Source organism: Chiloscyllium plagiosum, unplaced genomic scaffold (genome assembly GCF_037043375.1).
Source record: "Chiloscyllium plagiosum isolate Xiang-an unplaced genomic scaffold, Cpla_swu_hap1 HiC_scaffold_17, whole genome shotgun sequence".
In the NCBI taxonomy this organism is placed as follows: domain Eukaryota; kingdom Metazoa; phylum Chordata; class Chondrichthyes; order Orectolobiformes; family Hemiscylliidae; genus Chiloscyllium; species Chiloscyllium plagiosum.
Genome location: NW_028270155.1, coordinates 12,419,205 through 12,563,383, shown reverse-complemented (window position 1 = coordinate 12,563,383; position 144,179 = coordinate 12,419,205).

Here is a 144,179-nt window from a genome sequence, read left to right as displayed (position 1 = left end):
TCGAGAACACTAGCATCCTAGCAGCGCCAATACCAAATATCTCCATTGCATGGAGTCCCCAGAAAGGAAGCAAATACCAGCCCAGAGGAGGGAAAACAGCAATACTTGGAAACACATACACTGGTTATACTGGAGCACCATTTTGAAGTATACAAGACAGGTTCGACCAATTTGTGTTGATTGCACATTTTATTGGCAGCTCCTTCTGGGAGACTTTAACATAAATCTAGGCATTTATATTAAGGAGTGATTGGAGACACCAGTGAGGTAAGGGAAGGGGAAGGACATGCAGGAGGATATTCGAGCTGACAGATAACATTTTTGGAAGGCAACGGGCCTTGATGTGCACAGGCAACCTCCCAAAAGAAGTGAACCCCAGTCTCTTCCTATTTTTACCCAAAAACCAAAATCTCTTCCCTTCCATCTTCTCCGGGGTTGTATAGTACAGCAGCAGAAGCAGAATGGAGTCTGTAAATGGACATTAACTGATCCATAAGTGGCTTAATTAGCCCAAGATAAAGCTGAATGACATGAAATTTCTTTGGCAGATAGGATTAAGGAAGGCCCCAAGGCATTTTATAAGTATATTAAGATCAAGAAGATTAGCAGGGAGAGAGTGGGGCCTATTAGAGACGAAAGGGGCAGTCTGAATGAAGTCAGAGGATATGGGTTGGGTCAAATCATAATATTTCTTAGCTGTATTCACAAAGGAGAAAGACACTGAGAGATTTCATTTGAGATTTGAGGTTCTAGAACACAGTAAGATTAATAAGATTAATATTGGATGTTTTAGCAGGTATTAAGATAAATAAATCCCTCGGCCCTGATGAGATGCATTTCAGGTTGCTGCATGAGACAAGGGAGACTGGGGTATTGATGGAGATATTTAATACTTCACTAGTCACAGATGAAGTGCCAGATGACTGATAATATGATCCTTTGTTCAAGAAGGGCAGCGGGAATAGATCAGGTAATTACAGATCAGTTTATATGATGTCAGTGGTAGGGAAATTATTGGCAAAACTTCAGAAGGACAAGATTAATCAAGATTTGGAAAGGTAAGGATTGATCAGGGATAGTCAGCACAGATTTGTTGGAAAGAGATCCTATATGACTAATTTAATTGAGCATTTTTGGATAAGTGACAAAAAATATGACAAGGGTAGTAGATGTGGTTTATGTGGACTTCAGTAAGGCCTTTGACAAGGCCCCACATGGAAAGGGGGATCCAAAAGATAACAACCCATGGGATCCAATACAAGTTAGTACACTGGATCCAAACTTGGCTTACAAATGGGAGGAAAGGGGTGATGGTGGGCAGATGTTTTTGTGACTGGAAGTCTGTGAACAGCAGTATACCACAAGGATTGGTGCTCAGATCCTTGCTGTTTGTTATTTACATTAACAAAGTGGACATGAATGTAGAAGGTGTACTTAGCATGTTGCTAGGTGGCATGAAAATTGGTGATGCCGTCGATAGTGAGGAGGACTTTCTTGGGTTACAGTCTGGTATTGATCATCTGGAACATTGAGTAGAGAAATGACAGATGGAATTTAATCCTGGTAAATGTGAGGTGATACATTTTGGGAGGCCTAACAAGGACAGGATTGACATAATCAGTACAGACAAAGGTAAGTTGGTGTACAACTCCATAAACCCCTGAAGACGTCAGCACAGGTAGACAAGGTGGTGATGAAGGCATATGGGATGCTTTCCTTCAATAGCTGGGCCTCAGTACATAAGAGCAAGGAAGTCTTGTTGCAACTTAATAGAATAATAGTTAAACTGGAAAATTATGCACAGTCCTGGTCACCACACTATCGGAAGGGCGTGATTGCACTGGAGAGGGTGCAAAGGAGATTCACCAGGATGTTACCTGGGATGGAAAATCTCAATTACAAGGAGCGAATGGATGGGCTGGGTTTGTTTTCCCAAGACCAGAGGAGACTAAAGGGGGTTTCTAATTGAGATATACATAATTCTGAGAGGATAGATCTTGAGAATTCTTTCCCCCATGGCAGATGTGTCTAAGACCGAAAGATGTAAGTTTAAGGTGAGGAATAAATGGTTTAGAGGGGATAGGAGTGTGACCGTTTTGTCCTACTTGCCCCTCCGAACAGAGACAAAGACTCAGGAGGCAGGTAGGATTCTGGCAAGTGGCAGACTTTATTCCTATTCATGCAACAACAGGTTAACATGGAGACTGGGCCAAAGACCTTTCCCAAATCTGCCCTCGGCATGAGAACTCAGTCATTCTCTTAATCTATGGCTGAGGTTGGAAGAGTGATCAATAATACAGTCTGATTTTTACAGTGAAATACAGCATTTTTATATATTTTGTGGTATAATACTCGCATGCAAAGTGATCACTGTGTTCTTCCCCTTATTCAATACACCAATCCTGTGAAGCACATAATGATGGGCATGCCTATGGACAGCCTCAGGTTCCCATGATCTCATTATGTTTTAACAAATACTGTAATCGCCAGACCTTGGGATCTTTCTATGTACCTTTTAAATTTACATTCCAGAATTACTGGTTGTACTCCTTCTGGCCTGTCCTAGACTTGCTTATCTCTGAGGATTGCTTGAATTCTGTTATCCATTGCATTCATGTGCTAGCTCTATCAAATTCCATTGTTCATCTTATATTTTCCATTGTCCCAATTGCATAAGACAGTTGGTTTTAATTAACTGCTATAAGATTTGTAGTATTAATTTCCCATTATGAAGTTAGTTGTACTTTTTAGCTAATATGTTGAGAACAATCCATTTCATTCAGGACTTGCCAGGCATCTTTTTAGAGATAAGGAAAGCATTTCCTGAGACTAATTAACTGTCATATCTAGGTTTAAATGTTTTTCCGTTAATGTTTCTATTATACTTTGGTTATATGTATACCTATAATTATGTTGAAATCTATCTCTATGATTACCTGAAGAATCTTTAACTAGAATCTAATTCTTAATATTGTGCATAACTTCAAAGAAACAACTGATTAATACAAAATAACTTTAGCTGTCATTTTCATAGCTTCATAATGAGATAGACTGACTGGTTCATGGACTAAGATTTACACCCCTTGTTCTAACTAGCATTGTTCACCTCATGGAACAACATCCTTTCATTAATGAGGCTGGAATCAATCACCGTCATATTTTAATGAACTCGTGTCTATCCTAAGATATCGTCTTATCAAACTGTCTCGGATGGTCGCTTGTATAGGGCCTCCCATTCATCTTGGAGTAGCCCTGTTCAAAGGTAGAATTATGTTTAATTCTGCTTAATCCCTTGTCAGCCATTTTGTGTCTTAATGCTGGAGCAGGCTGTTTAATCCTGTTTAACCCTTATTGGCCATTTTGTGTCTTTCAAACATGGGCCGCCCTTACTGACGGGATCTGAGGAATTTCCTTTCACACGGAGGGTGCTGCCTGAGAGGGTGGTGGAGGCAAGTACTCTCACAACATTTAAAAAAACATTTAGATGTTTATTTAGAATGGCAGAGCGTAGTAGGTCATGGAGCAAGTAGGTGGAATTAGTGTAGTTTGGTGTTTGCTGGTCAGTACAGATGTGGTGGGCTAGAAGAGTTTCTAAACTGCATGCATCGATGACTCAATGATTTCATCTCCATTCAAGGCAAAATACAAGACTGTTTAGGATTGGGCAGCAGGGAGTTGGGTTGACCACCTGATTGATTTTACGTGCCCGCCCCACCTTTACAAACACAGGTGCTGAAGGGAGTGGGGTCACCCCGTTGTTTGTTCAAGAGTTGTTGGGGTGAGTGGAAAATTGAGGCAAGATAAAATTGCTGCCTGAATGAGTCAGTGCAGAAAATGAGGATCCTTACTTGATAGGTGAGTACTGAAGGGGCTGGAGTGTGCATCACTCTGCAAAATGATTGTTTTAAACTTAAAATTGATGCATTTCCTTTGCATTTTGCTGCAATGCCCCTTATGGGCTGTCTACAGAAGTACTAAAAATCACACATCACCAGGTTATAGTCCAACAAATTTATTTGGAAGCACTAGCTTTCGGAGCTCCACTCCTTCTTCAGGTGGTTGCGGAGTAGGACCATAAGATATGGAATTTATAGCAAAAGCTTACAGTGTCATGCTAGTAAAATGATACTTGTATGACACTGTAATTTTTTGCTATAAATTCTGTGGCTTATTGTCCTACTCTGCAACCACCTGATGAAGGAGCAGTATTCCAAAAGTTAGTACTTCCAAATAAACCTGTTGGACTATAATGTTTAGCTTTGTCTACTGCAGTCCAACACCAGTCCTCCACATTACAGAAATGCTGTTTCACTTAATCATTTCAAAATTGTGGAACATGACATCGTTCTAAACAGAATAAGGATGAAATATACAAAGGGTCTTGCACTTAATGAATATAATTATACCGAATTTTTTTTTATAATGATGTCAAAATTGCATTTAACTTAATTTGTTCCTTATCACAAACAAAATGACAGAAAACTGACAGCACGATCCGAGACAATCCAATAAGCCCAAAGTATCAATTCTATTGCTTATGCTCCACAGCCTCCTCTCACCCATTATTGATTACCAACATAAATCTGAGGGGACTCTAGATAACATCATGAGGGACAAGGAAGAGAAAGTTCTAATTTAAAACAGTACCCTCAATTCCTCCCTATGACAGAAAGTTTCACATTGTCATCACTCTCTGAGTAGAAAGAAGTTTTCCACAAATTCCTTGTTTGATTATGTGGTTAGTGACAATATTCTTTTGTTTGTTGCTAATTTTGAACCCTCACCCTTTATAAATGGGCAAGAATGTTTTTAATACATCCACCCTATTTAAATTCCTTCATAAAACCTAAAGAATTCAGAATACATCAAGATATTCAAGACTGTGCATCCTCAAGACATTACGGACTATCAACAGCAGCAGTAGAATTGTACCCACCATAATCAGTAGCCTCACAGACTGCCATATCCCCAATTCTGGCCTTACCATCAACCATGTTTCTGGAAAGAAGCAGACCTAGAAATACCTTTATAAGAAGACATCGACCTGGTGAAGCTACAACACTAGGCAATTTTTATGCCAAATGGTGAAACAGTGTGCAATAGATTTTGGGGTCTCATGTCAAACAGCTCAGATGGAAGCTCTGAAGTCCTGCCACATTCATTTGTGAATGGTGGCAGACAACTAAATAACAAGCTGAAGCAGTGGTGTTCCAAATATATCCCCATCCTCAACATTGGAGAGGCACAGCACATGTGAGCAAAAGACAAGGCTGAAGAATCTGTACTCACCTTCAGTCAGAAGTGCTAAGTAAATGATCCATCATTGCCTTCTCTGGAGGTCCCAACATCATAGATGTCAATATTCAACCAATCCAATTCACTGCATGTGATATCAGAGACATGTCGGATAGTCCTAATGACTTATGCTGCAGATCTAGCTGTAACCCTGACCAAGCTGTTTTAACATAGTTGGTATCAACTTGGCAAATATGAAATTTTGCCCAGTTTTGTCCTGTCCACATAAAGAATTCTATGACATTACCATTAACAAGGAACAATTCAGGAGTGTGATGGAATATTCTCCACTTGCCTGGATGAGTGAAACTCCAACAATATTCAAGAAGCTTGACCCCATCAGGACAAAGCAGCAGTTCAAAATCAACCGCATTGCCTTTGTTCTGGAGTCACGTGTAAACCAGAGCAGGTAATGAACCAAATGTGGTTTAATGAATATCAGTGGTAGTTTCATGGTTATCAGGATGTGAGTTCCTTTAATCTCAGATTTTTTTATTTGATTGAATTCACTTTTCACTATCTGTCATTGTGAAAGTTGAGCCAATAGCCCCAGAAACTTGGATTTACAAACCTGGTGACATTACCACTGCACCATTAGTTCGACCTTGATTGAGGTGCTGGTCATGTCCCAGTATAGGCATAGACATCCAGGATCAATTCCCAGAGCAATGTCTACACGGTTTGATTAAACATGAAGGAACATTTCTTGCTGATTCTTGTGGTGCAGTGTCCAGGTTCAAGCCTCACTTGGCCAAGAGATGTGTCATGACATTTCCTAAAAAGTGTACAATTTTGTTTCATGTAAGGAAATGGCTCGGACTGGGAAAGAGTTGTGAAAGTTGTGATGGAGTCAATAAGGCTCCTGCCCAGGAAAATCTCTCTGTCCTTGCTTTCAACTTCAACTACAAGCTTGGATCCAGCAAAGAATGAGAACTTTGAAACTGTGATGTGGCTTGGGGCTTGTGAAGCTCAGCAAGGACAGGGGTAATGAGTGAGCAGGGCCTGGCATTGTTAGCATATGGATTGCTGAGATTTGGATTGGCTCAAATTTACGTAAAACACTGGATGGGAGATTGGACAGAAGTGCATTCCTATAGCCCAAGCTGACCAGTTTAGAGGAGAGTGAGATGATACTGGGACTGGAAGATTTGAGTTATAAGGAGAGGCTGCATAGGCTGGGACTTTTTTCTCTGAAACATAGAAGGCTGAGGTGTGACCTCATAGAGGTTTACCAAATCATGAGGGGCATAGATAAGGTGAATAACCAAGGTCTTTTTTCCCAGGGTCAGTGAATCCAAAGCTAGAGAGCACAGATTTAAGATGAGAGGGGAAAGATTTAAAAGGGACTTGAGAGGCAACTGTTTCAAACAGAGGTTCATTCGTATTTAGAATGAGCTCCCAGAAGAAGTGGTGGAGATTCGTACAATTACAATATTTAAAAGACTTTTCAGATGGCTACATGATTGGGAAAGGTTTAGAGGGGTATAGAGTGTGGCGCTAGAAAAGCACAGCAGACCAGGCAACATCTGAAGAGCAGGAGAGTCGATGTTTCAGGCATAAGCTCTTCATCAGGATGCTGCCTGACCTGCTGTGTTTTTCCAGCAATATGCCTTTTGACTCTCATCTCCAGAATCTACAGTCCTCACTTTCCCTTAGAGGGATATAGACCAAGCACAGGCAAATGGGACTAGTTCAGTTCCGGAAACCTGGTCAGCATGGATGTGGTGGGCTGAGCTGAGCTGAGCTGAGCTCTATGACTCATTGAGAATTTCAGCAGCAGTTGAGCTGAGGCAAGGATGGATTCAGGACACTGGCCAGTTAAATCATAGTCTCAGTGATTCATGCAAACAGCAGCAACAGGTACTCTCTATTCTTTTCCCTTTCTTGAAGATGTTCAGAATTCAAATCAGCAACATTAAAATATGCATCTCACGTGGACTGCAATCTTTATTTAAATGGCATGTGTGTGTGTGCACTGACAGAAAGCAAGGATTAAGTGTATGAAAAATCAATTTTAAAAATGACAACTTGAAGTGACTATTTAGGATGCCAAGTTCCACAGCTGACTTGCTGTGCATATAAATAATCAATCACCGTGCTTAAAATGCCAGTCTGTACAGTTGATAAGAAGTATACTCACAGAACATGATCCTGTCGATGCAGAAATAAAATAAAATCCATGCCGACGATGGGGAAATTTAACATTTTTATACTTTTCTCATGTCTAATATGAGCACCAAGCAACAATGTGACATAATGCAAAGCTCATAAGCTCAATGCCTACTGAACTAATGTAACAAGACAGATTCTCACTTCATCCAGCTCTGCAGCCTCTGTGAATGAGGCAGACAAATTAATGCCAATTGGTTGACAGATGTATGCTTTTGGCTTGTATTCATAAATCTACACTCAGGCACTGGGAGGAGATAAGGAGAAGATAAATAAAGCGAGAGCTTGCATTTATGTAGCACCTTTCGCAACACACCAGCTGCCTTACAGTGCTTTCCAGCCAATGATCTACCTTTTTCATTGTGCAGTCACTGTTGTGATTAAGCAAATGAGGCAGTCAATTTTCACACAGCAAGAACCCACAAGAGACACCATGATTAGATTCCCTACAGTGTGGAAACAGACCTCCAAAGAGTAACCCACCCAGACCCATTTCCCCCTGACTAATGCACCTAACACTATGGGCAATTTAGCATGGCCAATTCACCTGACCTGCACATTTTTGGATTGTGGGAGGAAACCCGGAGCACCCGGAGTAAACCCGTGCAGACACAGGGAGAATGTGCAAACTCCACACAGTCGCCCAAGGCTAGAATCGAATCTGATGCTGTGAGGCAGCAGTGCTAACCACTGAGCCACCGTGCCACCCATAAATGATCAGATCATCTGTTTGTTTTAAGGTGTTGACAAGAGGAGTAATTTTTTTAATTTCTTGTGGGACATAGACGTTGCTGGCTGGGCCTGCATTTATTGTCCAATCCTAATTATCCTGGAAAGGTGCTGGTAAGCTGCCTTTTTGAATCACTGCAGTCCGTGTGCTGTAGGCAGATCCACAATGCCTGAGTGAGGGAATTCCAGGATTTTGACCCAGCAACAGTGGAGGAATGGCAATATATTTCCAGGCTTGAGGGAAACTTGCAGATGATGATGTTGCAATGTATCTGCTGCTTTGTCCTTCCAGATGGAAATAGTCATGGATTTGAAAGATGCTGTCTTTGATGAATTTCTGCAGTGCATCTTGTAGATGGTAAAGACTGCTGCCATTGAATGTTATGGCGGAGGGAGTGGATGCTTGTGGATATGACACCAATCAAGCAGTTGCTTTACCCTGGATGGTGTCTAGCTTCTTGAGTATTGTTGGAACTGCAATCATCCAGGCAAGTTGTGAATATTCCATCCAACCACTGACTTGAGCCTTGAAATTGATGGAAAAGCTTTGTCAAGTCAGGAGCTGAATTACTTGCTATAGTATTCCTAATCTCCGGCACTCTCTTATATTTAGATGGTGAGTCCAATTGAATTGGTTGACCACATGAAAGACTGTCCATGTCCTCTCCTTCTTAACCTCTCCCCTCACCTGAGGTATGGTGAACCTTAGGTAAGCCACCATCACTCATCTCTCTCTCTCTCTCTCTCTCTTTTTCATGACAGCACAGTTCTTTGGTCTGGTAAAACTATGACAACTTTATCTTTCACTTTTACATATTGGCCAGTGCACCAGGGGTTATTCCCATACACTTCTTTGAATAATGTCTTAGAAACTTTTATCTCTATTCCTGATGAAGGGCTTTTGCCTGAAACGTCAATTGTCCTGCACCTCGGATGCTGCCTGACGAGCTGTGCTTTTCCAGCACCACTCTAATCTAGACTCTGGTTTCTAGCATCTGCAGTCTTTGTTTTTACCATAGAAACTTTAATGTCTGTCTGACTGGATAGATGGAACTTTGGATCAACATCTCATCTGAACGTCACCAGGCAACTGCATACACGTAGAGGGACGACCTACAGGGAAAGATTGAAGACAATGATTGTCAGAGATGCTTCAATGATTTGGACAGATTGAATGAGTGAGAAAATGCATGCAGTTGAAGTATAATCTGGATAAATGTAAGATTATTTGCTTTAGTAGCAAAAACAGGAATACAGATTATAATTTTAATGGTGTTAGACTGGAAAAGGAGATCTGTGTGTCCTCGTACACCAATTGTTATAAGTAAGCATGCACGTGCAGGAGGAAGTAGAGAAAGCAAATGACATGTTGGCGGTCAAACCATAAGGATTCAAATACAGGATGAGGCACACCTTGCTGCAATACTACAGGGGGCATCCACGGAACAGGAGAATCGACGTTTCGGGCATGAGCCCTTCTTCAGGAAGGGCTCCAACCGTCATGTTGCTATGGTCTGGCAATGGAGGAGTCCAAAGACCTGCATGTCCTTGGTGGAGTGGGAGGGGGAGTTGAAGTGTTGAGCCACGGGGTGGATGGGTTGGTTGGTCCGGGTGTCCCAGAGGTGTTCGCTGAAACGTTCCGCAAGTAGGCGGCCTGTCTCCCCAATATTGAGGAGGCCACATCGGGTGCAGCGGATGCAGTAAATGATGTGTGTGGAGGTGCAGGTGAATTTGTGGCGGATATGGAAGAATCCCTTGGGGCCTTGGAGGGAAGTAAGGGGGGAGGTGTGGGCGCAAGTTTTGCATTTCTTGCGGTTGCAGGGGAAGGTGCCGGGAGTGGAGGTTGGGTTGGTGGGGGGTGTGGACCTGACGACGGAGTCACGGAGGGAGTGGTCTTTTCGGAACGCTGATAGGGGAGGGGAGGGAAATATATCCCTGGTGGTGGGGTCCGTTTGGAGGGGCGGCAATGATGACGGATGATACGATGTATATGGAGGTTGGTGGGGTGGTAGGTGAGGACCAATGGGGTTCTGTCCTGGTGACGATTGGAGGGGCGGGTCTCAAGGGCGGAGGAGTGGGAAGTGGAGAAGATGCGGTGGAGGGCATCGCCGATCACGTCTGGGGGGAAATTGCGGTCTTTGAAGAAGGAGCGCCTCATCTTCTGCCTAGGAACCCTCCAACCAGAAGGGATGAACTCAGATTTCTCCAGTTTCCTCATTTCCCCTCCCCCCACCTTGTCTCAGTCAAATCCCTCGAACTCAGCACCACCTTCCTAACCTGCAATCTTCTTCCTGACCTCTCCGCCCCCACCTACACTCTGGCCTATCACCCTCACCTTGACCTCCTTCCACCTATCGCATTTCCAACGCCCCTCCCCCAAGTCCCTCCTCCCTACCTTTTATCTTAGCCTGCTGGACACACTTTCCTCATTCCTGAAGAAGGGCTCATGCCTGAAACGTCGATTCTCCTGTTCCTTGGATGCTGCCTGACCTGCTGCGCTTTTCCATTAACACATTTTTAGCTCTGATCTCCAGCATCTGCAGTCCTCACTTTCTCCTGCAATACTACAGGGCCTTCGTGAGATCACAGCTGGAGTGTTGTGTGAAGCTTTAGTTTCCTGAGCGAAGGAAGGATATTCTGACTATGGAGAGAGATGGTTTACCAGACTGATTCCAGGGACGGCAGGACTGGTGCATGAAGAGACACTGGATCGGTCAGGATGATCTTTACTGAGTTTAGAAGGATGAGAGGGAATCTCATGAAATTGCATTAGGAGAAGACAGGATATCTGCAAAAAAGCCATTCTCAATAACCAGAGAGTCCAGATTCAGGGTCACAGTCTAAGGATATGATGCTAACTATTTAGGACTGAGATTAGAGCAATTTCTTAATACAGAAAGTGGTGAGCCGATGGAACTCTCTGCCACAGAAAGCAGATGCAGCCAAAACATTGTAAGTTTTCAAGAAGAAATTAGATAATAGTTTTTAGAGCTTAAGGAATCAATGTGTGAACAAAGTACTGTGTTGAATGATCAACCATGATCGCATTGAATGGCAGAGGAGGCTCAAATAGCTGAAGTTTGCTCTTATCTTCTATGTTTCTGTGTTTATATATCTTCAATTATCTTTTGTTTAACTTGGAAGGTTTAATTCAAGGATCATATTTCCACAGCAAATGAAATCAATAAAATGGTAAGAGTGGAGGAGTAGATGAGATAGGTAAGTGAGTAGTGATTAGGTGATAATGAGATTTTGCTTCAGACAATCATAGAATATAGCAGAAATTGAAGTTAGACGTTCAACTCTTTGGAAAGTCTAGAAAAGAAATGAGATTGTGTAGATGATAGCATGCTGTGACTTTAACACTGTGATGGTGCAACGAGAAAAATGCCAAGCAGGATTTATGGGGCTTAGGAACAGCAAGATTGAAACATCTAATGAAGCAATGATTGTGTAAATAAGGTAGGAGCCGAAGAAATGTTATGATAAAGCGAAAATTCAAAATAGGTTCAATTGTGCAGATAATCACAAGACGATAACAAGTGAATTATTGTCCACAATTAGGGGCCTTCAGTAGAGCTCATATATTTGCTATGCCGTGTTAACTCAATATCACTAAAATAATTCACTTCTCCCAGAAGACTTTTCCATTCCTGGTTGATGCTGTGTAACTATAAAACTGAGAAAAAAATACTTTTAATAAGAAGTCCTATGTCACTAAGGAGCCAAATCTCCAATCAATAATCTGCTTTGAAAACTCTGTTTATATTTTGAATATGGGGCGAATTCCACCACAGCAGCTGAGACATTTGAAATATTCTGAAGTAATCAGTATTATTTTAAATATAACACACTAAATTATTATAAATATGGTAAATTTGACTAATCCCCTAATGTTATCAGATTATTTGAAAAACCTCAAGATCATAACCCTGGTTTATAACTTCATTGAAAAATGTTCATTTTCCCCAAGGGCCGTATTCTTTCTGCATATAAAGTTTTGTTAACATCTGCCCATTTGCTATTGAGGTATATTAATGAGGCATGTGAGATCAAACAAACAAATAGAGAAAAAATGTTATCACCTCTCACCTTCAGTGGCATGTATAAACATGGCTCAGTGTTTTCAGCAAGCCTAAAATTATGAAAACTGATTCCATTTTAAGAGAAATAAAGTTGCATTGTTTTAACCTGTAAGAATAGTGCAGTTCACCCTGGGCATTTGAATCAGAACTGAAACAGCTTGTTGAGAAGCTTGAAGAAGTGAACTTTTCTGGCTGTGATTACTGTTCGATGTCCTGGAGAGGTGTTGTGTTGGACATGTTAAAGAGTTTAACTAAGCAGTAACAGACTAACTTCTTTGCAACTTAGACTATGAAACTTCCCAAGATGAACAGGATGGCTTTGAATTGTGATGAAAAGGAAAGTTGGCCTGTCTGCTTTTGATGTCTGAGTATTCTATAGGAAAAAATATCTGCAAAAAGGAATACAAAGCCATAATTGTGCAGCCTGTGTGATTATGGTACAACTTCCAGAACTAAAGTAATAAATATAGGTCGAGGAATCCATTAACTAGAGTGTAAAAAGATGATGGTTAGCCTGCTCTTCAAAGGATTTGGGAAGAGTTCAGTCAGGAGATCCTTTTTGAGGTAAATAGTTTTGGAGTAAATAATTTTGTTTACTTGAATGATGTATTTTTTCAAGGTTCAGGAATAGATGCACCATGAATAAAAGATAAAAGAAAGAATTAGGTTTATGTCTTGACTTTCACAATCTTAAGACATCCCAGAGAACTTTGCAGTCAGTGAAGGAAATTTAAATGTATTAAGCGTCAGATTGTAATGAAGTCTTATCAACAACCTGGAACTTTGAAGTAGGCAAAACGATGGTGTATAAAGGGCACATGGTGCACAACAGGCAGAGAGCTAGAAAAGTAATACATTAAAAAATGACCACTTGTGGTTGAGACAATCAACTGTAGTAAATAGCAATGAAGTCTCTTCCCTAAATTTTTGCAATCAGGTGTCTGATACTTACTAAGTGTGAGTTGTTTTAAGTCAGAAAAATGACTAACCATTGAAAAGTGGCAATTGCCTAACAGGTTCCCTCAGTTCTGTATTTTGCATTTTATTCAGAAAAGTTCCATAATTTTTAATCCTCCCTCACTTGATCGTGACAACTTGCATCAGGACCTTTGGGAGGTCTCAGAAAGGTTGTGTTCCTGTTACATTGTGTTCCAGCGAAAATAAGATTTCTGAGCAAAACCAGTGCAGCTGCCCCATGTGCCATCTCCTTTATGATATGGAGCAGGTGGAGGATCCATGCCTCCTCTCTCTGGGATACGAAGGATACAGAATTTATTGGGGTAAATCCTGGAGGGGCTGGGAGGGATTGAACTACTTTTAGTTCATTGATGGGCTGTGGGCATCACAGGCTGGGCCAGCAGTTCTTGCCCAGAAGACAGTTAAGAATCAATCACATTACTTCAAGTCTGGAGTGACATATAGGCCAGATAAGGATGGCAGATTTCCTTCCCTAAAAGGCATGAGTGAACCAGATGTTATTTTTTTAAAGCAACAGTGAATAGTCATTACATGCAAACTGTGAGCTCAGTTACTTAATTTGAGATTTGATATCAAATTAAAATTTTGCCATCTGCCATGGTGGGATTTGAACCGACATCTACTTTACCTTGGGGCTCTAACATTACCATGAAAATGAGCACCTTCCATTGCTTCATGTTGTGACTGAGTATCCCACTAGCCACCGAAACCATCCTCAGCCTGTCCCTATAAAGCGTGACTATCAACAGGCGCTGGCCCAGGTACACAGAGGGAATGCTAGGATTACTTGCCCGAAATTGGAACACAAGCTGATTTCCATTACTCTGGTGGAGGATTCCCACATTAAGGTAACAATTCTAATGCCTTCCATTTGAAATCAGCAAACATGGGCGGCACGGTGGCACAGTGGTTAGCACTACTGCCTCACAGTGCCAGAGACCCAGGTTCAATTCCCGCCCCAGGCGACTCTCTGTGTGGAGTTTACACATTCTTCCCCGTGTCTGTGTGGGTTTCTTCCGGGTACTCCGGTTTCCTCCCACAATCCAAAAATGTGCAGGTTAGGTGAATTGGCCAGGCTAAATTGCCCGTAGTGTTAGGTGAAGGGGTAAATGTAGGGGAGTGGGTCTGGGTGGGTTGTGCTTCGGCAGGTCGGTGTGGACTTGTTGGGCCGAAGGGCTTGTTTCCACACTGTAAGTAATCTAATCTAATATAATTGAGGATCAAATCAAGCACCGGTCTGTATCAAGGATAAGTCCTAATTTGTTTGTGACTTCTCAATAAACATCTAAGAAAAGAACAGCACTGAAAGCCAACGGCTATAGTTTTTAAGATTCTCATGTGTGTTAAATATTGACAAACTCCTGGGGCTGTCCTTATTCTAACAGCAAAGATGCATTGCAGTTGCCCAAAGGAAAGAGATGGGTAGACATTGCAGAAATGTGGTTTCATTCGGAGCCAATTAAGAATCAAGGAAATCAGTGGATATACACAATTATGGGGTAGGGTTTGAATTTGTGCAATCGCTTAAAATTGTTAAAAACCATTTAAAGACAGGACAGGCCATAAAACAATCTGCCAGTTTGATGGAAGCCATTTAATATCATTATGCAAACTCAAAATTACCTTCCCCTCCCCACCCACAGAACTGATAATAAGCAGACACAATCTGATGAGCTCAATTTAACAATCTGTGAGCTATGGAGATAAGTGCAGCCATGGGTAATCAAATACAGAGCACAGAAATGGTGCCGTCTGTTTATCTGCTAATAGCTCATCGTTTTCAGACTGTTCTGCAATGCTCTGTTCATTCCTGCTTTGTATCAAAGTTGTCTGTGGGTATGGAAGGGATTACTGACATACGAATTCTCCACCTATTACTGAATTTCCATTATCTGGGACCACTGCCTCCTGAGCACAGATGCTACACTGAGGCCTGTACATTTATCACTTGCGTTGTGGAAGAAAACTTGTGTCTTTCTGTAAGTTTTCAATTCAATTTTTCCCAACGAAGAAAATAACTAAACATGGTATCAGAATACAAATGACAATATAGATTAAACAGCTTGGTTGTTTCTCCATCTTAAACTTTTAACATTTCTTAACATCATATTAAGAGTAAATGAAGGAATATAACAAGGTGTGAGGAAAGACTGTTTTCAAAGCCATCCTGCTCATATCTTGACAAACAAACCTTCTCAATGTAAGTTCTGAACAATTAATTTCCATGAACTATGGAGACTGTTATTAACCATCCAATTGAAATCCTGTGAACAACAGATAAACACAGCACCACTAAGTTTATGATTGTTGATGTTGATTGGACTGGGAATAATGGTGATTGCTTCCCTCCAGACTAGAACATGGCATAAAACTGTAGTTACAGTTGGGACATGGAGAAGAGATGGATTGTAACAAAAGCAGCAATTGCCAGGAAAGATCTTCAGGTTTGGCAGCATCTGTGTAGAAAAATTGGAGAGAACAGTTCCTCAATTCTGAGGAAGGGTCATTGACCCGAAACATGAACTCAAATTTCTCTCCACAGATGCTGCCAGACCTGATTATCTTTTTCTAGCAATTTCTGTTTTTGTTTCTGATTTACAGCATCTGCAGTATTTTTGGTTTTTAAGAGATTGATTGAGCTCGCTTGACTATACAATATGATGACACATCCTGTTTGACATCATTGTTTATCATTATGGATGTGATCTTTAGGGTTGCAATTGTGATGCTGTCGTAATTTCACTGCTTCTGGATTAGATGGCCTGGGTTTAAGTCCCACCTGTTTCGGAGGTATACAATAGCATATCTTGACAGTTTGATTTTTTTTTTAGGAATAGTGACATTTAACCTTTAATAAATGGAAAGCATTCAAAGTTTGTATCCAAACATCCATCCTTTTGTGAGAAACGAAGCTTACTCACTTCAATAATTTCAGTCCGAGACAAGATCTGAAGCAATTAGAATGTTTATTATGCGCTTGCAAGCGTGGTGCCTAAAATAGACACGCAGGGTTTAGCAAGTACATATCTTATATAGGATTCACTACTCCAAACCCAGTGCCCATTACTATTGTTTATCTCTTGCCTTATCTGGTCTTGTGCATAACAAAGTACAAGTTTTACTTGGCCATTTCACCACCTCCTGTTGTGGTCCATTGTTATGCATATCCTCCTTCACTGCCCTTACTTGTGACATTTCCTCCCATTCCTCAACCATATTGAACCTTTTGACGTTTTAATTGTTTTTTTTTGTTTTTGCAGAAGTGGGAACCAGATGTTTATAACTACTGTTTGTACAAGCATATCTGGCTTAACCTACATCCTCACAACACCTTATCTATTTGTCTGTAACATCTACCATTGTTTGCAGGCATGTTTCATTCTTGTATGCACATTTTAGCTAATACAAAAACAATTATATATTTCCTTCACCTAGTTTTCATTCTTGTTGACTCAGCTCTTGGTTGAAACAATTATACACTGGTGTGAGTTCATTTAACTTGCATAAGTAATTATGATTGCAGAAGTAACACTACTTTACCTATGTCCCACAATTTCCCCCTTTTTCTTTAATTACCATTTGTATCTTCTGCATTTTTCTTTTAAGCATCACCCCCAAAATTCGCAAGCATCATTCCAGAGATTTCATCCATCTTGGTCTCACTCATCCCCTCATTATTTAATTGATAAAGTTCCTCTGCCTGATTCCCTTTTAGGAGCATCTGTTTCATTAAGGCTGTCTCAATCAGTCTTTGTGTGAGCCCTTGTATACAGGGTATGATACAACAGCCAATGGCTACTAATACCCTGGCTACTACTATCAGAGAAGTAAGATTGGAAACCACCACCCCCTTCCATTTTCCAAACCATGATTCAAGCCATCCCGTGAGAGATGTGTCTACTCCTGAATTCTCAGCCAGTTCCTCTGCTAAGGTAGTCAATCCCCTTATGGCCCGAATAATTGAACCATCAGGCACAGTGTTATTAGGAATAAAGGTACAACAGCTTCCTCCTAACATCACACACACACACCCTTTTACCACTAAAATCATATCAAGGGCCATTCTGTTTTCCCATGCCATCCTACTTGTCGCATCAAGCTGTTCTGATATTCCTTTAACCGCATCTCTTGTATAATTTATAAATCGTTGTTGATTATAGAAAATGTAATTTACATTTTTATTAACTGTTACCCACCAAAAGAGAGCTGACTCAAAGCCTGCTGCAATCTGGTTACGAGCCTTGAACTCATCAGGTACCCTCCTAGGGACTCCTACAGAATCGAGATAAATCCTGTCATCGAAAGAAGTGATCTCTTACCCTTCCCTTTTTCCCTACTATCTTTTTCTTCTCAAATGCCAGGGTAAATGGAATTGCCAATTGTACAATTGCACATATCTCTCTCCAATCCGGTGGGAGGGTGGGTGTCAGTATTTTGCCTCCACAGTACCACCACAGATCCGCTCGGGGAACCTTTAGTGCTGAGTAGTTCCCTCCCTTGTCCTTTTTGGTGACATTCTTAATCTCTGTACATAATTTCAGCTCCCCCAAATCTCTAGACCGATTTTTACCCCATCTACGCACACACGAAGTGTGATTTCTGACTGCGGCTGAAAATGTAGGGGGGGCTTTTGAATCTTTCTTCTCCAAGGGAGGGAACATCAGAGATAGGGAGGTACAATTCCTATCATTCCATGCAGTCTCATCCTGGTACAGGGCTATCATACATTTCATGCCCTTCCTGTCTCACTTCCACCCAAGCGAAAAGGGGACCACCTGGGCCACTGGCCTACCTGAGGCACATGCATAGCAATTGCTCTTATTCAGACATTTTACAGTATACTTTACCCATTCACCCCAGGCATTTGCATCCCCGTATCCAGCTTCTATTTCGATGGTCTGTTTTAAGTCCTTTACCTCTATAATTTTTACTACTTTAGGGTCATTGGGAGGGGTGAAAGGTTGTACCTTATTATCCAGTAATTCTGCCCGGTTTTCCCTGTCCTACGCTAATTCGAAAACAACAGCCCGAGAAATCATTCCCGTTTGCTTTTACTTCTATCACAAATGTTTCATTTAATTGTACCTGATAGATCCACCCCGCCCCCCCACCCCCCCCGCCACCCACCGAATCACTTCGTGCCATATGGTTTTCTTTATCGTTAGGTATATTGGGTCACACTTTTTATCTGGACAATCGAGAGCTGGTCAGAAAGGGTGCCGGTGTACTGTGATGAGACCATTATACCAAGTACCATCCCTGAGGCATTTACTGTCTCTGATTATCTACATCCCCACAATTTACTAAGCTGCATGCATCAGCGTCTATTACCTGTGGATTATCAGACTCAGGAACCGTTAATAATACATATGAAAATGATATTTGACAAAATCCCAATACTAAGAGGGCTAGTATCATAACTCTAAGCACCCCCAGTATTCTAAAAATCATGCTGAAGCACAAAAAGACTTAATATACAATCTTACAGAAATAATCCTGCACTCGCGTCGCCACTGTATAATCAGTTACTCAAAGTCTCTTTAGTCTGAGTTTCAGCGGTTCTTGCATTGATTCGGCTGTCCAGACTTCTTCCTCAACTGGAGATTCCACTGGCCCTTTGATCCGAGTGTAATGAGTCCGGCCTTTCTCCGCCATCCTTATTGCCGTTTTGGTAGTCAAAAGAGCCTGATATGGCCCTTCCCAGTCCGGCTGCAATTTAGTCTCTGTCCATGATTTTACTAAGACCCAATCTCCTGGCCGGATGGGATGAGCGGTGAATTCAAGGGGCGGAGTCTGTGCCAATAAACCCTGTTTCCTGAGGAAAGACAAAGAGGAGGACAAGCCCAGTATATAGTTCTTTAAGAACAAGTCTTTAGTTTCGGGAATTGGCAATTCCCCATTCGTTCCCAGATAAGGTAATCCAAATAAGATTTCATATGGGGATAGTCCCAAATCTTTCCTTGGGGCATTTCGTACTCGCAAAAGAGCTATATGTAAACATTTGGTCCAAGGGAGTCTGGTTTCTATTATCAATTTAGAGAGCTGTCGTTTGAGTGTTTGGTTCATTCTCTCAACCCTTCCTGATGATGGCGGGTGCCATGGAGTATGGAACTCCCAGGAAATTTCCAACTCTTTCATTACCCCCTGTAACACTTTAGAGGTAAAATGAGTTCCTTAGTTAGAATCCATACGGTTCACTAGCCCATATCGGTGAATTATGTGCTCTAATATTGTTTTTGACACCCCACTCGCAGTGGCAGTAGCTAGGAGGTATGCCTCAACCCAACCAGATAGATGATCTACTATGACCAACATAGATTTTAGTCTTCCTACTCTGGGTAATTCAGTATAATCTACTTGTATACTCTGGAAGGGTCTCAATCCTAGGTCTCTTCCTCCCGGGGTCTGTTTTCTCAAGACTTTTTTTTTACCTTTCTGCATATTATACATCCCTCACATATTTGTTTAGCAATTGTATATATTCCTTTCCATCCATATTCCCTAAGAACTAAATCACACATTGCTTGTACTCCCCAATGGCTGCCTTGATGTAGGACAGCTATAATTTCTCGCATCATCATTTTGTTTAACATTTCCCTTCCATCAGGTAACATCCAATGCCTGTCTGCTGTTTTTGCAGCCCCTAAATCTTTCAATTCTTTTTCCTCTTTCGGTAAATATAAGAGCTTCCTGAGGACCTGGGACAGTAAGTATCAGGGAATGAATCATCACGTCTTGTGGGTTCAGGGCTGCTTCCTTAGCCACTTCATCGGCTAATCTATTCCCCCTAACTTCTGGTTCATTTCCTTTCTGATGACCATTTACATGCACTACCGCTATTTCTCGGGGGAGTAATAGGGACTCCAAGACCCGTTTAATCAACTCCTCATGTGCTAATTCCTTCCTCCGGCTATTGATCAGTCCTCTTTCCTGCCATATCCTTCCGAAAGTGTGCACAACACCAAATGCATATTTAGAGTCAGTGTATACTGTTCCCTCTTTATTTTCTAACGCCCTAAGGACTCTTTCCACTGCAGAGTTCGCAGGTCTGAGCTGACCACCCATTTGGCAAACTTCCTGCCTCTACCACACTATCTTCCATCCTGTCTACGACTGCATACCAATTATGTCTTTTTCTTTCAGTCACCCGGAATGATCAGTCTATAAAAAGTCGGGCTCCTGCATGAAGCGGAACATCTCTCAGGTCCATGCAGACCTCAGTTTGGTATTCTATAATGTCAAGGCAGTCGTGCTCTGGATTCTGAGGAGATTCTCCTTCCCCTTTCCAAAGAAAGGCAGCTGGATTTAAACAATTGTCCGTGACCAACACTAGATCATCCTTTTCTATTAATATTGCCTCATATTTCAGAATCCGCGGGTCTGTCAACCATCGCCCAGCTTTTTGGTTTAGGATCGTTCTCAATTGGTGTGGGGTGCTTATTGTTAGAGCTCCCCCAAATGTAAGCTTTCTGCTTTCCTCCACCAACAGTGCAGTGGCAGCCACAGCCTGCACACACTCAGGCCACCCCCGGGATACTGGATCCAATAGCTTCGAAAGATATGCTACTGGCTGTTTCATCCCTCCCCACCTCTGGGTTAATACTCCCAAAGCCGCTCCCTTATCCACGGTAGCAAAGAGGTGGAAAGGTTTATCTAGGGAAGGTAAGGCTAACATGGGGGCATGGATCAAATCTCTTTTGAGTTCCTCAACTAGTTATTTTTCCTCATCATCCCAACTTAGACACTTTGGTTTCTCCTCTAATGGTTTGAGATATAATTTCTTAGTCTTTTGAGCATAAGAATCAATCCACAATTTGCAATATCCCGTTAGACCCAAAAATTTACGTAACTCCCATTTAGTCCTGGGCAGCGGCATCCCCACTATATCCCTCTATCCGTTCCAGGCTTATCTTTCACTTTCCCTCACTAAGTAAATGTCCTAAGTATTTCACTTCTCACTCTGCATATTGTAGTTTGTTTTTAGATACTCGCAGTCCCTGCTGACCCAGGAAATTCAATAATTTGTTAGTGACTTCTCTTCCTCTTCTTTTTCCTGTTACTAAGAGGTCGTCTCCATATTGCAACAGGGTAGTTCCCTTGGGGCTGCTAAATTTCTCCAAGATTTTTTCTAACATCTGTCCAAATAAATTCGGGGATTCCGTAAATCCCTGGGGGAGCATGGTCCACCGGTATTGCTGTTTCCGTCCTGTCTTGGGATCTTCCCATTCAAAGGCAAACAAATTCCTACTTTCCTCTGTCAAGGGACAAGCCCAAAAGGCATCCTTTAAATCTATCACACTAAACCATTTGTGGTCATGAGGGATCTTACTTAATAACGTATAGGGATTTGGCACCACTGAGTGCCTGATCTGTACTATTCGATTCAATGTTCTCAAATCCTGCACCAATCGATAAGTTCCATCGGATTTCCGCACTGGTAGAATTGGGGTATTATAAGGAGACATACATGGCTCCAACAGTCCATCTCTAATCAGTCCCTCAATTACTGGCTGCAGTCTTTGTTTACCTTCTATGAAAATGGGATATTGTCGCTCACAGACAACGTCCCCTTTCCTTTTTAAACTTATTTCTAGGGGAAGGATCTGTAGTTTTCCAAGATTCCCTTCTCTAGCCCATACAATAGGGTCTGTCTCTTTCTCCACATCCTCTGTCAACATTGCCATTTGTACAACTATTTCTTTTTCCTGAATTCCAATCTCCAGTCCTAAGAGGATAATTAAATCTCTCCCTCGTAAGTTGCTTCCTATGTCAGGGATATACAACAGTTCCCCTGTGACCCTATCCTTAGGACCTTTTATCATCATAGGTTTATCATCATGGGCCACTGGCCTACCGGAGGCACATGCATAGCAATTGCTCTTATTCAGACATTTTACAGTATACTTTACCCATTCACCCCAGGCATTTGCATCCCCGTATCCAGCTTCTATTTCGATGGTCTGTTTTAAGTCCTTTAACTCTATAATTTTTACTACTTTAGGGTCATTGGGAGGGGTGAAAGGTTATTATCCAGTAATTCTGCCCGGTTTTCCCTGTCCTACGCTAATTCGAAAACAACAGCCCGAGAAATCATTCCCGTTTGCTTTTACTTCTATCCCAAATGTTTCATTTAATTGTACCTGATAGATCCACCCCGCCCCCCCACCCCCCCAGCCACCCACCGAATCACTTCGTGCCATATGGTTTTCTTTATCGTTAGGTATATTGGGTCACACTTTTTATCTGGACAATCGAGAGCTGGTCAGAAGGGGTCCCGGTGTACTGTGATGAGACCATTATACCAAGTACCATCCCTGAGGCATTTACTGTCTCTGATTATCTACATCCCCACAATTTACTAAGCTGCATGCATCAGCGTCTATTACCTGTGGATTATCAGACTCAGGAACCGTTAATAATACATATGAAAATGATATTTGACAAAATCCCAATACTAAGAGGGCTAGTATCATAACTCTAAGCACCCCCAGTATTCTAAAAATCATGCTGAAGCACAAAAAGACTTAATATACAATCTTACAGAAATAATCCTGCGCTCGCGTCGCCACTGTATAATCAGTTACTCAAAGTCTCTTTAGTCTGAGTTTCAGCGGTTCTTGCATTGATTCGGCTGTCCAGACTTCTTCCTCAACAGGAGGGTCCACTGGCCCTTTGATCCGAGTGTAGTGAGTCCGGCCTTTCTCCGCCATCCTTATTGCCGTTTTGGTAGTCAAAAGAGCCTGATATGGCCCTTCCCAGTCCGGCTGCAATTTAGTCTCTGTCCATGATTTTACTAAGACCCAATCTCCTGGCCGGATGGGATGAGCGGTGAATTCAAGGGGCGGAGTCTGTGCCAATAAACCCTGTTTCCTGAGGAAAGACAAAGAGGAGGACAAGCCCAGTATATAGTTCTTTAAGAACAAGTCTTTAGTTTCGGGAATTGGCAATTCCCCATTCGTTCCCAGATAAGGTAATCCAAATAAGATTTCATATGGGGATAGTCCCAAATCTTTCCTTGGGGCATTTCGTACTCGCAAAAGAGCTATATGTAAACATTTGGTCCAAGGGAGTCTGGTTTCTATTATCAATTTAGAGAGCTGTCGTTTGAGTGTTTGGTTCATTCTCTCAACCCTTCCTGATGATGGCGGGTGCCATGGAGTATGGAACTCCCAGGAAATTTCCAACTCTTTCATTTCCCCCTGTAACATTTTAGAGGTAAAATGAGTTCCTTGGTTAGAATCCATACTGTTCACTAGCCCATATCGGTGAATTATGTGCTCTAATATTGTTTTAGACACCCCACTTGCAGTGGCAGTAGCTAGGGGGTATGCCTCAACCCAACCAGATAGATGATCTACTATGACCAACATAGATTTTAGTCTTCCTACTCTGGGTAATTCAGTATAATCTACTTGTATACTCTGGAAGGGTCTCAATCCTAGGTCTCTTCCTCCCGGGGTCTGTTTTCTCAAGACTTTTTTTTTACCTTTCTGCATATTATACATCCCTCACATATTTGTTTAGCAATTGTATATATTCCTTTCCATCCATATTCCCTAAGAACTAAATCACACATTGCTTGTACTCCCCAATGGCTGCCTTGATGTAGGACAGCTATAATTTCTCGCATCATCATTTTGTTTAACATTTCCCTTCCATCAGGTAACATCCAATGCCTGTCTGCTGTTTTTGCAGCTCCTAAATCTTTCAATTCTTTTTCCTCTTTCGGTAAATATAGGAGCTTCCTGAGGACCTGGGACAGTAAGTATCAGGGAATGAATCATCACATCTTGTGGGTTCAGGGCTGCTTCCTTAGCCACTTCATCGGCTAATCTATTCCCCCTAACTTCTGGTTCATTTCCTTTCTGATGACCATTTACATGCACTACCGCTATTTCTCGGGGGAGTAATAGGGACTCCAAGACCCGTTTAATCAACTCCTCATGTGCTAATTCCTTCCTCCGGCTATTGATCAGTCCTCTTTCCTGCCATATCCTTCTGAAAGTGTGCACAACACCAAATGCATATTTAGAGTCAGTGTATACTGTTCCCTCTTTATTTTCTAACGCCCTAAGGACTCTTTCCACTGCAGAGTTCGCAGGTCTGAGCTGAACACCCATTTGGCAAACTTCCTGCCTCTACCACACTACCTTCCATCCTGTCTACGACTGCATACCAATTATGTCTTTTTCTTTCAGTCACCCGGAATGATCAGTCTATAAAAAGTCGGGCTCCTGCATGAAGCGGAACATCTCTCAGGTCCATGCAGACCTCAGTTTGGTATTCTATAATGTCAAGGCAGTCGTGCTCTGGATTCTGAGGAGATTCTCCTTCCCCTTTCCAAAGAAAGGCAGCTGGATTTAAACAATTGTCCGTGACCAACACTAGATCATCCTTTTCTATTAATATTGCCTCATATTTCAGAATCCGCGGGTCTGTCAACCATCGCCCAGCTTTTTGGTTTAGGATCGTTCTCAATTGGTGTGGGGTGCTTATTGTTAGAGCTCCCCCAAATGTAAGCTTTCTGCTTTCCTCCACCAACAGTGCAGTGGCAGCCACAGCCTGCACACACTCAGGCCACCCCCGGGATACTGGATCCAATAGCTTCGAAAGATATGCTACTGGCTGTTTCATCCCTCCCCACCTCTGGGTTAATACTCCCAAAGCCGCTCCCTTATCCACGGTAGCAAAGAGGTGGAAAGGTTTATCTAGGGAAGGTAAGGCTAACATGGGGGCATGGATCAAATCTCTTTTGAGTTCCTCAACTAGTTATTTTTCCTCATCATCCCAACTTAGACACTTTGGTTTCTCCTCTAATGGTTTGAGATATAATTTCTTAGTCTTTTGAGCATAAGAATCAATCCACAATTTGCAATATCCCGTTAGACCCAAAAATTTACGTAACTCCCATTTAGTCCTGGGCAGCGGCATCCCCACTATATCCCTCTATCCGTTCCAGGCTTATCTTTCACTTTCCCTCACTAAGTAAATGTCCTAAGTATTTCACTTCTCACCCTGCATATTGTAGTTTGTTTTTAGATACTCGCAGTCCCTGCTGACCCAGGAAATTCAATAATTTGTTAGTGACTTCTCTTCCTCTTCTTTTTCCTGTTACTAAGAGGTCGTCTCCATATTGCAACAGGGTAGTTCCCTTGGGGCTGCTAAATTTCTCCAAGATTTTTTCTAACATCTGTCCAAATAAATTCGGGGATTCCGTAAATCCCTGGGGGAGCATGGTCCACCGGTATTGCTGTTTCCGTCCTGTCTTGGGATCTTCCCATTCAAAGGCAAACAAATTCCTATTTTCCTCTGTCAAGGGACAAGCCCAAAAGGCATCCTTTAAATCTATCACACTAAACCATTTGTGGTCATGAGGGATCTTACTTAATAACGTATAGGGATTTGGCACCACTGAGTGCCTGATCTGTACTATTCGATTCAATGTTCTCAAATCCTGCACCAATCGATAAGTTCCATCGGATTTCCGCACTGGTAGAATTGGGGTATTATAAGGAGACATACATGGCTCCAACAGTCCATCTCTAATCAGTCCCTCAATTACTGGCTGCAGTCTTTGTTTACCTTCTATGAAAATGGGATATTGTCGCTCACAGACAACGTCCCCTTTCCTTTTTAAACTTATTTCTAGGGGAAGGATCTGTAGTTTTCCAAGATTCCCTTCTCTAGCCCATACAATAGGGTCTGTCTCTTTCTCCACATCCTCTGTCAACATTGCCATTTGTACAACTATTTCTTTTTCCTGAATTCCAATCTCCAGTCCTAAGAGGATAATTAAATCTCTCCCTCGTAAGTTGCTTCCTATGTCAGGGATATACAACAGTTCCCCTGTGACCCTATCCTTAGGACCTTTTATCATCATAGGTTTAAATACTGGAACAGTAAATCCCTCCCCTTTGACCCCAGAAACAGTAAGTGACTGTGTTGACATTCCTACTTTCTTTGGTTTAAAATTCAGTGATGACCGTGCTGCCCCCGTATATACTAGGAAGACAACCTCTTCCCTACAGGGTCCCAACTTCAAGTTTATCAAGGGTTCCTGGTGGGTCCCCGGGAGCAGGAACCCCTGACACCCCTATTCTTCATCAAAATTCATAAGCGGAACTGCCCTTTCTTCCCTTTGTAGATCAGGACACTCCCGCTTAAAATGCCCGATCTTTCTGCAATAATAGCATCCTGCCTGTGGAGACTTCCATCTCTGCCCCTGTCGCCCGAACCCTCTATCAAATGCTCCCCCTTGTCCTCTCCCTCTTCCTCTTCCTCTCTGTCCTACATGCTACCACCCGCCGCTCCTGTTGCTCACTATTGGTTCCATTCTTTTCTTAACTACCTCATCAACCGTAACTACCATCATTTTTGCCTTCTGTTTTTGTCTCTCATCCTCTCTCTTTACAAACGCTTTCTGTGCCTCTCTTAACAATTCATCTAATGGCTTTTCGCTCCACCCTTCTATCTTCTGTATCTTTCTCTGTATGTCTGGCCATGCCTTTGTCACAAAATGTACTTTCAAAAGACCCTGTGCCACTGGGTCCTCAGGGTTCATTCCAGAGTATTTCCGCATTGAGTCTCTTAATCTTTGCAAAAAAGCTGAGGGAGTCTCATCTTTCTCCTGTCTAACTTCAAAGACTTTATTCAAATTCTGCAACTTTGGAACTGCCTCTCTTATTCCTTTTAGAATCAGGTCTTTCAATTCCCTCATTTCTTCTGCATGCTCCGGGTTTTGATTTTCCCATTGGGGATCTCTGAGGGGAAACTTCTTCTCTCCCTGTCCAGCATCCCCATCCCCAATGGGATGTTCCCTGTCCCATATTTTAATGGCTGCTCCTCGTATAAGTCCCCTTTCTTCCCCAGTAAATAGTATATTCAAAATACACATTAACTCAGTCCATGTATACAGACTGGGCCCCAAAAATTGATCAATTTGTTTGGACAACCCTACTGGATCCTCAACCAGGACCTTCATCTCCTTTTTAAGTGTTCTAACCTCCCCACTGGTGAGGGGGGCACTCACAAACCCAATCTCTTTGTCCCCTATTGGTACCTCCCGAAGGGGATGAGTCTTTAAATTCTTCCCCTTTTTTTGTTTTTGATTTTCCCCCTTAGGCTTTGGTTTAGATACTCCGGAGGCCTCCTCTACATCTACTTTATCTCCCCTTTCTTTTGTTGAGGATTGAGGGTCGGGAACAACAACATCCCCGTCCACCGCCCCTTCGTCCTCCTCTTGTGAGTCATCCGTTCCCTGTCCCTGTCTGTCTGTCTCTCCTCCTCTCCCATTTTCACCTAATCTGATCTTATGGTACGGGCGGAGGGGCAAGCAGCCAAGAGGATCCCAGGGACTGGGTGGGGCAGAGGGGGAATCCTTTGTCTTTACTACCATCATTCCCAAACTGCCCTTCCAACAGGACGCATAGTCCGCCTCCTCTTGACTAAAAGGTTGTTTTTTATTCACATACAAATCTAAATACTGACAGGCCCAATCCTCGTCCAAACCATACTTTGGCCAGAAGACAGCCGGACGAGGGATTGGTTCTTTGGTCCATACTACACAACAATATTTAATCATTTTCTTTTTATCTTTTTCTCTTGTACAAGTGTTACTTGTCCATTTCCGCAACATCCTCCCCAACAGGCTTTCAGGAGGAATGTTACCAGGGACATTTTCTTCCTTTATTCCGTGACAGTTACTCTGCCTACCCCCCATTTCTCGGGGCCCTTGCCAGTTCCTCAGCGATTAAATACCCCATTTTCCTGGCCACCAAGGCAATACTTAAAAGTCAGTTTTCTTACCTTGGTCTGTGCACAGGGTTGCCTGGCCCCTTTTTGCCATATTTTCTATCGATCTCCTTTCACTGTCTGATTCAGATGTCGCTCTTGTGGGATTCGTACCAGTCGCCCAAGGGAGTGGACCAAGAGTCAACGAGACTGCTCCTCAATTGGGAATGGGACGCGTCTTCCTAGTGTCCAGGGCCAGCCACTCCCCCCAGCGATGGAAGAATATCCCAGACGGCCCCCAGTTGTGAGAAACGAAGCTCACTTCAATAATTTCAGTCCGAGACAAGATCTGAAGCAATTAGAATGTTTATTATGCGCTTGCAAGCGTGGTGCCTAAAATAGACACGCAGGGTTTAGCAAGTACATATCTTATATAGGATTCACTACTCCAAACCCAGTGCCCATTACTATTGTTCATCTCTGGCCTTATCCAGCCTTGTGTATAACAAAGTACAAGTATTACTTGGCCATTTCACCACATCCTGCTGTGGTCCATTGTTAGGTATATCCTTCTTCACTGCCATCTGTTTCCCTTACTTGTGACATTTCCTCCCATTCCTCAACCATATTGAACCTTTTGACTTTTAATTGGGGTTTGTATTTTTTGTTTTTGCAGAAGTGGGAACCAGATGCTTATAACTACTGTTTGTACAAGCATATCTGGCTTAACCTACATCCTCACAACACCTTATCTATTTGTCTGTAACATCTACCATTGTTTGCAGGCACATTTCATTTTTGTGTGCACATTTTAGCTAATACAAAAACAATTATATATTTCCTTCACATAGTTTTCATTCTTGTTGACTCAGCTCTTGGTTGAAACAATTATACACTGGCGTGAGTTCATTTACTTTGCATAAGTAATTATGATCACAGAAGTAACACTATTTTACCTATATCCCACACTTTGTATCAAGGAAGAGGACCACCTTGTCACTTTCTATATGTTAGCCAATTCAACCTATGTGATAGAGAATCATGTTCTTATTGAGACTAATATTTTAAAGATTATTAAGAACAAACTATGTATGCTAGTACGATCTCTCAGACTTACTTATAGTGTGGATTCTATGTTTAATTTAATTACTAATACATTACATAGATAGTCAACTGAGGGACTTTCTTACTGTCAACTGAACCGACCAACTGACTAACTCACTACTTGTTAACAGGACAGAGAAAAGGAACATAGAAACATAGAACATTACAGCACAGTACAGGACCTTTGACCATCGATGTTGCATGAACCTGTGGAACCAATCTGACGCCCGTCTAACCTACTCTAGTCCATTTTCATACATATGTTTATCCAATGACCATTTGAATGCCCTTAACTTTGCCCTTAATGTCTACTACAGTTGCAGGCAGGGCGTTCCACGCTCTTCTGAGTAAAGAAAACACATCTGACATCTATCCTATACCTCTCACCCCTCAATTTAAAGCTATCTCCCCTTGTGCTAGCCATCACCATTTGAGGAAAAAGGCTCTCATTGTCCACCCTATCAAACCCTCTGATTATCTTACATGTCTCAATTAAGTCAGCTCTCAACCTTCTTCTCTCTAATGAAAACAGCCTCAAGTCCCTCAGCCTTTCCTCATAAGACCTTCCCTCCATACCAGGCAACATCCTAGTAAATCTCCTCTGAACCCTTTCCATGTCTCCTCGACATTTTATCCCCATGCCAATTCACATAGCATCCACCATGGGCAGACCTCAAGACCCATGCTAAGATTAAGATTCATTCTTAATCCATAAGAATTCAAGCCTGCTCCACAATTATGATCATGACCTTGCCAGACCTCACATCCTCTTTTCTGACCTTTAAGATCATAAGACATAGGAGCAGTCTAAGGAGCAGTCATAGGAGCAGTCTACTCTTTGACTTCATCTCACTACCCCATCCATTAAAGTCCTTTCTTATTACTTTGTGTCCCACATAAGAGAGTATAAGGAAGTTTGGATCGAAGAGTGAGGCTTCAGCTCAGGAGTCTTTGACAAGGAGGTTGAGTGAAGTGATTACGCCACAGCTGAAGAGGGTGAAGACATGACTGTCCAGCTGGTTCAGTGTACTACGTGCTTGATGTGGGAGGTCAACGACTCTTGTGTGTCTGGCTCGTATATGTTTGGAAAGTGTGTGCACATTCAGCTGTTGACCGAGCATATTGCAGCGCTGATGAAAGAACTCGAGGACCTTAGGCTCATCCGAGAGAATGAGACCTTTCTGGACAAGACCTTCAGCGAGGTTATTACACCCAATCATGCCAGAAGAGAGCAGAAGAGAGCAGACGATGAGGAAGGCAGAGAGGAGACAGGTGCAAGAGACCCCGGGAGAAGTACCTGTCAGGAACAAGTTGAATCATTTGGAAACAGTGGAGACAGATGACACTGCCAGTTCGCAAGGCGGCCAGGTCTGTCAATCAAAAGTTGGCGCAGAGGCAGAGCGGAAGAGTCGGACATCGCACAGAGCCGTGGTAATAGGGGACTTCATCGTGAGAGGAACTGACCGGGGTTTTTGTGGCAGCAGATGGGATTTAAGGATGGTGTGTTGCCTTTCTGGTGCCAGGGTGAAAGACATCGCGGACAGGGTGCAGGAAATCCTCAAGGACGAGGATGAAGAGCCAGAGGTGGTGGTACATGTCGGCACAAATGATGTCGGGAAGAAGAGGAGGAACATACTACAGCGGGACTTCGGAGAACTAGGAAGAAGGCTGAAAAGCAGGACGTCCAGGGTGGTCATCTCTGGTTTGCTTCCAGTTCCTCGAGCTGGTGTGGCCAGAAACAGGGAGATAATGGACTTGAACGTGTGGTTGGGGAACTGGTGCAGGAAGCAAGGATTTAAGTTCTTGGATCACTGGGGTATATTTTGTGGTAAGCATAAATTCTACAAGAGAGACGGTTTGCACCTTAATAGGTTAGGGACCAGCATTCTGGCAGGCAGGTTTTCTACTGCATTACAGCTACGTTTAAGCTAAGTAGCGGGGGTGAGGGGACAAACTGGATATTTAAAAAGGAAATTGAAGGGAAAGTTAGAACAAGAGAAGTCAAGAAAGACAACTATATCAATGAGGCAGAAAACTCAGAAAGGGATCATGCTGTAAGGTTGAGTGAAATAGGGGTTGATGGGAAGGGTGAGAGCAGTAACAAATTAAAAATACTATACATGAATGCATGAAACATTAGACATAAGATGGATGAGCTTGAGGCTCTTTTGGAAATTGGCAGATAGGATATTGTGGGGATAACTGAGACGTCGCTTCAAGTGGACAGGGCCTGGGAAATGAATATTCAAGGCTACACGTGCTATCGTAAGGACAGACTGACGGGCAGAGGGTGTGGGGTGGCCTTGTTGGTAAGGGAGGATATTCAGTCCCTTGCGCAGGGGGACCTAGAGTCAGGAGATGTAGAGTCAGTGTGAATAGAGCTGCGAAATACTAAGGGTAAAAAGACCCTCTTGGGCGTCATCTACAGGCCCCCAAACAGTAGTCTGGATGTCGGATGTAAGTTGAATCAGGAGCTGAAATTGGCCTGTCGCAAAGATGTCACTACAATTGTTATGGGGGATTTTAACATGCAGGTAGACTGGGAGAATCAGGATGGTATTGGACCTCAAAAAAGAGACTTTGTGGAGTGCCTCAGAGATAGATTCTTAGAGCAGCTGGTGCTGGAGCCGACCAGGGAGAAGGCAATTCTGGATCTGGTATTGTGTAACGAACCAAAATTGGTCAGAGACCTCGAAGTGAAGGAGCGATTGGGAAGTAGTGACCATAATACATTAAGCTTCAATCTGCAATTTGAGAGGGAGAGGGTACAGTTGGAAGTCACAATACTTCTGTTGAATAAAGGGAACTATGGAGCTATGAGGGAGGAGCTGGCCAAAGTTGAATGGTGCAATACCTTAGCAGGGATGACCGTGGAGGAACAATGGTGGATATTTCTGTGTATAATGCAGAAGTTGCAGGATCAGTTCATTCCTAAAAGGAAGAAAGATCCCAGGAGGAGGCATGGGCGGTCGTGGCTGACGAGGGAAGTTAAGAAACAAAAAAAGTTAAAAGAGAAAAAGTATAACATAGCAAAGATAAGTGGGAAAACTGAGGACTGGGAAGCTTTTAAAGAGCAACAGAGGATTACTAAGAAGGAAATATGCAGAGGAAAAATGAGGTACGAAGGTAAACTGGCCAATAATATAAAGAAGGATAGGAAAAGCTTTTTTAGGTATGTGCAAGGCAAAAAAATGGTTAGGACTAAAATTGGGCCCTTGAAAACAGAAACAGGGGAACATATTACGGGGAACAAAGAAATGGCAGAAGAATTAAATGAGTACTTCAGATCTGTGTTCACTGGGGAAGACACAAGCAATCTCCCTGAGGCAACAGTGGCTGAAGGACCTGAACTTAAAGGAATTTATATTTGCCAGGATTTGGTGTTGGAGAGATTGTTAGGTCTGAAGGTTGATAAGTCTCCGGGGCCTGATGGTCTACATCCCAGGGTACTGAAGGAGGTGGCTCGGGAAATCGTGGATGCGTTGGTGATTATTTTCCAGAGTTCGATAGATTCGGGGTCAGTTCCTGAGGATTGGAGGGTGACTAATGTTATACCACTTTTTAAGAAAGGTGGGAGAGAGAAAGCAGGAAATTATAGACCAGTTTGTCTGACCTCAGTGGTGGGAAAGATGCTGGAGTCTATTATAAAGGATGAAATTACGGCACATCTGGATAGTAGTAACAGGATAGGACAGAGTCAGCATGGATTTATGAAGGGGAAATCATGCTTGACTAATCTTCTTGAATTTTTTGAGGATGTAACTCTGAAGATGGACGAGGAAAATCCAGTAGATGTAGTGTACCTGGACTTTCAGAAAGCTTTTGATAATGTCCCACATAGGAGGTTAGTGAGCAAAATTAGGGCACATGGTTTTGGGGGCAAAGTACTAGATTGGATTGAAAATTGGTTGGCTGATAGGAAACAAAGGGTAGTGATAAACGGCTCCATTTTGGAATGGCAGGCAGTAACCAGTGGGGTACCGCAGGGATCCGTGCTGGGACCGCAGCTTTTTACAATATATGTTAATGATATAGAAGATGGTATCAGCAATAACATTAGCAAATTTGCTGATGATACAAAGCTGGGTGGCAGGGTGAAATGTGATGAGGATGTTAGGAGATTACAGGGTGACCTGGACAAGTTAGGTGAGTGGGCAGATGCATGGCAGATGCAGTTTAATGTGGATAAATGTATGGTTATCCACTTTGGTGGCAAGAACAGGAAGGCAAATTACTACCTAAATGGAATCAATTTAGGTAAAGGAGCAGTACAGAGAGATCTGGGTGTTCTTGTACACCAGTCAATGAAGGCAAGCATGCAGATACAGCAGGTAGTGAAGAAGGCTAATAGCATGCTGGCCTTCATAACAAGAGAATTGAGTATAGAAGCAAAAATATGCTTCTGCAGCTGTACAGGGCCCTGGTGAGACCACACCTGGAGTACTGTGTGCAGTTCTGGTCTCCAAATTTGAGGAAAGACATTCTGGCTATTGAGGGAGTGCAGCGTAGGTTCACGAGGTCAATTCCTGGAATGGCGGGATTACCTTACACAGAAAGACTGAAGTGACTGGGCTTGTATACCCTTGAGTTTAGAAGACTGATAGGGGATCTGATTGAGACATATAAGATTATGAAAGGATTGGACACTCTGGCAGCAGGAAACATGTTTCCGCTGATGGGTGAGTGCCGAACCAGAGGACACGGCTTAAAAATACGGGGTAGACCATTTAGGACAGAGATGAGGAGAAACTTCTTCACCCAGAGAGTGGTGGCTGTGTGGAATGCTCTGCCCCAGAGGGCAGTGGAGGCCCAATCTCTGGATTCATTTAAGAAAGAGAGTTGGATAGAACTCTCAAAGATAGTGGAATCAAGGGTTATGGAGATAAGGCAGGAACAGGATACTGATTAGGAATGATCAGCCATGATCATATTGAATGGCGGTGCAGGCTCGAAGGGCAGAATGGCCTACTCCTGCACCTATTGTCTATTGTCAGAAATTAGGGCATTCAGCTCATTGAGTCTGCTCCACCATTCAATCATGGCTGATAAGTTTCTCAACCACATTCTCCAGCTTTCTCCCCATAACCCTTGATCCCCTTGACAGTCAAGAACCTACCTATCTCAGTCTTAAACATACTCAATGATCTGGCCTTCACAGTGTTCTGTGGCAATGAATTCCATAGATTCACCACCTTCAGGCTGGATAAGTTTCTCCGCCTCTCTTTTGTAAAAGGTCTTCCCTTTACTCTTTCCTTATATTTCTTGAGTCCCTGACTGATCAATAATCTATCTATCTCATCCTTAAATATACAGAAAGACTTGGCCCCTGCAAGTCTCTGTGGCAACACTCACAACCCTTTGTGAGAAAGATTTCTACTCATCTCAGTCTTAAATTAGTGCCCCTTTATGCTGAGCACCATTAAGTGTAATGCCTTTGAGAGAGACTCCTTCCATTCTGTCTACGACTAATGCTCGTCCATTCAGCTCCCTGAAGTCCCAATAACTTCAGACTCTTAATACCCTCAGAAGTAAGAGTTGTACAAGATGACTAAAAATGAACAAAATGGAGGGTATACAAGAATAATACCAACATCCCCAGGTCACCACCAATCCCTGTGTCAAAAAGACATTCAGCCTCCACACCAGCATTTCCCTTTCGTACTCCCTGGCCCCACCCTCTCCAGGCCTTGCACCTCTTGCTCAAAACCTTAAACCTGTGTTCCCCAAGTCTTGCACCATTAGCTACTCGGAACTAATTAGTTTTATTTACCTGTCTTACTGTAAACCTTTAAGTTTGCAATGCTGGTGCAAGTTGAATGTGCAAATTCTGAACTATCCATTACTCCTATTCCACAACAGGTGATTTCAAACTCCTGCCAACTTGACCATCTGAATTATTTTTAAGGGAGGTATTCTGTGGTTAGTCAACACACATGTGATGGGCCAATGAATTTACCTTCAAAGCTTCATCTGGCTGTTTGGACAATGATTAATGTTATGAAGACAACTCTGAAAGCTCATGAACCTTCCCTCATACTTTCCCATATTGTCATCACAGTCAACAGGCAGGCTGGGAGTGTCTGCAGATACTTGATATTAATGTTCTCCTGAAGCACATATCCATCAAAGGGAAATACATTCACTTGAATTGTTCTGAGGATGGGAACTGAGTGGAAAATTAGACAAAGTGATTCATCAATACTGAGGGTGTGTTTGGATGTAGTCATTTGGATGTACTGAATAGGTCTAAATTGAAAGTGTTGGATGCTTTTGTTAGTGATTGATGTGAATGCAGTTGAGTTGTGTCATCAGCATGCATAAAATCTTTACATTCACGGTGCACCTCAGGGAGGTCATTGATGTAAACCAACAAAAATATAATTAAGGCCTGAATATCGAGGCCCTGGGGACTTACAGAATAAAGTGAACACTGCCTGACCTGATGACAACTTTGTGTTTACAGTCGCTGTAGAAACAAAAGCAGTCACACCTTAGAAAGAGGGATGATGTGAATGTAATACAACCCTTGTTATAAATTGGAGAAAAGTCTGCACTGGGCAGTCATAAACTGAGCCCAGGTCTGTCTCTTTTATCATGAGCAATCATCATCATCATCGGCGGTCCCTTGCAGATGGAGATGACTCTCTTCCACTCTCAGGGTGAGTCTGTAGGTGGCTAGATAGACGGATGCAGCTACTGCAGGCTCTGTTACACCTGGGGGAAAAGCTGGCCACAGGAAGGGGTGGTTCGGGTGTTGGTGTGATAGCGCGCTCCTTTCTGCTGTTTCTGCGGGCTTCCACTTTTCCCTGACAGCAAGTCTCGAGATTCTCAACGCCTTCCCGGATGTTCCTCCTCCACTTCAGATGGTCTTGGGCCAGTGATTCCCAGGTGTCAGGGGAATGCTGCACTGGCATTACGTCACACTACCAAAATGAAATAAAGTTAAATCAAGTCAAAGAGAAAGAAAACAACAAAGTAAACCAAAGGAAAATAAAAATGCTGGAAATAGTAAACAAGAGCAGAAACTGCTGGAGAAACTCAGCAGGTCTGGCAGCATTTGTGGAGAGAGAAACAGAGTTAATGTTTCAAGTTCAGGAACCCCTCTTCAGCTAAAATAAAGTTGATGCAAGTGAAGTGATGTTAAAATGCTCGTAATGTTTTCACTGACTCGAAAGTAAGAAGCAGATTTTAGAATAATGGGATGGCAGGTCAGTTAGGCCAAGTGGTGCTTTGGTATGTGTGAGCCTTGGACGTTACATATGTCCCAAGCAATCACATCTGCAGAAGCAGTCACCAACTGCACAGGTTTGAGCTCCAGGTTTCAAAGCTTGAGCAGCAGTTAGAGTCACTGCTGTGCAGCTGTGAGGTAGAGGCCTACATGGGGATAGTATGTATAGGGAAGTGGTCACACTGCATCATGAGAAGTGTACAGGCAGAAAAAGAAGAGGTGACTACTGAACAGTTTAGGACAAACAGGCTGGTATTGCAGGAGTATCCTGAGTCTATCTTGCTTACTAATTGGTATTCTATTTTGGAAATTAGGGAGGGAATTGTTTTTCTCAGGGAAATGCAGTGAGATCAAGTCTGTGTAATCTCAGCTGTACAAGGGGAATGGAAGAGGATTGGGAAGGCAACACTGATAGGGGATTCCATTGTCAGGAGATCAGATGGACACATCTGTGTCTTTAAACATAACTCAAGGAGAGTTCATTGTCTCCCTGGTACCAAGAATCATAGAGTCATAGAGATGTACAGCATGGAAACAGACCTTTCCGTCTAACTCGTCCATGCTGATCCCAACCCAATCAAGTCCCACCTGCCAGAACCTTGGCCATATCCCTCCAAACCCTTCCTATTCACATACCCATCCAAATTTGCAATTGGACTAGCCTCCACCATTTCCTCTAACAGCTCATTCCATACACGTACCACCCTCTGCATGAAAAAGTTGCCCTTTATGTCTCTTTTACATCTTTCCCCCCTCACCTTAAACCTATGCCCTCTAGTTCTGGACTCCCCGATCCCAGGGAAAAGACTTTGTCTATTTATCCTATCCATGCCCCTCATGATTTTATAAAACTCTGTAAGGTCACCCCTCAGCCTGACACTCCAGGGAAAAAAGCCCCAGCCTATTCAGCCTCTCCCTATAACTCAAATCCTCCATCCCTGGCAACATCCTTGTAAATCTTTTCTGAATCCTTTCAAGTTTCACAACATCTTTCCGATAGGAAGGAAACCAGAATTGCATGCAATATTCCAAAAGTGGCCTAACCAATATCCTGTATAACCACAACATGACCTCCCGACTCCTGTACTCAGTACTCTGACCAATAAAGGAAAGTATACCAAATGCCTTCTTCACTATCCTATCTACCTGCAACTCCACATTCAAGGAGCTATGAACCTCCACTCCAAGGTCTCTTTGGTCAGCAACACTCCCGAGGACCTTACCATTAAGTGTATAAGTCCTGCTAAGATTTACTTTCCCAAAATGCAGCACCTTGCAGTTATTTGAATTAAACTCCATCTGCCGCTTCTCTGCCCATTGGCCCATCTGGTCAAGATCCCATTGTAATCTGAGGTGACCTTCTTCGCTGTCCATTCAGGTTAAGGATATCATGGGGCAGCTGCAGGAAATCCTCTGGGGATGAGGGAGCAACCAAAAGTCATGCTCTACATTGATACCAATGGTCTTTGTGCAAAGAGGGCTAAGGTCTTGAAAGCAGATTTCAGGGGAGTTCAGAAAGGATTTAAAAAAGCAGGACCTCAAGAGCAGTACTCTCAGGAATGCTCCCAGTGAGCACGAGAACAGGACAACTGATAGAGGGAGAACCAATGCAAGAGGAAGGGCATCAGATTATTGAGGCTTTTGGGTCAGTTCTGCGACACCTGGGACCTGTACTAGCTATACAACCTCAACGAGACTAAGGTATCCTCATCGGGAGACTTGCTGGTAATATTGAGGTTGGTTAAAACCAGCTTTTCAGGGAATTGGAAGCTGAGAGCAACTCAAACTGAAAGGAAGGAAATGCTGTGGCAAGAAGCGGAAACTTCCAGGGATTCTAAATGGCAGGAGAAACAGGACCAAACAAAGAATATGCTTTGATTGTAGAATGATATGAGAAGAAAAGGATGCTCTGGCTGAATGCACAGAGCAAGATAGTCAATCTAAAGTCACAAATAGGTAGTTAGACATGATTTAACTAACATTACAGAAACATGGGAGGCTGCATGGTGAGTAATATGTTAATATTCAAGGATAGGTAAAGTCACTATCGTCCTTTAGAACATAGGGCTGCCCTCTCATTAGAAAGAGACAATTGGTGGTGGTTTAACCAAAAGGTCACCAGACTTCAAGAGAAGGGGAGAGATTGAAAGTGAGAGTCTGTTTGCTAACTTCAGCCATTGCAGGAATTGTGACATGGAAGTGCCGGTGTTGGATGCGATAAGAAAGTTAGAAGTCACACGACACCAGCCCTTTCATCAGGTGCTGTGCTCCGAAAGCTTGTAATTTCAAATAAACCTGTTGGACTATAACCTGGTGTCATGTGACTTGTGACATTGCAGGAACTGAACTGACACTGTTGGCATCACTCTGCATTGCAAACCAACAACTGTGTTAACTAGCTCCCTTCAAGGGTAGTTGATGCTTTGAAGGGCATATAAGATGGGACAGGAGGCAGTGTTGTACTGATAAATAATACTGGAACCAATGCATTCAGGATAATCACAGATTGGAAGAACAATCTTTGGAATTGGTTTGGACGAAGCTAAAAGAAAAAGCAAAGAGTAGCAGATATTGTTTGGAGGAATGACTAGTAATAGTTGTATGGTGCAGAGTTTTACTCAGGAGATTAGAGAAACATGGAAACACAGTAACAATCTGCATCTCGACTGGGTAAACCAGTTGAGAATGAAAGCAATAGAGAACGAGTTTCTAGAGTGTGTTATGGATGTTCTTCTAGAGCCAACGCGAGGACAGGCTATTTCAGATTTAATATATTGAAATGTAAAAAGGCTAATTAATAATCCTACTGTTTAGGGATGAGTAACCAGAATATAATTGAATTTTTCATCATGTTTAAAACTGAGGTCGTTCAACCTGCAGCAAGGCGATTAAATCTGAATAAGGGAAATAGTGCCCTGAAAGCATGTGGCACAAATTGGCTGAGGTAGATTGGGATAATACATTATAAAGCATGACCGTACACAGGCAGTGGATAGTCTTTAATGAACCATTATATGGCTTACAGCAACTATACATTTTTTCAAGGTGCAAAAACTCAAAAAGGTCAGTCAACCGTTGCTGACAAAAGAAGTTCAGAATTTTATAAGATTAAAAGAAGTGGCTTATAAAATTGCCAGGTATAGGGGTAAATCTGAGGATTGCGAGGTTTTAGAATATAACAAAGGAGGACTGAGAAACTGATTAGGATAGGGAGAATAGAATATGATTGCAACCTGGAAAAGAATCATAAAGATAGTTTTAAAAGCCTTGATACGCGTGTTGCAAGGAAATATTTGGCTCAGATGAATGTAAGTCGATCGCAGGCAGAATCAAGAGAATTTATAGAAAGGAATCCAAAAATGACAGAGAAGTTAAATGATTATTTTGTATCTGTTTTCATTCAGGAAGGCACAAGAAATCTCACAAAAAAAAACAGATTTTAGTTACTATGGAGAATGAGGAGTTGAAGGATATTATAATTAGTAAGAAGATTGTACTGGAGAAATTAACGGGACTGGACATTAGTATATCCCATGACTTGATGGTCTGAATCCCAAATTGTTGAAGGAATTAGTTATAGAGATAGTTTTTGAAAGAAAATTCTGGAATGATTCCTATTGTTTTGAATTTAGGAAATGTTATTCCAATATTTATGAAGGGAGTGAGAGAGAAAACAAAAAAAAGACCATTTAGCCTTATGATAATAGCCATGAAAATGCTAGTGTCTATTCTGAAAGATGGGATAAATGGACACTTGGACAATAATGATCTGAATGGGCCCAGTCACCATTAATTTGCAGGTGGAAAACCATTATCAAACAGGTTTGATAAACCTGTTGCAGTCATTTGAAGCTGTTGCTAACAAAACTGATGAAGGGGACCAGTGACCGTAGTATACCTGGATTTTCTTTTCTTTCCATTCTGATGAAAGATCATGCCTTAAACTTTACCTTTGGTTTGTCTCTTTCCACAGAAGTTGCCTGACCTGTAGAACCATAGAACCATAGAAACAATACCTCACAGAAGCCAACCATTTGGTCCATCTTATCCATGCCAATCCAGAGACACCCAAATGCCTTTTCTAATCTTATCTCCCTGCACATGGCTCATAGTCCTGTAGCTTACAGCATTTCAGGCTCAGATCAGGTACCTTTGCTTTCACCACCAACTCAGGCAACAAATTCCAGACACCCACCACCCTCTGTGTAAAACTGTTTTTCCTCACATCCCTTTAATTCTTCTGCTACTTTGCTTGAATCTGTGACCCCTGGTTTTTGAACACTCTGCTAAAGGTAACATGTTTCTCCTGTCTCCTCTATTTCTACCACTCACAACTTTATATACCTCAATCGTATCTCCAAAGAAAACAACCTTAACCTCTCCAATCTTTCGTCATTCCTACAATTCTCCAGCCCTGGCAACTTTCTGGTAAATCTTCTCCACCCTCTCTCCAGAGCAATTACATCCTCCCTGTAATATTGTGACTAGAACTGCACTCAATAATGCAGTTATGGCCTCACCAGTATCTTATCCATACCTTTCAAAACATTCCCATTTATTATGTATTTCCTTTTGTTACTTAACCTCCCTAAATGCAGTCCCTCACATTTATCAGAGTTGAACACCCTCTGCCAATTTGCTACCCATTCCACCAGCCCTCTATATCATTTTGGAGATTACAACTATCCTCCACAGTCTTCACCACATGGCCAATTTTAGTGCACTTGCAAATTTCTCAATAGTAGCTCCCCCTTCTCCCCCCAGTCCCCCAACCTTCAAGTCTGCATTGTTAACGTATAAAACAAACAGAAGAGCCAAGCCTTGGGGAACATGATTTTCCATTTGCGAGGCACCTACTGAGGAATTTTGAACATTGTTTTAAAATCATCCTGTTCAGATGTGTTGTGACATACCTCTGGAGCAAGTGGGTATTGAACCTGGGCCTTCTACAACAGTGGCAGGGACATCACCACTGTAATATAGGAGCTTGTATTAATTATAACACTAGCAGCTGTTCAGAACAATTAATTTAAGCTTTCCTTCAGCTTTCAAGAACATTACCTTAGCTTTGAATAGGTATTTATCAGTGGTTATTTATTGCCTGGTAAAATCTTCTTGACTTTTTCAATATTGTCCATTCACGAGGCTGTAAAAAATTAAATTGGAGTTTAAATTGCTTCCTGCAATATTTCATAATTCTTTTTCTTGAGCAGGATTGGAGCTCAGATTGATTGCCAAACGTGATGATAATTTTTATCAACTCTACACCCATTTCTTCAGGGCTCCTGTGGTAGTGACACTGCCTCAGGGCCAGAACAAGTCCCACCTACCATAGAGGTGTTGTAACAGATCTGATTTTTAAAATCCAATTTGTTTCACACTATTTCCCTCCCTCAAGTGGCAGGAAAAACCCATCCATGATGTTTATTAAGGATGTGTAGGAATGTACAGTTGAGGTTAAAACCAGATCAGCTCTGATCTTAATGAATGGTAGAGCAGGTTTGAAGGACCCAATGGCCTCCCCTTGTTTGTGGTTTTGTTATTAGCACAAGCAAATCCCTTCAAAGTATTTTAAGCAGGTAGCCTGGACCCTAACTTTTTCTTATTTTAAAGGCAAATGTAAAGTTCTGTGTTCCAGATACAATTCGATTGGTCAAACTACTCGGAATTAAGCAAAACAGAACTTATTCCTCCATTATAATTAAAATACAATAAAAGAATGATGGACTTAAAATAACTTAAGTCCATTGGAAAATTTAACTGAACAGTAGATACAGTAACCATTACTAATTAGCTGTTCCAATATAGTAACATCTCACAAACACACACTTTGTCAAAAAGACAAATTCAGAAAACAGATTTTGTGTCGCATGCAATGCAACAGCCAAGAAAGCGAGTCCCTAGCCTTTGGCTATCATTGAGAGAGGGAAAAATAACTTCCATTTCTTCAAGATCCCAACAGCAACTGCTGAAAGCTAACTAAAAATCCTGGTTCTGTGAGAGCTTGATCACACCCATTCAGGCTGCTTCTATTGTTCCAACTTTAAAAAAAAAACCCGAAGGCCTCACAAGTTGTTTTTATTCTCATAGACCGTTCAGCACCTGTTCTCCAATCTCTCTCTCTGTCTCAAAGAAATCAAGACAAAACACCCCACTTAAAGCTACTGCATCATCACAATTTGAATGTTCATATAATCAGTACCCTCTCCTAAACACTTAGAAGAGTGACACCTTATTTACAACAATGTTTGCGAATCTCATTGACCTCAGTGACGAAAGTGCATTCTTTAAACTCCCGCATTTCATTTCTCCCACAACATTGCCCACAGACCAGTCACACTCCTCATTCCTCGGCTTGCTAGGTTCTGTTCCAATTACCTGTTTATTTTGGTCTCTTCCTATTGTTTTCTATTCAAGGACAAAGGATGGGAGTGTCCACTCAAAGACAAAGAATGAAATTGTCCACTCAAAGACAAAGGAGGGAATTTTCCACTCAAGGACAATGAAGAGAGCTGTCCACTCAAGGACAAAGGAGAGTATTGTGTGCTCATGGGCAAAGGAGACAATTGTCCACATAAGGACAAAAAAGAGTATTGTTCACTCAAGATAAAAGGAGGGAAGTGTCCATTCAAATACAAAAGAGAGAAGTGTCCATTCAAGAGTAGAGGAGAGAATTGCCTCCTCAAGCATGTGACAATTTGTGTCTTTAAGATGGATTTAATCTGTCCTATTTCTTTTGAAGAGAGGTGTCATAAACCTGGTGCCAAGGTGGTCTGCTCCATGGAAAGCAGAGTAATAGCTCTTTTGTTAAATTAGATGAAAAGCATGAGTGGATGGAGCCAGGCACACATAGACCTAATATTTTAGTTTTTGCTTTCAGTTGTTGAAATTAGGAATTGAAGCTGCTGCTGGGTATAGCTCTCTCTCTCTCTGCTGCTAGACTCATACAGTCAGTGATCCTTCTCCTGGACTGGGGGAAATAACATGTGTGTCAATCTGTTTTGCTGAATTTGCCTTTGACAGAGGTGTGTTTACGGAATGTTGCTGTATCCCATATTGAGGGAGATAAGGGAGAGACTGTTGGAGCCTTGACAGAGATGTTTGTGTCATTTTTAGCCACAGGTGAGATCCCGTAAGATTGGAGAATAGCTAACATTGTTTCTTTGTTTAAGAAGGGTAACAGGGATATTCCAGGAAATTATAGGTCAGTAAGCCTTACATCAGTGGTAGGGAGATTATAGGGTAAATTTCTTAGGGATAGAATTTATTTACTTTTGGAAAATAATGGATTTATTAAGGATAGCCAGCATAGCTTTGTGCAAGGAAGATCTTGTCTCACAATTTTGATGGAGATGTTTGAGAAATTGATGAAGATGATTGATGAGGGTAGTCAGTAGATGCTGTCTACATGGACTTTAAGAAAGCATTTGTCAAGGTCCTTCATGGTAGACTGCTCCAGAAGATTCAGTCACATGGGATCCTTAGTGAGTTAGTAAACTGGATCCAAAGTTGGCTTCATGCTATTAGGCAGAGGGTAGTTCTGGAGGGATGTTTTTCCGACTGGGGCCTGTGACCAATGGTGTCCTATCAGGATCGGTGCTGGAATCTTTGTTGTTTGTAATATATATACATTATTTGGGAGAAAATGTAGGTCACCTAATTTGCAAGTTTGCAGATAACATGAGAATTGGTGTTGTTGAGAATAGTGAGGATCTATTTGAGGTTTGGCGGTTGTTTAAAGGCAAGCAGTGGAAGTGTGTGGAAGTCTTGGCGAGGTGCTCATCCTCATTATCAATGATAATTAAACAACCGCCAACAGATCATTGTTCGTAGCAAGTTACCCGGCTTTCAGGACAACTCTATACAACCCTGTCATGGTAGGCGCTGCAAGACGTGTCAGAGTGTGGACATAGATACCACCATTACATGTGGGGACACCTCCCACCTTGTCCATGGCAGGTACTCATGTGAATCAGCCAACATTGTCTATCTTATACATTGCAGGCAAAGATGCTCGGAGGCATGGTACATTGGGGAAACCGAGCAAAGGCTACGGCAACAGATGAATGGGCACCACACAACAATCAACAGACAGGAGGGTTCCCTCCCAGTTGGGGAACACTTCAGTGGTCCAGGACATTCAGCCTCGGACCTTCGGGTGACCATCCTCCAAGGCAGACTTTGGGACAGGCAGCAGAGGAAAGTGGCCGAGCAGAGGCTGATAGCTAAGTTCGGCACCCATAGGGAGGGCCTCAACCGGGACCTTGGGTTCATGTCACATTACAGGTGACCACCATTGCACTATACACATACAGGCACTCCTATACACACACACAAACCCACATGCACACATATACATATACGTTTGTGGGGTGAATTTGTACTTGCAGAGTTACATTGTACTTTGCTCAAAAACAGCATGAATTCGTATAAAACTCTGTTATTTCACTTTTTAGATTAGAATCAACCTAAACATCATGGCACAGATGTTTACATGGCACAGGGGCCTAACACCTTCAACATATTGTCTAGCTAACACCAATTGTTACAGTTAACCTGAGAATGCAACTTTTTAAAAAATGTTTTGTGATTTACACATGAAAGAAGTGAAACTATCATGGTATTCTAACATGATAGACTAAACAGACAATCAATGTATTTTTCAATGTACAATTTCAGTTACATCACACTGTAAACTTTTGCTATAAATTCTGTGCCTCACAATGGTGTTCGCCACAATCGCCTGGTGAAGAAGCGGTTCTCCGAAAACTAGCGTGCTTCCAATTAAACCTGTTGGACTATAACCTGGTGTTGTGTGATTTTTAACTTTATACACCCCAGTCCAACACCGGCAGCTCCAAATCATATTTCCTAACAGTTCTCAACTTTCTTTTTTCTTCAGATGCAATTGTTTCATGCATCTAAATTCCATCAGGATATCTGGAAAAGCTAAGTAAAAACTTTCCAAGCTGTGCTTTGTCCCGAAGCAAAAGGAAACAAATCCTGATACTTCTAAACAGAAACAAGCCAACGCTCTTCAACGCTCTGTCTTCTCATAAAATTCTCCCAATGCAATAAAATCCCATTATCACCACAGGGATTCCCTCCTTCATACTGGTTTAAAAAAAGACATGAATCTACAAGTACTGAAAAGTAACTCATTAACCTCCTTTATAGACACAGGCCATATTTATAGTGCACACATTACATCATCCAGGTTTCATTTTTTGACTGTGTATCAAAGGAATTTGTTTGATGGGGGTCACGTGCTAATGAACGCCGTGTAAATATTCTTTGACTGGAAAAGAGCAAGTTGCATCAGTCATTGGGCATCAGCAACAAGTTGCATTTACATAATGCCTTTAACTGAGTAGAACATCCCAAGCCATGTCTCTAGAGCGTTATCAGCGAGGTGCAGCACCAAAGTAAATAAAATGATAAGTCAGGGAGGTAAGTGCTGTGAAGCATCTTAAAGGAGGGAAGAGAGAGAGACAGAGCAAGAGAGAACGACAAAGAGAGGTTTAGTGAGGTAATTCTCGAACTTAGGGCCTTTGCAACTGAAGGTATTGCTGCTATTGGTGGAGTGAAGAATCTGGGAATGTGCAAAAGGCCTGAATTTGAGGAAATCCCAAATGTCTGTGAATTATAGGGCTGGAGGAGTCATCAGTAATCACAATGGAAAAAGCCATATAGTCCAAAATATAAGACTATTTACTGGTCTAATTAGTAGGCACTAATTTCAAAGCAGAAGGGTTGTAAATAAATATTTGATATTTGCTGATCATTATGCTAACTCATTTTAATTTTATGGGATAATAGTTTCAGTAAATTATACCCCATGCATATGGAATGAAAGCTGTTGTACTTTAGAAAAGAAGCTATAATGAGAGTGTTAATTATGAATGCTGAGCCAGGTATACACATGAAGGGTTAAATCACGCCTTCTCCTTATGAAGCTGGAAGCAATCCAAACATCGTAACTCAACCATCTGGCTGAAGTTCAAATTGTATACGAACAAGAATCAAACACTCTTTAGGTTTTTTTACTCTCGAACAAGTGACCTTGATTTTTGCAAACAATCCCTGTGTTTTTTGAAGAGGACTACTTCGAACATCTGGAAATGTTAAAAGTTAAAACAGCTGGAATTTACACTCAGATTAAACTTCATTCCCTGCCTTACGAACCTGGGAGCAAACACGGAGTTAATTACAAATTATTCATTCATGTGTGCTCATTGCTTCACTGATTTATCCTTTTATATTCTCCTTTCCCACAATGAAAGATCTCGGGTGGCATAAAAACAAGGGTGAAAAAATTGCTCAGAGATTGGCATCCCATCACCAATCACTCTTTATTCACAAATGCATAGCTTTTGAAAAAAGCACTGCCTCTTGCTCAGTCAGGTATTCAGGATCCCAATATTCCTGGCCTACATCCTTTTATGTCAGACAGGTCATACCTAATGGGACCACTTTAACAGCCCCAACTCAGGGAACTCATATTCTATGATGACTAGCTGACTGACTTCATTCCAATTGTTGTAGAGGGAGGAATGGTCTATTTATACCCATCTCCTATTGTCAGATATGGGCCAGGCTTCAACATGACTTTCTTCCCCTTGGATGATGTCTGCATTTTTTGCGACTGCAATGACACCTGAATGATCAATTCAGCTTTTAGCCATTCTTTATGGTAGGAAAGTTTCAATCATAGCTTAGCTTTCAATATGACTTTGAATTAGATGAGTTATTGCTTGTACCTCTATGAATTCCTTTACATACACCTCCTTTCAAGACTAAACTGTCAGTTTTTTTTTTCAAAATGTTCTTGATAAATTGAACTTGATATTAACAATCAATCTTGTGATCCTTCTCTACATTATTTTTAAGAACTGAACATTTCTCTTGTGACTTGGTGGTCAGAACTGAATGCTAAGGTAGAATTTGTCCATTAGGGACATTTAAGTGACTCTTAGTTAGGCACATGGAAGATAGTACAATATAGAGTATGTAGGTTAGCCTGATCTTAGAGTAGGATAAAAGGCTGGCGCAACATCGAGGGCCGAAAGGCCTGTACTGTACTGTGTTCTGTGGTCTTTGTCTAGACAATTGTACCTTTAACCTGAGTAAAGGTGCTATGTCCTAGAGATATCAGATCACATTGAACTGGAGCCTGGGTTTGTCAGGTTCCAAGGACCTCTTCACATTCTCTCTGGATTTTTCTTTTAATCAACCTCCCCAGGAATCTTATAACACACCTCTGGAGCAGGTGGGCCTTGAATCCAGGCCTCCTGATTCTACCAAGCTCTGAATGCTTATTTCTTAATCCATATAGAACATGATGGGAAACTCAGCATGTCTGGCAAGATCTGTGGATTGAGGAACAAAGTTAATGTTTCAAGTCTTTGGTTAGGTCACACTTAGAGTATTGCATTCAATTCTTAGAGTGTTGCCATATTACAGGAAGAATGTAGAAGCTTTGGGGAGGGTGCAGAAGAGGTTTACTAGGATGCTGTCTGAATTAGAGGGTATCAACCTCAAAGAGAGGCTGAACAAATTAGAGTTGGTTTCTCTGGAAAGGCAGAGACTGAGGGGAGACTTGATAGAAGTCTATAATATTATGAGATGCATAGATAAGGTTGACAGTCAGAATCGTTTTTTCCAAAGTTGAAATGTCTAAAACCCGGGGACATGCATTTAAGTTGAGAGGGGAGAAGTTCAACTGAGATGTGAGGGGTAAATCTTTTACACAATGCGCTGCCAGGGCTGGTGGTAGAAGTGGTTACAATAGGGTCATTTAAGGGGCTTTTAGATAAGCACATGAGTATGCAAGGATGGAGGGATATAGACCAAAGGCAGGCAGAAGGGATTCATTTAACTTGACATCATGTTTGACACAACATTGTGGGCCAAAGGGCCCATTCCTGTGTTATACAGTCCTATGTTCTGAGGCCACATGACTCATCTTCAGAACTCATCATTCAAAGCATTAACACTCTTTCTCTGTTGCTGTATACTCACAAGAGTGTAGATCTCATTCTATGACACCAGAGGGACATTCAGGCTTCATTTTAACCATATTAAATAACATGAACTGAGTGAATCGACTGAGATTTTCCAAGATATCTTTCAGGGGATATCCAGTCACTCTATAATTCCCTTTTTAAGCTGTTGTGTGCTCACTGAGTTTTCCCTTTATGAAGCTGTTACCCTAATTTTATTTAATTGTTTAGCTTCACTGTTTCCCTTTATGAAGGGTGGAGGCACACCTTCAGTAATGAAAATTAAAACAGTTGACAAACAATCTCAGTGTGTCACAATTTGCTTAACATTTGCAAGTAAGGATCTGAGTCAGCAGATCCATTTAATGCTTTTCTGTAGAACTTATTGATTTGTGTGTAATAGATTCAGTGACATGTGTGTCAAAGCGCCATTGTGCAGGATTGAACAAAAAAACTGCTTTGATGTTCCCAAGTGATCTCCATTTATCCATTACAGCATGAATAGTGTCTCTTTTTTGATGTTTTCACCTTGAGGTGTCTATAGAAATCACACAGACTTGGTACTGTGACTGTCACTAACACACACAGTCTTTAGTCTGTGATGAGTGGTGTATTGACTCGTTTTGCAAAGTTATATAACATAAACTTTCAATTTTTCTGTAACATAAATTGCACCCAGTGACATGTAAATTACACTCTGTCACACTGACAGGAGTTACTTAAAGCAGAGAATTATACAGAATTAAAATCACAGGAAATGGTCCTTCGGCTCAAGTAATTTGTACCACTGTTTCTGTTCTAGTTCCTCGCAGTATTTCAATTCGCCAAATCAATCTGTCACTTTATTCTTTTCTCCCGCATGTGCTATTTCTGAGCGGTGATGTGGACTTGATGGACCAAATGGCCTGCTTCCACACTGTAGGGATTCTATTATTCTATTTAGTTTCAACTAAAATGGATCTGTGCAGTTAATTCAGTTCTCCTGAGTAAGTAACTCACACAAATTCCTACCTATGGTCTGGTAGGTTCTTAATTTACATTTTAACTCCATGCTATTTTTTTTATTCATTCATGGGATGAGGGTGTTGCTGGCTGGTTCAGCATTTATTGTCCATCCCTCATTGCCCAGAGGACAGTTAAGAGTTAACCATATTGCTGTGGATCTGGAGACACATGTAGACGAGAGCAAGTAAGGGTGGCAGTTTCCTTCCCGAAAAGATATTAGTGGACCAGATGGGTTTTTCTCACAATTGACAATGGTTTCATGGCCATCATTAGACTCTTAATTCCAGTTTTTTTTTATTATTGAATATAAATCCACATCTCACCTCATTAACATGTAGCCTCCCATCCAACTACATATGCAGAATAAATTAGACATTATGAATTTCCGACATAGAAGTCAAAATGGCAACTTGGTGATTTCAGTTCAATGCTGAGAATTGTGTATAAGATTCAGTGAGTTGACCCTAATATTGAGATTGGCCTCATTGGACATCTTGTGTGATTCTGCCACATTTCACATCATAACCCACATTATTCAGACCCCCATAGGATTCAGAATTTAAATTCTGAAGAACAGTCACATCAGACCCAGAATGTTAACTCTGTGTCTCCCATCCCAGCCACTCCAGGACCCATTGCGTTTCTCTAGCACTCTCTGTTTTCATTTCAGATTTCCAGCATCTGCAGCATTTCCTCTAGAGCCAGTGACCGTCACATTGAATTGAGAGAGGTGATGATTTCTGTGAACTTGGAACGTAATAGTGGTAACATGGCAACATGAAGAAAAGCTTTTATTTGTTACAGCATTTGTTGACAATCTGTTACTGCTTGAAAGAGTAGTGCAGGCAGATTCGACCATAGCATTCAAAAGGAATTTCATTCATAAAAAGATCAAGGGAAGAATGGGGTTAAGAAACATACAGGCCATGATCAAATAGTGGGGCAGACTCAATAGGCTGAATGGCCTAATTCTCCTCTGATACCTTACAATCTTTTATGGTCTTATGAATACTAAAAATATTTCCAGATCTACAGACAAAAATCAAGAAAATAGACTAAACAAAATTGATCCTATAGAGAGTCCAAATTGGCCAGATAGGCTGAATGGCCTTATATGAACTGGGGAGCAGATTTGTTATGGAAAGCCAAAGAAACAAAGCAATGTGTCATAGATGTGCCACAGGAGAGCTGTAAGGTTTTACATATTATGGTAGGTGTGTTTGACAAATTGACAGAAGATTGCATAAGAACAGTTAACAATCAATTATTTCATATGCACACATGCAGAGAAGCTTTAACATCAGGATCAATGCTTGCTCTGCTGAATTACAGAACTCCTTCAAGCTTTATACAGCTTACAGTTTTACTTAAAATTCCCATGCATCATCATCCAGTTTTTGTAGGCATTGTCTGTTCCTCGCCTAAGGCCTTTAATAGCTTCAAGCTACTGATCTTGGCAGTCCGGATGTCCTTCTTTGTTAGTTCTCCCATACTTTGTTACTTTACGTATTACTGATAGCGTGACTAGAGTTTTAATTTTCACTCATTTCTCCCCTTCATCCAGGACAGTGGGAACTGTGGGTTAGATTGACAGTTAAAGCTTCGAATTCTGAGCCTCATTAAACTGTTCAATTACTGTGTTGGTTTGTCTTGCTTTGTCAGGCTTGTCTTGTGTGACAAAGCTGTCACATTATAAAGGTTATTTTGCCCTTTGTTTTTTTGGAGAGGTCACAAAGGCAGAGGTTCCAAAGTGTCTAGTTTAGCAATGGAAGGGAGTGACCAGATCTCCCATTTCAGGTTGTTTACAGTTTGTTTTAGCTGTAGCCGTCACAAGATGAGCAATTCCAAGAGAATTGCAGTAAAGAATTCCTCGCGCTTTCTTCTGAGATCTCTCTCTGGATGCCGTCCTCCCTGTCTGTAAGAATCTATGTTTAAATTTGTGTTTTTGTCAAGGGTTGTGTTTCGCGTTGGTACTGTATTGGAACAGTTAATTAGTAGTAGTTACTGTATCAGGTCAGTTAAGTTTTCCCATAGGTAAAAACAACAATTGCAGATGCTGGAAACTAGAGTCTAGATTAGAGTGGTGCTGGAAAAGCACAGCAGGTCAGGCAGCATCCGAGGAGCAGGAAAATTGACGTTTCGGGCAAAAGCCCTTCATCAGGAATAGAGGCAGGGTGCCTGCAGAGTGGAGAGACAAATGAGAGGGGGGTGGGGGTGGGGAGAAAGTAGCATAGAGTACAAAAGGTGAATGGGGGTGGGGATGGAGGTGATAGGTCAAAGAGGAGGGTGGAGTGGATAGATGGAAAGGAAGATAGGCAGGTTGGACAGGTCATGAGTGCAGTGCTGAGCTGGAAGGTTGGAGCTGGGGTGAGGTGGGGAAAGGGGAAATGAGAAAACTGGTGAAATCCACATTGATGCCATGGGGTTGAAATGTTCTGAGGTGGAAGATGAGGCGTTCTTCCTCCATGCGTCGGGTGGTGAGGGAGCGGCGGTGGAGGAGGCCCAGGACCTGCATGTCCCCGACAGAGTGGGAGGGGGAGTTGAAATGTTGGGCCACAGGGCGGTGTGGTTGATTGGTGCGGGTGTCCCAGAGATGTTCCCTAATGTGCTCTGCTAGGAGGCATCCAGTCTCCCCAATGTAGAGGAGACCGCATCGGGAGCGATGGATACAATAAATGATATTGGTGGATGTGCAGGTAAAACTTTGATAGATGTGGAAGGCCCCTTTAAGGCCTTGGATGGAGGTGAGGGAGGAGGTGTGGCCGCAGGTTTTGCAATTCCTGCGGTGGCAGGGGAAGGTGCCAGGACGGGAGGGTGGGATGTTGGGGGGCGTGGACCTCACCAGGTAGTCACGGTGGGAACAGTCTTTATGGAATGCAGAAAGGGGTGGGGAGGGAAATATATCCCTGGTGGTGGGGTCCGTTTGGAGGTGGCGGAAATGTCGGCGGGTGATTTGGTTATGAGAAGGTTCGTAGGGTGGAAGATGAGCACCAGGGGCATTCTGTCCTTGTTATGGTTGGAGGGGTGGGGTCTGAGGGCGGAGGTGCGGGATGTGGACGAGATGCGTTGGAGGGCATCTTTAACCACGTGGGAAGGGAAATTGCGGTCTCTAAAGAAGGAGGCCATCTGGTGTGTTCTGTGGTGGAACTGGTCCTCCTGGGAGCAGATACGGCGGAGGTGGAGGAATTGGGGAGACGGGATGGCATTTTTGCAAGAGATGGGGTGGGAAGAGGTGTAATCCAGCTAGCTGAGGAAGTCGGTGGGTTTGTAAAAAAAGTCAATGTCAAGTCAGTCATCATTAATGGAGATGGAGAGGTCCAGGACGGGGAGGGAGGTGTCAGAGATGGTCCAGCTGAATTTAAGGTCAGGGTAGAATGTGTTGGTGAAGTTGATGAATTGCTCAACCTCTTCGCGGGAGCACGAGGTGGCGCCAATGCAGTCATCAATGTAGCGGAGGAAGAGGTGGGGAGTGGTGCTGGAGTAACTATGGAAGATGGACTGTTCTATGTAGCCAACAAAGAGATAGGCATAGCTGGGGACCATGCGGGTGCCCATGGCTACCCTTTGGTCTGGAGGAAGTGGGAGGATTCAAAGGAGAAATTGTTAAGGGTGAGGACCGGTACAGCCAAACGAATGAGAGTGTCGGTGGAAGGGTACTGTTGGGGATGTCAGGAGAGGAAGAAATGGAGGGCTAGGAGGCCCTGGTCATGGCGGATTGGATGTAGAAGGATTGGATATCCATGGTGAAGATGAGGCGTTGGGGGCCGAGAAAACGAAAGTCTTGGAGGAGGTGGAGGGCATGGATGGTGTCTCGAAATTATGTGGGGAGTTCCTGGGCTAGGGGGGATAGAACAGTGTTGAGGTAGGTAGAAATGAGTTCAGTGGGGCAGGAGCATGCTGAGACAATGGGTCGGCCAGGGTGGTCAGGCTTGTGGATCTTGGGAAGGAGGTAGAACCGGGCAGTGCGGGTTTCCTGGACCATGAGTTTGGAAGCTTTGGGTGGGAGATCTCCTGAGGTGATGAGGTTGTGAATGGTCTGGGAGATGACGGTTTGGTGATGGGGGAGTGGGGTCATGGTCGAGGGAGCGGTAGGAGGAGTTTTCTTCGAGTTGGCGCCTGGCTTCAGCGGTGTACAGGTCAGGATGCCAAACTACCACTGCACCCCCTTTATCTGCTGGTTTGATGGTGAGGTTGGGATTGGAGCAGAGGGAATGGAGGGCAGCGCGTTGTAAGGATGAGAGGTTGGGGTGGGGTAGACAGGTTGAGGCGGTTAATGTCCCGGCGGCAGTTGGAAATGAAGAGATCGATGGCAGGTAATAGGCCAGCATGGGGTGTCCAGGTAGATGGAGTTTTTGGAGGCGGGCGAAGGGGTCCTCGGAAGGTGGGCGGGAGTCCTGATTGTAAACGTAAGCTCAGAGGCGGAGGCGGCGGAAGAAGTGTTCGACGTCATGGCGTGTATTAAATTCATTTATGCGTGGACGGAGGGGGATGAAGGTGAGGCCTTTGCTGAGGACTGATCGTTCGTCCTCAGTGAGGGGGAGGTCAGGGGGAATGGTGAAAACTTAGCAGGGCTGGGAGCTAGGACCTGGGACCTGGTGGAGGTATGGTGCTGGGAGTGGGGCGGATCCTGTAACTGGAGTGGGCATGGTGCTAGGGGGAATGGGGGTGGAGTCATGAGCAGGGGTGGAGTCATGAGCAGGGGTGGTGTTCCTCTCAGGGTTCCGGGGGGCAGGGATGGTGACAGTGGGATCTGTGGGCGGCGTGTCAGTAGAATGCAGGTGAATGGCGTTGATGGGGGCAGAAGTGGTGGCAAACATGGCAGTGGGGGGGCAGAAGTCACTGAGCATGTGACATCAGCGATGATGTGAGGGGCGGAAGTGATGTCACATGTGGTGCATGAGGAATTGTGAAGGGCGGAAGTGGCTGTGGAAGTGGCCATGATGGGAGGGGGGGGGAGCGGAAGTGATGTCATTCATCACCGTGGGGATGGTAGCTGCAGCAGCCGAATGGCTAATGGTGTCCAAGCAGTTCCAGAGGCCGGGGGAATGTTCGAAGAGTGCTGGTTATGGAGGTGGGTAGATAAAAGTTTGTTGTACTTACAGTTTTTGATGTTTGAGATGGAGTTGAAATACTGTTTGTTGAGAGTATGAATTCTCCAGAGGATGTAGTACAGAAGGGATCCTTTGCAATTCTGAGAGAGTGTAGCCCTCAGCTGAGGCAGGGCTGATGTAGAGAGGTTACGTGCCGGCACATGGCTGCGAGTGTGGAGTGGAGGATCTTGAAGGAGAACCGTTGCTGGTGTTTTTGAATCTGTAGTCTGTACTGTTTGTCCTGTTCGGTTCCAAACTCTGCTGGTTTAAAGGTGGTCCGAAGTCCGTGTGGGATGAGTTGATTACGGAGGTAGGCACTGAGGAAGCAAATGTGGCTGTGGTAGCGAGTCTGTTTCAGAGTTTTCCCATAGCTAAGTTATTCTAAATTCTGCTTTCATCTGTTCATTTTTCAACTGTGGTGTTAAATAAATTTTGTTTTGCTTAAAGCCGATTGGTTTGACCAGCTGCATCACTCCTGGAGTATCCAACTCACATCTGCCTTTAAAATAAGAAAAGGTTAGGCCCTAGGCTACCTTTTTCTTCAAATATTTTGAAGGAGTCCATAACATTTGCTTTGTCAGGTTTTTGAGACTGAGAAAACTCGGCACAGTCTCATCAGGTATTTGTAGAAGTCATTCATGTTGGCTTCCTGTCTTTTTTTCAGAAACTGGATACTGGTCCCCTTTGGCAGTGGTTTACCAGCAAACCCATGGAGAGCCATAGCAACATTACCCAAAAATAAATATAGGAAAGTCTTGCTGATGCTGGCAATCTGAAACAAGCACTGAAAATGCTAGAGAAACTCTGCACATCTGGCAGCATTTCAGGAGAGAGAAACATAGTTGACATTTTGAGTCCGATATGACTCTTCTTCAGAGTCATAAGCATAACTGAAGAATGCTTGTATCGGACTTGAAATGTTAACTTTGTGTCTCTCCACAAACACTGCCTGATCTGCCAAGTTTGCCCACCAAAAGTCAAGGTGGTTTAGATTGGCACATCTGTGCCATCTGTCCACAATAGATTACAGCAGCTGAAAACCATTTGGACTCCATGTCAATTAGGAATGACTGCTTCCAAAAGATCTGTGGGCCACAGGTTTGAAGTAATTGGGAAGAGTAGCAAAAACAATATGAGGAGAAATTTTTAATCTAGTGAATTATGATGTTCTGAAACTCTGTGCCCAAAAGGATAATGAAATCAGATTCATTACTAGCTTTCAAAAGAATTGGATCAAACTGTAGAACTGTGGGGAAAAACAAGGAAAGTTCTGCTAATTAGGCCGCTTCTTCAAGAAGACAGTACAGATCTGATAGGCAGAATGACCACCTTCAGTGTTGTACAGTTCCTGGCGAATTCAACATTTACCCACAATATTAGGTCTTCGTACAGCCTTGTCCATCATCCTCCCTTACTCTATCAATCCCACCCATCTCCTAACACCAACCTAGATACAGAAAGCTACTTGATAGTCCCACAAATTCAAATAGATGCTTCTTCATTTGTCAGATGCAATCATTTTAAGTGCTCCTATTCACTTTAGATTGGGGTTCACAGCTTCTCTTGTATAGTTATGAGACTGACCTACAGTACCATGACAAACATGAGGATAGATACATCCCCTGGGCTAGATGAGAAAAAACCCGAGTTTACTAAGGGTAGTGAGGGAAGAGATTGTTATGCCTTTGGCAATGATCTTTGCACCCTCACTATCCAGATGATTGGACGGTGGCAAATATTATTCCCTTGTTCAAGAAAGAGAATAGGGATAACCCTGGGAATTATAGACCGGTCAGTCTTACATCAGTGGAAGGCACATTATTGGAGAGGATTCTAAGAAACAGGATTTATGATTATTTGGAAGAGCATAGTTCAATTAGAAATAGTCAACATGGCTTTGTGAGAGGTAGTTCGTGCCTCACAAATCTTATTGAGTTCTTTGAGGACATGACAAAACACATTGATGAAGGTGGAGTAGTGGATGTTGTGTATCTGGATTTTAGCAATAGGTTTAATAAGTTTCCCCATGATAGGCTTATTCAGTAAGTAAGGAGGCATGGGATACAGGGAAATTTGGCTGTCTAAATACAAAATTGGCTGGTCCATTGAAGACAGACGATGGTAGCAGATGAAAAGTATTCAGCCTGGAGCTCGGTGACCATTGGTGTTCTGCAGGGATTTGTTCAGGGACCTCTGCTCGTTGTGATTTTTAAAGATGACTTGGATGAGGAAGTGGAAGGGTGGGTTAGTAATTTTGTCGATGTCACAAAGGTTGGTGGAGTTCTGGATAATGTGGCGGGCTGTTGTAGGTTACAACAACACATTGACAGGAAGCATAGCTGAGCTGATAAGTGGCAGATGGAGTTCAACTTAGAAAAGTGTGAAGTGATTCATTTTGGAAGGTCAAATTTGAATCCATATTACAGAGTTAAAAGCAGGATTCTTTACAGTGTGGAGAAACAGAAGGATCTTTGGGTACATGTCCATAGATATCTCAAGGTTGCCATCCAAGTTGCTAAAATTAAGAAGGTGTATGGTGTGTTGGTTTTCATTAGCAGAGATTGAGTTTAAGAGCCATGAGGTTATGCTGCAGCTCTATAGAGCCCTGGTTAGATCACACTTGGACTATTGCATTCAGTTCTGGTGGCCTCATTATAGGAAGGATGTGGAAGCTTTAGAGAGGATGCAGAGATTTACCAGAATCATGCCTGGATTGGAGGACATGTCTTATGAAGAAAGGTTGAGGGAGCTAGGGTTTTTCTCTTTGGAGCAAAGAAGAATGAGAGGTGACTTGGTAGAGGTATACAAGATGATGAGAGGTAGAGATAGTATGGATAGCCAGAGACTTTTTCCGGGTTGGAAATGGCTATCACAGGGGGTCATAATTTTAAGGTGATTAGAAGGAGGTTCAAGAGAGATGTCAGAGGTCAAAGCTTTTCACAGAGAGTGGTGGGTACATGGAATGCACTGCCAGTGGTGGCAGTAGAGACATTAGGGACATTTAAGTGACACTTGAATGAGAGTACAATGAAGGGTATGTAGGTTAGTCTGACCTTAGAGTAGGATAAAAGGTTGGCATGACGTCAAGGGCCAAAGGTCCTATACTGTGCTGTGGTGTTCTATGTTCTATGTTCTATATCCTATGTTCTATTTTCTTCCAGCTGTTTGAGGAATGTGTTTCAATTAGAAGATCAACATATTTGCAGTACTGACTTACCTACTCCCTCAGCAAACTAGGCTCAAGTTCAAAACATCCACATAGTTTGAGCTCTGCAATATTAAGCTGGTAATGTGTATTGGATGCTTCATTTTGCCTTCACTAATTGATTCCTTTCCAAAATCAGAAGACCTTTCTGAATAAGAGATGTTTTGGATCATTTAGAGAATCTCATACATTGTGCTAGTTATTGCCAAACTCTTGGATCGGCTGAGCACAAATGTGCTCCAGCTCAGCCATTATTCAGCAGAGTCAGTTAATGGCCCATCCTGGCCTGCAGAGAGATATCGAAGCCATCTGTCTTCCTTTCTCTTCACTGCAAACAGTGAGCAACAAGCTAGTCCTTCACAGTAAGGAATGTCAGAGAATGTTGGCATCATCAAGGAATTGTAGGGCCCTAAGGATGACTATTCAGCCCATCATGTCTGTGCCATCTCTGTGCCCACTTTCCTGTTCATTTTCCATAGTCCTACAGTTTGATCCAATTCTCTTGAAAATTACAAATGTGTATGATCTCATTGTTCTTCAGGCACTGCATTCGAGAACATAACAATTTGTTATGTAAAAATCTTCCCCTTGATTTCACTTTTCCCCCCAGATTTTACATCCTTTGGAAATAATTAGTCCTTATTCACTTGATTGGAACTCTTCCAGCATCTCTGTTCAAAGTTCCATAACCCCTGCACTAAAGAGAATACATCTCAGCTCCTGGTCTTGACATAACTTAATTTGATTAGATTTCCTACAAGCCCTTTGGCCCAACAAATCCACACTGACTCTCCAGAGAGTAAACCACGCAGACCCATTTCCCTCTGAATAATGCACCCCACACTATGGGCAATTTAGCGTGGCCAATTCACCTGGCCTGCACATCTTTTGGACTGTGGGAGGAAACCCACGCAGACACAGAATGTACAAACTCCACACAGTCGCCCGAGGCTGGACTTGAACCCAGGTCCCTGACAGTATGAGGGATCAGTGCTAACCACTGAGCCACGGTGCCGCCCCTATGTTTCCTCATTTTTGGCACCATTTCTAGAATAGCTCCTCTTAAAGTTTGTACCTCCTTTGTTTAGTGTGCTGCCCAAGATATAATTGAAGATTGGGAGGATTTTGGTTTTGTGTTCATATTAATGGGGAGAATTCCTTTTCAACCAGAAATCTATGTTCAACCAATTGATCCAGCTAAGCACATAGAATGAACATCAGTCTCCGTAATCTTACTCGCTCTGCCTTCATCTCACTCTTCTCTTTTCAGACTCTTCTGAAGACTCATGTCGTTGGCCAAAGCTTTTTTTTGCCAATCTGGTATTTAATCTTTTGGCTTGTGACTTTTAGTTTGTGTTCGTACCACTACAGAGCACTGAGAACATGGAGCATAGAACAGTACAACACAGGAAATGGCCCTTCAGACAACCAGGAGAAAGTGAGGACAGCAGAAACTGGAGATCAGAGTCAGAGTGTGGTGCTGGAAAAGCACAGCAGGTCAGGCAGTATCCAAGGAGCAGGAGAATCGATGTTGCGGAAGGGCTCTTGTCCGAAACGTTGATCCTTCAGACAACCGATGATGCCATTAAACCATCACAATGGTACCTGAAGTTATATAAATGGAACTGTTTAGTGTTATTATCATGTTTCTACCCTACATGAGATATTAGGTATTGTTGACAAGACCAGCATTTGTTCCCAATCCCTGATTTCCCTTACTATAGCATTTCAGACTCAGCCATGTCTCTCTGAATCTGGAGGTATATCCAGCTGATTTCCTTTCCTAAAGGATATCAGTGAATTAGCTGGGTTTGTATGACAGTTGCCTGGTTACTGTTACCAAGACTAGCTTTCAATCCCAGACATATACATTAGTTTAACTTGGTTTCCACAGACTGTATTAGAATCAGGGAATCCTTGCACTATGGAATCAAACCATTTGGTCCATCGAGTCCACACTGACCTTCTGAAGAGCATCCCCTGGTGCTGTGAGGCAGCAATGCTAACTACTGTGCCACCGTGTCCTAGTGGTTATGAAACCACATCCTAAGTGCTGTAGCCTCGGTCTCCAGATTATTCATCAAGTAATGTTATCATGATGCCACCATATCTTATACTCTTCGAGCTGCCTATCATTTTAATGAAGAAGTAAAGGCCATCAATATCACTGCTGAGGCAGGTTTCTCCAATTGATGGTGTAACTGTGATGGTTGTGCATTGTATTTCGAGAAAACTTTCCCATCTTTTATTTAAATTCCTCCTCCTTCAGCACCACCTTGGTACCATGTGATTTTCTCACTGCTTTCCTCCCTTACATACTGTATCCAAACATTTTCATCCAATGTGCTCTCAACCTCTATCTGAATTCATCATGCTCTTTCTCTTCAGAGATCACTGCCTCCTATAGTCCCTTCATCTCTCCTTCCATGTAAACTCTGCAACACATGTTCACGGTCACACTCTTGACCTTGCCATCAGATGTTGCCTCATTGCTCCCATTGAATCAAAGAAAAGAACATCTTTTGCATTCTGCTCAATTTTCATATTTGGCTCCAAAACTCTACTTCCTCTGTGTCTGCTTTTACAAAATGCACTCTCGCTTACAACTGTAAATTCAAAATCCCAACTCTCCAACCATTCTCTCCAATTTGCCTTAATATTTCACTGAGGGGCTAGTAACCAGAGGACAGAGATTCAAGATGATAGGTGAAAGAATCAACAATGGAGAGAAAGAAGGGTTTTCTTTCTGCAATAATTCAGCAAGTTGTTATAATCAGGAATGCATCACCTGAAAGAATGGCCAGAGCAGATCTGAGATCAAACAGCAAATTTTAAAAGGCACATATACTTAAAGAAAATAAATGCAAAGTAAGATCTGAGTAGTGGGACTTATTGGATTGGACTTTCAAAGAGTAAGTCAGTTGTGTTTCATGCCTCAGTGAAGTGCAGAGATGATACAACAGCTTTTATGTATCTGTGAGGAATTTTATTCAATGGTTTAAAATGTCTACTCTCTCATGCTTAAAGAAGCTTGCTTCAGTTTCAGTTTCTGTTTCTAATTGACCACAGCCTGAATTAACTTATGCACAGAGTGCAGATACCAGGCACACACAATCAATAATTGAACAATTAAACAGGAACAAACATAACAGGTTGAACAGCCTCCCTCCGTGTTTTCACCGCTATGTTTGTTTTTATAGCAGCTACTGTAAACCACGGGAATTGCAGAGTTCTCGGTCTGGAATGTTGATGCCAAACAGTCATAAAATCAATATTTCATACAGCATGGAAACAGGCCCTTCAGCCCAAGTTGTCAATGCTGATCAGGTTCCCTAAACTGAACTCGTACTATTTGCCTGCATTTGGCCATTTCCTATTAAACATTTCCTATCTATGTACCTGTCTTCAAAAGTTGTAATGGTACTCACCTCCCCAACTTCCTCTGGCAGCTTGTTCCACAAATGCACCACTGTCTGTGTGAAAAGGTTCTCTCGCAGGTCCCCTTTAAATCTTCCCCCTTTACCTTGAACCTGTGCCTCCTGTTTTTGACTCCTTTAACCTGAGGAAAAAAAAAATGGCTACTCATTTCATCTATGCCCCTCATGATTTTATAAACCTCTGTAAGGTCACCCCTCAGACACCAGGGAGAATAAAGGCCCCAGCCTGTGCAGCCTCTCCTTACAACGCAAATCTTCCAGTCTCCGCAGCATCTTTGTAAATCTTTTTAGTGCCCTTTCTAGTTTAATAGCATCCTTCCTATAGCAAGGAGACCAGATCTATACACAGTTCTCCAAATGTGGCCTTACCAATGTCTTGGTTAGAGGGGTATCTGGTTGGGAACAATAGTGAGCTCTGTGGATGTAGAAGAGGTCAGAATAATTGGTGAGAGCAACCTAATACTTCCTGGTTTGCTTATGAAATGTCCAAAAGCAAAGGCAGCAGTTCTGAATAAAGGTCAGTGGACTTGAAACACTGACTCTACTTTCTCTCCACAGACGTTGCCAGACCTGATAAGTTTCTCCAGCAATTTCTGTCTTTGTTTACAGCAGATCTGACGTGTTGCAGTTAATGAAGATCAATAATTGCACCTCTTCCACGCTAACACTCAACACTGGAGCTCCCCCCATAAAGGAAGTGTTCTTAGCCCCCTACTGTACTCCCTGTACACCCATTACTGTGCTACCAAATACTGAACAAACATTATGTATACATTCACTGACAACACTAACACAGTAAAATGGATATCAAACAATGATGAGTCAGAATACAGAAGGGAGATAGAGGGCTTGGTGATGTGGTGCAATGAGAACAAGCTCTCCCTCAATGTTGGCAAAACTAAAGAACTGATCATTGACTTCAGAAAGAAAGGAGGAGAATATATCCCCATCTACATCAACAGAGCAGAAGTTGAGAGGGTGGAGAGCATCAAGTTCCTCGGATTGACAATAACCAACAATCTATCCTGGACTTGCCTCGTAGATGCATTGGTCAAGAAGGCACAACAGCACCTCTTCTTCCTCAGATGGCTCAGGAAATTCGGTAGGTTGTCAAGGACCCTCACCAACTTTTACAGATGCACCAATGAAAGTATACTGTCAGGGTGCATAACAACCTGGCATGGCAACCTCTCTGCCCATGGAAGCCAACTTTCCACCCATGGACTCTGTTTATATGGCCTATTGCTGCAGAAATGTTGCCAACATCATCAAAACCCCATTGCACCCTGTCAATGCTATCCTTAAACCTCTTCAGGCAGAAGATACAAAAGCTTTAACAAACACACACACACATTAGCAGGTTGAGGAACAGCTTCTTCCCGGCCATTATTAGTCTGTTGAATGGACTCTCTAACTTCACATAATGTTTATTTTGTTAATCTTGACCTTGTCTTGCTCACGTCTTCACAGTGTAACCTGTATGCTTCTCTCTGTTCAAGTTTGTTTCTCACCCTATGATCTGTATGTCCTTGCTTACTATGATCTGCCTGATTTGGAGGTGCTGGTGTTGGACTGAGATGTACAAAGTTAAAAATCACACAACACCAGGTTATAGTCCACAGGTTTAATTGGAAGCACCAGCTTTTGGAGCATCGCTCCTTCATCAGGTGGTTGTGGAGGACACAATGCCTTACAATTGTCTGACAATTGTGTCCTCCACAACCACCTGATGAAGGAGCGGCTCTCCGAAAGCTAGAGTGCTTCCAACTAAACCTGCTGGACTATAACCTGGTGTTATGTGATTTTTAACTATGATCTGCCTGTACTGCTGGTAAACAAAGCTTTTCATTGTACTTAGGTAACCATGATGTAAATTACTCAAACCTTGGGTAATTTGTAAATATATGTAGGCATGCTCAATTGTTAAGATTCAGAATCTTTCTGAGGCATTTAAAGGGATCAGCTACATCCATCTGACTGCCTAAGAAGTTTTGAAAAGAAGGAGGCTGTTCAGCTCAACAAATCCACCCCTTTAACAAGTTAATTTGCAAACCGTTTAATGTGGGAACTGGCTCAATCGGTGAAATGGCTGTTTTCTCATTTGGTGCTCGCAAAGCTGTTCACCATTACATACTAAAAGGACAATTGTTCAACAACAAACGATGAAAGATATTGGTTGTTCATGGCTGTGAAGGCAAGTTTAGACATTCAGTACTATTATTTCTTTAGCCTATGGAGGGAAGAGGAGATTTATCAAACGTGATTAAGGTTAACACACTGGACAAATTTGAGAAACAGCTCAATGATATAATAGCAAGATGATTGAGTTAGTATTTTGGAATCAAATCAACTGAACCATCGTCTTCATCCCAACTTAACTCATTATATCGAATCAGTTCTTTGCAGACTGTTTTGACATCAAATATTGATGAATTGCCACATATATTTCAAATATCTCTATTACAGAGCTCAGTGCTTCAGGGATACTGTCTGCTCTGAAGATGCTATTATCCAACAGAAATCAAGACTTCAACAAGTTTAATTTTTTATCGCTATGGAGTTTTCCCTGGCAACAGCAGAACTGGATGTTTTTCATTTCAATTTCTTTCTTCTTAATGAAATTAATAAACACCAGTCTAATTCATTTCCTCTCCAGGGATTTGTTACTGATTATGTGGCATGACTATGTGGGCACTCATGTCCGTATTAAGCGTACATGTGATATGGGTGACACTAGCTAAACCAGCATTTATTGCCTGCCCTTAATTAGCCTTGAGCTGGTAGTGGTGAAGATGTCTTTTTGAACCACTGCAGTCCACGTGGTGTAGCTACACTCATAATGCTCTGAGGAAGGAAATTCAAGTAATTTGATTTAGTGACAGTGAAGGATGGAGTGTAGCTTGCAGGAGAACCTGCAGATAATGATGTCCATGTACATCTGCTACTCATGTCTATGATTTGGACAATGATGTGGAAGAAGGCTCGGTGAAAATTTGCAGTGCATCTTGTAAATGGTACATACTGCTGCTACTGAGGATTAATAATGGCAGGAGTGACACTTTAAGGTGTTTGCTAGGGTATCGATGAAGTGAGCTGCCTTGTCCTGAATAGTCTTGCGTCTTGAGTGACATTGGAGCTACACCCAGCAAGACAAGTAGACAGTATTCAATCACACTGATGCTTTATTATGATCCAAACTGTTGTATTATTGGACAAGTCATTTTTCAAGAAATGAAACCTGGCTTCATAGAGTCATAGAGATGTACAGCATGGAAACAGACCCTTCGGTCCAACCTGTCCATGCTGACCAGATATCCCAACCCAATCTAGTCCCACTGCCAGCACCCGGGCGATATCCCTCCAAACCCTTCTTATTCATATACCCACCCAAACGCCTTTTAAATGTTGCAATTGTATCAGCCTCCTCTACTTCCTCTGGCAGCTCATTCCATACACGTACCACCCTCTGCTTGAAAAAGTTGCCCCTTTGGTCTCTTTTATATCTTTCCCCTCTCACCCTAAACCTACGCCCTCTAGTTCTGGACTTCCCCACCCCAGGGAAAAGACTTTGTCTATTTATCCTATCCATGCCCCTCATAATTTTGTAAACCTCTATAAGGTCTTCAATGAATGACGCTCCTTCATCAGCAATAATTACCTGATGAAGGAGCGGCGCTCCGAAAGCTAGTGTGCTTCCAATTAAACCTGTTGGACTATAACCTGGTGTTGTGTGATTTTTAACTTTGAAAAACATCAGGTCGAGTGACCGGTTACCTGAACTGAATTAGAAACTTTGTTTATCTGAGGCTCTGATCTATGAACCTCGATGAATTATTTTGTTGTTTACTACTTCCTTGTCAGCAGTCTCAAAGAATGTGTTAGAGTTAGTTTTGATTTGAAGCCAGCCCCTAAAATATTCCATAGTCATGTTGATTCTATTATACCAGTCTATTCCTTTAACTGGCATTTCTATTCTCACCAATGGCCTCTTTGTTGAAAGTAGGGAAGGCAGGATGTATGACAGAACTCACAGGAATGAGTTTGTCTTAGAGCAAACAAACTCTATTTGCTCTTTATACGTTGCATTACAGCAGAGTCTATAGATTCTCTTTTCTTTATAATATATTTTTATTAAGAAAAAATAGATTTTTAAATATTACAACAAATACAAAACAAAGCAATTCAAAACAGTACAAAAATAGTACAAAACTAAACCCAAATAATAAAAAAAAATCCCCAACCCACCCTCCTATACGAATGTATAAACATATATAGAGAAGTATAAAATTTTTTAAAAACCCTAAACTAGCTATTTAACTAACTAAATAAATACCTAACAACAAACAAATAAATAGTAACAACTCAGCCCAGCCAAACAAAACACTCAGACATTCACAGCACCTCCTCCCTGGATTTTGGACTGATGAAACACAATCGTTACGGCTATATAAAAGCCCTTGTTAGTGTGGCAGATAAATCTGTGTCCAGGTATTTCAAAAAGGGTTGCCATGTCTTGTAAAAATTCACAGTTTTGTGGTGTACCATATTTGTGAGAAAATCTAGGGGAATATGCTCCATAACAATCTTCCGCCAACCCAACAGGCCTGGGGGTTTTTCTGATATCCAACCTAGCAAGATATTCTTCCTTGCACAGAATGTAAGAATATTGAAAAGTTTTGCCTTATGCGAGTCTGCAGGAAATATAATGGGTAGGCCCAAAAGGAGCGAAATAGGGTTCTTCTCCACCCCTACACCTAAAATCCTCTCCATTGCACCCACCACAGCGCTCCAATATGTTTGAAGTCACAAGACCAAAGACAATGGGTAAGAGTACCTGTGCAGACCTTGCACTTGGGACATGCTGAAGATACCCCTGGTTTAAATTTTGACAAACAGTCTGGGGCTAAGTGGACCCTGTGGAGAATCTTCAATTGTAAAGCATGGGTCCTATTGCAAATTGATATCTTCCTTGCATTCTCCTCCCATGCCTCTGAGAAGACTTCAACACCCAGCTCTCTTTCCCACATCTTGCAGAGTCAATCAGACTCATCTGAGGTGGCACACCCCCCAACTGGTAATATAGAGTACTGACAGAGAGTGTACTCTAAGCCCTTAGTACCCCTCTTTCTGTGACAGATTTGTAGGGATCAGTCAAAAGTGTGGTCCTTTTTTGAATAAAATCCCTAACTTGAAAAAAACGAAAGAGGTCTCTATTAGGTAACTCGTACTTCCGTACTAACTGATCGAAGGACATCATTTCATCTCCCTCAAATAAATCACCCATGCAAGATATACCCCTAGCTGCCCAACGTTTAAATCCTGAATCTATCATACCTGGTTGAAAACTCAGCATACCCACTAAAAGTGTAAACAAAGATGTTTTGCCAATATTACCTTCCCTCTACTGAATTGCCCTCCATGCTTTAACAGTAATGATGACTATTGGGTTATGGCAATATTCCCTAACTGTCCTCACCTTGTCCAAAAACAGCAAACTGGTAAGGGGGCACCTTGCCTGGGAGACTTCGATATCTAGCCATATTGAAAGAGCGTCCCCACAAACCCAATCATTTACGTAGGTCAAAAGCGAGCTTAATTGGTAATTTTTAATGTCCGGAAGGTCTACTCCCCCCAGTCTGTGAGGCAACTGCAGTTTGGCTAATTTAATGAGAGGCTGTTTACGGTGCCAGATAAAGGAGCTGAACCAACTGTTCAGTCTCCTGAGTGTTTGTTTATTGAAAATCAGGGGGAGCATCCGTATAGGGTATAGCAAACAAGGGAGAATATTCATTTTAAAAAGCGCTATCCGACCCAACCATGAGACTGGAAGTGCCTCCCATCTTTGGAGATTTTGTTTAATTTTTTCAAATAATTGAGTAAAATTGGCTTTGAACAGCCAATCCAGAACTGGAGTAATGAATATGCCCAAATACACAAACCCCCCTGTGACCACCTAAATGGGAATCTATAGTCACTCTCAAGAGCCAACTCTTTCGTAAGACCACCTATAGGCATAGCGTCTGATTTAGCAAAATTAATCTTATACCCTGAAAAAGCGCCAAACGCGTGAATGCATTGTATCAGGCAAGGCACTGAAACTGCTGGAGTTGTCAAGAAAATTAGAACATCATCTGCATACAGCGAGATCTTATGTAATTTTGACCCCACTTCTGGAGCTGATATATTGAGATCCCCATGAATGGCCTCTGCCAACGGTTCAATCACCAACGTAAAAAGTAATGGTGAAAGGGGACAGCCCTGCCGGCTGCCCCTAGAAATATTAAAATTGCTTGATCATACCCCATTGGTAATGACCACAGTGAGAGGTACACTGTAGAGAACCTTTACCCATATAATTAAAACTTCGCCCAGACCAAACCGGTCTAGAGTATAGAAAAGGTACGGCCACTCAACTCGGTCAAATGCCTTCTCTGCATCTAAAGAAATCACCAATCCCTGTATTGACTGATGTTGGCATGCTTGAACTACGTTAAGCAGCCTCCTAACGTTATTGGAGGATCTGCGACCCTTTATGAAGCCCGTCTGGTCCTCTTTAATAATAGAAGGTAACATTGTCTCCAGCCTTGATGCAAGAGCCTTAGAGAGGATCTTAAAGTCCACATTTAAGAGCGAGATGGGCCTGTATGAAGTACAGTCTTCTGGATCCTTCCCTTTTTTAAGGATAAGTGAAATATTGGCCTCTGTCAGAGATGGTGGGAGACAAACATGACTGTATGAATCATTAAACATATTCAGCATCGGGCCTGACAGTATACTTATAAATTCCTTATAGAATTCACTGGAAAGTCCATCAGGACCAGGTGCCTTTCCACTCTGAAGCTGCCTCACAGCTTCCTGCACTTCTTGCTCTGATAATGGGGCATTGAGAAAGGACTGTTGTTCGGGAGTCACACCCGGGAGCTTCAGATCTCTAAAAAAGGATTCCATTTTGGCCTGCCCCTCCTCACAATTCTCAGACTGATATAATTTAGAGTAGAATCTCTGGAATGCCACATTAATCTTTATAGAATCACATGTTAGATTCCCAGACCCTTCCCTAATCGCTGTAATGGTTTGTGGGCCACTTCTCTTTCTGGCAAGGTATGCTAAGTATTTGCCTGGCTTGTTACCATGCTCGTATAACCTTTGCTTTGCAAAAGCCAGCTCCTTCTTTGCCATCTGCGTGAGCACGGAATTTAGTGCAGACTGCAGTGCTGTAATCCTCTGTAGTTTGAACAACGTGGGTCTGTCAAAATAGGCCTTCTCGGCTGCCTTCAACCGTGCTTCAAGGAATAGTTGCTGCTCACCCTTCTGCCGCTTCCTACTTGTGGAATATGAAATAACTAACCGTCTGGCATAGGCTTTGGCAGTTTCCCAGAGAACAGATGAGCTATCAATCGAGCCTATGTTAATGTCTAGGAATGCCCGAAATTCCCTAGAGAAATACTCCACAAACTTGCTGTCCATGAGAATAAAGGGGTCCATTCGCCAGTACCTTGAATACATTGTAACATCCTTAATTTTAACCATGAGGTACACTGGAGCATGATCAGAGATGGCAATATGACCAATCGTACAGGATGCTACCAGATCCAGGGTTACCGCAGGGGTCAGAAAAAAATCAATCCTCGTGTGACATCTGTGCGGATTGGAGAAAAAACGTGAAGTCCCTACCTGTAGGGTGGAGACACCTCCAGACATCCACCAATCCTAATTCCCCACACAAACCCAATAACTGTTTAGTTTGTACAGAGGGTATCGAGGGACCTTTAGGCAACCTGTCTACCGTGGGGTCCATGAGGCAGTTAAAATCTCCCCCTATGTGCCGAGACTTGAGACTTATCAGTTTAGAAAAAAGCATCTACCAAGAATTTAAGAGGATTAGCTGGGGGACAATTAACATTTAAAATGCCATATTCTTCCCCATTTATCAAGGCTTTAAGAATTATAAACCTCCCGTATGTGTCTTTAACACATTCCAACAATTTAAATGAGAGATTTTTCCTAACCAATATAGCCAGTCCCTACATCTGGTATTAAATGATGAAAAATAAACTCGGTCAAAGCCATTCTGCTGTAATTTCAGATGCTCCTTTTAATCCAAATGTGTCTCCTGTAACAAAGCAATATCCACCTTATTCTTTCTAAGACTCAAGAGTACCTTCTTCCTCTTAATTGGTGAGTAACTTCCCTTGATATTCCAGGTACACCATTTAATCAAATCATTAGCCATAATCTTCTGCAATTACATTTAAATTCCAGAGAGGAGAAACCCGAACCACAAATTGCTGAGCCTTAGTGTCGCATGATCGACCAAATATAAAAACTAGATAAACTAAAACCACTACATTTAACAAACATACAAAATTATTAAAAATAAAAACAACACAAACCAGAAAACAAACCAACATATAAAGCAGCAATAGCGCTGAGTAGGGGAACTCAACCCCTGCCCGAGGGGGCAACTACCCGTCCCAAACTGCCCATAAATAGGCATCTAACCATCTCAACCACCTTCACTTCTCCCAGCTAGAGCCATATCGCAAGCACAAGCTAAAAAGAATAAACACCCCATAGAATATCAATATGAATAAAAAAAAATTCTTTTATTAAAAAAAAGGGGAATAAATACCCCACCCATCCTTTGGTATTTCCTAACTTAGAAATTTAAAATGTACATCTTAACAACTGCCAGACATAGTTTGAACAAAATTATTACCAATAGACGAAAAAAAAGGGGGAAAAACAAAGCTCCAACCGGATTTCCTCCATTTCTTTTATAGAATGATAAACGCATACCCAAGCAACGATATTTATACATACTGCAAAGTCTCTTGCCTTCTCCGATATGTCAAAGAGATGCATGGATCCACCTAAGGTGATCTGAACACTGCTGGATATCTCAGGGAGTACTGAATCCCAAGCTCCTTTAATCTTCTCTTGACACCATCATACGATTTTCGTTTCTGGATCACCGCCGCTGAAAAGTCCTGAAAAAACATGATCTTAAACCCCTCGTAAATTAAGGCCTTTGGATCCTTCCCCTGGAGTCTGGAAGCCTCCATGATTCTCTCCTTATCCAGATAATGATGGAACCACACCAGGAAAGGACGAGGGCGTTGACCAGACCCGACCTCTGTGCTGTGACCCGGTGAGCCCTCCCTATCTTCAATCCTCTCATGCCAGTCTCCAAGTCAAGGAATTTCAGAAGCCAATCTTCAACAAGTTCCGCAGGCCGCTCACCCTCCTTACCCTTGGGCAGACCAATGATCCAAATGTTTTTTTCTCTTGCCCTTGTTTTCAAGATCATTCACTTGGTCACACAAATTATGAGCCTGCGTCTTCAGGGCTTGGATCTCTTCCTTGAATGAACTGGCATCAGCTTCCACCACTGTGACCCTGTGCTCCACCTCATCCGTCCTCTTCTCCAGATCTCCCAGCTGCTGCTCATGCTTCTGCAGCATGAGAGAGACACTGGAGCCAGTTTATCTTCAATCTGTTTCCCCAACATCTCGCGAGATTTTGAGAGCTGGTTCACCAGGTCCTGGAGAGTAATCTGCTCTGAGGCTGCTGCAGGCTGAGCTGCAGACCTGGCCTCAGATGCTCCCCCTCCCTTTTTAGGCATTTCTGCACAGCTGAAAATACAGGTAAGTCAATTTTTAAATGTTTCTAGGGGCTCCACAATCTTTCCACCACCCCAAGAAATCCTGATGACCTGGGTTGGGTGGGTTAAAGGACCATCCTGCACCTGCTGCGATGCGAAGCTCTGTAGTGTGATCTTCTCAGATCGCCATCATCTTAGATCCCCTATAGATTCTCTTTAAAAAAAAAGGAACCAGAGTTTTTAATCAAATTTACAGCAATATCTCCTGATAAAAACAGAATGATTACTCTTGTAAAAATGACCCTGTGTTAAGGATGATTATGTAAGAGAAACTATTTGTATAAAAGTAAAACCTTTCTCCTGCAACAATAACGGGCCTGACATTACAAATCACCTACATTCAGGCCAGGAATACTTTGTTCAGCCAACTTTAACGGCCCATTCTCTACAAATAAGTGACTGATAATTGGTGGGCCGTTCTCTCCATATTAGGCTCTATGTACTTTCTGTTGGGCAGCTCATATCACGCCGTAGCAATGATAAACAAATAGGATTGTTGTGTTTTATTGGAATTTGAAAGCTGTGCTGTGAAATCTGAACTTGGTACTTACTTATTACAATTGATTAAGTTTCCAGCGATCCACAGAATCATTTAGGAGGCCTAATTATCGACATTCAGAGAAGACAATTACAGCAGCTACCTGGGCCATAGAGTGCAAGACTGAGGAGGTAATGTTGATCTTGTAAAAGATACCTTGTTAGACCTCAGATGGAGCTTTGTGTACAGTTGTAGGAAGTATAGGAACGATGTGAATACATTGGAAAGAGTGCAAAAGCAATTTACAAGAATGGCTCTAGGAATTTAAAAACAAAACCTCAGTTATGAGGATAGATTGAAGAAGCTGTGACTGTTCTCCTTGGAGAGATGAAGGCTAAGAGGAGATTTGATTCAGTTTTTGTTAAAAACCATAAGCAGGCTGGTGAGAATAAATATGAAAAAGGTGTTCCTGCTCAATAAAGGAACAGAAATGAGAAGTCTTAGATTTAAAGTTATGTACAAAAGAAAGAAGGATAATGTGAGAGAAAATGTATTCACACAGCACATCGTGAGAGTATGGAATGTATGACCCAGAAGTGCCAGAGGCACTGTTTAATTGAGGCATTCAAGAGGGCATAGGGATGATTATTTGAATAGGAATGGTGCACAAGGGTATGGGGAAAAGGCAGGAGTTGGGTATTCGTTAATGATGTTCATCTGAAGAATATGTGTAGGTGTGATGGGCCAACTGGCCTCCTTTTGTGCCATAACAATTCTATGATTCTGTGACCATGGTGCGACCTTGCTGAGAAGAAAAATCAACCCACATCATAAAATATTCCCATTCTGTCCAGCATCTGTAAGGCCCAAGTCAGGATGAAATACTCTGCACTTGCCTGGTTGAGTGCAGTATTAACAACAACATTCAGAAACTCGGCACCATCTGGAACAAAGCAACCTCCTTGACTGGCACTCTATCCACTACCACCACAAACACTGACTCCCTCTACTGCTAGTGCAAAATGGCAGCAGTGAACACACAACCATGAAACGCACTGCAACAACTCCTACGAGTCACGCACCATCCTGACTTGAAAACACATAATTGTTTTTAGATTCTTGTTGGTTCATAATCCTGGAACTGCTACTTTAACAGCACCGTGAGAATGTCTTCACTGCCAAAGTAAGGGCAATTTAGGGAAGGTGATGGCCTAGTGGTATTATCGCTGACTAGTTAATTCAGAGACTCTAGTAATTTTTGGGGGACAAGGTTCAAATCCTACATTGGCAGATGGTGGAGTTTAAATTCGATTTGGGGTGGCACGGTGGCTCAGTGCTTAGCATTGCTGCCTCACAGCACCAGGGACCCAGGTTCCATTCTAGCCTCGGGTAACTGTGTGGAGTTTGCACATACTCCATGTGTCTGCGTGGGTTTCCTCTGGGTGCTCTGGTTTCCTCCAACAGTCCAAAGATGTGCAGACCAGGTGAATTGGCCATGCTAAATTGCCCCTAGTGTTAGGTGCATTAGTCAGAAGGAAATGGGGCTGGGGGGGGAGGTGGTTACACTTTGGAGGGTCAGTGTGGACTTGTTGGGCTGAAGGGCCTGTGTCCACACTGTAGGGAATCTAATCTGAACATGGGGAGCCAATGTTGGTTTTGCATCCAAATCCCAAAATGAATAATACATAGAATGGATGAGATTAGTAAACTCAGCCATTGTCTGCAATTGTATCAATTTTATTTTCTCTTTAAGAAGTTGAGACAATTTTCGATTTCAATATCATAGCTGAGCACTGAAGATATTGGCAAATTGTATTTTTCAATGTTGCTGTGTTGCCTGCTGACTTTTCTTTTGAGCTTCCTTACATTTATTATTAATGGACAATCTTCCCTGAATAATTTATGCTTCACCGTTCAGTCTCTAACTGCTTGAATTGTTGTGAAGTAAAAAGAACAAAATGGTGCACTAGTTGTTAAATTTAGGCCCTGGCCTTCCGGGTGAGTTTAATATATTTTTAAAGACATTGTTCATTTTGCATTCAAAAGAAAATAATATTCTGTCATATTTCTCCCAGTGGCAAGAGGAACTGTTTAGATGCAGGATTTGTCATTGTTAAAATAACGGATTGCTTTGTGTTTGTATTAGCCTTCACTCGTCAGATACAAAAACGCCTGCATCTTTGCCTCATCTGTTTTCTTTTGACAGCTTTATATGTGAAGGTTTTATATAGATCAAAGAGTTGAAGGCAGATAGAGGGACAGCAAAAGCGTTTTGAGAAGACCAAGCAAGAATGGACTTATTTTTATTTAAAAACACACAGCTAAACCAATTTTGTATAAAATCTTGCTTTCTGCCCTTATGTGCACATAAGATATAGTACCACTCAGTGCTGACATGGAAGATACATAGAATTAACAACACAAAGCCAAGCCATTTGACCCAACTGGTCTGTCTTGATATTCATGCAACATAACATGAGTGTCTTCATTTCATTTGATTCCTATCTTCCTCACACTCTTATCTAGTTGTTCCTTAAAGTCATCTTCATTATTTTCCACAAGAGCTTTCAGGCTATTGTCAAATAATACTTACTCTATGGAGCATTATGGTGGCAGTATGGGTTCCAATTCCACCATAGAACAAAGCAAAGACTATTAATAAAAAAATCAGTTTTCAGATTGTCGTGCAAGATGGAATGTATGGGATTCATAGCTACATGCCCTTAGCTACACTCTATCATCAGAGATATGGGAATAAGCTACTAAATGAAGTGATGGAAACTGGTGTAATTAGAACATTAAAAAGGCATCTGGGTTGGTATATGAATAGGAAGGGTTTAGAGGGATAAGGACCAAATGCTATTAAATGGGATTAGGTTAATTTAGGACATTTTGTTTGCATGAACGGGTTGGACAGAAGGGTCTGTTTCCATGCTGTACAGCTTTATGATTCAATGACTTATCATGTGAGATTGGAACTTAAGTGTGGGATGTGTTATCAATGTCCGATGTAAACTTCTCATGTACATGGTGTGTATCGTGTATATCATGTTTAACATTAATGAATGTTGTTAGTTTTCATTAATATGGTTCCAGACTCTGCTGTTAAGAATACACAAACATTAATCTTGATGCTACAACATGGTAACCGCATTTTGCAAGCTATTTTGCAAGGCTTCTGGCCAATGATGTAAAAGGCTATAAACCAAAGAAACATTCAGTTCAACACAAAATACTTGGGAAATCCTTGTGAGGTGAGAATGACTGCCCTTGGCATTAATCCTGTATTTGATTGAGTATGGAGGCCGAGCAAAACTGGAGTCAATATGAATCAGGGGCAAAACTCACCACTACCTTCTCAAGGGAACCTAGGGATGGGCAATGAACACAGCCCCGCCAATGTCCTACAAGTGTATAAAAAGAATGTCCACAGCAATAATCCAACCACTGGATCTCGATAAGAGTGTCACAGCTGCTGATTACAGATAGGCAGCGGGATGGAGAACCTCTTAACCAGTCCCTAACCCCAGAGCACAGTGGAGGTCTTGATTAAGCCTTGTACTGCATTGACTGATGGTATCACTTCAACCCCTACCCCAACCCATCCCTGAACTCATCAGCTGGTAGAATTGGCAGATGAAATTATAAAAGGACTGTGAAGTATTACATTTTAGAAGAGAAAGCTAGGATAGAAAATATGAAAGAAAGATTTTTAAAAAATCATGGGATGAGGGCATTGCTGGTTAGGCCAAAATGTATTGCCCATCCCTTTTTCCGTGCTGAGAGTCAACTGCATTGCTGTGGGTCTGGAGTCACATGTAGGCCAAACCAAGGTAAGGATGGCAGATTTCCTTCCTTAAAGGACATTGGCGAACCAGAAGGACTTATCCAACAATCAACAATGAATTCACGGTCATCATTAGACTCTTTATTCCAGATTTTTTAAGATTGAATTTGAACTCCACCATCTGCCATGACAGGATTTGATGAAGGGTCCCTGCTCGAAACATAGATTTTCTTGATCCTCAGAAGCTGCCTGACCTGCTGTGCTTTTTTACCACTATTCTAACCGTGACAGGATTTGATCCTGGTCCCCTCCAAAATTGCTAAAGTCTTCGGATTAACAGATCAGCGAGAATGCAACTCGGCCATTGCCTTCCCTAAATGCAATTCTATAGGGTGCAGGGAGAGATGTACTTGCAAGCATCCTCTTTTTTTTACATTATGCTCCTGAGGGGCATGGGTCATCAACATCAATGGCAAGACCATTATGTATAATCTATCCATAACTGCTGTTGAACTGAAGACCTTGCCAGACTAATCCACAGGATCTGGAGTCATGCCACACTGGGTAAAGGGCATGTATGAACTGAATATGTTTTTAACAGCAAAGGTTGCCATGAGATTATCTTTCCATTGCAGATTTTCATGAATTCAAATTGAAACCTCCTGCCCTGGTGGGACTGGAACTCACGCTCCCAGAACATTAGCTTGGGGTCTTTGTAGTATGCTAGGGACATTAGCCCTGTGCTGTCACCTCCCCTTATAATATACCAACAAAATCAAATTAACTAATGTAACTGAATGACAGGACCTTAAAGGGACATTGTAATTAAAATCAAATCATGAAAGGAAACTTAATAAATTTAAGCTAAAATTGTGTGGGTGGAGGAGATGCTGCACTTCAGCCCCTGGAGTGCCCACTGCTCATTTAGGCCTGAAACATGTCAGTTGGTTTCCTGTACCCCTCTCCAATAATACTTGGATGTCACAAAAAAAGAGGTAGACAGTCAGCTTGAATGGTTCATTCCTTCAAATTATGCCCCTACTTCCAGTAGCAGGAGGTCAAAGGTTAGGAACGTGGGTCTATAGTGGTGACAAATATTAAACACACGTAGCCCCTCCTGATGAAGGGCTTTTGCCTGAAAAGTCAATTTTCCTGCTCCTTGGATGCTCTGCTTTTCCAGCACCACTCTAATCTTGACGCTAATCTCCAGCATCTGCAGTATCCACTTCCGCATTACCCCTCACTAGCCATGCAGGATCCTAGGACAACCTAAATACATATGAAATATGGACCTCTTGGTTGGGGTGGCACAGTGGCTCAGTGGTTAGCATTGCTGCCTCACAGCGCCAAAGACCCAGTTTGATTTCAGCCTCTGGTGACTGTCTGTGTGGAGTTTGCACATTTTCCACGTGTCTGAGTGAGTTTCCTCCAGGTGCTCTGGTTTCCTTCCCACAGTCCAAAGGTGTGCAGGTTAGGTGTATTGGCCATGCTAAATTGTCCATGAGGTTAGGTGCATTAGACAGAGGGAAATGGGTTACTCTTCAGAGGCTTGGTGTAGATTTGTGGGCTGCAGGGCCTGTTTCCACACTGTAGGGAATCTAATAATCTAATCTCATGAGGCCGCAAAAGATGCAGGTATCTTGGGAATCATCTACAAATCATCTTGATCGTGTATTGTATAAGACTGCTGTCCATGCCAAATCTTAGGTGGGAAAACGTGTATCTGTGTACAAGTGATTGAAGGTGGCAGGGCAGGTTGACTAAGAAGTGAATAAGATATATTGATCCCAAGGACTTTATCTGTTGAAATATTGAGAACGAAAACAAGGAAATTTTACATAAAGCTGGTGTGACCCACCCGGAGTATTGTGATGCCTTCTGGACACTAGACTTTAAGAAGGATGAAGGCTTTTGAGGGGGTGCAGAAAATATTTTTAAAAATGAATGTTTGCAAAGATGAGTGTGACTTCAGCTACTAGGATTGATTAGCAAAACTGTTCTTCTTCGAGTAGACAAGGTTGAGAGGAAGTTAGATAAAGGTATACAAAATATCATTTGGGGCTCAACAGAGTGGATATGGAAAATGAACTGTTCCCATTATAAGAAGGTTTAAGAATCAGAAAAAAAAACATCTTGTGTTTATTTAAGACTGAAATAGATAGAATCTTGATCAGTTGGAAAATCAAGAGTTATAGGGAAAAGGCAGGAAAATGTCTGTGGAGAATGTCAAATCAGCTATGATCCTATTGACTGGCAGAGCAGGTTTTAGGGGCTGAATGGCCTCCTGTTGTTCCTTTTTTATGGTTCTATTGTCAAGCAAATAACCAAAATGACAGAATAAGGAAAAACAGAAAGAGTGATAGTGATCAGGAGTGCACTTTCTGAAGTGTAGTAAAAATAACCATGAACAAAATTCCAGAGAGTGAGACAAATTGAGTTGCTTTTCCAGAGAGCTTGCATGAATATGATGGGCTGAATGGCCTATTTTCTGTGGTTCAATGCAATGACCTAAATCCATCGCAGTTTTTTAGCATCACATGTACAAGGGGCACAGGGAATTATATTGTGTCTTGCTCTCTTTTTGATCTTCTGTGTGGACCTGCTATAAATATATCTTTTTATTTATCATGTTAGTACTGTTGGTAAGTTTTGGAATATAAGAAACTTATAGAAAGTCTGATGTAATACCTTACCCCTTTCAAATAATGAAATGAAATATTATTGAGATATTAAGAAATCCTGAAAGGAAAACAAAACAGGCACATTATCGAATGCCAAGCTGAATTTAAGGGCAGGAATAGACTCAATTGAAAATTTGAATAAGCAAAACTTACCCATTAGAGTACAAAGGTCTGAAAAACGTTGTAGTTAATATGGTGAGTGTCAGGTAAAATGCAGCAATATTGAAACAATGTACACACAACGAGTAACGATCCATTAGTGATGTAGGAAAGTGAATTGATTAGAGTGTGATTATTGGCAACTCACCGAAAACTTCTTTTTTATGTGAGTCTGCTGCAAATAAGGCTAATGAAATACTTGGAAAACATTCAGAGGTAAGTTGATTCAAAGATCAGGGAGGTCTCATTGTGATCTATTGTTCTCCACACATCTTGGACAGCTTGGCACTGTGGAATGCTTACTTTGTTAAATTCTCCAGGGAGAGGTATTGGTGCTGAGGAGCTCTTCTTTCAGAGCAAAGGGACCCCACCATAAAAGTGTGCTCTCCTTTATATTGGGTCAGTTGCATGACACTGTACTCTTTTGCTATAAGTTGTGTTTCTTATGATCTTATACTCCACAACCACTTGATGAAGGAGCAGCGCTTCAAAAGCTAGTGCTTCCAAATAAACCTGTTGGATTATAACCTGGTGTTGTGTGATTTTTAACTTTGGTGAAAGTGCGTACTGCGGATGCTGGAGATTAGAGTTAAGATTAGAGCAGTGTTGGAAAAGCACCGCATGTCAGCCAGTATCCGAAGAGCAGGAAAATCAACATTTCGGGCAAAAGCCCCTCATCAGGAATGAGGCTGGGAGCCTCAGTTGTGGAAAGATAAATGGGAGGGGGGTGCGGCTGGGGGGAAGGTAGCTGAGAGTGCAATAGGTGGGTGGAGGTGGGGGTAAAGGTGATTGTTTGGAGAGGAGGGTGGAGCAGGTAGATGGGAAGGAAGATTGACAAGTGGGACAGGTCATGAGGATGGTGCTGAGCTGGAAGATTGGAACTGGGGTAAGGTGGGGGGAGGGGAAATGAGGAAACTGGTGAAGTCCACATTGATGCCATGTGGTTGGAGGGTCCCAAGGTGGAGGGTGAGGCGTTCTTCCTCCAGGCATCAGGTGGTTAGGGAGTGGTGATGCAGAAGGCTCAGAATCTGTAAGTCCTTGGCAGAGTGGGAGGGGAAATTGAAGTGTTCGGTCATGGGGCGGTGAGGTTGGTAGGCTCGGGTGTCATGGACATGTTCTATGAAGCGCTCTGCAAGTAGGCATCCTTTCTCCCCAATGTAGAGGTTTCTTTATATTGCCCTGGCTTTCCAATGACAACTAGCACAAGATCGAAGCAGCCTTGGACTGGGGTTGGAATATCGGGGCGGCACAGTGGCTCAGTGGTTAGCACTGCTCTCTCACAGTGTCAGGGACTCGGGTTTGATTTCCACCTTGGGAGACTGGCTGTGTGGAGTTTGCATATTCTCCCTATGTCTGCGTGGTTTCCTCAGGCTGCTCCGGTTTCCTCCCACAATCCAAAGATGTGCGGGTCAGGTGAATTGATCATGCTAAATTTCCCATTGTGTTCGGTGCAGGGATAAATATAGGGTAGGGGAACGGGTCTGGGTGGGTTACTCTTTGGAGGGTCGGTGTGGACTTGTTGGACCAAATGGCCTGTTTCCATACTGTGGGGAATCTAATCTAATAAACTTAGTCCCTCTCTGCATAGTAACAGGACAATGGATGTGCAGTCATGCATCAGTGTCCAAGAAGAGAAATATAAAGACAGTACAGAGGCATGTTAAACCTGACGCCTTGACTACTCTCGGGCAAATATATAAATTTTTCAACAGTGCTATTTTGAAGAAGAGAAGGTGATGTGTCCACAGTTTCCTAGACCATATTTATCCCCTCAGCAATATCACAAAGCCAGACTACCTGGTCATTAGTACATTACAGTTTGTGAGAGACTGCTGTGTGTAAATTGGCCATGATGTTTACTATATTACCATAATAGCTACAATTCAAAAACATTTCAAGAGCATGTAATGATCTTTAGAATGTTTTGAGGTTGTGAATGATGCTATATGAATGCACACCTTTTATTTTCTCTGATTGCTGAGCCACTAATTGCGAATGAGTGTATGGAACTAAACTGAGAGAGCCTTTTTTTAATATCTCTGTGTGTTTTTCAAATAGAGCAGATCAGGTTGACAATGGGAAGTAAACCTGACGGTTTTAAATGATATGGAGGTTGTCTCAAGAATTATCAAACACACTCCAATCAGATTGTGCTGTGGGGGAGATATGTGTTATATAAAAATAAGCAATTCACCTTTTGACAGAGCTTTTTAAGTCATTCCTACATTACAACACTTCAAAAGTACTTTGTTGGCTGTGAGGTACTTTTGGGATATCCTCATGACATGAAAGCTGCTTTATTAATGCAAATCTTTCTTTTCTTTGTTTTAGTCAGGGGACCAAGTGATGGCCAGGACACTGGGAGAATACAACTTGCTGCTCTTCAAATGGCACCATAATTATTTTATGGCCATTGGAGCGGGCATTGAGTTAATGTGTGCTCAGAGAGATGGCACCTCCAATAACGTAGCACTCTGTCAAAACGGCAGTGAAGTGTCACCACAAGTTAATGTGGTCGGATGGAGCTTCAGTGAGCCACTACGCAAACATGTGACTCGGAGAAAATAGTGATCCAGAAGATAAAGAAGTGAAAAGTGTTTTTCTTTCCATTTTATGAACCAAATGTGTAAGGATATTTTGGAAAGGAGAAATTCCTGATCCAGAACAAAGGATTTTATAAAAGCCAGAAAGTACATACATAGAATCCCTACAGTGTGCAAGCAGCCATTCGGCCCATTGACACTCTGAAGAGTATCCCACTCAGATCCATACCCCTCAGCCATGGATAATCCACCTAACGTACATACTCCTGGACACTACAGGGAAATTTAGCCTGGCCAATCTACCTAACTTGAACATTTTTGGACTGCGGGAGGAGATCCACGCTGATGCGGGACAAATGCATAAACACCATAGCTGGAATTGAGCTTGAGTCCCTGGCATTGTGAGGCAGCAGTGCTAACCACTGTGCCGCCACTACATCAAGCCATGCATAATCAGTAGGTGAGTTGACACACATTATCAGAGTTATTCAATATGATTATTGATCAGTTAACATGAACAAATCATTATACACCACCAATGTTCCTCAATGTAATGTTCAGTAAGTGGCTGTGACTGGGTAGGAAACCTTCTCAATAAAATGCGAAGTGAAGGTTTCAGGTGAAGCTTCAGATCTGAAAGTAGGTCTTTACCTGAAACTTTAACCTCACTTTTTCTCTTCAGAGCTATTGATGAGCTTTCAGTGCACTTCACAGCTGGCTGTTTAAAGTGTAAACACTTCCCTCATGTGGAGGGTATATTTTGCTCTGTCACACAACTCACTGCCCTTTATTCCTGCTTCTAAATTGCTCTTCCATGATTCTCAAAGTGTTCAATGTCACCTATTAAGGTCTGATCCTACTGGATGGGAGAATTGAATGTTGCCATCCAGCAACTTTTGGAATTGCCTGTCCTCTGAACATTACATTTCATGGAGACTGCTGGCTTGCTCAGTACAAAAGAGATGGCTGTAACTAGAGAATCTTGTCACACATTCACAAAATTGTAAGGCCAGCAGCAGAAGCTAGGCTTAGAGAACAATCAAGATAAGGTTGATAAGTGACATGTAACATTCTTATCACAAGTGCCACACGATGTCCAACTCCAACAAGAGAGAATGTAACCAACTCCAACAGACATTTAGTGCCGTTTCCATCACCAAGTCCCCTAAAGTAACAACTGGAATGAAGCAGAAACTTAACCTGAGCAGTCACATACATTCTGTGACAGAAAAAAAAGGTCACAAAGTAGTGAGTAACTCGTCTCCTGTTTACCCAAAATTCATCATTATCAAATATTGTGTAAATAGAGAAAGACTAGAGAAGGAGAAAGTGAGGACTGCAGATGCTGGAGATCAGAGCTTAAAAATATGTTGCTGGAAAAGTGCAGCAGGTCAGGCAGCATTAAAGGAGAAGGAGAATCGACGTTTCGGGCATAAACCCATCTTCAGGAATGAGGAGGGTGTGCCAAGCAGACTAAGATAAAAGGTAGGGAGGAGGGACTTGGGGGAGAGGCGTTGGGAATGCGATTGGTGGAAGGAGGTTAAGGTGAGGGTGATAGGCCGGAGAGGGGGGTGGGGGCGGAAAGGTCGGGAAGAAGATTGCAGGTCAAGAAGGTGGTGCTGAGTCTGAGGGCTGGGACTGAGAAAAGGTGGGGGGAGGGGAAATGAGAAAGCTGGAGAAATCCGCATTCATCCCCTGTGGCTGGAGGGTTCCCAGGTGGAAGATGAGTCGCTCTTCCTCCAGGCGTCGTGTTGCCATGGTCTGGCGATGGAGGAGGCCAAGGACCTGCATGTCCTTGGTGAAGTGGAGGGGGAGTTAAAGTGTTCAGCCACGGGGCGGTTGGGTTGGTTGGTGCAGGTGTCCCAGAGATGTTCTCTGAAATGTTCCGCAAGTAGGCGGCCTGTCTCCCCAATATATAGGAGGCCACATCGGGTGCAGTGGATACATTAAATGATGTGTGTGGAGGTGCAGATGAATTTCTGATGGATATTGAAGGATCACGGTCATCCGAGATAAAGATGGAGAGGTCTAGGAAGGGGAGGGAGGAGTCTGAGATGGTCCAGGTAAATTTGAGGTCGGGGTGGAAGGTATTAGTAAAGTGGATGAACTGTTGGACGACCGACTCAACACTCATGTATACTATAAACCGACTGACTCCCACAGCTACCTAGATTATACCTCTTCCCACCCTGCTCCCTGTAAAAATGCCATCCCATATTCCCAATTCCTTCACCTTCGCCGCATCTGCTCCCAGGAGGACCAATTCCAATACCGAACAACCCAGATGGCCTCCTTCTTCAAAGACCGCAATTTCCCCTCAGACATGGTTGATGATGCTCTCCAGCGCATCTCCTCCACTTCCTGCTCCTCCGCCCTTGAACCCCACCCCTCCAATCGCCACCAAGACAGAACCCCACTGGTCCTCACCTACCACCCCACCAACCTCCTGGTACATTGGACCCCACCATGTATATATTTCCCTCCCCACCCCTATCAGCGTTACTGAAAGACCACTCCCTCCACGACTCCCTTGTCAGATCCACACCCCCCACCGACCCAACCTCCACTCCCGGCACCTTCCCCTGCAACCGCAAAAAAATGCAAAACTTGCGCCCACACCTCCTCCGTCACTTCCCTCCAAGGCCCCAAGGGATCCTTCAATATCCATCAGAAATTCACCTGCACCTCCACACACATCATTTACTGCATCCGCTGCACCCGATGTGGCCTCCTATACATTGGGGAGACAGGCCGCTACTTGCGGAATGTTTCAGACAACACCTCTGGGACACCCAACCGCCCCGTGGCTGAACACTTTAACTCCCCCTCCCACTCCGCCAAGGACATGCAGGTCCTTGGCCTCCTCCATCGCCAGACCATGGCCTGGAAGAAGAGCGACTCATCTTCCACCTAGGAACCCTCCAGCCACAGGGGATGAATGCGGATTTCTCCAGCTTCCTCATTTCCCCTCCCCCCCACCTTTTCTCAGTCCCAACCCTCAGACTCAGCACCACCTTCTTGACCTGCAATCTTCTTCCCGACCTCTCCGCCCCCACCCCCTCTCCGGCCTATCACCCTCACCTTAACCTCCTTTCACCTAACGCATTCCCAACGCCCCTCCCCCAAGTCCCTCCTCCCTACCTTTTATCTCAGCCTGCTTGGCACACCCTCCTCATTCCTGAAGAAGGGCCTATGCCCGAAACGTCGATTCTCCTTCTCCTTTGATGCTGCCTGACCTGCTGCGCTTTTCCAGCAACACATTTTTAAGCTAAAGACTAGAGAAGGCCACCACATGGAGGAATTTGAGAGTCTTTGTGCATAAATTATAAAAAGTCTAGCTTAATAGTTCAGCAGGTAACAGGAAAGTCAAAAGGAATAGAATAGAAACATACGAAGAAAACAAAATATATAATGACTGCAAGTTAATCCTTGATTGTTCTTTTAATTTTTCCCCTGGAAAGTTACAAGCTTGAAAATTGCTCTGAGCTGTTGTAAGAAACCAGTGCCCATTGACTTCTGAAGAACAGCCATACTGGACTATAAATATTAACTCTGACTGCCTCTCCACAGATGCTGCCAGACCTGCTGAGTTTCTCCAACACTTCTGAGCGGCCCAGTGGCTCAGTGGTTAGCACTGTTGCCTGTTAGTGCTTGGGACCCAGGTTCAACCCCAGCCTTGGATGGCTATCTCTGTGGAGTTTGCATTCTCTTCCTCTGACTGTGTCCAGGTTAAGTGGATTGGCCATGCTAAATTATCCATAATGTCCAGTGGAAATGTAAGGTGTCTGAGTAGGATGCCCTTCAGAGAGTTGATGGGCTGAATGGTCTGCTTCCAAAATGTACAGATTCTATGATTTTCTTTTTTTAAAGATCTCCACAGCGTTTTGTTTTTACAACATGAATTATTTTTCCTTATGCCAATTTTTTCTCAGACTGAGTAGTTTGTTCAAATATACATTCCTAGCAATGATTAGAAGGTAAGGGTCAGTTACTATTGCAATAACAGAATCAACCAACCTGTGATGAATTACTTTCTTTACTGTATAAATTACAGAATTCAATGCTCAGTGAAAATTGTACCCTTTAGGGGTATAGATAGTTCCAAAGGTGCTACATTTGACTGTCCCATAATAGTATTCATAAGTAATTCTCTCTGGTAATTGGGATTGGACCTACTGCGATGTTTACAGGAGGTCAATGGGTGCAGTTCTGAGTTCACTGTTAGAGAGGTAGGTGAAGATGCTGTATTAGGCACAATTGCTATAAACTGCGCTCTAAAGGCAATCAAATTATATGGGCTCAGTAAAGCTTGGTTTCAAATGAGCCCTGAAGCAGTTAAATAGTTCTGTGTAGTGAGGATTCATGGAAATCACTGAGAAAAGTTTGGAAGAAAACCATGTACAAATGACGGTTAGGCAACTGACCTATACTGACGGTGAGGTGGCGTGGAAAGTGAATAGCTGGGACAAAGGAAACCTAAATTTTCTTTGTGGATCTCATTAAAATAAAGGTAAAATTTGTATGTATTTGTGTCCCTGAGGAACATTTTAGGACCCATATTGAGAGTCACAATATCTGGAATACCAGATATGTTGATGTCAGCACCCCAAAGATCAAAAACCATCATGAGCGATTGATAATGCCTGAAGAGCAGAGAAAGTCAAGTCTGAGTTCAACTGAACTCAGAACAGTTGAATAAATCTGTGTAGTAATGGCTAAGGGAAGTCTTACTTGTTGTGGCAGCTCAAAAGCAGCTCTGTAAGCCTTCAGCACTTCAGTGAAACAGCGACTGGGGTTTGAAAGCCCATAAAAAGAAAAAGTGGTTTCTGCACCTGAGCTAGTAAGAGCACAGGGGATAAAAGGTCTCTGGCAGTGCCAGCCTGGTGAAGTTCACCATTTGTAAAGAGCTGGAATTGTGATTATAAATACTGAAGTAAGACTTTCAAACATCCAAAGAGTGTAGCATGTGGAAAGGAAAGTGGGCAGTCACTGAGGAAGTTTGTGAGAGAATAGTTTCTGAGTGTGTTTCAAAGCCAGATCATAGAAAGTGAAAATCATAATCCCTTGTGAAGGTTTAATCATCAAACAGATCCCATGGATTTCTTAGCAGTACCTCCCACCCCAGCCCCAGTATCACTAAACCTTGGGGTCTGGGATGGGGGAATATTGCTAAGAAATGCATGAGATCTGTTGGGCCATATTTGCTATTTGATGTGTTCTGTGGGATATTTGAGCACTGTATGCCCGTTACCTCATGTTATGGTAAAATATAATTTCTATCTATCATTGCAAAGTCAAAACCTATTTTTGAAAAACATTTGATGTTTGCATGCGTATATTTTGTCTGTAATAGCTTAGTCATTCTTTGTTGACAATTGAAAGCTGGCTGATTTGTTTCTGATGGTAAACCTGACACAGTCTGAAACTGATATGATTAGCCATATGCTAACATTAAAAAATGTTTTATGATCAGTGGAGTTGTGGGAACAGATGGAAGTTAGTGGACACTCTAATCTCAGTCTTAACAAACCCAACCTCTATTGAATCATGATAATATTTTTGGAGGTGCTTCGCATCCTGATCAAAACTCCTTATCTAAGCAAGCAACAAGCCTCAGTAATGAGCAAAAGTTTTGACCCCATAGTGTAATTGGCAGAGTGACTTATTTTTAACTTTACCACAGGAGGGCGACTTCTCTCTTTATCCCAAGTTGCAAAACCACAGACAAGAAATGCGCTTTGTTCTGCATTTGCTGCTGGTTCTGGGTGTTATCAGTAAGGGTAGCATTAATTGGGGTTTCCTCAAATTATGGCAATCCGTATTTTGAACTACTCCATCAGTGCAGTTAAGAAAGAAGGTTCATGTGTTTGACTCTGCGATGATGGGGATGTATCTAGTTTCAGGTGGTTTCTCTTTCAGGAAGTTGAGGTAATTTGGGTGAAGGTGGACTACAGTGGTAAGGGAAACCTCAAGTTTCCTCATGGATCTCATTCAAGTAGAAGATAATATTTGTACCTGTCTGAATTTGTTATGGACATCTTGGGAATAGAGGTGCTCATCACCTCTGGGACACCCAGATATGCTTCTGACACAACCCAAATCGACAAAAACCAGCCAGAACAATTCATCAGAACAGTCACTGTTAACTCTGCTTTCTTCCAACAAATACTAGTCCTGCTGAGCTTTTTCCAGCAACTTCGGTTTTTGTTTCAGATCTCCAGCATCCAGAGATCTTTGTTTTATTCAAGAATGATCCATTCTAGTTGACAAATTGAGAAAGTCAAGTCTGAAATTTGGGTTGAGCAACACCAATAAAAAAGATACATACAATGACAGTTCATGCTGAGAATAGTCTGATGATCAATTTAAATCCCTGGGATCAAACGTGACCATAAATGGAAATAGCAGCATAGGAGTAATGATAAGGTGAGCAATTGTCAGCTCTACAACTCATCACCAAATAAAGTAAGACAGTTATTGAACATAGGTCTAGACTTAAGAAAGTGGGATCCCTAGTATAGACTATTACTTTGTATGGGTTTGAAAGAGGATTCTCAATAAGGCTGAGAGATATGAGGATTGTAGCTTTTAAAATGTGACTCTGATGCAGGGTCCTCAGAATCAGTTTGACAGAGAGGAGAACCAATGTATATGTTCACTGGAAAATTGGAGTCACGGCAAACTGTGCATGGATTTCCAAAAGGATAAAGTGCAAAATCAAAGTTTATTGAAAAACATAAAAGCTTATGGTATAATGAGTAGAAACACATGGATAGAACACTGGCTAGCTAAAAGAAAGCAGAAATTAGGCATTAATTACTCCCTTGTTTCACATTGGCAAGATGTGGCAAGCAATGTGGTCAGCACAGGGATCAGTGCTGAGACCACAACTGTTTACAATTGATAGACACGTCTTGGTTATAGGAATGAAAGATATGGTTGCCACATTTGCTGATGACCACAAAGCTAGATTAGAAAGTGAGTAATGAAGAGGACATAAGGAGACTACAAAAAATATAGAGGTTAAGTGAATAGACAAAGGTGTGGTCTGTTGGAAAATAATGAAATTGGCAGCAGGAATAAAAAGGCATAAAAAGCCAATATGCATGTACAGCAAATAATAGGGAAAATTAATAGAATGTTATCATTTATTGTGTAGGTGATTGAGTTTAAACAAGCCACTGGTGAGACCTCATCTCAGGTACAGTGTATAGTATTGGTACCCTTATTTAAGGAAGAATGGAACTGCATTAGAAACAGATCAGAGGAGGCCCACCAGACTAATACTGGGAATGAATGGGCTGTTTTATGATGTAAAATTTGGAAAGCTAGGATTATGTCCACAGAACTTTATGAAAGTAAGAGGTGATTTGACTGAAAAATATCAATCTTAGATGTGGAGAGGATTTCTTATAGGATAATCTAAGAATGAGGGTTACTGTTTAAAAGTAAAGGGTGACCAGTTAAACAGAGGTTATGCAAAATTCTTTGGAACTCTCCTCCTGAAAAGCTAGTGAAAACAGAGTTCTTTGATATTTCTAAGGCAGAAATAGGTTGGTTCTTGTTAAGCAAGGGGTTGAAAGGTTGTTCGTAGAGTCATAGAGATGTACAGCATGGAAGCAGACCCTTCAGTCCAACTCGTCTATGCCGACGAAATATCCCAACCTAATCTAATCCCACTTGCCAGCACCTGGCCCATATCCCTCCAATCCTTCCTATTCATCTACCCATCCAGATGCCTTTTAAATGTTGCAATTGTATTGGCCTCCACTACTTCCTCTGGCAGGTCATTCCATACACGTACCACCCTCTGTGTGAAAACGTTGCCCTTTTATATCTTTCCCCTCTCACCCTAAACTTTTGCCCTCTAGTTCTGAACACCTCCACCCCAGGGAAAATACTTTGCCTATTTATCCTAACCATGCCCCTCATGATTTTTTAAACCTCTATAAAATCACCCCTCAGCCTTGGACGCTCCAGGGAAAACAGCCCTAGCCAATTCCACCTCTCCATATAGCTAAAATCCTCCGACTCTAGCAACACTCTTGTAAATCTTTTCTGAACCCTTTCAAGTTTCACAACATCCTTCTGACAGGAAGGAGAACAGAACTGCACACAACATTCCAACAGTGGCCTAACTGATATCCTGTACAGCTGCAACACGACCTCCCAACTCCTGTACTCAATACTCTGACCCAATTGGAGAGCTGTCATCAGCTGATAATCTTTGGCATCTCTGACTGGTCACAGTTTCACGAACCAATCAGTTAGCTGTTGTGCCCAAATTCCAGTCTGTGCACGTGCCCGGGTGCCAGCATTGTAGGGGGCTGTACCTTTCCAATGCTAGTATGGATGACTAACATTGGTCCAAACTTGTCAGACTTTTTTTTTCTTCCCAGTGCTCCCTTTTCTGCCATCTGGTTATTTCTTTTGTCTGTTGTTTATTTCACACCCTTTCCTTCTCTAAGCACTCTTGTCAGCAGCAAGATCTTCCCATGCATTTACTCCAATCCCAGTCAACATTAATTTCCATTTTCAGACATTTTCACTGTAAATGTGGGGGTGTTGTGTGCAGTGATAGGGTTTAATGAATATACAGCCTTTTAGATGAACTGTCATATCACTGTGTCCTCAATAGTCACATACTAGTAGAATCATAGAATCGCTGAATAGTGAAAGCAAGTCATTCAGCCCATCGAGTCCATACCGATGGTCCGAAGAGCATTGGGCGTCTTATGTATCTCCAAGACATTGAAATTATCTTAAGTGAAAATATCTGTTAATAGCAAAGGTTCCCAGGTCAAGTTGAACACAGGTTTCAGGTAGAGTAGAACAGTCTTTACCATATCTTAATATTTAGAACATAAGGGCAAATCCATTGCACTCAGCTGGCACTATTCCTAGTTCACACACTGACCATAATATCACCGCATTCAAACTGGTTGCTCCTTCCAAATCATCCATTCCAGCATTTATATTTCTGGCACCTTACTTCATTCAATCCTATAGCTGATGGCTTTGTGGTACGGTCTAGCGATCCAGAGACCCAGATGATCTTCTGGGGACTGAAGTTTGAATCCTGCCTTGACAGATGGTGAAATTTGAACTCAATAAAAAGTCTGGAAATAAGAGTCTAACAAGTGAGTGCCCAGTTTTAAGTGGAGTTGAGGCCGAGATGAGATTTGTCCTGATTGTATTAAATAATAGAAAGGCTAGTGGGGCTGAAGTGTCTCCTTTTGCTGCTTTTGCTCCAAATATTAGAAACCCATTCGGTTCATTAATGCCAGTTCGGGAAGGTAACTGCTAACCTTACCCAGTTTGACCTACATGTGACTCCAGACCCTCGAGGCAATTAGGGATGAGCAATAAATGTTGGCTTGCCCAGCGAAGCCCATGTCCCACTAATTAATAAAAAAAGCAAAATCTTCTGAATACACTGCTTATATTCCAATGAGAAGCCACAGACTTGGAACATTAACTGTTTTTCTCTTCACAGATGCTGCCAGAACTACTACGCATTTCCAGCATTTTTCACTGAGGTCAGAGTGACAGCCCTTGATATCAAGATCACATTTGACCAAGTGAGTCATCAAGGAGCCCGAGCAAAATTGGAATCACTGGGTGTCTGGGGGCAGACTCACCCTTTGGTTTTGGTCATACCTGACACATAGGAAGATGCTTGTGGTTGTTGGAGGTCAGTCATCTCAGCTCTAGGACATCCATGCAGGAGATCCTCAGGGCAGTTTCCTAGGCCCAACCATCTTTAGCTGCTTCATTGACAGCCTTCCCTCCATCATCATGTCAGAAGTGGGGATGTTCGTCGATGGTCACACAATGTTCAGCACCATTCGCAACTTCTCAGATACTGAAGCAGACCATGTTCAAATGCAACAAGACTGTGACAACAAGAAAAATGAAATAACTTCAGATGCTGGAAATCAGAAATAAAAACAGAAATTGATGGAAAAAGTCAGCAGGTCTGACAGCATCTGTGGAGAGAAAGTAGACTTAATGTTTTGGGTCCAGTGACACTGTTTCAGAAGATAATATTCAGGCATGAGATTGTCTGACAATATTCAGGCATGAGATTGTCAGACAATGCCAGACAATGACCATCTGCAATAAGAGAGAACCTAACTACCATCCTTTGACATTCAATGGTGTTACCATCACTGAATTCCCCCTCTAGTACCATCCTTGGGGTTACCACTGACTAGAAAATTGGATTCATCAATAAGCACAATGGCTACAAGAAAGAGTCACAGGCTAGGAATACTGTGGTGAGTAACTTAACTCCTAACTCCCCAGAGGCAGGTCATCATCTACAAGGTACAAGTCAGTACTGTGATGGAATGGTCCCCACTTGCCTGGACAAGTGCAGTTCCAACAACACTCAAGAAGCTTGACACTATCCAGGACAAAGCAGCCCATTTTGTTGGCACCACATCCACAAGCATCCACTCCCTTCACCATCAACGCTCAGTAATAGCAGTATGTGATACCTGCAAAATACACAGCAAAAATTCACCAAAGATCCTTGGACAGCACCTTCCAAACACATGACTACTTCCATCTCGAAGGTCAAGGACCACAGATACATTAGAGCACCACCATCCAAACTCCCCCCCCCAAGCCATTCTACATTGAGACTCGGACATATATCGTCTTTCCTTTACTGTTGCTAGATCAAAGCCCTGGAATACCCTGTCTAACAGCATTCTGGGTCAACCTACAGCAGTTCAAGAAGGCAGCTCTCCACCAACTTCTCAAGGGCTACTAGTGCTGGGCAATAAATACTAGTCAACCAGTACTGTCCTTGTCCCACAAGTGAATTAAAAACAAATTAAACTTCTAACAGGCACAGTATTTTGTCATATTCCTGATGTACATACCTATCTTCCCTCTAAAACCTTTACTTCCACTATTCCATGTGATTCTGCAAATGTGTGTTAGCCTATGGGTCAGCAGTTGGACTGCTGTTGTTCAGGAAGGCAGCTCACCCCCACGTTTTCCAGGGCAACTAAGGACTGGCAATAAAAGTGGCCCAGTCAGCAATGGCCACAATCCCATGAAAGAATTACAAATAAAGGTCAGTGAAACTTGCTGAGTGGCAAATATGAAATAACTGACATGATGTTTCCAACTTCACTTCACTATTTTCGCCTCGCACAACTCATGACATCAGTTGCTACCTTCAAACGCTTTGGGTAATGTAGACTCACACAATCAGAATGTGTTATTCAGACCCTCAAAATGTGTCAGAATTGTAATAAACTTTGATTTGGGCCACACATTATGGTGAACCTAGATTTAATTTAAAACATCAGGAATGGAAACAAGCGAAGAGAGTTTCTGCTGAATTTTCATTAAAAGGAGTTTACTTGATACCTGAGAAGGATTAATCCAGATACTGCCATGTGCATTTGTCCCTTGTAAAATGAATCACTTGCACCTTAATTCGGTTTTGTTTCTTTGTAGCTCATCAACTAGAACAATACTGAATGTGAAGTGTCAGCTTGGGTCAGTCGGTAATGTGCTAGATTCTCAATCAAAAGGAATTAAGCTCCCCTTCAAGGTCTGAGCACATAATCTGGACTGTTTGTCATGTAGCATTGAGGAGGTCCTGTATTATTGGAGGTGCAATGTTAAACAGAGGCCTATCTGCCCAGAAAAATAAATAACTGCAAAGCACGATTCTTAGAACAGTACTCTTGAGTTCTTTCAATGACCTGACCAATGTTGATCTCAATCTGCAGATGGTCAATTGCTACACTAGTGTTTGTGAGATCTTCTTGTGTGCAAATTGGCTGTGTATTAAAAACTGAAAGAATGCAGATATTGTAAATCAGAAACAAAAGCAGACCTTTGCTGGAAAAGCTCATCAGGTCAGTGGAGAGAAAGCAGAGTTAATGTTAAGTCTGATTTCTCTTCTTACATGCTGTCAGACCTGCTGAGCTTTTCCAGCAACTCCTGTTTTTGTTGGCTGTGTGTTAGCCTACATGACAGCAGTAAGGGTAAGCCATTCATCCTTTCTTCCTTTTTTAATTGGTTAGTGACAGATATGTATTTTTCCTTTATTTCCACTTACACATTTTGAATCCATATTTCTTAATCTTGTGTCAAACTGAGACGTGATGACAACCACCCATGAATAGAGCAGGTTTGAGGGGCCATATGGCTTACTCTTTTTCCTAATTCATACATACGTATGTGATTTTAGAAGCTCCCATTTATTTCCATCACATCATTTCTTAATGATGTCGCCAAACAAAAGCCTAGCTAACATTGATTGCTACTCAAAAAGTAAATGATTGACTATATTATAGTTAGGATGCCCTGAGGATGTGAAAGGTGTTATATAAATGCAGGTTCTGTTTTGCAATGGTAGAATTGACATTTACTGTGTTGGCATATTCTATATGTTATAGCTGAGAGGATCAAATTGATAGCACAGTCAATAAGTCTTCAAATATTCTCTTAGTTTTTCATTAAATTCCTGTGTAGTGCAGTAAAGTCAAGATTCACTGAAAAAAGAATGACCTTATTTCTGTTTAAGAAAAAGTTTGATTTTTTTTCCGTGTACAAGTGAGTATTCTTCCATGTAGATACTCTTTTAGAAACATTAGAGGTGGAGTAACAATGAGTTACTAGCTCGGCAATGATCACTGCCCTGTTTCGCAGGTGTACCATAATCACCACTGCTACCACATCCAAATAGGCTGGACTGCCCGACTCAACTCAACGTCTCAGTTGCCCCATTCTCAGCTGTTTGGTTTGATATACAAACATACAAGTTAGGAGTAACCACAGGCCATTCGGCTCTTGAACCTGCTCCTCTGTTCAATAAGTTCTTAGCTGATCTGTTTGTATTCTGATACGTTCCTATGTATTCCCAGTAAATTTTGATTCTCCTGTAATTGCAAGAATCTATCCACCTCAAATTCTCAATCCAGCCAGGATTTGTAAGAATGATCGGTATTTACAGAGCTTCAGATGACTAAAAGTACTTCATAGCCTGTGTGCAGTTCAGACCATAGGAACAACAGGAGGCTGTTGGGTGCTTTAATCCTGCTTTGTCGTTCAATAGGATCATGGCTAATCTGACGATCTTCACATCCAGTTACCAGTCTTTTCCCCATTAGCTTTGATCCCCTGACTGATCAAGATTCTATCTAAGCCTTCATTACATAACAGGACTCTGTCCCACTGCTCTATAACCACACCCCAACGCAACAAAGACAGGGTCCCCCTTGTCATCCTCTAGCACCCCATTGGTCTCCACATCCAATGCATCATTCTTTAACACTTTCGCCAACTCCAACTAGACCCCACCACCAAGAACATCTTCCCCTCCCCAGCCCTCTCTGCCTTCCACTAGGACCATTCCTAATGCCAATTCTTGGTTTGTGCCACTGTCTGCACCAACCTCACTGCCCGGCACTCAACCCCGCCCCCCCCGGTTACTATCCCCTGTAAACAAAACAGAGGCAAAGCCTGTCTGCACACCACCCCCCTCACATCCATCCAGTGTCCCAAACAGTCTTTCCAGGTGAGACAGAGGTTCATCTGCCTCTCTTCCAAGCTAGTTTACTGCATCAGTTGCTCCTGATGTGGTCTTTTCTATACTGGGGAGACCAAACGTAAACTCAGGGCATGTTTCGCCGAGCATCTCAGCCGGGCCCGTAGGGTTTGACCTGACCTCCCAGTCACTGCCCATTTTAATTTTCCTTCCCACTCCCTTTCCAACATGACCATCCTTGGCATCCTCCATTGCCACAACAAATCAAACTACAACAACACCCCATCTTCTACCTGGGCAGCCTAAAGCTCAGAGCTCAACATTGAGTTCTCTAGTTTCAAATAATCTCCCTTCCCATCCCTCAACTTCCTTCCCAGCTCCTCCCCCTCCCTTGCATTCCTCTGATTGACCCTTCCTTCTAGCCACCAACTGGATTCATTCCTCTCATTGACCAGCCAGGTCGTACCCTCTACTTGTATTCATCTATCCCCACCACACCACCCTGCACCCCCAACCCCTTTATCTACAGTTGCCCTTACACCCACAGCTAGTCCTGAAGGGTTACACCTGAAACTTTGACTTCTCCAACTCCTGATGCTGCCTGGCTTGCCATATTCTTCCAGCATCCTGCTTGTCTACTCATCAATCTCTGTCGCAAGGAGTTCTAAAGACTCACAACGCTCAAAGAAAATCCTCCTCATTTCAGTCTGAAATTGGCCTCTGGTCCTAGATCGTGTGGCACAGCCAGTTATTACTTTGATTGTTAGAACATAAGAACATAACAACTGGGAGCAGGTGTAGGCCATCTGGTGCATGGAGCCTGCTCTGCTTTTCAATGAGATTGTGGCTGATCCCTTTGGGGACTCAGATCCACTTACCTGCACTCTCACCGTATCCTGTGATTGTTTTATTGTTAAAAAAAAATCTACCTTAGCTTTAAAAATGTTTACTGAAATAGCGTCAACTACTTCACTGGGCAAGGAATTTCATAGATTAACAACCCTCTGGGTGAAGAGGTTCCTACTCCTAAGCCTTCTTCATCTAACCTTGAGGCTATTCCCTCTTGTCCTAGCTTCACCTGCCATTGGAAGCATCTTCCCTATTCTACCTTATCTATTCCCTTCATAACTTTATATGTTTCGAGAAGATCCCCCCTCAGTCTTCTGAATTCCAATGAATATAATCCCAGTCTACTCAGTCTCTCATCATAAGCCAACGCCCTCAACTTTGGAAACAACCTGGTAAACCTCCTCTGCACTGCCTCCACTGCCAGAACATCCTTTCTCAAGTAAGGAGATCAAAACTGCACACAGTACTCCAGGTGTGGCCTCACCAGCTCTAACATAACCTCTCTGCTTTTAAACTCAATCCCATTAGCAATGAGGAACAAAATTTCATTTGCCTTCTTAATCACCTGTTGCACCTGCTTTCTATGATTCATACACAATGACATCCAGGTCCCTCTGCATAGCAACATGCTGCAACTTTTTACCATTCAAATAATAATCCTTTTTATTGTTAATCCTACCAAAATGTATCACTTCACATTTATTAATATTGTATTTCATCTTCCAGACCTTTGTCCACTCACTCAATGTATCTGTGTTCCTCTGCAAAGTTTCACAGTCCTCTGCACACTTTTCTCTGCCACTCATCTTCGTGTCATCTGCAAATTTTGACACTGCGCACATAGTCCCCAACTCCAAATCATCTGTAGGAAATGTAAATAAATGCAGTCCCAACATCGATCGCTAAAGCACACCACTAGTCACTGATTGCCAGCCAGAGTAGCACTCATTTACCCCCACTCTTTGCTTTCAGTTCATCAACCAATCCTCTATCCATGCTAATAATTTACCTGTTGTGCCATGCATCCTAATCTTGTGTAGCAGCCTCTTGTGCAGCACCTTGTCAAAGGCCTTTTGGAAATCTAGGTATATCACATCCACTGGGTCCCCATTGTCCACCTTACTTGTAATGTCTTCATAGAATTCCAAAGGATTTGTCAAGGATGATCTGCCCTTCATGAACCCATGCTGCGTCTGCCCAAGAGGCAAATTTCTATCAAGATGCCTTGTAATTTCTTCCCTGATAATAGACACAAGCATCTTGTCCACCTGATGAAGGAGCATCGCTTTGAAAGCTAGTGCTTCCAATTAAACCTGTTGGACTATAACCTTGTGTTGTGTGATTTTTAACTTTTGCTGAGCACTTTGAAAAAATTGCTTTGAAAGTCCTCCACTGCTCGTCAACTGTCCCACTATAAAATCTTTGTTTCCAGTCTACTTTAGCTAAGTCCTCCCTCATTCTATTGTAGACCCCTTGTTTCAGCACAGGACCCTGGTATTGGATTTTACCTTCACACGCTCCATCCGTCTTCTAAATTCAACCATACTGTGATTACTCCTTCCAAGAGGATCCCTGACTATGTGGTCATTAATCATTCCTGTCTCATTACACAGGACCAGATCTAGGATAGCTTGCTCCCTCGTCAGTTCCATTACATAACTATCATGGATACACTCAACAAACCCCTTCTCAAGGCTACCCGGACCAAGCAGGTTTGACAATTTTCATGTAGATTAAAATCCCCCATGATAATTGCCATACCATTTTTATAGGCATTAGTTATTTCTTTGTTTATTGCCCGCCCCAATGTGATGTTATTATTTGGTGGCCAATTGACTATGCCTATTAGTGACTTTTTCCTCTTAGAATTTCTAATTTCTACTCAAATGGATCCAACCCCATTCTCCATAGAACCTATATCATCTCTCACCACTGCCCAGATATCGTCCTTGAATATCAGAGCTATACCAACTCTCTTACCTTCTTGTCTGTCCTTCTGAATACCCCATAATCATGTCTCTGTAATGGCTACTAAATCACACTCATTTGCAATGATTTGTGCTGTTAACTCTTCAAACTTATTATGAATGCGATGAGCATTCAGGTAAAGTACATTTATGCTAGCTTTCTTACCCTCATGATTTCCCAGCATCTCTAATAAGATCTCCTGAGTTATCCTTCCTTTTCACTTCTGTCGTAGTCTGCCATGAACTTAAACCCTCCTACACACATGCTAACCTGCCACTTACATTTTTATTTACCATCATATTCACTGTTATTTTCCTTTTCCCTTTCCTACTACTCACTAGTTTAAGGTCCTAGTGGCCACCCTATTTATAATTTTCACTAAAATACTGGTTCCAGATTGGTTCAGGTGGAGACCATCCCATCAGTACAGATCACCCCGGTTCCAAAACTGATGCCAATGCCCCATGAAATGGAACCCCCCCCCCCCTTTCCCACATCACTCCCTTAGTCATGTGTTTACTTTCTTAATTTTCTTATCCCTAAACCAATTTGCCAGTAATCCGAAGATTATGACCCTTGAGGACCTGTTCCTTAATTTTGTTCCTAGTGTTGATAATCCCCAAAAAGGTCCTCCATCCTAGCCTTGCCTATGTTGTTAGTCCCAACGTGGACCACAACAACTGGATCCTCCCCCTCCCGCTCCAATATCTTCCAAGTTGGTCAGAGATGTCCTGCACCCTGGCAGGCAGGCAACACACCATGAGGGACTCTCAGTCCAGCTCACAAAGGATCTGTCTCCCTAATTATAGAATCCCCTATAATTACCATTTGTCTTTTTGCTCCCCTCTCTTCAATGGCCTTCTGCACCATGGTGCTGTGGTGAGCTGGTTCAACCTCCCTGCAGCCCTTTTCCTCATTCACACATGGAGTAAGTATCTTGTACCTATTGGATAAGGTCAAAGGTGAGGCTCCTCCACTCCTGTTAACTGAAAGGTTGGTAATTTAAGCCAAGAATGTATAGTTAAGGCATTGTATTGTGACCTTTGCATTCATCTACTGGTGAAATGCTCACCATAAAACCTTAAAAACTAGGAACAGATATAGGCCATGTAATGGGATTATAGCTGATCCAAAATTCCTCAAGTTCACTTTCCTACCTTTTCCCTGTAACGCTTAATTCCTCTATAATTTAACAGTCTCTTTATCTCAGCCTTAAATATACACAAGGACTTGATCCCCCACAGCTCTCTGTGGCAAGGAGTTCCAAAGACTCACAAACCTCTGAGAGTCATAGAATCATGGAGTTATACAGCAGTGAAACAGATGGGTAAGTTCAACTCATCTGCAATGAACCACATATCCTGCATTAATCTAGTCCCATTTGCTAGCATTTGGCCCATGTCTCTCTAAACTCTTCCTGTTCATGTACCTGATCAGATGCCTTTTTCATGTTGTAGTTATGCCAGCCTACACTACCTCCTCTGGCAGCCCATCAAATTGCCCATCAGGTCCCTTTGAAATCTTTCCCCTCTCACTTTACAGTTATGCTGTCTAGTTTTGGACGCCCCTACTCTGGGAAAATACCTTGGCTATTCACCCTATACATACCCTTTATGAATTTATAAACCTCTATGAGGTCACCCCTAAGCCTCTGATGCTCCAGGGTAAAAAGCCCCAGCCAATGATGTAGACTCTATATTCTCCCTGGAGAGAAAAAATATTCCACCTCATCTAAGTATTAAATTGGTTCCCCTTTATTCTAAGACTTTGCCCTCTGGTCCTAGGCTTTACCATGAGAGGAATCATTGTCTCAGCATTTACCCTGTCAAGCCCCTTAAGAATCCTTAATGTTTCAATCAGGTCATGTCTTATCCTTCTCAACTCCAATGAGGAGAATTTCAACCTCATAAACCAATACCTCCATACTGGCAATTATGCCAGTGAACATCTTCTGAACTGCACTGAAAGAAATGATAAATTTCCTCAAATAAGGGATCCAAACTGTTCACAGAACTCCAGATATGGTCTCCCTAATACCTTGTACAGTTGCAGTAAGACTTCCCTACTCATTTACTCTCACTCTCTTGAAATAAGGACCAACATTCCATTAGCCTTCCTCATTAATTGTTGTACCTTCTGCTATCTTTCTGTATTTTGTGCATATGTCCCCCCCAAGTCCTTCTGTGTTGCAGCATTCTGCAACTTTACTTTCTTTAAATAATACTCTGTTCTTTGTTCTCCTTTTTGAAATGAGCAACTTGGCATTTTTCCAAATTATATTCATTTGTCACCTTTACACCCACTTAACTCACCAATAGCTTTCAGTAAACTGTTTGTATCCCTCTTGCAACTTTCCTTCCCACCCATTTTTGTGTCATCTACAAATCTAGCTACAGTACATTCACTCCCTTCCTCCAAATTATTAACATATATTGTAAACAATAGCGGCCCCAGCACTGATCCCTCTGGAAACCCACTACTTACCTAAAAAAGAGCCTCTTACTCCCACTTGCTGTCTTCTGTCCAGTAGTCAGTTCTGCATCCGTATTAATATATTATCCCCAACACCATGAAGTCTTATCTCATGACTTAACCTTTCGTAAGAGATCTTGTTGAACACTGTCTAAAAGTCCAAACACAACTCAGCGATCAGTTCCCTTCACTCCACTCTGATTCAGACCTCCTCAAAAAACTTGAATAAATTAGTCAGACTAATTTATTTCCCTTTCATGAAACCATGCTAAATCTGCTTGATTAGATTATGATTGTTCAAAAAAGCCACTATTACATCCTTAATAATGTACTCTGATGTTTTTCTAACAATAGATGTTAGACTAATTGCTCCACAGTTACCCACATTTTGTCTTCCTCCCTTTTTGAATAGAAGTGTCACATTGGCAGTTTTCCACTACTTCAGTACTTCTCTGGAATCCAAAATTTTTGGAATTTGTCTTATAGTTTAAAGTGCTGTGCAAACGAAGCAAGTGTGAAGGGAGAAAAACCCTTTACATGTAGCAAGTAGCTAGGGTACGGGATGCACAGTGGAAAGGTGGGTTCGGTTGAGGCATTCAAGAGCACACCGGATTTTCTTCAATAATAATGGCACGTAAGGATATAGGCAGAAGGTCAGTACTCAATAATAAGGCCAGCACAATGGGCCAAGTGGCCTCTATCTGCACTATAATAATTCTGTGATTCTGTGAATTGCAGCTGAAAGCACATCTAAAAATAAAAGAAAGACTTCCATTATATAATGCTTTTCATGACTATCAAATATCTCAAAGCACTTTATAACTAATGAAGTATTTTTTCAAGTGTAGTCAGTAATGGAGGGAATGCAGCAGCCAATTTGAGCACAGTATGAGCCCACAAACAGCAATGTGATAATGAGCTGGTAATCTTAGCTACTTGCTACATGTAAAGAGTTTTTCTCCCTTCACACTTGCTTCGTTTACACATCACTTTAAACTATAAGAGAGGGTAAGTATTTTTGCATCTTGCCTGAGGATATCTCTGTTGCTCTTCTTTTGGAGTAGTGCCCTGGGATTGTTTATGTTCACTCAAACAGGCAAACAGGGCCTCAGTTTACCCTAAGGTCCAAAAAGAAGCATCTCCAACAGTGCAGGGCTCCCTCAGCACTGAACTGAAGAGTCAAGTTGGAACCCAGAATTGTTTCACTCAACCTCTGCCACTCAAAACTAAGGAGTAATTAAAAATAGGAGCATGCAAGACACTAGAATTTGAGCATTTTAGAGATCATAGAAATGCTTCTAGGGCTCAAGGAATGTGTGGAGATGGGGAGTAGCAAAACTAAGGAGAATTGGGAAAGAAGAATGAGGATTTAAAAATTAAGGATTTGTCTGAATTGTCAATGCAGATCAGAGAAGAAAGGATATTTCTTCTTGTGAGAGACAGCAGCTCAGATGTCATGGTGGATCAATGGTTAGCACTGCTACTTCACAGCACCAAGTACCTGGGTTCAATTCCGCCGTCAGCTGACTATCTAAGTAGAGTTTGCACATTCTCTCCGTGTCTGTGTGCATTTCCTCCCACAGTCTAAAGGTGTGCAGACTGGTTGGATTGATCATGGGAAATGCAGGATTACAGGGATAGGTTAGGGGGCTGGATCTGGGTGGAATGCTCTTAAGTGTGTTGATGTGGACTCAACAGGCTAAATGGTTTGTGTCTACAATGTAGGTATTCCATGAGAATTTAGAATTAAGGGTCACAGTTTAAAAATAAAGGGTCAACCCCTTAAGATAGAGATACAGATTTTTTTTTTGGTGATTGAGTTTGAAATTTACTTCCTCAAAAGACAGTAAATGCAGAATGTAAGTTTCTTTCAGGTAGAGATCGACTCTTCACTACTGAGGGAATAAAAGATTGTTATAAATATGATGTGATGCAGTTTGGAAGAAGGAACTAGGCAAGGGAGTATTCAATGAATGGCAAGACATTAGGAAGCCTAGAGGAACAGAGGGATCTTGTGGTGTTTGTGTACAGATCCCTGAAGAGGATAGGACAGGTTAAGAAGACATATGGGAAACTTGCCTTTATCAGTCCTAGTATAGATTACAAGAACAAGGAGATCATGTTGGAATGGAACAGAATTTTGGTCAGGCCAGGGTTGGAGTATTGCATGCAGTTCTGGTTACCACCCTATAGGAATGATGTGATCGCACTAGAGAGGGCGTAAAGAAGATCCATCAGGGTGGAGAATTTCAACTATGAAGAAAGGCTGGTAAGCTCAGCTTGTTTGGAGCAGAGAATGTTGGGGTTGGGGTTGGGGTTGGGGTTGGGGTTGGGGTTGGGGGGGGATAAGATTATGAGAGGCATGGACAGGATGGATAGAAAGCAGCTGTTCCCCTTAGTCAAAGGGTCAACAATAAAAAAACCATAAAATCATCTTTAAGTAAATGGCACGAGGTTTGGAGAAGATTGGAGTAAAACCTTTTCACCCCAAGGGCATTGGGGGACTGAACTGAACTGCCTTGGAGGGTAGTTGAGACAGGGAACCTCACAACCTTTAAAATGTATTTGGATGAGCACTTTGAAGTGTTATTAATATTCAAAGCTATGGGCCTAGTGTGGGAAAGTGTAGATAGTAGTGGATATTTGATGGTAAAGATTCAAAGGACTGAAGGACCTCTTCTGCACAATATGATTCAATGATTATCAATCATACGGTAGTCAATCTCAGAGGCATCAAGAAATGAAGATTTCACTAGTTAATAAACTCAGAGATAATGCCTTACTGAGGTACTGTGTTTAGGATCTTCTTCAATTGACTAATGCTCAACGAAAATCAGCTCAATTGAAAAGTCATTTTTTAAAAATTTTTTGCCCTTTTTACTGTGATTTATCATTTATTTTGGCTAATCACGGGTCCTGAAGATTCGTCTCATTGAATTGTCGAGTCCTGCTTTGTGTTTTATCCCTCCAGTCCCGAATGTGAGTTGTTGTTTGGGGCTGTATATCGCCTGAGCAAGGGATTGAGCTATCATATTGGAATAATGTTCAATTTACATCATGAAATATGCTTTCAATTTTTGTTTGTTTTTTTTATTACAATGCTCTGCAAACAAAATTACATGCAAGATATTACCAGATTCCAACTGCGCTGTACACCAGTTGTCATGGTTACCACATAAGGAAAGCAAAGCAAAGCAGTGCCATCCATTGGAAAAAGGAACACACAGCAATCAACAATAGAGTGAAAATAATAGTGGGGATCTGGTTCTAATGGTTTTCTTTACAACTGAATTTCTTGACTTTCTCAGAAAAATCACTATGAAAGTTAATTCAATGTATTATTATAACCTCATCCTTAACTGAAAATCTATGTCAAAGAACTGTCTGGGATTAATATTTTTAAATCCTTCACCTCCAACCTCTTCCCTTTCAAAAAAGCTTCTAGAACTTGAGTAATTGACCCTAGAAACAGGCCCTTTGGCCTCACAAGTCCATACTGACCCTCTGAAGAGTACCTTACCCAGACCCATTCTCCTGCCCTATTACTCTACATTTACCCCTGACTAATGCACCTAACCTACATATCCCTGAACACTATGGGCAACTTTGCATGGCCAATTCACCTAACCTGCACATCTTTGGACTGTGAGGAAACTGGAGCACCCAGAGAAAACCCATGCAGACACGGGGAGAAAGTACAATTTTCACACAGTCGCCTGAGGCAGGAATCAAACCTGGGTCCCTTGTACTCTGAGACAATAGTGCTAACCATGGAACCACCGTTCCTTTTTCAAATGTGCTATTTAAATGTGAATTGATGTCTCTTTTAGTGCTCCAGTGACCGGATCCACTGCAGAAAAGCCTCTTCCTGTAGAACTGTCAGGTCCACATTTCACACCGCAGCAATCAGCAACTTGGCTATGGTCGAGGTTCTGGAACATGGGATGAAAATTGATGGATGTTTGATGGCAGATGCAGAGATGATGTGTAGAAGGTCCTCCTTCTATGCTGTAAAATTTCAATGTGTCTATGACTTGAAGACTTGAATATGAAAGGGAGATGGTGATGACGTAGATTTGGCACTGAATTCGCAGTCTAAAAGTTCCAGGTTAATGCCTCAGGCTCATTGGTTCTTGTCCCACCTTGTTAGCTGATGAGGTCTGAAGGTAATCAATAAAAACCTGAACCTTCAAGCTGGTCTCAGTCATGGTGCCTTGAATCACTATCATCCTTCTGGAAAACAAAAGGGAATCTATTGTCCTTACCTGGTCTGCTGACTCCAGAGCCACAGCAATATGGTTGACTGTTAGAACTATCCTCTGAAATGGTCTATTATGCCAGTCAATTCAAGGTCACATAAGATGGACAACAGATGCTGGAATTGCAAGTTGCTGTTATAAGTGAATCGTTCTGATAGAGTTAATACTGATGTTGCATTAAATCTAATCAATCGGTTAATGCCGTGTAGACTATGGGTGGAGACAGTTGACTTCTGACTTGAAGACTTAAAGGGAGGAGATTAATCTGCACAGTTCCCAGGAGTCCTCAGTAATTATTCCTGAATGCTAATGTAAACTATACTTATTGCTATAATGCAATAAATCATCTTGTTGACTAAGCCATATGCCTCTTTAGTTTGGGCTCACCAGTGGTCCATCTCCCTCTACTGAGCACTAAGACAACTCTGAGACACCATATAGACTAAGGAGGGCATGTAGTAGTGAACTGGCACATCCACCCCTCGCCCATGACAGCAGCAGCAAATACCACACCAGCATATCCCATGAGGAGAATTAAAAAAGAATATCTGGAAAGAGTCACCAGTCACATCCAACTGCTTTATAAATAATTTCAGCACTCATACCTGACAGGCTATTCTGTATATTCATCATTCTTTATGAAGAAAGGCTTCCTAAATTTGTGTCCCACATGAGTGAATCTGCAAGTTTTTGCTGTGCTGTCATTATTTACCGTGAAGCAGTCCTGATGCTGACTGTCCAGGGGTTCACTTTTCTGTCTTCTTTCGGTTGAGAAAGCTGTCTCGCCAATCAAAATTGATACATTTTGAAGGAAATCTTTCTTGAAATGCACACACAGGATGTGGGTATTTAGATTAGATTCCCTACAGTGTGGAAACAGGCCCTTCAGCCTAACAAGTCCACACCGACCCTCCGAATAGTAACCCACCCAGACCCATTTCCCTCTGACTAATGTACCTAACAGTATGAGCAATTTAGAATGGCCCATTCACCTAGCCTGCACATCTTTGGACTGTGGGAGGAAACCCACGCAGACACGGGCAGAATATGCAAACTCCACACAGACAGTTGCCCGAGGCCAGAATCGAATCTGAGTCCCTGATGCTGTGAGGCGGCAGTGCTGACCACTGAGCCACTGTGCCGCCTACTAGCTGGGTCAGCATTTCTGGCCAGGTGCCTGTCATCTAGAGGCTGTAAAGAGTCAACCACCTTGCTGTGGGTCAGGAGTCACATGGAGGCCAAACCAGGCAGTTTTCTTCCAGTTGGGTTTACAATCAGGCAGTGGTTTCACAATCATTAGACTCTTAATTCCAGGCTTTAAATGAATCAAATACAGATCCCAAAGCGGGATCCGAACCAGGTCCTAGGAACATTTTCTGAAATAGTCTAGCAATAATACTGGTTCCACTATCACCACCCCCTCAGGAAGGGAGAAATCTGGATGAAAACATGCAACAACCTTTAACGGGGGAAGACTAAGTGAAGGAACCTTTTCAAAAGCACATTGAGTCCTAGAATTCAGAAGGGGCAACATTCTGAGTTTTGGGTAGAGACTCTACATCAAGGTCAAACAGGCATCCCAAACCTCCACCATCAGGGAAAATTATTTACGTCATTTGTAATTCTACATCATTTTGAAAAGTAAAACATGCACACATTTTACAAAAAGGTTTGATATATGAAGAGTTTCTGTTCAAAACATCGACTCTTCTGCTCCTCGGATGCTGCCCTACCGGCTGTGCTTTTCCAGCACCACACAATATGAAATGAGGACATTAGACACCTTTGGAGCCTCTAACCTCACAGAACTGGCCAATTAGTGGCACCGAGGAAGATTTGCTATCCAGTTAAAGACTAGCCATCTCTCTAAAGATGACCTATAAGAGTCCGTCTATATTGGAAGGAAGAGTAGGCTGACATTATCTCAAGTGAGAGAACGAAATTGCTGCAGGGTGGGGAAGTCCCTCGGACCTCTCGTATATTAGAGTTGATCTTTATCCGCACCTTCTCTGTGGCTGTAACACCTTATTCTGCATTCTGTTCTCTTACCTTGATTTGCCTGGATAGCACACAGCACAACTATTTTCACTGTATCTCAGGACAGAGAATCATAAAGTCCCTACAGCATGGAAGCAGGACATTTGAATTAAATTGAATTTATTGTCAAGTGTACCGAGGCACAGTCAAAATCTTTGTCTTGCGAGTAATACAGGCAGATCACAGAGTTAAGTAGCATAGATAAGTTGAAGTATGCTATTAAGTTTAAAGAGTGTAGAACAATTGCATGAACTAGGAAACTTAGATCTGCATGCAGGAGCTTGCAAGGAGTCGACCATATCCAGTGCCATCAAGTCCACGTTGCCCCTCCGAACAGCATCCAACCCAGACCCTACCCTATTCCTGTCACCCTGCACTTGTTTCCCATGGCTTACCCACCTAGCCTACACATTCCTGAACACTATGGGTAGTTTAGCATGGCCGATCCACCTAACCTGCACATCTTCAGACTGTGGGAGGAAACTGGAGCACTCAGAGGAAACCCACAAAGACACAGGGAGAATATGCAAACTCCACACAGACGGGCACTAGAGGGTAGAATCAACCCTGGGATCCTGGTGGTGTGAGGCAGCAGTGCTAACCCCTGAGCCACCGTGCCACCCATAGAGTCTAACCTTTTAACACTTTTATTAAGAAATGATCTTAGCACCCAGGCCATCATTCTGGAGGAAGATGCCCTTCAGGGTGGTGACTTGAAGATGCCACTGAGGCTAGGCTGGTGAGGAAGGCCTGAAAGTCTGTCTGGAGTTCTGATCCCTCACCTGCCTCTGTTCCACAAGCCCTCAGGGATTCCCAGAGCTCATTGTAAAATTCCAGTTTGTCTAGTATCAATGGCCTCAAGTGGCTATTTATCCCTTTTTATTAGTTCCCTGCTGCATTGATGGGTGAATAGGCCCTGCACGTTTATCCACATCTGGGACAATGCTCTAGGCCTGACCAAACCAGTAAGTCAGGTTCTGCACCCACCATTTCCTCCAATTATGCGTTCAAAGTTGAAATAACTGCATAGAGGCTGGTATCCCATCACCACTTCACCCTTTATTTCCTTGCCTACAGTACACTGGCTGTGGTTAGCCAGCTTGGAATCAGTCCCTGAACTGAGGAGATTCTAAATCCCCAGTTTATAATTGTAAAATTTTATTAAACAGTGCAAAACGGTTAACAATAAATAGAAAACAACAGTTCACAAAAAGAACTATACGCAGGGGAAGGGGCATCAAAGTCAAACCCCAAATGCCAACTTTCAACCAGTTTTCAGGGAAGTGAGGACAAACCTTGGGTCCCACTTTCAGTCATCACAAAGATAACAGTAAGAAACACAGACAAGGCAGTCCAATCAAACAAGAAACAGTGCATAGAAATCCCCCGTTTATTTATTTTTATTTTTTTTCACAAGGGCTCAGTCCAAACACTAAATACAGGTGAAGACACATAGAAAAGAAAAGACAATTAGAATGCAAAGACTAAGCTTCGCCACAAAATCAACATTGTTCTTTTCTCAAAGTAAAAGAGAAAAGAGTAACACATAGGCTGCAACCAGCCAATGAAACAGCAATCCCCTAATGAGAAATGAGTTACACCTGAAACACATTGACTGATTTAGAAATCAGTCATCACTAGAAAAGGAATAGCAGTTAATAAACTAGCCATATCTTCCTGGTGGTGGAAATTGAATAAAGATTCGTGCACTTTGTGTCTTTCACTGTGTCTCACACGTAGACACACACACCATTGGTGCTGGGGAAAAAATAAGCACTACCGCACTTAGGTGGTAGTGTGGGGGTTAAATTAAGAAAAAGAAAGAAAAAAGAAAAAAAGAAAAAAGAAAATAAAAGAAAAAACAAATAAACTGGCCATATAACTCAGCGAGTTCAGGAATCAGGTTTCTCCTTCTCTCTCCTCCCCAAAATAAGCAAAAACCAACAAATTCAGTGTCACCCTGACTGCGGCCCAGACAGCACAGGGTCAGTCCCCTAAATTGAGGAGCCTCTGAATCTCCTGTTTATATCTGTCAGCCAGGGCTTTCCTGATTTTCCCACGTTAACAACCCCAGTCAACAGCCTCATAGTCAATGAAGTCAACATGTTCCAATCATTACAAAAACCCAATCCATTGAATATAGAAGTCAGGAGGCTTTGCTGAACGTCTATTGAAAACTAATCTCAGCACTGAGAGCGCAAGCAGGGTTAATGGTTTGAGAGATTTTGATGGGGGAGTGAGGGGGTGAATGGGTGAGTGAGTGAGGGAGGAGATGTTTCAAGAAAAAGTGAGAATGGCAGAGCATTATTGGACAACAGAATATTTTACCACACAGGGCTGTGAATGTTGGCTTGTTAAGTGTATTCAAAGCTGAGAGAGACAGATTTTTAATCCATGAGAGAATCAGGGGTTACAGGGAAAAGACAGGAAAGTGGGGTTGAGGTTTTGATTGATTAAACATGATCTCAATGAATGGCACAGCAGATTCAATGGTCTGAATGACCTCTTTCTGCTCCTACAGCTTATGGTCTTATTAGTATTTGTGGCTGGTAGGTGCAGTAGCAAAGAGAGAGTGAATGTGAGGTCACAGAAATAGGAATGTTGACATCTTTCAGTGCTGGCTATTTCTCCATATTTTGGTGATGGCACTAAACCAACTGATAACCCATGGCCAGGCTGCCAGGGTCTGATAGGGTGGCTGCCTCTGCCAATGTTCTCTCCTCAGCAGCACCATGTCAATCCTGTCTGAGAATCACAAAGCCATCTTCCTCGCTGAGTTATATGGCCAGTTTATTTTTTTTTTCTTTTATTTTCTTTTTTCTTTTTTTTGTGGGTGGCACGGTGGCACAGTGGTTAGCACTGCTGCCTCACAGCGCCAGAGACCCGGGTTCAATTCCCACCTCAGGCGACTGACTGTGTGGAGTTTGCACGTTCTCCCCGTGTCTGCGTGGGTTTCCTCCGGGTGCTCCGGTTTCCTCCCACAGTCCAAAGATGTGCAGGTTAGGTGAATTATATTAGATATTAGATTACTTACAGATTAGATTACTTACAGTGTGGAAACAGGCCCTTCGGCCCAACAAGTCCACACTGACCCGCCGAAGCGTAACCCACCCAGACCCATTCCCTTACATTTACCTCTTCACCTAACACTACGGGCAATTTAGCTTGGCCAATTTCACCTAACCTGCACATTTTTGGATTGTGGGAAGAAACCGGAGCACCCGGAGGAAACCCACGCAGACACGGGGAGAATGTGCAAACTCCACACAGAGAGTCGCCTGAGGCGGGAAATGAACCCGGTTCTCTGGCGCTGTGAGGCAGCAGTGCTAACCACTGTGCTACCGTGCCGCCCAAAATTGGCCATGCTAAATTGCCCGTAGTGTTAGGTAAGGGGTAAATGTAAGGGTATGGGTGGGTTACGCTTCGGCAGGTCGGTGTGGACTTGTTGGGCCGAAGGGCCTGTTTCCACACTGTAATGTAATGTAATCTAATCTAATCTAATCTTCGCTGGCATCTTCAGATTCTGTCCATCAATGAGCAGGGCAGTCTCAGAATGCCAGTGCCTGCTGGGGAGGGGGGCACAGCAGACATTTAAAGATGATGCGGGTGCGCGTAGTGAATGGCGTGTCATTCCAGGAACTGTGCATGCTAAGGTGGAACTGGAATCGGATAGGTACATAGTTAATGCAAGTGGTTTGATAAGATAAGATAAGAGTACACATAGGCGCAATGGCAAAAAATACTACAATAAACTTGGATTTAGCCAGAAAGAGTAAGATTCAGCCTTCTGTTATAAGCTTTATAATCCAGTACATCAGTTAGAGAATTTTAAGCCTTCACAGAATCCCTACAGTGTGGAAACTGGCCATTCAGCCCAACAAGTCCACATCAACCCTCTAAAGAGCATCCCACCCTGTCCCTACAACTCTGCACCTCACATGGCTAACACACCCCTGAACACTGTAGGTAATTTAGAGTGGTCAATCTACCTGACTTGGACATCTTTGGTACTGTGGAAGAAACTGAGCACCCAGAGGAAACCAACAAAGACACAGGGAGAATATGTAAACTCCACACAGACAGTTGCCCAAGGCTGGAATTGAACCCGGGTCGCAGGCAGCAGTGCTGACCTCCGAGCCACCATGCTGCCCCTTCACTTCCTATAAGTAGATTTGCTGTCCCAGATTGAGTAAAGTATCTTCTGAGGAATTCCAGGCAAGAAACCCATCACTTAAACGGGGCTTCATCCAGCCTCCTTCTAACGATGTAGATGAGGATAATATTCTGCTTTTCTCTCCCAGTCCAATGCTCCCAGGTTTAGCTGGCACAGTGAGTGGGAGAGATCCCAGAAAGGGCAAAACTGAAGGAAACATCTGCAAATAGGAGAACAAAATCTCAAATAAATCTGCTCATAAACAGAGGTGACAAATAGAGATTAACAGTTATTTAGGAGATTTTCTCTGGTATATTAATATGGAAATGAACAGCAGAATTTAAGCATGCTAAATTTGCATTTAAATAGATTTTATATATGTAAGATTTGCATACAGTTCATCTCCACTTATTTATAAATTTGGCATCACAAAAATTTCCATTCTAAACAAGGTTAGCGAATAAGAATATTTCTCCCTCCCCTCAACAATCAGTGCGGTTATAATTTTACTATGCCTATTACAATGCCACAATAACATCAGCCTTTAAATCAGCTAATGTAATCTGCATGTGGTAATGCAAGTCAAAGGCAATATTTTCTCATTTGCCGATTGTCTATGAGATTGCATTGCTTTGTCAATCACTCAGTATAAATTCAAATAAAGCCAACCAGACCTGAATACAAGCTGGCTCACAGCATTCTAAAGTTTGTGGTACACTGCTGGACCAACCACATCTTATGGGTGTGCAGCATTGGCTGGAAGAGTGGTGGAGGCATGCTAGAGAGTCTCAGATAAAATACCATGCAAGGATCTGGGGATAAAGCAGTTGGTTAGGACTAGACAACATGATCATTTGAAGAGCCAGTGCAGAGCTGGTGGCACGAATGGCAGAGTACAGCAGCACTGAATGATGCTCCTTACTTGGTTTTCCAGGATATGGAGGTTTCTCATCTCGACAGGAGCTGGCCTTTGCCTGAAGGTGCCTGGATTCCCTCCTTGTCAGGGGTGAGCAGCCGAATATCTGGCTTTGGATCTCTCCGTCATACAGTTGGTCCATTTTTCTTTTGAAATGAGACAAAGAAAGGGATTGTGTGAGATGACCGTGGTTGGTGCTGGTGGGGGGAAAGATGGTGAAGTGTCCCGAGCGAAAGAAGGCTTAGTGAGGCTGGGGAGCAGGCTGGGTAAAACAGAGTGGGAAGATATTGCTAGCCACAGTGAGGAGACAGAGAATGAGACTTGTTTGGAGGCTGGTGCTGTCACAGAGATCGAGTGAGTGTGATGCATCAGACAGAAGGTGCTGGCATTTACCTGGAGTTGCAGAAAAAGTTAATGACCTCTTTCCTACAGTCTGGTGCTTTTCTGGAACATGGAGTCTGCAGTGAGTTAATTGATTTGACTTATTATTGTCACATGTACCAAGATTCAGTGAAAAGTATTGATTTGTGTTCTATCCAGGCAAATCATACCTTACATAATTATATCAGTGTAATAGAACAGAATGCAGAATATAGTGTTACAGCTGCAGAGACGTTGAAGAGAAAGATCTACTGTAATATATGAGAGGTCCGTTCATAATTCATATACAGTAGGGAAGAAGCTGCTCTTGAATCTGTTGATACATGTTTTCAAACTTTTGTATCTTCTACCCGATGGAAGTGAGTGAAAGAGTGTATAACTGGAGCGGGAGTTGTCTTTGATTATTTTGGCTACTTTCCTAAGGCAGCAGGAAGTGTAGATGGAGTCAGTGAAAGGAAGGTTGGTTGTTGTGATGGACTGGGCTGCGTTCACAACTCTCTGTAATTTCTTGTGGTCTTGAGCAGAGCAGTTACCATCCCAAACTGTGATGCATCCAGATGGGATGCTTTCTATGGTGCATCCACAAAAATTGGTAAGAGTCTTTGTGACATGCCAAATTTCCTTAACCTTAGGAGGATGTAAAGATATTGGTGTGCTTTCTTGATTGTAGTGTTGACATGGATGAAGCAGGACAGCTAGCTGGTGATATTTACTCTCGACCTGGGTGACAACCTTGGACGAGGCTGGCAGGATTGAAAGCTGAGGTCTCCCGTGCCAGTCCTGTGTGCAGGAACTCTGGGGGATTCTGACATTGGTGAGTACCTCTGCCGACAGGGAGCAGGTGAATCTGACAAGAAATGCACCATAGGAGGGAGTGCCCAGGTATGAAGAGAGCTTGGGGTGATAAGTCAAGAAAGTTCACTTGGCCTTGTTTTGTAAATTGTCAAAGGAGCACTATTAAATATCATATGACATCAAACCACATGAGCTGATACGACAGAGAGGTAGGTTTTCCTCTCTGTACCTGCGTGGAGAAAAGAGAAGTAGAGATTTTACAATTGAAGGCACTGAAATCAATGATAAGCCATTATAACTGGGAATGCACAAGTAGTCAGCATTGGAGGAACATAGATATCATGGAGATTATAGGAATGGATGAGGTTAAAGAGACACTATAGATAGAATTGATAAGATAGAGAGAGAGAAGCCAGTTTGGCTGGTGGAGTGGAAGTGCAGATCAAAAAGACATGGCCTTAACAAGATTAGGAACTGGAGTAGGTTATTGGGCAACTTAAGCCTTCCCCACCATTTGTTAAGGTCATGATATCAACTGTCTTCTTAAATGAGCTGCTTTGCTTCTCTCAGTAGCAATTATTGTTGCTGGAGAGCAGCTCGGTTTTACAGTTTGGGGAGGGGTGAAAGTGCTGGACATGGGAGGAAAGAAGGATCCAAATATTAACAGTTTTCCATGAATAACCATTAATTTGCCACTTACCATGTTAAAATCCGCAGTCAAATCCAACCTCCTGACTCACAGCAAGACATAAAGAAATGAAAATATCCTGTAAAAATAACAGAGCTCGTGGGATTCCACGTCTCACCTTTGTGTCAGAGGTCACGTGTTGAAGAATCTTGAGAATAACACCTTGGTTCTCAAAGCAGTACTGAGGGAGTGCTGGCTGTTTTGGGTGAGAAGCTAAATTGAGATTGTGCCAGCTCTCCCAGCTGGATGCTAAGATTCTGAAGTAATTATTTTTCAGCATTCAGGCCAATTGTTATCCCTCAAAAGACATCCTGAAAAATCTGATGATATATTATTATTTCCTTGCTAATTATGAGACTTCACTATGTGCAAATTAGTTATTACAGCCTTCCTTACATTGACAGTTGAAGAGTGTGGTGCTGGAAAAGCACAGCCAGTCAGACAGCATCCAAGGAGCAGGGGAATCGATGTTTCGGGCATAAACCTTTCATCAGTAATGAGGCTTGTGGGCCAAGGAGACAGAGAGATAAGACTGTGTGTATGTGTGTGTGTGTGTGTGCAGTTCATTGGTCATCAAGTGTTTTGGGACTATAAATTGTGGGCGGCACGGTGGCACAGTGGTTAGCACTGCTGCCTCACAGCGCCAGAGACCCAGATTCAATTCCCGCCTCAGGCGACCGACTGTGTGGAGTTTGCACATTCTCCCTGTGTCTGCGTGGGTTTACTCCGGGTGCTCCGGTTTCCTCCCACACTCCAAAAATGTGCAGGTTAGGTGAATTGGCCACGCTAAATTGCCTGTAGTGTTAGGTGCAGGGGTAAATGTAGGGGAATGGGTCTGGGTGGGTGCGCTTCGGCGGGTCGGTGTGGACTTGTTGGGCCGAAGGGCCTGTTTCCACACTGTAAGTAATCTAATCTAAAAAAAAATTGCACTTTATACTGTGGAGCAATGGTAGCATTGTGGTGATGCCTCTACAGTGGTAATCAAATAATGCAAACTAATATTCTAGGTTCATGTCTCACCACAAAAGCTGTTGGCCTTTACACTACATTAATAAATCTGGAATTGAAAGCTTGTCTCAATAATGCTAATCTTGAAACAAATCATTGATTATTGTTAAAAACTTATCTATATCCCTTAAGGATCTGCCATCTTTGCCTGATCTAGTTTACATATGACTCTTTGATGCTCACAATGTAGTTGACTCTTAATGGCCTCGCAATCCACTCAGTTCCGGTGCAATTAGGGATGTCCCCCAAATGCTATTGTCTGAATGTCCACGTCTCATCAAGACTTTGTTTGAAAAAAATGCATTTTCTTTCTTTCTTCTGAACTGAGGATGTGAGATAATGACAATAATCACAGTGTTTCTGGGAACTGTTCACAATGAAAATCTGCTCAGCAATATTTCTGATCAAGTTCTGCTGTTCTACAATGTGCTTAGCTCTTTGTGACTGAACAGGAATATCAACAGTCGCATAAATTTTAAAATTACTTCCAAGGGATAGATTACTTCAGCATTTTATTGCAATCAGTATTTATTCCATTGTAAATTTCTGTATTCACCCCAGGTAAAGAAAGTCATTGTTGAGGAATTCATTTTTCTGTTGCATCCAATATCAGCATTATGTGCTCCAGTACCAGGATTTTAGAATTGACATGTCTTATGCCTCCTTTCATTCACAATGAAATACCTTAAGATGTATGACAGAATGGTGAGAGATCTCTCCCCTAAGGTTCATCCTTGTGTCAGAACTGTAAAGAGAGAAAGGGTCAGTTGTAAGGCTTTGAGTATTCTATAATATCATTATATTGAGTTCTGAGGAAGAATGTTATTGTCCATATTTTGCCTTTACTTGTTACAGATCACAGCAGACCCCCTCAAAATATATTAAAAGCCTAGACCCAAACCTTTTCTTACTTTAAAGATAAATGTGAGGTGCTGTGCTCCAGATGCACTTTGAATCATAGGATCCCTACAGTTTGGAAACAGACCTTTCGGCCAACAAAGTCCGCACCAACCTTCCGGAGAGTAACCCACCCAGACCCATTCCCTGAATATTGAACATTTACCCCTGACTAATGCACCAAACCTACACATTTCTGAATACTATGGGCAATTTAGCATGGCCAATTCACCAAGCCTGCACATCTTTGGACTATGGGCGGAAACCAGAGCACCCAGAGGAAGCCCACGCAGACATGGGGAGGATATACAGACTCCACACGGACTGAAGCCTGAGGTGGGAATCAAACCCAGGTCCCTGACACTGTGAGGCAACAGTGCTAACCACTGAGCCACTGTGCTGCTTTATTTGATTTGTCAAACTACTCGACGTTAAGCAAAACACAATTTATTCAAGCACTATAGTTAAAATACAACAAAGGAAAGAGGAGCTTGGAATGACTTAACTTTATTGGAAAACTTAACAGAATAATAAACTCTGTAACAGTAACTGCTTCAATATAGCAACATTCTGTAAACCCACGCTTGGCAAAAAGGCAAATTCAGATAAAGTGATTGCTTCATATGTAATTGTGTAATTGTATTAGCAAGAAAGAGATACGTGTAGCAGTTCCCGAGAGAGAGAGAGAGACAGACAGACAGGCAGACAGACAGAGGGAGAGATAGAGAGTGTGTGTAGCAGCTGTGAGAGATTTACTACCTTTTAGCCCTGCTGAGACTTCAGCAACAACGGCCGCAAGCTAACTAAAAATTCTGGATCTGTGAGAGCATGATCACAACCTCTCAGGCTGCTTATATTTTTCCAACTTGAAAAAAAAGCAAGGCCTCACAAGTTGTTTATCTTCGCATAAACTGCTCAGAACCTGTCCTCCAATCTCTCTGTCACTTTGAGAGGGCATTGTGTCCGGTTTCTTTAACAGAGAGAGTTCCTCCAGTAATTTCTGACTCTATTTGTATCAGATCACCAGCATCCACTGTTCCTGGTTTTATCATTTGTCTGCTGACTTAAGCCTGGATATTATCAATTCGGGAAAAGAAACGAAACTGAGACTAGCAGTTGTAAGCATGAGCGAGTAGACAATTTATGGCATTGATTAAAACTCCTGGCCAGTTTTCTTAAGGAGATGGCGTTTCCCTCCTGTCAGTGGTCAGCCCATCATTGTTGATACTGTGTGGCCCACAGGCTTTTAATGCACCAAAGAACACTATTTGTTTGAAGTTAGGACTTAGACTCCTCAGTCAGGAGGCAGTCCCACATCAGAGAGCTGTCAGAGAGCTGCCAACCCACTCAATGAACCAACAGCTCCCTAATCCCTACAGCACTAAAAGCAGATAGGACAGAGCGTAGGTTCCCAGAGTGCCGCACCTGGTAAGTATGGGTTCCTCAGAGTGGGACGGGAGTTTCCTTGGGGCTGGCAGAGATGAAAGGGTTGGAAATGTTGGAGCAGGGACTGAAGGAAAAGAAGCAACTGCAGGGGCGAGAACTGATAGAGGAGAGGGAGGAGTGCACCCACTGTTGAAAGGAAGCCATTGAAGGAGACACCATACTCCTTCCCACCTTAGGCCCAAGTGCAATTGTTATGAGGCTGAAGGAATCTATTATACCTCTGAGAGAACAGAACGCAGTTCTGAACTGAGAGCTTAAAAGCACCTGGGAATATGACTGGATGGCAGTCCCAGAGTGTACTGGGAAAATTGTAAATATCCTGGAACAGCAATATAAGACCACTCTATCAAAATATTGTAGACTTTGAAAATCAATTGGAAAATTCAAAAAAGATCAATCATTTTTGCCTAAGGTTCTCAAGGAATGTAAGGTAAAAATGCTCAATGAAGCTGAAGTAAACCCCTGCACAAAACTGAATGGAACAAGCTATAAACATCAAATGGCCATCACCATTCTTATGTTTATAAATGTAAAATATTCATTCACAGGATATGAAAACCAATGTCCAGGCCAGCATTTATGACTCAACCTTAATTGGCCTGTAGAAGGTGAAGCACTGCAGTTCTTGGGTTAAGACCATAAGAACATGAGACATAGGAGTGGAAGTAAGGCCATTTGGTTCATCGAGTCCACTTTGCCATTCAATCATGGTTGATGGGCATTTCAACTCCGCACTCAACACTGAACCCTGCAGGACACCACTTGTCACTGGCTGCCATTCCGAAAAAGAACCTGTAATCCCAACTCTCTACCTTTTGTCAGACAGCCAATCCTCAATCCATGCCAATAGCTCACTTTGAACACCATGGGCCCTCACCTTACCCGCACTCTTCCCACAGTCTTTAATTCCCTACGAGATCAAGAATTTATCAATCTCAGCTTCCACTACGCTCCGTGGCAATGAATTCCACAAGCCCACCCTCTCTGGCTGAAGAAATATCTCCTCATTTCTGTTTTAAATTGACCCCTGTGCCCACAGGTCCTACTCTCCGAACCTAATGGAAACAAATTCCCAGCGTCCACCCTTTCTAAGCCATGTATTATCTTGTAAGTTTCTATTAGACCTCCCCTCAACCTTCTAAACTCTAATGAATACAATCCCAGGATGCACATCCAGTGCCAGTTTGTCCTTCCTGAGGTGTGGGGGCCAGAATTGGGCACAGTATTCTAAATGGGGCCTAACTAGAGCTTTATAAAGTATCAGTAGCACATCACTGTTTTTATATTCCAACTCTCTTGAGATATATTACAACATTACATTTGCTTTCTTAACCACAGACTCAACCTGCAAATCAACCTTTAGAGAATCCTGAACTAGCATTCCCAGATCCCTTTACACTTTGGCTTTATGAATTTTCTCACTGTCTACAAAATAGTCCATGCCTGTATTCCTTTTTCCAAAGTGTAAGGCCTCGCATTTGCTCAAGTTGAATTTCATCAGCCATTTCTTGGACCACTCTCCTAAAATGTCTAAATCTATCTGCAGCCTCCCACCTCCTCAGAACTACCTGCCTGTCCGTCTAACTTCATATCATTGGCAAGCTTCTCCAGAATGCCCCCAGTCCTTTCATCCAGATCATTAATATATAAAGTGAACAGCTGCGGCCCCAACACTGAACCCTGCAGGACACCACTTGTCAGTGGCTGCTATTCCAAAAAAGAACCTGTTATCCCAACTCTCAACCTTCTGCCAGACAGCCAATCCTCAATCCATGCCAATAGCGCATACCATGAATACCATGGGCCCTCACCTTACTCAGCAGCCTCCCGTGAGGCACCTTATCAAAGGCTGTAGACATACCCACGGTGATGTTGGGTTGCTTGAAACAGAGACAGTGAAGGAATAGGAGATATTTCCAAGTCAGGATGGTGTGCAACTTGGAGGTGTTCCTGTGTATCAGCTGCCCTTATCCTTCCACACGGAAGTGGTTCATTCCTTGGATGTGGGTGTGAGTTGCTGAGCCAGCATTTATTATCATGGATTCATTGTCAATAATAGGCCATATATTTATTCCAGATTTTTATTGAATTCAAATTTCACCCCCTGCAATAGTGGGATTTGAATCTGTGTAATTTGTATTAGCCTGGGACTCTAGATTACTAATCCAGTGATATGACCACAGTACCATCACCTTCCCTTTTGAGGTATGAATGGGATGCTAATTAATTGGGTTACTTCATCAATGGTACCAAGCTTCTTCTTCATTTGAGATAGTCACTAAGATATTCAATTGGGAATTCCCCCAAAGGATGATGAGAATGCAGAACATGCTACCACACTGGTTGGTGGAGGCAAAGCACATTGACATATGTGGGGAAAACCTGATACAATATTGAGCATGACAGGAAGGGATAATAGCATATGATGAGAGGAAGCTTGTGAGGAGCAGGGATACAAACATAAACCAGTTGAGAAGAACATTCTGTTGATTTCGAAGCTTTTCGGATGCTGCCTGAATTGCTGTGCTCTTCCAGCACCACTGATCCAGAATCTGGTTTCCAGCATCTATTCTATGCCTGTCTTCCAATGTACTCTGAATGTAGGTCTGTAATGATATTGTAAATAAGTATCTGGAATATGCTCTGAAGTTACTGTGGCCTCTGAAGTCGGGCGATAAATCTGCGTTAATAGGTGTTAACCTGAGTAGCTTTGGCATCAGAAACCTGATGTAGAGCCTCCTGACTATACCATACACAAAGACTCTGAACAAGCACCTTGGGAATTGACCTGAGTATCACTGAACACATCAATCCACACGAGAAAATGTTCTCCTTGCAATCAACACCAAACACCATGCCTCAAATTATAAGCAATACATCTAACTATTCAGGATAAACAACACGCTATAGTGGCATCAGATCATTCTAATTGGCTTTGATACGTTGTCATGTGTATTTGTTATAAATACAATGGACAGTGTGGATTTAGTGTCACCGCTGTCCAATGCCATCTTAATACACAGTAAATAAACAAAAACACAGAATGGAGACATGGGAGAAGCCAGAGGAAGATGGCTGCAAAATATTTTGCAACGAAGGAGCAAGTGGATGTGTTCAGGGAGGTAACAAGTTTCCCTCTGTGACGAATTATCTTTATCTTGGGATTTTTCTCTTCGGCATACAACAGAACCCATGCTATCTATCATGGTAAGAAGACACTTCTGCCCTCCTTCTACTTAGTTTGAATCTGATTGTATATGGGGCAGAACCACTACCATCCCTCCCAGTGGGTGTTTTGCATCTTTCCTGGCAACTGACATATTTAATCCCATCAAAACAAATTTTGTTCTGTATGAACTTGGTGCCCACTTAGCACTTAAAACAAAATGACTGTTTTGGCTCACGGCCTAGCTTGGGTTTAATTAACTGCATACTCATTTTTTGTCCAGTTAATCACAGGTGCAATGCATTAGTGCCCAAACAAATAATCATTAATTAAACCAGTTATTAAAGGGCAAAATGATAACCTCCTTTCTGGCACTGAAGAAAACCTGCAAAAGGAATGAAAGGTTTTCTGAACAAAATAAAATTAGCAGGTCTTAACCTACCTCATGTACTTTCAAAAATATTGATTCATTCTTGGGATGTGGCATCATTAACAATGCTCAGTCTTATTGACCATTCCCAGTCGAGGACTTGCTAAACCACTTCAGAGGGCAGACTCGAGTGAAGCAGATATTAGGGCTGCAGACAATTGTTGGCTTGGAGTCAGTACCATTCGGGTGATATCCCAATGCACATTTTCACACAAAAAGGGTTGTGCAATTCTGAAAAACATTCCTGCAAAAATCTGCTGAGGCTGGAAGTTTGAATTAAATTATCTGGGGTGAGGATATTAAAGAATTATGAATTAAAATATAGATTTGTTTAGCGCAGGTCCAAGATCTAATTAAATGGAATAAGGTTCAAGGGGCAGAATGGTCTCCTCATGTGCTTAGATTCCTGGACAAGGGTGGCCTAGAGATGTAGGGGTAGCTTCCTTACTTGTCTGTTCTCATCTCACCTCAAAGCTTGATGGAACAAGGATTATACTGTTGTCAAATGGATTGATTATCAATTTGCAAATCCTTATGATACACCTATAGCATCTGATAAAATTGACAGTCTCATGGTCAGTCAGAACCGTGTGGTTAAGGCATCACAATTACCTCATGTTCAAAGACTGCATGCACAGGGTTGTGATGATTCTGCCCCTTTTACAAGGTTTTGTTGTCCTTGTTTTTTTTTCAAGAGGGGCCATAGAGGCAGAGGTTCCGAGGTGTCTGGAAATATCTACTTGAAAACAGTTGCAGGGGAGTTGGCCAGTTCTTCCGGTTCAGCTTTTTTTCCCTAGTTTGGTTTAGTTATAGATGGGGACCTAGAGAAGCAGCTACAGTGAAAAGATGTCCCATGTTTCAACAGAGGTCTTGACTGAACTTTCTCTCCAAATCTTTTCCGACTTGTAAGAACCTGTGTTTGAATTTACCAAGGGCTGTGTTGATGGGATGTTGCAGGAATTGAAGCAGCTTTGTTAAGTTGCGATATTGTGTCAGGTGGGTTATCAAATAAGTTAAGTTATTCTAAATTCTGTTTTCTTTGTTTACATTTCATCTGTCTAAATAAATTCTGATCTGTTCAAAGCTGAGTGGTTTGACTGGCTGCATCACTCCTGGAATATCCACCTGACATTTGCCTAAAAAAAAATGATAGAGTCTGGGCTACCTTCTTATAACATTTTGAGGGGATTCTGGCCTGGTCCATAACAGGGTCTTGCCACAAGCTAGCATCAGCCATGTTCGGAGGGGTAATCCCACACCAAATTAAAAATTTCTTAAAGCACAGCTAGTTCATTATGTCCTTCAAGGAACATCACCCTGTGCCAAAGTAGAAAAGGCACAGGGTGACATTCCCTAAAGGGCATAATGAACTAGCTGTGTTTTAACAAATTTCTAATGTCCATATTGTTGTGAAGCTGAATTCAAGTTGTTAAAGTAGCTGTGTTGGGATTTCAGCTCACATTTTTTGAGCAACTAGCTCAAGTTGTAGTGGGCCTGAAAGGGTTAAAATTTCATCGGGGTTAGGAACATGGTGGTGGCTGGTGAGCCCAGAGCATGACTCTATCAATGGCAATAAGGAGGTGAATTGCGGAAGGGCAAGCATGAAGACTCGGTATCGGCAGAGGAGGGGTCGGCAAGATGGAGGAGGGATGTTTCATGTGGCTATTGTGGTGGCGATGGCGGTTCCTTGTGGCCATTGTCGCCACGCCTGATGGTGGTCTGCTTTGGTTTCCATGGTGGCACGGCCTAGGATTCTATCATATGGGTTGGAGGCAGCTTCTGACATCTGATGGCCCGGGATTCCTTTGGCGGCCATTGCGATGTCTTCCTTCGTGGGGTCACTGACCAGTGATGGAATTATTCCTTGGGGCACTTCTGCAGCGTCTTGCAGCCCAAGATTCCAGTGACCAGGCCTGGCAGTCTTCCAGCGGTACTGTCTTTCTCTGAACCCAGGAGCTATTAATTTAATAAAGATAGACTTTGTCTAATTTTTTAAAAAAAATTATTATCTATTCCTTCTGTTATTAATATCAGTGCAGTAGTATGCCGACTTAAACACTTTTCACTGTTTATTTGGTATAGAATACAAGTGACAACCAATGACTACTCTATTCCATTCAAAGATTCTTAGGGGTCTTGGCACTTTTGATGCAGAAAGGCTGTTTCCCTTTGTGGGAGAGTCGAGGAATCTCACAGTAAGGGGTCACACATTAAAGCCAAAGGTGGAGAATTTCTCCACTCAGATGGTAGTAAGTCTGTGGAATTCTTTGCTACAGAGGGCAGCTGAGACTGAGTCGTAAATATAGAGTTAATAAAGTGTGGGTCTGGAAAAAGCACAGCAGCTCAAGCAGCATCCAAAGAACAGGACAGTCAACGTTTTGGGAAGGACCCTTCATCCTGACTCAGAAATATATTCAAGATTGAGATAGATTTTTATCAGTAAGGAAATCAATGGTTATAGGGAAAAGACAGGAAAGTGGAGTTGACAGTTATCAGGTAGGCACGATCTCATTGAATGGCAGAAGAGACTCAATGGGCTGGATGGCCCACATCTGTCCCTACATATTGTGATCTTCATTTACACCATAATCTTGCTCTATTTTCCCTCAATCCTTAGTATCAGATGAGTTTAGCTCATTCTCCAACATCCTTAATTAAGCAGTATTTAGGGGAAGACGTTGCTCCCTCTGTTTGGTGATATACTAGGCTGCATCATTTTTGTTCCATGATTGATGCCCATTTTATCCAGGGTCCTCCTGTACTAGCAGAGATGTGAAGCTTGACTCAGTAGTCAGTGATTAGTGAGTCAGTGATCATTGCTGCAGACTCCTGTAACCCTCAGGAAAGCTGAAAAGCTGAAGCTAAACAATGATGTTGGCGAGTAAGGAACTGTTAAGAATTTAAGTGGAACGATGAACCATCTAATCCTGGTCAAAGTTATTGCCAGCTGCTCAGTGGAGTGCAGCTGACAAAACAAGGAGTTCAAATACAGGTTGAATTTCACTGGTGTATAAGTTGGAGCCTGAGGCATAGTGTTTTGCAGTTATGACTCACATTCTGAGGTACAATTGTATGCTGATTAGACCAGTGATCCAGAAGCCTGGTCTCATCGACCAGGGGTGGTGAGTTAGAGAAGGAGCACTTGTAATAATTAGATTGTTTCAATTAATGTTCATTGTTACTGAGAAGTAAGTTGTGCAACTTACTTTGCACAACTGATTGTGGAGGCATTGGAAATTGCCTAAAAATACATTTGCAAAGATTCCAGAATTAAGAGTTTGCGCCAGTTAGAAAAGATGGAACAGGCTGGGGCATTGACTCTATGAAAGACAAGGCTGAGATGTGATTAGATAGAGGGCTGTAAAATAATAATCTAACAAGACAAATTGGAGAAAGGGCTGATGAAGGGCTTATGCCCGAAATGTCGACTCTCCTGCTCCTCGGATGCTGCCTGACCGGCTGTGCTTTTCCAACACTACACTCTTCAACTCTATAAGACAAGTCGTATGGTATCATTAAAGCACAGAAGATGACCCTTTGGCCCATCAAATTCATGCTGGCTCTCCATAGAGAAATTCATTTCCTTGCTCTATCTCCGAGGTCAGTGAGCTTACTTTTCTTGAGTGTGCCTCGACCTTCCTTTTCATTTCATCCTCCATGTGCCAGAATTTCGCCTACTCACTCAAGTCATTTCTATCTGTCTGCAAACTCTTTATGTCTTCTTCACAACATACTTTCCTACTTTGCTTGATGTCAGCTGTGAATTTAGCTGCCGTGCCTTCAAGCCATTCATCTAAGTCATTGTTGTGAATTGTAATAAGTTGAGGTCCCAACACAGGCCCTTCCAGAACTCCTCTTATCACATCCTACCCCAATCAGATAGTCTTTTTCATGCATGCTTCCTGTTTACTGCCAGCCAGCTAATCTTCTATCCATGTGATTATGTTATCCCCAATACCACAAGCTTTTATTTTCCACAATAACCTTTGATGTGGCAAAAATGCATCCTGGAAGTACAAGCACAATACTTCCATAGCTCCCCTTTTCCCACAGCACATGTACCTACCTCAAAGCACTCTAATAAGCTGGTTAATCATGATTTCCCTTTGATGACACCATGCTGACTGTTCACAATTAGCTTGAACTTTTCTAAATGTATAGCTATAATCGTTTTAATGATCAGTTCTAACACCTAACCTGTACAGGCAGGCGGCTCCAGATTAGGTTGGGAACATGATTGGCATGGACTGGTTGGACTGAAGGATCTGTTTCCATTCAGTATGACTCTACGAATCTATGTCCTCCACAACAGACATCAATGTAACTGGTCTATAGTTTCCTGTTTTCTGCCTCTCTCTCTTATCAAGTACAGAGGTTATATTTGTTACTTTCCAATCTGATACAACCCTTTCTGAATCTAAGGAATTTTTGGAAAAGTAACACCAAATCCATCCTATTACCTCTTTGGCTGCCTCTTTGAAAGCCTGAGGATAAAATCCATCTGGACCCACTGACTTGTCAGTCTGCAGCTCCAGGAGTTTGCTTGTTACCACTTCCCTTATTTCACTGAGTTCCACTCTTCCCTCCAGCTTCCGATTTATATTAGTAATGGAATATTTTTGTCTCCTCTATGGTGAAGGCAAAAGCAAAATATTTGCTCTTTCTGTCCACTATGACTTTATTACCTACTATTAACCCACTATTCTCTCTGACTAGAAAATCAACCTTCACTTTATTACACTTTTTTTTCTCAATAATTGTAGAAGCTCTTGCTATCCATTTTTACATTTTTAATTGGAATATTTGTTTTTTTTTTAAATAGAAACACCTTTCTTTGCTTACATTGCAGCCTACTCGGATCAGGCTTGGTATTGCAACTGCTCTGCCAAGACCCCAAGAAACTACAGAGAGTTGTGAACACAGCCCAGTCCATCATGAAAACCAGCCTTCCACCCATTGACTCAGTCTACACTTCCTGCTGCCTCAGGAAAGCAACCAACATCACTAAAGACCCCTCCCACCCTGATTTTACTCTCTTTCACTCTCTTCCATTGAGCAGAACATGAACCAACAGATTCAAAATGAGTTTCTTCTCTGCTGTTATCAGACTTATGAACAGACATCTCATATGTCAAAGTTGATCTTTCTCTGTACCTTCTCTGTGGCTGTAACATGAAATTCTTGCATTCTGTTCAATTACCCTGATGCGCTTATATAATGTTTAATTTGTCTGGATAGCACACAAAACAATACTTTCCACTGTATCTCAGTACATGTGACAATAATAAATCAAATCAAATCAAAATCTATCTCTATTTGTCATAATCATGTACAACTCTATCAAATATTCCCTTTACTCCAAAAGAAAGCAACCTCAGCATCTCAACCCTAATCTTTAATTAAAATCCTTCCTCCCTGGAAAATACTCCGGTAAATCTCACATGTATACCTCAAGGAAACCTCACAAACTTCCTAAAGTATAGTGACCAGAATCAGACTCAATGCGTTTACTTATTTTCTTCGTTCTTTCACTGGAAATTGGTATTACTGGCATTTGTTACCCATTTCTAATTGCCCTTGAGTCTGAAATCAAATATATTCTTGATCTCGCAAGGAATTAAGGGCTATGGGGAGAGTGCAGGTAAGTGGCGTTGAAATGCCCATCAGCCATGATTGAATGGTGAAGTGAACTCGATGGGCCAAATGGCCTTACTTCCACTCCTATGTCTTATGGTCTTATGTCTTATCGTCTATAAGCCAGACTGATTACACATGTCAGATTCCTTCCCATAAATACATTGGTGAACCAGGTGACTTCTTAACAAAATTCAACGATAGTTATCATGTTCATCATTATTGACCTTTACCTTCCAAAGATATTGATCGAATTCAAATTATACCATCTGTCATTGAGTTATCTGATTTGATTTGATTTGAATGATTTATTGTAACATCTATCTTGTTATAAAATACTGTAAAAAGTGTTGCATGGCGTCACCATTCTCTGGTGCCAGAGAAAAAAAAAACCAAAACATAGAGTATAAAGGCAGAAAAATGAAGAAAAAAGAAAGTGTTCAGCTTTATTGTCCTTCTTGTTAAGTGCTCCATCGTGGGCCATTGATGTGGTGGCCAGGCCCGAGTCCTCCTCACTGCACTGCCACCACTGGAATGAATATCGCTAATCTTCATTGCTAGCTCACCTCCACTATCGCCCTCACCACTCTGAGTACTGGCTGAACCTCACCAATGTCCAGAACCAACCCCATGTACCCAGCTGTATCCATGTTAAAAGAGCATTTACCCTGGCCTCTGCATTCTTGCCTGGTGAAATTATCCACTCCACCACCAACCAGAATAGAATTATAGAATCCCTACTCCTAATTTACTCCTAATGTTAAAAATAACCCAACAGAGGTTTGTAATGATTCAGTCTAACTTAATTAAATGTTGTCAAAAGGAGACAAGTGATGAAACTTTGCAGCGCACTGATCAGAACCAGGATGCAAGAAACAACCTAAACCAACCTCAACATTCTGAGAAGATGGTGCTAACTGGTTGAGCTATAATTGTTGCGGAGATGTAACAAGAATTGTTGATCATAATTCCTAGCCCAGGCAGAAAGATTCTGATTGATCGGGGTTTGCCATGAGGTTGCAATCAGGACCCCGTTGGACCTGTTGGCCGGACTTTAGTTTGCAGTGCAGAGTGAGACAGCGGGGTTTGAATTCCTGCACCAGCTGAAGTTACCGTGATGGATGCTCCTTCTCATCCCCTCCACTTGCTTGAGGTGTGGTGACCCTCAGGTTAAGCCACCATCAATCCTCTCTCTCTCTCTCTCTCTCCCTCTAATGACATAGCAGCTGTATGCTGTGGTAAGATATGGTGACTTTAACTTTTACTTTTACTATGGGGATTCACTAGCAATTTGTGTGTCTTCATGACCATTTTATAAAAGTACAACACTTGTACAAATTCTGAAAGATGTGTTGCTGGAAAAGCGCAGCAGGTCAGGCAGTATCCAAGGAGCAGGAGCACAAGTCCTTCTTCAGCTCTCTATTACAGCAGGACCACATTCCTCTCCATGGAACCTGGTTACTGAGCAACCTACAGACAAGTGCTTGACTCATGCACCAAGCTAACTTGTACAAATTCCTCTTGCATGTATAATGCAGGTCTCATGTAATATGAGCTTCCAGCATGGGCAAATACATTACTCACACTGTGAGCCTGACTGGTGATCTTAAATTTAGATTGAGGTAAATAAAGATTGTAAAGGTGTCACTTGTAGATGAATAAGAAAATACCAAGGGGACAGAACTGAAGGTGATAGCATAAGATGAGGAGGTGGGGGAAATTGTGTGGAGGTTACCTTTTAATTCTGCACAAGGGAAAAATTTCGAGACTGCTCTTCATTTGTTCCAAAATGGCTTTGTGTATTAGAAGCAAACTTACTGTAAGATGTATTTTTAATGAAAAAAACATAGCAGCTGGATCACAAAATATATGGGCCAAAACTTTAATAAAATAACGACCCATCAATAAGCTACCATTTCATAAAGAAATCCCCCAAGTGATGCCAATCATTAAACAAATTATATTTCATTCTTTGTCAGAAAATGATTGACAACTTCCTTTCTCATTCCTCTATGACTCAGTTTTGTTTTATCAATTATTTTTTTGAAATAATCTTTAGTGCATATTGCCACTTGGATTGCATCCCTCACTCACCTGAGCCTATTTTTCTCTGAGTAAATTATTGACTAATCTTCAATCTTATTCGCTCTCCGATTAACCATGCACTGAAGCTCCCACTTGGATCTTTGGCATATAAAAGGTGGAAGTTGCTTCTGCAACTGGGGGATACCTTGATACTTTGGATTCATTGTTCAAAGATTGAGCCACAAGTCCATTTAATCCATTCTCTTCAGCTCTCTATTACAGCAGGACCACATTCCTCTCCATGGAACCTGGTTACCGAGCAACCTACAGACAAGTGCTTGACTCACGCACCAAGCTAACTCAGTAAGACTGACACGATTATATCAATTGTAATGCAAATATTTTGATTCCCTTTCTTTAAAAAGAAAGTGCATATTAGCATAGAATTTGAATGTATCCGTGCAACAGGAGAGGGAAAGCAAACTGCTTTCAGTTTCTAATCTCAACTCCTCACTACTGTACAACACTTTGAAAGTGACAGGGCAAGTTAACAAAGGAGTTCCTAAACCGAATGGAAATCACACATTCTGTGACTAAAAGCAAAAGCACAAAAGTCAGAAACTTACACTCAACCTACATAAAACATGAGTTCAGTCCCAGCTGGAATATTGCATGCAGTTCTGGACATTGCATTTTAGAATGGAAGTGAAGGCTTTGGGGAAGATATAGTACAGATTTGTTGGAATAGGTCAGGCGATAAGGGATTACTGGATAGACTGAAGTAGCTGGGATGCTTCTTCTTAAACCAAGACGACTAAGGTGATTTTAGAAGAGTTTTTTTTTAAATCAAGAAGGATTCAGTCACTGCAAATAAATGGGAACCCGTTTCCAATGAATGAAAAGTTGATGAACAATGGGCCTAAGTTTAAGGGGATAGCAAAAGAACCGACAAGGACATGCTAACAAAAACCAACTTCCTCTTTATAATAAGATAGAAAGCAATGAATTGTCTGGTTGGATGGTGATTATAGATTCAACAGTCATTTTTTAGCATCTAGAGAAATCCTTGAATGAGACAAATTGCTGGGGTTTGCAGGAATGGGACCAGCCAGATTTCCCTTTCAAAGAGATGGCCAGCAGCTAATGGACTGAATGGCCTCATCCTGTGCTACACTGTGCTATGTTCCAGTGATTTCATAATATTGAATGATTTTACTTCATGACTGAACTATTGTGGGCACATTTAACTGCTCTGATGAGCCAAATGAGGAGCACTGAGTATTCAAACAGGGGCTGAGCTATTTTGTGCAAAGCACTCAGAGCTTAATCTGTAAGACTGTGTGAGATATCTGTAGTTTTGTACAGCATCATGTCAAACCTTGTAACATTGCTATCTACGGGTCAGTTCTGAAGTATAGCAGAGTTAGTATGCACTGAAAAGATGTAGAAAGTAATTAAGATTCTCCAACCTACCACTTGATGAGATTTAGAAAATGTATCATTTCAAAACTGAGTGTAGAAGAGCTCTAGACCAGCACAGCTGATGTAATTTCAATTTACGACTGAATTCACAGCCACCTTGAGAAAGGACTTGTCGATATAATTGAAATTGATCTTCAGACATTTTGATAAGGATTTCTCAAATGCTTTGGAAAGGAATTCTCAAGCAAAATGGATGAAGACTTTAAGGTAAATTGAAACAGTATTTGCAGATATAATACCAGTACATATTCAGAAATCAAAAAAGAATTTTTAGAACCATTAGTCTTGATATTTATATGAAGTTGATAGGAGTGGTCAATTCAGATAGGAGAGCCAGAATTATAGCTTTACCAGAGACCTTACTGAAATTACAGCAAAAGTCACATTATGTTTTTTTTTAACCAGGCTTATTGCTAGCAACCAGACTGAATGAGAGATGACAAGAAAGTTTGAAATGGCTTAGGGGATAATGATAACAACAGAAGGGAATTAACTCTCCTTCAACTCTTCCCCCAGTCACTGTTGCAAATGGCCTTTCCAATTGATTGATAATGAATAGGACAACATCAATTGATGATATACAAGGCAGAAGAAGGTTTGGTATTGACAGTTAGTGCTCTTTGTACAATTGCCCTGATTGTCTCCATTAACCCTTCCACATGTATTTGGTTCAGAATAGTGTCATTTGTGGTGCTTTGCTGCCAGCAATCTTTCTTTGTTTGCAGGTCTACCTAATAATCACTGGAAGCAGATGCACTATGATAGTCTTTACTGGCTAGGCACTGTTCATAATTAACATGATTTATTGCATGATAGCAATAAGAACAGCTATGTTATTAGTCAACACATAATTACTAGGACTCCCAGGAGCTGTACAGAAGGCATCTGCTCCCTATGAGGGCTAGTTTAGAACTCCTACCTTTCTAACCACAGACTGTGTGAGATATCATCAGAACAGGTTGACTCAATTAAACATTATTATTAGCCCCTTCAGAACCATAACCACTGGTGTGAGTGGCATTTTGGGGGATGGTTCCAGAGTTGCTTTTGCACGACATTGTTCGATGGATGCCCTGGTCGAATTTAGATTAGATTAGATTATTTACAGTGTGGAAACAGGCCCTTCGGCCCAACAAGTCCATACCGACCCGCCGAAGCGCAACCCACCCAGACCCATTCCCCTACATTTACCCCCGCACCTAACACTATGGGCAATTTAGCATGGCCAATTCACCTGACCTGCACATTTTTGGACTGTGGGAGGAAACCGGAGCACCCGAAGGAAACCCACGCAGACACGGGGAGAATGTGCAAACTCCACACAGTCAGTCGCCTGAGGTGGGAATTGAACCCGGGTCTCTAGCGCTGTGAGGCAACAGTGCTAACCAGAATTAACCAGAATTAAATGAACCTCAGAATAACGAGAGCACCAAGGAAGCAACTTGGGCCACTGGTGACGCATTGCTAAAATTACCTTCTACCCCCTCCTCAAATTTATTAAAGGAGGCCTTATTCTTCCAACAAGCTCAAACCTTACTGCCAAAGGCACCTCCAGACCTAATCCCAACTGATTTGCTTCAAGATAAGTCAGATCTCAGAATGAAATTTGACTTCGTAGATCATATGTTTAAATTTTACAGTTGGTTATCATAGTCACTGAAACGGGTTCGTGCAAGGCTGAAGGTATTCTTTAGCAAGAGAAGATATGTTTATTCTACAAAAGAAGAAAACCAACGTATCAAGTGAGACAGATATAGGAGACAGTTCAGAATGATCTTAACACAAATAGCAAAACAAAGCTTCAACATGTGCCCCAATGCAATGCATTGCAGAGACTCAAGTCTCTGGTAGAGGAATTGAGTTCCGGAGTACTGAGGTAATGTTGCAGTTGTATAAGACTCTGGTGCGGCCGCATCTGGAGTATTGTGTGCAGTTTTGGTCCCCATACTATAGGAAGGATGTGGAGGCACTGGAACGGGTGCAGAGGAGGTTTACCAGGATGTTGCCTGGTATGGTAGGAAGATCGTATGAGGAAAGGCTGAGGCACTTGGGGCTGTTTTCATTGGAGAAAAGAAGGTTTAGGGGTGACTTGATAGAGGTGTACAAGATGATTAGGGGTTTAGATAGGGTCGACAGTGAGAATCTTTTTCCATGTATGGAGTCAGCTATTACAAGGGGGCATAGCTTTAAATTAAGGGGGGGTAGGTATAGGACAGATGTTAGGGGTAGATTCTTTACTCAGCGAGTCGTGAGTTCATGGAATGCCCTGCCAGTAGCAGTGGTAGACACTCCTTCATTATGGGCATTTAAACGTGCATTGGGTAGGCATATGGAGGATAGTGGGCTAGTGTAGGTTAGGTGGGCTTGGATCGGCGCAACATCGAGGGCCAAAGGGCCTGTACTGCGCTGTATTCTTCTATGTTCTATGTTCTATGTTCTAAATTATATTCCTACCTCAGGTCTGTAAGTTTTACTCAACAGATTCCTACCTGTTTATTTTTCTTGAACAGTAAAGATAATGTTATCATTTTGTTGGAAAAATTCAGCCCAATGGATCAGAGATCACAAACAAGGATCTTGGTGAAATTGACAAGCGGTTTATTAAACAAAGCAATATCGCAGAAGAGAAATTGACCATGCTGACACAGAACTGATTCTCTGCACAGATGGCCGGAATGCTCTTCCCAGAACAGAAGGCATGCTTCATAGAGGTACAACACAAAGGTGATCATTTGAAAGCAGTTACAGTACAATGGTGAAAATTATAAAGTGATTAAACAAGAATAAACTGAATGGAAGTTAATCAAGCGTCCAGCACTAGCAATTTATTTGTAATTGACACAGAAGATTTTAGCTATCTCCATGAGTGAGTGAGAATTTCTTCTAGAGGATTCTTCATTTTATTTCCCATCCATGCAAATATGTGTAAATGTCCCTTTTCCTGGTATTTAGGTCTGTCCATTGTGTTTCTCCTGCAAGCAAAGTCTTCCGGGGTCTCTCAGTCTGCCTCTTTGTTTATGCGGTATCGGTTTCCATGGGAAATAAGCCTGCCCTTCGGGTATTGGGACCGCAGTACTAATCGGGGCTGGGAGCTTTACTGTGAAGGTTGGTAGGGAAGTATATTCTGTGGTCTGGGATTAGCTTGGCTATGTTCTTTGTTAGCCTGTTTGGCCAAGAATGGGGCACTCTGGGTGGTTTCTGTATATGTTGGCAGACTTGATCTCTGTGTTTTGCAGGCCAGATTCTGTGATTTTTATGTGGCCATTCTGTGGGTGGGCAGGATGCCAGATCTTTTTCCCACAGATTTCTTTCCTATTCAGGTGGCATTAACTTTTAAAATGATGACATCCTAAGCTTTCTAAATTCTAACAACCTTGAAGATGTTTATACAATCATTCTTGGCTTGAAAGCTCCGCAGACCCAACAAGATATTTGCTGAAGGTGACTGTCTCCTATGAACTGAAATGGACCCTTGTTTTTTTGCTGAACTGAGCTTAAAGTCCATAATTTAATGTGTTCACTCTGCCTGTCATAAACTCAAAATAGTGAACGATTTTCCATTGACATTGAAGTGGTTTCTCCCAGGCACTTGACTGCAGTCAAATGTCTTGTTCTACTTGAGGCACTCAAGTGACCATTACAAACTGACCTTCCGAACTTTGTAAAACAAAACTTTCATAGAAGTGACCCATATGCCTCTATTTTAAAATCCAAATTCAAAAATTGTCATCACAATATACGTACAGCAAATTTTCAGTATGCCATTGGCTTTCTTGGTGATGCATGCAATAGTTAGAAGACAAATATACAAAATGCTAAATGGGATAAGGTGCTGTGGGATTCATTCCACATGTAGGGATTTAAAATATGGGGGCACAGACTCAGGATAAGACAACAATCACTAAAAACTGAAACAGGGAAAATTACTTCATGCAAAATGTTGTGAAATTATCTATCCCAGAAGGTTGTGGATGCTCCTATTTAGGACTGAGACAGACAGACTTTTAGTCTTTCAGAGAATCAAGGAGTATGAAGATTGAGCAGAAAAGGGCAGTTGAATCACAAAGTCAGCATGATTTTATTGAATGTTGCAGTGGACTTGACGGGCCAAATGGTCTATTCCTGGTGCTATTGCTTGTGTTCTTCATCCTGTTATTGTAGCTAATGTTAATACTAGACAAGCCAGATCACAGAATTAAATGTGGCTTGATAGATGTGAGCCACTGAAACATACTCATTTGAGGCTGCAGGTTTCCATTAACAACAGAACACAGTTTACCACACAAAATTTAAAAAAATTCAATGTTTTACATATATTTTATATATATATATATATATATTATCATTAGAAATACCTTATTACAAACAACATTTAAAAGTTTCAATTTTGTTTCACAACATTATCCAATTATAGCTCTTCGATACCAAAGAAATTTGATTTCTTTCTCAGCTTTTTACTGAATTTTTTACTTAACTGACTCCTCCCAGAGTCTTTTCCATCAATTACAAAGATAATGTTTCCAACATATGCACTTTCACAATTCTGATGTCCTAAGTGCTTCAGTTTCAACAGCTGTAAGATTTCCACACCAACTGTCCAACTAAAGCTCCTCAAACTAAATGCCTTGAGCCCTTTGCGTTGTTGTACATCAGCTTCATTGATAGACTGTGAGGGATTGATGGATATTCCTGCTTAATACTGGGAATTAATCTTGTTGCAACATTCATGGGATCAATAATACGCTGTACTGATGAGATGTCACTGAGTTGCAAACCTGCATACCCATTCAGTCTACCTGATTTCATCACAAGTGTGGTCGACTGAATTGCTAAGTCTTGGCAAACAAGCTATAGGCCACTTGTCTTATGGATTTGAATGTTGTTGAATGTGAGAACCCACACAGGTCTCTGGCAGAGCCCACCAAAGATACAGGAACAAAGAAGCAAATGGCAGTGGTGACGTTGTATTGGGTAAACTACCAGGCCCACTTGGCAGCAAGCTACAAATAATTGCCATCATCTGATATGACATTCAGAGCTATCTAAGATACAAGAGGCATGTGAGCAAAGTGCTAGGCACTGTGCCTTTTCCCATTTTCTTGCAAATTGTGCCATGTTGCTGGTTCATGCTCTTCTGTGGAACTGCGAGTCTGGTACTTGTCCTGTTCTTGGTACTTCTTTGATCCTCACCTGAGGTCTAAATCTAAATCTGAAACAATCTAAATTGTAGTACAGGGCTTTATCAATACCAGAAGTATGAATTACGTGTCCAAACTGTATAAACTATTCCTTCAGCACAAGTACAGTGGACAATCCTTTGCCCCAATAACAAAACAAACACCTATGAGGTTTGAATATTATTGACCATTTTTTCACAATTTTCAGATCTTCACCTTTCTCCATTGCCACTTACTTTTAATCTGCCACTAGTTGGTTTCCAAGGGAAACTTGTTGATCTAAATCTTCTTTCTAAAATTGTTGTCAATATTACAAGTGAGCAATTTGCTTAATTCATTCTTGGGATGGAGGGGAGACGTGGTGGGGGGGGTGGGGGGGTGGTGGTGCGGGGAGTGGGGGGGGAGGGGGGGAGGGTTGCTGCTGCTGACAAGACCAGCAAGTTTTGCCCCATTCTTCATTCCCCAAAGGGCAGTTAAGAATCAACTATGTTGCTGTGGGTTTGGAGTAATATGTAGGACAGACTGGGTAAGGATGGAAGATTCTGTTCCTGAAGAACATTTCTGAACCAATGTGTTTTTTTCAACAATCGATAATGATTACACGGCCATCATTAGGCTAGCTGTTTACTTCAGATTTTTACTCAAGTCAATTTTCACCATCTGCTGTGTTGAAATTACATCCTCTGAACATTAATCTGACCTTTGTGGATTTTTAATCCAATAACATTGCCTCTATGCTACAACCTCCCTCATTAAAATGGAAGTTAAATATCACACTGCTGCTCCTTCATCAGGTAGCTAGTGGGGCAGGATCATATGACAGAAAATTTATTGTAACAGGTCAGAGTGTCATATAACTGATGAGATGTATTAAACAAACCTAGATTGCTGTTAAGTCTTTAATCACTTAGAATGGCACAAACACACACACCCACACCCTCTCATCAGCATATACTCCGTCACACTCGTGCACACACTCTGTCAAGCATATACACACACATACACACTCTCCCTCTCTCTCTCTCTCTCTCCACCCCCTTCCCCACCCCCACCCATACACACACACTCTCTCTCTCTCCCTCTCCCTCACATGCACACACATAAGTCTATGGGGTGAATTTGCATTTGCAAATTTGTATTTGTAGATCATTCTACTTTGTTCAAAAAGCACACAATCTGTGGGCAGTCAGTCTATGTGACATTTTATAATTTTTTTCCGTTGGAAATAGAACCAGACTGACTCAAGTTTGGGATACAGACAGATTCTAACCTTACACCTTTCATGCACTGTCTGAGCTGAGATGTCACCTTAAGTTATCTCGGGACTGTGACTTGAGAGAAGTTCTGGGATTTGTATATTAATCAGTTTAAACCTGCATCCCCATTCTAAGTGATTAAAGATTTAACAACAATCTAGGTTTCTCCAATACCATCACATCAGTTGAATGACACTTTGATCTTTTACTATAAATTCTGTGTCCTGTGATCCTGCCCCACTAGCTACCAAACAAAGGAGCAGCGCTATAAAAGCTTGTACTTCCAATTAAACCTGTTGGACTATAACTAGGTGTTGTGTGATTTTTAACTTTGTCCAACACTGGCACTTCTACACCATAAAAATTGAACATCATAACTTGTCTCTCCCATCTCCCTCCCACTCTGCAGCCTAACGTGTCACAGTTCAGTGCAGAAATTGGCAGGTTCGATCCACCTCCCTGATGGGCTCACATTGTTCTGGGATTTTAAAATCTCTTCCAAATTCAGAATCCGACCAACTTGAAAAGCTCTTCGATGTCTGAACAATTCTTAAATGGAAAAAAACAGTTCTCTCTCAAAAAGGAATCACACAATTCTTGGTTTAAGCACAAAAAAGAAAAAAAAAGTCATGCAAATTTATTCAGAACATCGGCCCTCTGGATTTTCACTGATGAATAAACACTACATCCATCTAACACAACGGTCTGTTATGTTTTGCCTAGTTCCGAACATTATACTGTTATGAGACCTGATATTCTAAAGGATATCATCAACTGTAATAACAATAGATTTCTGGGGATTACTCAGCATTAAATAGCTTCAATCGTAATAAATAGCACAAGATATCTAGTGCACCAAGCTCATCTTCCAAATTGGCACAATAGGATGAGATATGGAATTACATCTGTCTGGTTATTTATTAATGCTAATACAGTGATTTAAATGTTAACATAAAATATAATATTGGATGGGCTGGTTAAAGAAGGAAAGGAAATAAAGAACTCACATTTCTTTTAATTGCTTCAGGGTATTCTATTTGAAGCACAGTCTGAAATGCCGTACTCTAATGTTGGCAATCAAATTCACACACAGCAAGATCCCACAACCACTGATGTGGTAATGATCAAATAATTACTTTTTAAAAATTTGTTCATGGGAGGTTAGAGTCACTGGCTAAGCCAACATTTATTCCCCATCTGGAACCTCGAGGCACAGATGAGCCAGTTAAGGACTGTAGATTCTCTCTTTTTCCCACTGCCTGACCTATGATGTTGATGCTAATTTTATCTCCTTTAAACATTGCTCTTAAAATGTGGAAAATATAAATGTGGATGACCTTTCATTCTTATTCTCTAAATTAAGGACAACAGGTTTACACAACCTGTTGCAGTTACTTGCATTATTAACAAAAATAGTTGTGCAATTTTTAAATTATTTTATATCTCATTTTTATTGTATTTATGGAGTGATTATCCATAACACAATATGTTTGGATGTTGTCAATGCACATATGTAGACAAGGCATGCAGCAGAGAGTATCCCTGCAGCATTAGGAGCAGGGGTCAGGGGGAAGCTGTACCACAAATGGCCAGGGGGGCGCTAGCACTGGGAGTAGAGAGCAGGCTGAGAATAGCAGTGGAGGGGTGGCCTGCATCCAAAGCAGGGATGGTGTGAGGTGTGCACCTAAACAGTAATTGACTTCAAAATAAAATAAACTCTTCTTGGTTTGTCTCATAGGAGACGTTTCTTAAACATCCTGACAACAGCTTCCTGTCACTTGGGAACAATGCCAGCCTTTGCTCTGCTTGTTTTGCCCTGATGCTCTGTCTCATTTACAGCTATGCATTAAATTGAGATTATCTGTTGGTATTAATATCATTGTCACAATTAGACACCTGCACCCTGGTGATTTTTCAATAACTAGTTATCTATCTATTTGAAAGGTGTTCATTCTAAAAGATGAATGATCAGCTGTCACACAGTCATATGAAACCTGGGTGTGTCTGTGAACCTGAGCAGCTTTGAGAAAAGAATGGTGAAAGAGAAACCTCCAACAACATGCCCTCCTTTTGGAAAGTGGGGTTGTGTCTGAGGATTAAGCAGGTCTTAATAAACATTAGAGCAGGATCGAGAAGCTCTGGTTCTTGTACTGTGTATTCTTACATTCGCAGAGATCTAGTAGAGAAACCATTTTTGGCGACGTGGCTCAACCACCCTTTCTAGGGCAATTTGTCGTTGTGGTTCTGTTCGCCGAGCTGGGAATTTGTGTTGCAGACGTTTCGACCCCTGTCTAGGTGACATCCTCAGTGCTTGGGAGCCTCCTGTGAAGTGCTTCTGTGATCTTTCCTCCGGCATTTGTAGCGGTTTGTCTCTGCCGCTTCCGGTTGTCAGTTCCAGCTGTCCGCTGGGCAATTTGTCCTTCGTTTCTCCTAACTACTATTTTTCCCTTAACAAGCATCAATTTCCTTCAGTGAAGAAATATTAACAGATATCCTCAATGCTAGTTTTCATCCTGTTCTGTAGAAGTTCATGTGTGATGACAGATGAACAGAAGGTTGGGCTTGACTGTAAATGCCTGAACCATCTTCTCACACCCACTGTTCAAACTTACACATTTTAGAGAGTGAAACATAATCAATATGAATTAGCCAGGACAGGATAAAAGGAGAGAGTGCAAGAAGTCAAGAATTTAAATGGCTGCTCTCACTTGGTGTATATATTCACAGTCTTAAAAGAAGGAATTATCTCAATCCATAAGGAACAGCCACTGCCAATGTTTTGTATTTGGAATTAATAGCATACAGTATAAACAACGTATTTATTTTGAGGTAGAGAAACAAAGATGTGCTGCTTCTAGTTCAAAATGAGAACTAAACATAAAACAGTGAGTGTAGGATATATGCAACAGGTTCTGACATAGCTTTATCTCAAGTAATGGTAGAGTGGTCACCCAGAGCTGCTCTTTCAATAGAGACAGAGACAACAGGTGATTTTTTAACTGTGGTTAATCCTCAGGCAAGGGGCTTAGAATAAAAATTATTCGTAGTGGCTTCAGGTGGTGCACGAATGTGAAGCCATATTGTCATTATTACTTTGCATACAGTCTAACAATCCTGCCAGGAAAAATAACCTACCCTGCATTGCAAATACTAACCAATTCTCTCAATAGGTTGAACCTTGAATATTAAACAATACATATTGTTGACATATGTGTACAATACTCAGCAGCTTTTGTTATATTTGTGAACCATGTCAATGATCAAGCTGGATAAAATTAAAACAAATAAAAGTGGAATAACCAACTCTGAGCTAAATTAGATTTAACACATCATTTTTTTTGAAGAAACCACTGATGTGTTTGGCTCCTTTTTCATAATGAAGAATAACGAGTCTGTAAATCTTTATTGATATTCTACCACCAGGAAGAAAGGAAACACCCAAGTGTCCAGTGACAAACAGTGCCTTTCTCAGAGGACAATGCCGTATGATCAAACAGTGAAGGGGAGGGCAAGGAGGAAATCAAAATAGAATTGGAGGAGGAAATAATACACTCCACTCCCTGTGGTGCCCACCTTTCCCTGAAAATCTTGAGGGTGTTGGTGGACATGCATGCTCCTTCTCCAGGGACACCTGGGCTCTGACATAACTAGAGAAGATGGGCAGGCAATCATTTTTGTAGTGATTGTAATGAAGTCAGCCAGCTGGATCTCATAGAGTCTGGGTTAACTGAATGGCCTATTAACCTCATCCAATCAGGGAGCCCTGGCTAACATATAAAGAAATTGAGTGTGGGGGATACTGATACTCCGGTGCTTGACTCTGTCTGAGATAGTGTGAAAGTCAAGGTCTGCTTATGTATCAATAAAGAGTGACTAAGTGGTGGGTACTGATCACTACAGAAAGATCTACGATTTAGAATCATTGAATCAGAGAATCCCAACAGTGTAGAAACAGGCCCTTCGGCCCAATAAGCTCACATCAACCCTCCAAAGAGTAACCCACCCAGACCCATTTGCCCACCCTATATTTACCCTAATGCACCTAACCTATACATCCCTGAATACTATGGGACAATTTAACATGGCCAAACCACCCTAACCTGCACACTTTTGGATTGTGGGAGGAAACCGGAGCACCCAGAGGAAACTCATGCAGACACAGGGAGAATGTGTAAACTCCACACAGACAATTACCTGAGGGTGGATTTGAACCTGGGTCCCTGGTGCTAAGAAAATAAGTGTGTGTTAAATCTAATTGAGTTCAGAGTTAGTTAGTTCAGTGATAATCATAATCAGGTTAAATCAAATTAATTAGGAAGATGAAGATATGTACTTTCAGCACCAGTATTCCCTAATTGACTATTTTGACTGATTCCCTTAAAGGGAGGCAATGGTAATATCACTGGAATGGTAATCCAGAGTCCTATACTAATGTTCTGGGGCATACGTTCAAATCCCGCTGTGGCTGATGGTGAGATTTCTTTCCTTCTAAAGAACCTGACTTAACAACTAGTCTAATAGTAACCAGGGGAGATGATGGCCTACTGGTATTATCACTAGATGATTAATCCAAAGAGCCAGGTAATGTTCTGGGGACCTGGGTTCAAATCCCACCACAGTAGAGTTTGAGTTCAATAAAAGTCTGGAATTAAGAGCCTAATGATGACCCTGAAACCATTGCTGAGTAGTGGGGAAAATCCATCTAGTTCACTAATGTCCTTTAGGGAAGGAAACTGCTGTCTCTACCTGATCTGGTATACATGTACTGCAGACCCATGGAGTAATAGTTGACTCTTAACTGTCCTCTGCAATGACCTGAAGATACAACTAGCGACAGGAAATGAATACCAGCCATGCTTCCATGTTAGAATAATAATACTGATTCCATTGTATCCATTTCAGATAGCCATGGTGAAGTTGTTGTCCTGATAAGGTGTTTGATTTCCCCACATGACCATTATTAATACGTTATGGTGTCTGCCACCTCTCCCAGTATGTAGCACTGGGTAAGGATGAGTAGCAATAATTTGTTGCCAGCGGTCTTCCTTTGCTTTTGCTCTGTCTTGGGTCTATTTAGTGATTAGTGTTAGAGAGTGTATCACTGTAGAATTTCTCTCGAAAAACTTTTTTCTTAAATAATAAGGAGATTTATTCCAGGATAGCAATATGCATTTAGTCAGGCATTTTAAGGTGCTGTTTGCTACATGATGCTTAGCGTTTAAGCAAATCCCTCCCACAGGTACTGCAGCATATTCTCACAACGTGGTTCAGATTGCAAGTTATTCATGCAAAGGATGCTCCACAAGCCATTGGCTCCATCATTAATGTCTTTCCGAGAAACAAGTCCAGTGGAGTATCGATTCTTGCTGCTGGCAAATATCCTTTGCAGTCTGCATTTGCATCTCTTCCTTTGTCAATGATACCTAAATGCTCCTTCTTTAAAATCACTACCATTTATTTCTGGAATTTTAGTATCCATACTCAGCCAGGAGAAGAGATGATTGTAGCATGTTGTGGGATTTCTGTGCAGATAAAATTACTTCCTCTTGGGGAGAGCCTACAAAGTAGAAAAGTGGTAAGATTTACAATTTATTCCCCAGATGCTATCTTCTAAGACATGGCAGGTGATATGGTCTTCATGCATGATCCAGATGACTGATAAATGTAGTCTCTGTTGTGGGAATTTAATTTTTTTGTTAACTTTCTGGACTTTGGCTGCACTGGCTTAGCCAAGATCTATTACTACTCCTTAACGGCTCTTAAAAAGCTACTAGTGAGCTGCTTTATCATAGGAAACCTATGTTATCATAGAATGGAAAATGGTAGCTGGGTATGAAGACCATAACTTTATTGTTGCCACATAGAAATCACTCTATAGCTTCCATTTCACAAAAGGTGTGTTCATTCTATTTTCTTAAGATGATGGTAGTGCTTCATATTTGATTACGCAGAATTACATAGAATTTACAGCAGCAAAATCATTAATTTAGATCACTAGTCTCTAGAGCCATATTCAACTGACTTCCTACAATGGGAGTCTTTTAAAGGTTAGCTGCTCAAAGTTCAGGACCAGCATATAGAACATAGAACATAGAAAAATACAGCGCAGTACAGGCCCTTTGGCCCTCGATGTTGCGCCGATCCAAGCCCACCTAACCTACACTAGCCCACTATCCTCCATATGCCTATCCAATGTCCGTTTAAATGCCCATAAAGAGGGAGAGTCCACCACTGCTACTGGCAGGGCATTCCATGAACTCACGACTTTGAGGGTGAAAACTAGGGATGGCAAGATTTGGAAACCTTGGATGAGAAGAGATGTAGAAAGGTCAGCCAAAAAGAAAATAAAGGAAGCAAATGTAAGGTTGGGGAAACTGAAATCAAACAAGCCTCTTGAGGTATATAAAGGAAGCAGAAAGGAACTTAAACAAGAAATTAGGAAGCCTGAAAGGACCATGAAATATCCTTGGCAAATAAGATTAAGGAGAATCCCATCACCGATGCTCAGCAGCAGTAGTATTATCTACAAAATGCACTGCAGAAATTCACCAAAGTTCCTCAGACAGCACTTTCCAAGCCCACAACCACTTCTATCTAGAAGGACAAAGGCAGCAGATATATGGGAGCACCACCACCTTCAAGTTGCCCTCTGAGCCACTCACCATCCTGACTTGGAAATACATCGCTGTTCCTTTACTGTATTTGGGTCAAATTCATGGAATTCCCTCCCAAATGGCCTTGTGGGTCAACCTACAACAGGTGGATTGCAGCAATTCAAGAAGACAACTCGCCAACTCCTTCTCAGGGGCAACTAGGGACGTGAAATAAATGCTGACCATATCCCACAAAAAGAACAAATAAAAAAAACCAAGCAATGATCATCTCCAATAAGAGACTACCTTGCCACCACACCTTGACATTCAGTGGCATTACCATCACTGAATCCCTGACTCTGAACATCTTGGGATTACCATTGACTGGAATACAATGGTAAATACAATGGCTACAAGAGCAGGTCTGATGCTAGGAATTCTGCAGCAAGTAACTCACCTCCTGGTTCTCTAAAGCCTGTCCATTATCTGTAAGAGACAAATCAATAGTGTGATGGAATATTCCCCATTTGCCGAGATTTGTGCAGCTCTGATACTCTCAAATACTTGATACCATCCAGGATAAAACAGCCTACTTTACTGGATCTGCACACATATTCACTTCAGATGTCACTCATGCTCAGTAGCAGCAGTGTACATCATCTACCTGATGCACTACAGAAGTTCACCAAAGATTCACCACTTCCAAACCCATGACCACTTCCACCTGAAAGGACAAGATCAGCAGATACATAGGAACACTACCACCTGCAAATTCTCCAAGCCGCTTGACTTGCAAATATATCATATTGGCATCTCTTCATTGTATCAAAATCCTGAAATTCACACCCTAACAACCTACAGGTTGTGGTCCTACCTACAGGACATGGACTACAGTGGTTCAAGAAGACAGCACACCTTTTGCATATAGATCTAAGGATGGGTAATAAATTCTGGCTCAGTCAGCAGCACCTGTGTCCTACACATAAAGAAAAATCACATGTTTCAGAAGTTAAAAAAAAATCACACAATGTCAGGTTATAGTCCAACAGATTTATTTGGAAGTACAAGCCTTCATCAGGGCACAAGTTACCTGATGAAGGAGCAGTGCCCCAAAAGCTAGTACTTCCAAATAAACCTGTTGGACTATAACCTGGTGTTGTGTGACCTTTAACTTTGTCCACTGCAGTCCAACACTGTCACCTCCACATCATGTTTCAAAAGATAATTCATTCACATAGATCTCAGAATGCCGTCCAAATGCAATTTTGTACATTTTCAACTTTTAGAAATTTAATCACACCTAAATTTGTCTAAAATTCCTTCCACTTGCCTGTTATCCAAAGGACTGATTGTGGCATTGTGGTAATGACACTGGGAGGACACAGGTTTTAATTCAGTTAATACAATGAAGAATTCACATCTAGTCTCAGTCATGGTGACCACAAAATCATCATTGATAGCCATAAAAAAACTTTCACATTTGGTTCACATGTCCTGGAGTGAAGGAAATCTGTCATCCTTACCTGGTGTAACTTATGTGGTGATGAAAGATCTAATCTAAGATTGTTGACTGTATCACATCTCCATGATGCTGGACCCCTTTAGCTATAAGTTCCGTGATCATGATCTTAATCTCCACAACCACCTGATGAAGGAGCGATGCTCCAAAAGCTAGTGCTTCCAAATAAACCTATTGGACTATAACCTGGTGTTGTGTGATTATTAACTTGGTGTAACTTACATGTGACTTCAGCCCCTCAGCAACGTGATCGTCTCTTAATAGCCCTCTGAAATGGTCTGAGCAAGACATTCAAATGAAGCCCAACTGAGGATGGACAACAAATGCTGATCTTGAGAGCAATACCCAAATCCTGTGAAAACATATTTTTGTCAGAAATGAATGTCACTTTGATCTGACTCTATTTTGTTTTGGCACAGTCACGGTTGTCTGTGAAAGGAAGTCTGAAATCACACTGCCTAGTTCAAATAATAATCCATCGTGTGATCCAGTAGCTGGAATAATGTGCATTATTTCTTAGAGTTTGTGAGCGGCACTCGATAATAAAGAAACAGTTGATATGGTGCTCATGAATATTCACCTCGGCTGATTCGCCCATTGTTTTTGAATAAGCACCAAAGGAACACAAGTTGAAAAGGGTCCCATTGTTGCACAAGGTGTAGTCATTAAAATGATGGAACTTCAAACAAACGTGCTATTGGTTTGAGCTTCTTTACTTATTCAATCTGAACAAAATGAACAGCAATCCTGCGGTACAAATTGCCACCCACTAGGGATTAGATTGTGTGGCAGCTCTGAAGTAATTTGACTGTTTTCATACATATTAGATGAGTCAAAGTAATTTATGGGACAAATGGAATCAGGGAATTTCAGAAACAAAGAACGCTTAGAGACGTTTTAGATGCAGTGAAAATGACAAAAAAAAATATTGTGACACATATCTTCAATTTCTGAACCATTTGATTAAGTTATTGCTCCTGTAATTCAAAATCTAAGCATAGAATCAGAGAGGTAGGAGGACGCTATTTCAGTACCTCAAATTTCTCTGCCATTCAATTAACTTATAACTGCTTTTTACTTTAATTCAACATACCTGACTAGCTGTTGTATCAATTTACCTGCAAAGGCAGTCCATTGTAC